General features: G+C 35.8%; 3 protein-coding genes, 2 long non-coding RNA genes and 1 pseudogene across 6 annotated transcripts; all 6 read left to right on the forward strand.

Annotated features, from left to right (window-relative positions):
* The first annotated feature begins 25,933 nt into the window (after positions 1–25,933).
* LOC114288528 (uncharacterized) lies at positions 25,934–27,433 on the forward strand. Its single transcript, XM_028232049.2, has one exon. It carries the CDS (start codon positions 25,934–25,936, stop codon positions 27,431–27,433), a length of 1,500 nt encoding a protein of 499 aa, XP_028087850.2.
* Positions 27,434–28,036: 603 nt separating this feature from the next.
* On the forward strand, positions 28,037–30,347 carry LOC114303666 (uncharacterized). The gene is made up of 8 exons (XM_082904916.1): positions 28,037–28,306; positions 28,797–28,847; positions 28,930–29,058; positions 29,196–29,231; positions 29,333–29,388; positions 29,467–29,586; positions 29,727–29,846; positions 29,987–30,347. Exons 1-8 carry the CDS (start codon positions 28,037–28,039, stop codon positions 30,345–30,347), a joined length of 1,143 nt encoding a protein of 380 aa, XP_082761042.1.
* A 202-nt stretch (positions 30,348–30,549) lies between these two features.
* Positions 30,550–31,211, forward strand: LOC145807816 (uncharacterized). Its single transcript, XR_014351233.1, has 3 exons — positions 30,550–30,755; positions 30,836–30,925; positions 31,124–31,211. It is a non-coding gene; the product is annotated as an uncharacterized LOC145807816 (long non-coding RNA).
* Positions 31,212–31,316: 105 nt separating this feature from the next.
* LOC114304235 (uncharacterized) lies at positions 31,317–33,591 on the forward strand. Of its 2 annotated transcripts, XR_014351377.1 has the most exons (3): positions 31,317–31,747; positions 32,961–33,027; positions 33,321–33,591. It is a non-coding gene; the product is annotated as an uncharacterized LOC114304235 (long non-coding RNA). The 2 variants fall into 2 exon arrangements; XR_014351376.1 differs by lacking the exon at positions 31,317–31,747 and having other exon boundaries at positions 32,209–33,027.
* A 3,458-nt stretch (positions 33,592–37,049) lies between these two features.
* On the forward strand, positions 37,050–39,642 carry LOC114256462 (cytochrome P450 81Q32-like). The gene is made up of 2 exons (XM_028196105.2): positions 37,050–38,062; positions 38,943–39,642. The coding sequence occupies exons 1-2, from the start codon at positions 37,172–37,174 to the stop codon at positions 39,570–39,572; spliced, it is 1,521 nt and encodes a 506-aa protein (XP_028051906.2). The 5' UTR covers positions 37,050–37,171; the 3' UTR covers positions 39,573–39,642.
* A 2,827-nt stretch (positions 39,643–42,469) lies between these two features.
* LOC114256460 (cytochrome P450 81Q32-like) lies at positions 42,470–55,591 on the forward strand (annotated as a pseudogene).
* The last annotated feature ends 46,232 nt before the right edge of the window (positions 55,592–101,823 follow it).

Genomic DNA, 101,823 nt, shown 5'->3' on the forward strand with positions numbered 1-101,823 from the left:
TACACCAAGGCATAAGGAGTAACTCCTGTGCTTGACCTTGGAGAAGTTCTATAAGCCCACAATACATCCAACAACAAGTTATGCTAAGCCCTGGGATTGTCTTCCACAACCTTTTGTATTCCTTTCTTCAAGGACTTATTGGATGATTCAGCCTGGCCGTTAGCTTGTGCATAATAGGGGGTGGAATTAATAAGGCTAATTCCAAACTCAGCCACAAAAGATCTCACCATTTTTCCATCAAACACAGTCCCATTATCAACAGTTATGGTTTGCGGGATGCCAAACCTATGGATCAAATCCCTGATGAACCCAATGACCTTAGTCTGGTCTACAGCCTTGTATGGCTTAGCTTCGACCCATTTGGTGAAATAATCAGTAGCCACAAAAATGAAACAATGATGTTTCGAAGAGGGTGGGTGTATTTTCTCCATCATATCCATGGCCCATCCTCTGAATGGCCAAGGCTTTACTACTGCATGCAGGTCAGTTATGGGCACATGTCTTATTGTACCATACTTTTGACATGCCTGGCAACCCTTTGCATATTCTATGCAGTCTTTAAGGATAGTTGGCCAATAATAGGAATGTCTTCGAAGCATCCATCTCATTTTTACACCAGGCTGATGTGCACCACAGATGCCTTCATGAACCTCAGCCATAGCTGTTAATGCTTCTTTTGGTCCTAAACATTCCAACAAAAGACCATCTCCTCCCCTTTTGTAGAGATCATTGTTATATATGATGTATTGCATAGATTGCAATTTGATTCTTCTGCTGGCCTTTGAGGATGGGCCAGCCAAGTATTGTATTATTGGATGCCTCCAATCTTGTTCCTGTAAATCATTATGATTGACTTCCAGGACCACATTCCTTTTATTTAAGGGTGGTATAGATTTCTGGTATATTGTTTGGCTTATGTCTCGTTGGGTACCATCCTTCCTCTTGAAATTCGAGGCTTTCTGAGCCACATCATTAGCTTTATTATTCAAGAATCTCGAAACACGAGTTACATTTGCTATTTGAAATTGAGAGAGCAAATGTAATGCGACAACATAATATGGCAGCATGCTTATACTTTGACATTTAAAAATCCCTTTCACTTGGTTAACCACCAATTGAGAATCTCCAAATATGTCAACTGCACGTACTTGTAATCCAATAAGAATTTCCAATTCCACTATCAAGGCCTCATAGTCAGCTTGATTATTAGAACAAGTAGTTTCATCCACTCTGAAACCGTGTGTGGTTTCTATTCCTTGTGGTGACTTAATCACTATACCAATTCCAGTTAGGCCATTGGCTTTCGATCCATCGAACCACATTTGCCATGGCTTGACACTAGCTATACCAAGTTCCATTATCTCTTGACTCTCTGTTTGAGATGGATCGTTTTCCAAAAAATTGGCTAAAACTTGTCATTTCACTACCTTTTGGGGAACATATTCTAAGTGAAATTCTGACAAGGCTAATACCCATTTGCCAATTCTTTCACTCAACATATGTCTAGATAACATATATTTAACCAAATCTGTGGTTGCAATTACCAAGACAGTTGTAGGCAAAAGGTAATATCTTAATTTCATTGCAGCAAAATACTGCGCAAGACAAAGCTTTTCTACAGCTGAATATTTACATTCACAAGAATTTAAAAACCTACTAAGGTAATAAACAGCTTGCTCCTTGCCTTCTTCATTGTCTTGGGCTAAGAAAGCTCCCAATGAATCTTCTACTGCAGCTATATACAACTTCAAAGGCTTAACGCTATTTGGTGGCATCAGTACTGGAGGGTTGACCAAGTAGGCTTTGATTCCTTCGAAAGCAATTTGATGCTCCGCTGTCCACATAAATTCCCTTTCATCTTTCAGCCTTAATAAGGAAGAAAATACTTTAGTTTTCCCTGCAGTGTTAGAAATGAATCTTCGAAGAAAATTAACCTGTCCAAAGAACTTTTTGTAATTCTTTCTTACTTGATGGAGGCCTGGCTTCAATGATGGCTTTGGTTTTATTCTGGTCAATCTGTATTCCTTTCTTGTGTACTACATAGCCCAAGAAGTTTCCAGATGATACGCCAAAAGCACACTTAAGAGGATTAAGCTTCAATTTGAACTTTCTCATTCTTTCAAAGGCTGCTTCTAGGTGAAACAGATGTTCCTCCATGGATTGGGATTTAACTACAATGTCATCAATATAACACTCTAAATACCCTCCAATAAGCTCATGAAAGATAGTGTTCATAGCTCTCTGATATGTGGCCCCAGCATTTTTTAGGCCAAATGGCATTTTAACCCATTCGAAGGTCCCAATATTCCCAGGACATCTGAATGCTGTCTTGTGAACATCCTCCTCCGCAATGCAGATTTGGTTGTAACCAGAGTACCCATCCATCATTGATAAAATTTGATGCCCTGCTGAACTGTCCACCAGCAAATCTATTATAGGCATAGGATATTCATCTTTTGGAGTTGCTAGATTTAGGTTTCTAAAATCGATGCATACCCTCATTTTGCCATTCTTCTTAACTACAGGCACAATATTAGATAGCCATTCAACATACCTGGCTGTCCTGATAAAGCCTGCCGTGAGTAGTCTAAGAATTTCTTCCTTAACTTTCTGGATCACTTCTGGACTCATTCTTCTTGGTTTTTGTTTGTATGGTTTGAAGTTAGGCTTCATAGGAAGCCTATGTTCCACTAATGACCTATCCAATCCTGGTAGTTCATTATAAGACCATGCGAAACAATCTTTATATAAACCAACAACTGGTTCCTGTCAAGAGTATTCAACCGAGTACTTATATAAATGGGTTGTTATACAGAACCTTCCCCTAAATTTATTTCTTCTAAGGGGTCTTGTATCTGAGTACTTACTAGAACTCCTTCTTTGATTCCTTCTGACTTCGAAGCAATCTCCTTGCTGCGTTCTGTTCCCAGGTTCTTTGATTCAACCTCTTTACCCTCCTCCTCATAGACGAAGTCTGTCCACAAGGCTTCTTCTTCCTGTATTTCTTGGACTTTTGTCTCTATGTCCAATGCACAGTATTTATCAAGGGTCAAAACTCTGGCTTGCTGCTCCTGCTTGTAGCCAATTATCATGACTTCTTTCTCTTGCTCCCGCACTTTTCTAGACTATTGACTTTACATCCAATATTGAACACTTAATTAAAGCCAAAGACTTGGCTTTTGGTGCTTCATCTTGCTGCCTATAACCAGACATCATTGTCATCTTTAACGACCACCTCTTCATCAGCACTCTCCTGGACTAAGTGCTTCAGGTGTGTCACTTCCTCATCAGCCGTTACTTCGGCTGGGCCATCAGATTTTATCAGTATACTGAGCGGTGTCACTTCCTCAATATATAACTTGGCTTCTGCGAAGTCTGCGCAGGCTACGAAAGGTTGAGGATCTGCATTAATTTCCTCCATCTCTCCATTGCTTAAAGCCATTATCATTTTTTGATGCAAAGAGGAAGACACACATTTGTTAGTGTGGATCCAATCTCTACTAAGTAAAGCATTGTACTTCGCATTACTGTCGATGACGAAAAACGCCGTCATGCAGTCCCTGGTTCCCACACTCAAGTTGATGGGTAGAATTCCCTGGGCCATCTGTTTGTCCCCAGCAAAACCAGCAATGGTTGTACTGGTTGGGATTAACCTGGGATTCTTTTTCCCTAATTTCTTCAAGGAAGACTTCGATAGTAAGTTCACCGCTGCCCCATTATCCACTAAGACTCGGTTCAACTGTATCCCATCAAAGAAGGCCTTAATAGACAAAGGCTTAACATGTTGTGTCATAGAATTCGAAGGATATTCAAAAGGATACGAGAGGTTAATACTTACCACTTCTTCACTCTCATACTCAGTTTTCATTGGGGTAATCATTCCGAAATTATTTTGTACCATACTCACTTGTGAGTCTTCACTAGAGATTGGAATTGGGTCAATTTCTTGCCCCTCCTGATTCTCATCTCCAGCTTGGAATTCATGCGGTAGTATGTGTACCATGTTCATGGTCATCGAGCCAAATTGGATGGCCGGCTGTGTCTGCTTCTCCTTTTGGTCACCTTGTTTAGTCACTCCAGAAGCATCCTCCATGCCACTTTCTAGTACTTTATCCTTTGAATGGTCTGTCACGACTGGTTTTTCAACCAGGAACGTTTGTTCAGCCATGAAGGCTCCGAACATTTCTTCCTCAACCATTTCTTTCTTTTGGCTTAAACCAATTTCCGTCTCTGGTTCGCTGTCTCTTTCCATTAGTGCCTTCTCTAATCTCGCTAAACTGGACTTCTCCCTGGCTCTTAGTTCAGAATGAACTTTGGCCAACTGTTTTCTGTTGCAACCCATTTTTCCTTGTAGAGTTGGTTTTGGAGTAGGGTCTGACTTTGGATTCTTCTTTCCTTCTGTCTGTGCCAATAAAGAATTTTCTTCATTTTCTTTCAGGTCTCGTTGGTACTGAGTGTATCTACGCTGAATTTTTCTCCTTTGTGATCTAGAAATCACGGGGACCATATCTGGTTCCTTTGTTTTTGGGTGCTTAAGCAAGACCCAATTGTTTGGAGCCACCAAAGGAGGTCTGACCATCCTACCTTGGTTTCCAGCAACCTCTCTCTGGGTAGACACTTCCCTAGGTTTGTTCTGCATTACAAACCAGTTTGGGACCCCAGGTACCCACGAACTTACTGACCCTGCCGTGGAACTACTTCCTTCTTCCTTCGAAGCTTTCCTCGAAGCTAGCCGCGAAGGCCACTGCTTGCTTCTGACTTCATGCTTTGGGCCTAACTCCGGGCTTCGATGAAGGTGTCCACTTTCTGTCTTGCGTGAGGCTAGTTTAGGGGACCAATCTCTGGTTTTAATCCCATAAACCGGACTTATCTCCAATCTCCTCCCAGAATGGCTGCTCTCCGTTTTGTAATAATTAGCTGGCCTGGATTCATGTAAGGGTTTCTTGCCTTTGAAATGCATCCTATCAACTGTTGGTTTAACCCTCAAGGACTGCTTCCTGACGCTATATGGATATGGCCTTTTATTGTAAGCATTGGTTGGTTTAGGACGTCTCTGCACATCCTTGTAGTACTGCTTCCCATCAGTCGAGAGTCCTTTTAGCCATTTGTAGCTTAGTCTGCATTTAGGACACATCCTTTGCATTACAGCTGCTTCTAAGGAATTGCCATCCAATGCTTCTTCCTCAAAGTCTTCCCTCTGGTGTGAGAAACCTTGTCCAATAGCTGGTAGATCTCTAGTGTCTTTCTTGATTGCTGTCTGGTTGGCCATATGCATCTGTGCATTGACTTTTTCAAATTCTTTCAAAGACAGGTTCTGAAAATCTGGCAAAATGACATTGGCTGCCACCTCTCCAATTTCTGGAAATAGATTACTGTCGATCCCCATGGCCTTTTCAACTTTGGCTGGGAATTTCAAACTCCCTTTCCGAATTTGTTCTTGGATCCTGTCTCGAAAAACAACATAGTTTTTAGTCGAGTGAGACCAAGAATTATGCCATTTACAATATACTTTTCCTTTAAGTTCATCAAGAGATGAAATTTTAACCTCTTTTGGTAACTTAAGGAAGTTGGCCGTAAGCAAATGATCAAAAATGTCATCTGCTTTAGTTAAATCGAAAGAATATTTCCTGTGGAGATCTTTTTTTTTTAAATTGCTGGTCAATTGTCGTATCCTTATGAATTAATGCTTCACAGATCATAGGCTCTTTCCTACAATCTCTGCTGCATCAATCTCATAGTTAGGATCTTTGTAGTATGTCTTATATGATGCATTATTTCGATCTTGCTCCTCTTCTAGTAATGCATCATATCTAGACACTTTGTAGGTCAGTTTCACTAAGTCCCTGAACTCTGTTGAGTTAAACTTCTTTTGAAGCCTAAATTCTAAGCCATTTTGAGCCAATCTTACGAATTCTGGCTCTGGCAAAATGACTCTATATTTATTTCGAGCCCTTTTAAATCTGGCAATAAACTGAGTAGCCTTTTCTTCAAGCCTTTGACTCAACCTTGCCAAGTCTGCCATGGAAACTTTTGGCTCCGATTGGAAAAATTGGGCATGAAATGCCTCTTCCATTTGTTGCCAAGTTTAGATTGAGCCAGGTGTAAGGTTAATGTACCATACAAATGCTCCCCCAATTAGAGAATTTGGGAACAGCCTCAGCTTCATAAAATCATTATTAGTGAATTCATCACATTGAGCAGCGAACCTAGCGATATGCTCTACTGTTGACTGGTTTCTATTCCCATAAAAAAGGGCGAAATCTGGTATCCTGAAACCTCTTGGGTATTCATGTACCCTATCTATCCATTCTGGGTAGGTTTTTCTGTATACAAGAGTCTGGACCTCCTGAGCCATTGGTCCACATATCTCCCTAACGATGTCAGCAAATTGGTCCCTAGGGACCATATTTTGTACCTGTTGAATCACCGCCGGAGGAACAAACACAGGATTTGGTGGACAAACTTGTGCTTGTGGTCCTCTTGGTCCATAAGGTGGTATATTTGGGACTGGTTGTTCCTGTGGTGCAGGTTGCTGTTGGGGGTGTGGGTAACCCCTTTGAATTTGTCCTACGAAAGGACCTGCGAAAGGTGCTAGAACTGGTGTTGTGTCTCTTCCATTTTTAGGAAAACCCTCTAACCCCCCGGGTATAAATTCGAATAAGGGATTAGTGAACCCCCTTGTGCCAGGTATGGCTTCGAACATGGGATTCGGAACCATTATTATGCTATTTCCTTGTACTGGGCCAGTTCCACCAAATTGCATGGCTTCACTGTTAAGTACTAAGACATTTTGACCTACAACAGGCCTTGGAACAGGTTCGTACCAAGACTGAGGTGATGGTCTTTCATGGTTCTGATTACTAATTTGACCATTAGAATGTCCATTAACTTGCATAGGCTGTTTATCTCTAGCCAATCTTTTCTGAGGGACATTCGAAATTTCCTCTATGTGTCTTACGTTTGTTAGTTGGTGGTTATTCATTCGATCCAAAAAGGATGTTGCCCACCTTTCCGTTGTGTTCATTAATTACTGTCCCATTGCATCTATTAAGCCACCCCATGGATTCACTGGCTGAGTAGATGGGACAGTGGATGGTCTAATTCCTTGGTCTCGTCCAATATTACGAACAAATGGTATTTGTTCTGAAGTACTGGTCTGTTCAACCATAGGTTCTGATAAAATAGGAGTTTTCACAGGATGTGTTATCACATTATCCTCTGGATTAGGTATCTCTACCTCTCCTTCCACGCCTTATTCCAAGCGTTCATTTTCTCCTTGTCTCCTACGTCTAGCCATTTTAAATGTAGTCCCACTGGGCGTGCCAAAAATATATGTTGGCTTTTTGGCTTTCGAAGGTTATTATTGTGATTGCGAGCGTGCCAACAAGGATCAATTTAGTCCTTACAGAAATTTAATTGCCAACCAATTATCAGACGACTGTGTTTTAGTTTTCTCAGCCTCAAGGAAGAGGACTTTTACTGGTGGCTTGATTTAGGAGAATTTAAACAGAATACCAATCAAATAAAGAAAATCTGAAGCATTTCACTAGAATGAAAAACTTACAATGATTCGAAGCGACAATCTATTTGAAACTACTCCTATGAATGAAAATGCAGTGCAGAATTTGAAGTACTGGAATGTAAAGAACAGGGTATGTAAAAGTAAAGTAGAATAAGACTGGTTTTTCAGATCTGAGTCCGGGGGCTTTTTCCAGGGCCTTCTATGCTATTTATACTGCTCAAAGATGACAGTCGAACTATATTTCCAACCGTCGAAATGCTCTCCCATGGTCGCTGATTATGTAGCCTCAAGATTAGCTCCACTATGCCATCATTTGCAGTTAAGCTTCCCTCCTAAATTTAAATTTAAATAAGAATAACCGCTGATGCCACATCACTTTGCATCTCTTTGTTGATCCACTGCTACTCAGATCTCATAACAACCAATATCAACTGCCACGTGTACGATCAGGATCGAAGACTTGAATGGTCTCCCCATATTACCCTTACTTTGCCACGCGTCAAATTGTAACTGGCTTGTACAAAAAATGCAACTAACAATTATAAAAAGAATCTCAAAATTTATTGTGAAATTAGAGTGTAGGGTATGGTAGAATATGGAATACACGAATGTGGTTTATTTTGATAGTTTTTTAAGTAATTTTTTTTTTTAATATGTAGATTGTTGAATTTAAAGTTTCGTTTGGCTATGTGGATTGTGTTGAGTTGGGTTGGGATTAAATTAGTCACTAAAAGATAAAATAGGCTAAAAAGTCAATAAGACAAAATATTATATTTAAATTATAATCATTTTACTTTTTTTTCTCACAAAAGTTAAAAAAGTCAAGTAAAATAAACTTTTAGGCTATATTTGGCATGTGAGGTTGGGGCTATTTTAACCACAAAAAGACAAAATAGACTAAAAAGTCAATAAGACAAAATATCACATCAAAATCTTAATTATTTTATTTTTTCTCTTACAAAAGTCAAAAAAAGTCTATCATAAATGAGACTTTTTAGCCCAGGCTAAAAGCCAAAAAGTCAACTAGTTATCAAAACAATTCAGATTTTATTATTCAAAAATTATCTAAAATTATTATCTTATGATTCAAATTTATTCTATATATGAATCTCATACTATACAAATTTAATTTCCACCATACAAACTATCCATCGAAAAAATCTGAGTGGATAAGTTTAGATCTCAAACTTATTTGTATAAATTTTTTTTGATAGTGTTGCATACACCAAAAAAAGGCTTCGTTTGGCAAGAGTTTTTTTTGGCTATTTTAGTCATAAAAGATAAAATAGGCTATTTTAATCATAACAAACAAAACATCACATCCAATTCATAATCATTACACTCTTCTATCACAAAAAAAGCTAAAAAAGCCAAAAAGACATTCTCAAACCAAACTTTTTAGCTTAGGCTAAAATAGCCAAAAAAGTCAAAAAGCCAAAAAGCCAAAAAGCCAATCAACTTTCCAAATGGAGGCTAAGTATACCAACATAATTATAACATTATCATTTTAAAACTATGACCCCACCCATTATACAAATTACAAAAATTTAAAACCTCTAAAATTATGTCACGTCATTTGTTGATACACTAATTGGTATACCAATTAATAAATATAGCATTATTCAAAATTATTAGTGTAAAAATGGCGGTGGTGGTATTTTTTGTGCCCATTTTTTTTTTCATTTTAGTGTAATAAAAGATTTATTTAAAATTAGTTATTGATTAAAGATAAAATAATTAGACAATTTCTCTTTTTAATTTCAATATAATTTATAAAGGCGAGCCATTAATAGGATTAAATTAACATAATATGAAAAGTTAAAGAATAAAACTAATGTAGTAGAATTATAAGAATCAAAATGTCACAAAAGACAAACTAAATAAATTATGGGTATAATTTGTCTACATTATTAATTTATTATATAGAATTTTGACAATAAATATAGTGTAAAATAATTATGATTAATCAAATTAATAAAAATGGCTTCCCGTTTAAGATGAGATTTAGAATAATTTCAACCAACACACTATAACAATTAAGACATAAAACTTGTAAGTGAATTCCATCATTTGACATAAAACTAATATAATATTGTGTTATTAGTAGTGTATGCTAATATCCATAATATTATTAAATTGAGATCTAACACTTTAAAACCAAATATATATATATATATATATATAAAGATAGTTTTTTTTTTTTTTTTTTTTTTAACAAAGACACCATCACTACATAATTAAGTTGTACTTGGAACCTTCTTGTAAAAATTATGCAAGAATATGATTTCCCTAATTTAATTTATTAACATTTAATGATCAGGTCATGATACTAGGAGATACCAACATGTGTACAATGACAATGGAATGGGCAATGTCTTCTTTGGTGAAGAGAAAAGTTAGGGATCATGAAAAAATTTTCATGAAAATAATCATGAAAGATTTATGATCCTTGGAATACCTTGATTAGTGTGTAGTGCTTTATTCTAAATGTAATCCAAGGGTCACAAAGCTTTCATGATTATTTTTATGAAAGATTTTTCATGATACCTAGCATTGTTGTTTGGTGAACCACCTAGGAGTGTTGAAGAAGGTGAGAGTTTAGGTAAACACTCATGTAGGCCAAGAGCGCTTGAATGATATACCCAATCTTTCAAAGTTACATTACCTCCAAGGTATCATTTTTGAGACTTTCTGATTGTTCCCGACAATATCGCTATTGCTACCACAATATCATATGATGATTGTATCATAGAGGGATTCAATGTGTCACACGACACAATCTTGTTGGTTAATGCATGGGCCATTTGATAGGGATCCTAAGGTTTGGAATGACCTTACAAGCTTTAAGTTGGAGATGTTTGAAGGTGGGAAAGTAGAAGGACACAAATTAATGCCGTTTGGGTTGGGAAGGAAAGCTTGTCTTGGGTTGGTATGGCACAACATGTGGTGGGTTTGGCTTTGGGATCATTGATTTTAGAGCTGGGCGTAGGGTTATTCGAATCGCACAACCCGCCCAATCTGAACCGATTCGCATACAAATGGGCGGTTTCGCAGACACAATACGGGTAGATGCGATTTGGAATATGGCATGATTGTGAGTTGCGGGTTTAACCCGCACCCGCACCCGCACCCGCAAGAACCCGCCTGCACTTAGACTTTTTAAAAAAAAAAAAAAAAAAAACTGGACTGTTGTTATTTTATTATTGCATTTTGGATGAATGTAAAAGTTAATGAACAATTACTTTTAGGTATATTTAGGATTTTGAATGATTTTACTTTAATTGTATTGTTGGGTAGTAGATAGTGAATGAGATTAATGATCTAGTTTAAGATTTTAAAAGATGTGTTTGTGTTTATGATTTGATTTAAAAGTTTAGGATTTTAAATGATTTGTTTGTATTAAGAATTGATTTGTTGTGTTTTTAATTTTATAAGTTTTAATTCATTAATTATTCATATTGGAGCATTTTAGAAAATGGAGGAAAATGGTCCAAAATAAATATTTACAAAATTGGAAAAAAAAGGGGCTCCAAAATAATTTTTTAAAGAAAAAAGTCTAATCTGCAAACTACCCGCAACCGCCATTCGCGAATCCCGTCTAAACAAACTGTAACCCGCACTACGGGCGGTTGCGGGTTGAATTTTTTCCAAACCACATACATGCGGGTGGGTCCAAACCGATCCGCAAACCGTCAAAAATCGAACCGCGACCACCCATAATTGATTCAATGCTTTGACTGGGAAAAGGTTAATAGGGAGACAATTGATTTAACTAAAAGGAATGGGCTTACTGAGTCCGGATCATCTGCCGCTTATTCCTGCGGCTGTCCCTATGGTGGTCCAAAACGACATCGTTTTGGACCATTTTTTTTTCCTTCTTATTTTGATTTTTAGCCTCATTTTGAACCCTAACCCCTTCAGAGAGGCAAACAGAGAGGCAGTTCAGAGAGGCAAATAGAGAGGCGACGAACGGAGAGGGCTACGGGAGCGGGCGAACGGATGTCTTGAGCAGTCAAGATCCTAGCATATTGACCCCATCGGGGTGTTGGGTTTAGGGTCAAGGATGATGATTTAGACTTCAAAGCACCACCACCACCAAGGCTCAAGCCAAGACCAAACTGAAGCTCAAACTCGTCTGGGTATGGATAGGAAGAAGATTTTTCATAAGTCAAGACGAGGCTGTCATCCATGGACACCATCGACATAGACCCACCATTTTTCATAAGTCAAGAAGTTCAGAAGAATCAAAATCAGAAGAAGAGAAAGGGATTGTTTGTTTAGTTAGGTATGGAATGGTATTCTAGTATGGGTATAGGAAAAGGAAAGGTAGGTGTAGGATGGTGTGGTGGTGTGCAAAATAAGAAAAGTAAAAAAAGAAGGGAAAAAAAAAAAGAAAAAAAAAAGAAAAGAAATAGTCCAAAACGACGTCGTTTTGGACCACCGCAGGGGATAGCCGTAGGGATGGGTGGCAGATGATCCGGACTCTGGGCTTACCATGCCCAAAGTTGAGCCATCGGAAGCCATGTGCAACGTGCGTAACATCATGAACAAGGTTCTTTGTGAAGTTACAAATGATGTTTGAGCAATTTTTTTTATGAAACATTTATGATATGTTCCACGTGTTATTTTTACTTTATCTTTTGTTATTTTTGCTATGATGTTTGTGGTAAGGAAAATGATATATAAGTTCACTTTTTAAATTCATTTTCTAAATCTAATGATCTGTAAGTTATACGATTAGTTGATGATTAGAGAAGAAATAAAAGAGGGTATTGTTTTTAATATCCTAATTAATTATTATATCATTGTATTTGAAAGATGGGTCTAATTTTTAGTTTTGAATAACAATACTCTTGTGATAATGAACAAGGCAAAGATGGATTTTTCCAATTGAGTTAAAAGGGAAAATATGAAGTGACTGGAAAATAAGAAAATTTTATTTGCAAATTGGTAAAAGAAAGGAATATCCACACAAAAAATTAATAACTATAAAAACTGATTCTATCTATACAAACAAGCCTTTCAAAAATTTCATAAACATATGAAACGGTTCAATTTAAAATTTTTGATTCTTTTGAACTTTAATCCATGAATTAAATCCTAATCGTATCAATGATTCTTAATTTTTTTTGAAACTGAAATCAAACCATCCCTTTAAAAAATCAAATCAAATCAAATGAGTAGGTTTTTAATTGGTTCATACGGTTTCACTGTTTAACTTCTTCTTCCCCTTTTTATTTATTTATTTTAACACCCTATTTAGAGTCCATTATTTGTTTTGATATTTGTTTGTTATCCAAATTACGTTGGATTCCAGTGTCATAGTATGGATTCAAATAGTACAACTCCAAATGATATTGGGCCTAACATTATGAGTCAAATAATATTTTGCATAAATCTGGATTAAATTTTTTTAAAAACAACTTTCAATAAAATCAAAATTTGGAAAATTGTTAATAAATCATGATTTTTTAACTAAAAAGTTTTGCAATTAAATTTTTTTTTGGAGAATTGCGTTAGAAAACATAATTTGTTAACAAAATAGGCTATGAAATCTTGACCAAAAAAATTGAAAGTTTATTTATTTATTTTAGTAAGTGCGAGTTTCATATTGTTTTTCATTTTTTATTTTCAATTAAAAAAAAACGCTCATACTTTAAAAAGAGTAACCCAGTTTTATTTTATTTTTAGATAAATTATACTGATCTCTCATAAAGTTTAAATAAAATACAGTAAATTTTACAATTTTAGCATAATATATCAAATTCCCTCAATATTTTAATCTACATAATATTTAGTCATATTTTCATCAATAATTCGTTAGTTCGAACTAATTTGGACACATTTCGGTGATTTAAATCATTTATTTTATACAATTAATTAAGAGAATTATTCATGCAAAAAATTAAGGGTAAATTACAAATACACCATCTGAGATTTGCTAAAAATACAGATTGCTCCCTGTGATTTAGAAAATTACAAATACCCCCTTGTTAGAATTTTTTATTTTACAGAATTAACTAAAAAAAAAAATTTATTATTGCTCTCCTATACAATAATAAAATTACCTAAATTATTAATTGAAATATATTTCTAATATCATTAAAAACCGTTAATTGGCTTGATAATTTATTAATAAAAGAAACAATTTGTTATGAAATTAGAAACCTCAGGGGGTGGAATGTAATTTCCAAAATCACAGGCGGTGTTTTATATTTTAATCAAATTTCAAGAGATGTATTTGTAATTTATCGAAAAATTAAATTGATCCAATATTGATTGTCATACTATTAAACTATTTTTATCTATACAGTCTATATTCATTTATCTATACGCTCTTTATGCAACTCCTTTGGCATTAATCTCCCAAACTTCAATATTCATTTTAAAGTCAGACTCCAATCTCCATAAAGAGCTCATCTTATCATTTTATTTTCACAAAATTATACCCTTAATAAGTTCCAAGTGTTTACACTATCTCAAAAAATAGAGAAGGTAAGGGAGAAATCATCAAACAATATTAGTTGGAGACACAAACACAGGTTTTTTTGGACACATATGATGATTTTTGTTAAAACTTAAAAGCAAAATTATTATTTATAGAATCTGCATGCTTATTGCTACAAAATTACAAAATCAGAATGCATATTACAAAATTATAGATTAAATCAATACACATGATTTAATGGTTTATGAATAATTGTGTGTATTTAAATATTACATACTGGGCAAATGAAATAAGTCCTACAAAATTATTTATCATATATATATATAAAATGATATTATAAATTTGTATTCGCTTATTTCCAATCAAAAGAACCTTGAGAACAACATATTATTTTAAAAAAAACAGTCACTATTATGGTTTGGCAAGTGGGTTTGGATAGGTTTGGGGCTATTTTAGCCACAAAAAATAAAATAGGCTATTTTAGTCATAACAAACTGTTGGAAAATTGATTTATATAGGCTTATTTTGAGTCGACTTTGAGCCCAAAATTGAGTAGGCTCCGAATGTCTTTTGGGGCGGGTCCGAAGAGGTAAATTGTTCCTTGCCGCATGGCAAGTCATACAGTGAAGACGGTTCGTCAATACTTTTTATGAGTGAATGGGAATATGACGTCGTTTTCGGATTCATGAAATGGACTTTTAAAGAATGAAATGTGGGTTTCCTTGAAATGGGTTGTCCCACATTAAAACTTTAAGAGAGTTTTGTTGAGTATATAAACTCTAACCTACAACACTTGGGTTGGGCCCCAAGGGGCACCCCAAGTTTGTAGAAGGGAGGAGTTATGGACAAAGTGAACCTTAGCCCAAACCACCATACACGCCCCGCCGTCCGGCCGAGTCGTGGTGGGTTGGTTATAATATTAATTTTTTAGACAAAATTTATTTGAATCTGTTAGACAGTCCAAACAGGTCCTAATCTGTTTGAACCTCCGGACAGATTCAGTTATTAAAATTTCCGAGCAATTTCAGCAACAGTTGGCATATCTGTCCAGATCTGTTTGAATTTCAAAACAGTATCTGTTGATACAGTTTTGCACCTGTTCATGTCCTAAATTGCACCTGTTCGGGAATGTTATGCTGTCTATAAATACCATCAATTCCAGCAGTCATGAGAATCTAATTTCCAATCCGAAAATCAGTCTGCATAGTGCCTTTGCTGTCCAGATTTTCCTATTTACATTATTTCTTCATTTTTAGTTTTAGGAAAAATCAAAGAGAGTATAGAACAAAAGGTTTGGTTCGCCGTACAAATTTGTTTGGTGTCCTATAACAATTTTGTGAAGATCATTGTATCCTGCGAGATAGGCGCCACTCAATCATAAGCACCTTAGCGGGGCGAATTTGTTTTAAGGATAGAGTGCCACACACTCGACTTGGTCTTTTATTTTTAATTCGGTTCGATAAATAAATTCGGTATGTTATTTATTTATTTTGTTTGAATTAGTTTCTATTTATTTTATTTACACAGAAGATTGTTCCAACAATCTTAAGACAGATTCAAATTATTCTATTTACAGAATTTTTCGTTTGTTTCCTTTTCTCTTTCTTCTTTTAAGAAAATTATTTTCTGTGGATTTACAAAATAATCTTCTGGTTAGAAAAATAAATAGTGATTATATGCTATTTGACAGATAGTAGTAATATACTGTCTATTTTCTTTGACAACTAGTAGTACGATACTGATGTCATTAACAATTCAGAATATATTTTTGTGAAATTTTGTCAGAAAATTAATTTTGGTTTTTAGAATTTATTTTCTGAGTTTTCATTAATTAAAATTCTGTTTCAGTATTTTAATTATTGGAGTGTTACAAGAGATTTAAGTTTCTGTGTGAAATTAATTTTGTTAAATAAAATTTTATTTTATTTTCAAATTAATTGAAAAATAAAAGTTATATTCTTATTTCTTTTATTTTACAGAATTTAATTTCTTGTGTGGAATTAATTTGGTTAAATAAAATTTTATTTTATTTCCAATTTAATTGAAAAAATAAAAGTTATATTCTTATTTCTTTTATTTAACAGAATTTAATTTCCTGTGTGAAATTAATTTGGTTGAATAAAATTTTATTTTATTTCCAAATTAATTGAAAAATAAAAGTTATATTCTTATTTTTTTTATTTTATAGAATTTAATTTCCTGAGTGGAATTAATTTAGTTGAATAAAATTTTATTTTATTTCCAAATTAATTGGAAAATAAAAGTTACATTCTTGTTTTTTTTTTTTTTTACAGAATTTAATTCTACGAATTTGGTTTAATTTTCTGTGTAGTGTAAATTCTAATTATAATTTTGTTTTATAAATTAGAATTGATGGCTACTGAAACTAATGCCCAAGCTAGTACTACTGTGGTGGCTGCAATGACACCAACCCCCTCTCCTGTTGTAACAGTACCGGTAAATCACGGTGAAAAGCCAAAGAAGTTATCAGGAACTGACTTTAAAAGATGGCAACAGAAAATGTTGTTCTATCTTACAACTCTAAACCTGGCTCGTTTCCTCCGTGAATATGCTCCTATCCTGAAAGAGGATGAAACCGACTGGCAAGTGGTTGCTGCGGTTGATGCTTGGAAACATGCCGATTTCCTTTGTCGGAATTACATCTTGAACGGACTTGACAACACATTATACAACGTCTACAGTCCAATCAAGACAGCAAAGGAACTTTGGGAATCGTTGAAAAAAAAGTATAAAACGGAAGATGCCGGCTCAAAGAAATTTGTGGTTGGCAGATTCCTGAATTTTGTAATGGTTGATTCAAAAACTGTGATCAGCCAAGCTCAAGATTTCCAACTCATTCTGCATGACATTCACGCAGAAGGCATGTCTCTCAGTGAATCCTTCCAAGTTGTAGCCTTAATTGAAAAATTACCAAAAGGCTGAAAGGAATTCAAGAACTACCTCAAACACAAGCGCAAAGAAATTTCTATGGACGAGTTAATTGTGCATTTAAGGATTGAGGAGGACAACCGCAATTCTGAAAAGCGGGCTGGTAAGAATCCTATGGAGTTTAAGGCAAATGTGGTGGAACATGCTACAAAAACCAAGAAATGAAAGTCTTCTGGAGAAAGTTCATCACAGGGCTCTAAAGGGGGGGAAAATAAAAAGTACAAGTTTAATGGCAAATGTTACATCTGTGACAAAGAGGGACATCGGGCCAAAGATTGCTGTAGCAAAGGCAAAAGCAAAAGCAAAAGAAGAACAAGCAAGAAGCCTGCTCAAGCCCATATGACCGAAGTGGACAATATTTCCAATGGTGTCGATGATATCAATCTTTCTGCAGTTGTTTCTGAGGCAAATCTTGTCGGAAATCCTAAAGAATGGTGGGTGGACACTGGTGCTACTCGTTATATTTGTGTCGACAAAAAGATGTTCACATCTTATTCTACAATGGACAATGGTGAACAACTTTTTATGGGCAACTCCTCAACTTCCAAAGTTGAAGGACAATGAAAGATTATTCTCAAGATGACATCAGGAAAGGAACTCACTCTTAACAATGTGCTGCATGTACCGGACATTCGCAAGAATCTTGTTTCTGGATCTTTGTTGAGTAAGAATGGGTTTAGGCTCGTATTTGAGAGTGATAAATTTGTACTTACTAAGAATGGGATGTATGTAGGAAAAGATTACATGTCTGATGGCCTTTTCAAGTTAAATGTAATGACAATTGTACCCTCAGTTATTAATAACAATACATCTTCTTCTTACTTGCTTGAGTCTACAAATTTATGGCATGGTAGACTAGGACATGTTAATTATGGATCTTTGCGTAGATTAATCAATATGGAATGTTTACCTAAATTTGACATCGATTCAAATCATAAATGTGAAATTTGCGTTGAGGCAAAATTATCTAAAACTCCTTTTCATTCAATTGAAAGAAGTACGGAACCACTTGAATTAATTCATAGTGACATTTGTGATTTTAAATCAATTCAAACTAGAGGTGGGAAAAAGTATTTTATCACTTTTATAGATGACTATACTAGTTATAGTTATGTTTATTTAATTCGAACCAAGGATGAAGGTTTGGAAACTTTCATTCAATATAAGAATGAAGTTGAAAATCAACTTGGCAAGAAAATCAAGAAACTTAGAAGTGATAGAGGTGGTGAATATGAATCACCTTTTGGTGAATTTTGTAAAGAACATGGAATAATTCATCAAACCACTGCTCCTTACTCACCTCTGCAATATGGAATTGCTGAAAGGAAAAATAGGACTTTAAAAAAAATGATGAATGCCATGTTAATCAGTTCTGGATTACCTCAGAACTTGTGGGGGGAAGCAATACTATCTGCTAATTATATACTTAATAAAGTACCCCGAAAGAAAATGAATCAAACACCTTATGAATTGTGGCATGGAAGAATGCCATCCTACAAATACTTAAAAGTGTGGGGGTGTTTGGCTAAAGTGGCCATTCCTAGTCCTAAAAAAACTAAGATAGGTCCTAAGACCATTGATTGCATTTTGATTGGTTATGCTAAGAATAGTAATGCATATCGGTTTTTGATTCATAAATCAGAACATTCCGAAATGCATGTAAATACTATTATTGAATCTCGAAATGCATCTTTCTGTGAACATGTATTTCCAAATAAGACTGGACAAGAGACTAGTAACAATCAAAGATCTCATGATACTATTTCTAGTCAAGATCAAGAACATGATCAAGAATAAGAGCAAGAGCAAGAGCAAGAGTTAGACCAAAATCAAGAAGAGGAACCTAGGCGTAGTAAACGTGCTAGAACCTCAAAATCTTTTGGTCCAGAATTCCTAACATATTTGTTAGAAAATGAGCCTTTAACTTTTAAAGAGGCTATGTCTAGTCCTGAAGCTCCTTTATGGAAAGAAGCTGTCAACAGTGAAGTTGAATCCATCTTGCAAAATCACACTTGGGAATTAGTGGACTTGCCACCAGGTTATAAACCTCTTGGGTACAAATGGATTTTCAAAAGGAAAATGAAAGTAGATGGATCAATTGACAAATACAAGTTAAGACTTGTGGTCAAAGGTTTTAGACAAAAAGAAAGTCTTGATTACTTTGACACATACTCACCGGTTACTAGAATAACATCCATTAGAATGCTAATTGCCATTGCATCTCTATACAATCTAGAAATTCATCAAATGGATGTTAAAACCGCTTTCTTAAATGGTGAGTTAGAGGAAGAAACTTACATGGAACAACCAGAAGGGTTTTCTGTTCCAGAGAAAGAAAAGAAAGTGTGTAAATTGGTTAAATCATTATATGGTTTAAAACAAGCGCCCAAGCAATGGCATGAGAAATTTGATAAGGCAATGATGTCAAATGGATTTAAAATTAATGAGTGTGACAAATGTGTTTATATTAAAAACACAGATAAAGGTTATGTCATTGTATGTCTTTATATAGATGATATGCTCATCATTGGTAGTAATAGTGACATGATTAAAACTACCAAGAAAATGTTGAATAAACATTTTGACATGAAAGACATGGGCATTGTTGATGTAATTCTTGGTATGAAAATTACCAAAACATCAGAAGGATATGCTTTGTCACAATCGCATTACATTGAGAAAATACTTGACAAATTTAGCAAAGATGATGATCATCTTGCTAGAACTCCTGTAGATGTTAATTTGTATCTTTCTAAGAATGTACAGGAAAGTATTTCTCAATTAGAGTATGCCCAAATTATTGGAAGCTTAATGTACTTAATGAACTGCACTCGCCCGGATATAGCTTATGCAGTAAGTAAATTAAGTAGATATACGAGTAATCCGAGAGTAGAACACTGGAAAGCAATTATAAGGGTTCTAAGCTATCTCTGATTCACTCGTAATATTGGGCTGAATTATAATAAATATCCAGCAGTACTTGAAGGATACTGTGATGCAAATAGGATATCGGATACAAGAGACTCAAAGTCCACCAGTGGGTATGTCTTTACTCTTTGTGGGGCAGCTGTATCTTGAAAATCTTCCAAACAGACTTGCATTGCTAAGTCTACTATGGAATTAGAATTCATAGCTTTAGACAAAGCAGGGGAAGAGGCAGAATGGTTTCGCCACTTCCTTGAAGATATTCCAATATGGCCAAAACTAGTGCCTGCTATATGCATACATTGCGATAGTCAATCAGCTATAGGTAGAGCACAGAGTCATATGTATAACGGTAAGTCACGACACATTCGTCGTCGATATAACACCGTAAGACAACTACTCTCTAATGGAATTATTTCCATAGAATATGTTAAGTCTAAAGACAACATAGCAGATCCACTAACCAAAGGGTTAGCAAGAGAGCTAGTTAAGAATTCACCGAGGGAAATGGGACTTAAGCCTATTAAATAAGAGTTACCACAACGACAACCCAACCTAGTTGACTGGAGATCCCAAGATCTAGGTTCAAAGGGACAACCGAGTTGTGAATAATTCAGAAGGATCACTGGGGAGTTAAACTCCTACCCATTTCTATGCTGAAATAGTGATGACTGCAAAGTTTTAGGTTAAGTAAAACTTTTAATGATTCTTATATCAAGGTTAACCTAGTGCAGTATAGCAGGATACTCTTCATAAGAATCATCTATGTGAGTGTGAACTGAGCCGGTTCTATGAGATTTGTGAAAGGCTACAATTCTCTAGAGCACTCATGAAAGACCAGGTTATTCAGGGCCAAAATGAACACAATAGTAAGAACTAAACTGTGTCTGGGGATATACTGTGTGAGTTCTATTGTCTTGGTTTACACAAACGGCTGAACAGTTCAAGACATCATATTCACTGGTTAGCTAGTAAATCCGATAGTGTCTCACAAGGGAAGGTTCAAAGCCAAAAACTACCTATCATTTGCAGAATATTTCCAATTTCTGTACTCTCTGTACTTAGACCATGTTGTTGCATTTTCTCTCCGTCAAATTCCATTCATGTGGGGGATTGTTGGAAAATTGGTTTATATAGGCTTATTTTAGGCTGACTTTGAGCCCAAAATTGAGTAGGCCCCGAACGTCTTTTGGGGCGGGTCCGAAGAGGTGAAGTGTTCCTTGCCGCGTAGGAAGTCACACAGTGAAGACGGTTCGTCAAAACCATTTATGAGTGAATGAGAACATGACGTCGTTTTTAGGTTCGTGGAATGGACTTTTAAAGAATGAAATGTAGGTTTCCATGAAATGGGTTGTCCCACATTGAAACTTTAAGAGAGTTTTGTTGAGTATATAAACTCTAACCTACAACACTTGGGTTGGACCCCAAGGGGCACCCTAAGTTTGTAGAAGGAAGGAGTTATGGACAAAGTAAACCTTAGCCCAAACCACCACACGTGCGCGCCGCCGCTGCCGTCCGTCCAGCCGAGCCAAGCCGAGCCGTGCCGGGCGCGGGTGTGGGTGGTGGGTTGGTTCTAATATTAATTTTTTAGACAAAATTTATTTGAATCTTTTCCAAAATTTCTTGCGGGAAAAATTAATTTAAATTTTGTAATTCGAATTTGAATTTGAATTTGAATTCAAATTCTTGTCCAAATGTTGTGCCTCTTTCAGTCCGAATTTCCTACTATAACTGCCGAACTGATTTATTTAGTTTCAGATCTGTTAGACAGTCCAAACAGGTCCTAATTTTTTTGAACCTCCGGACAGATTCAGTTATTAAACTGTCCAGGCAGTTTCAGCAACAGTTGGCATATCTGTCCAAATCTGTTTGAATTTCAAAACAGTATCTATTGATACAGTTTTGCACTTGTTCATGTCCTAAATTGCACCTGTTCGGGACTATTATGCAATCTATAAATACCATCAATTCCAGCAGTCTTGAGAATCTAATTTCCAATCCGAAAATCAGTCTGCATAGTGCCTTTGCTGTCCAGATTTTCCTATTTACATTATTTCTTCATTTTTAGTTTTAGGAAAAATCAAAGAGAGTATAGAACACAAGGTTTGGATCATCGTACAAATTTGTTTGGTGTGCCACAACAATTTTGTGAAAATCATTGTATCTTGGGAGATAGACGCCGCTCAATCGTAAGCACCGTAGTGGGGCGAATCTGTCTTAAGAACAGAATGTCACACACTCGACTTGGTTTTTTATTTTTAATTCGGTTCGATAAATAAATTCGGTATGTTATTTATTTATTTTGTTTGAATTAGTTTCTATTTATTTTATTTACACAGAAGATTGTTCCAACACAAACAAAACATCACATCTAACCCATAATCATTACGCTCTTCTCTCACAAAAAAAGTCAAAAAAGCCAAAAAACCAAAAACCTTTCCCAGACCAAACTTTTTAGCCCAGGCTAAAATAGCCAAAAAAATCAAAAAGCCAAAAAGTCAATCCACTTCCCAAACGAAGCTTGTTTTTTTTTTTATTGGTATAAACTTATGTATATAAATAAATTTTTTAAAGCAAAAACTTAAAATGTATATATTATCTGCACTCTATCCTGTTTGTGTATAAATGAGGTATAATTCTAAAAATTAATTATATATTCATGAAAAAGTTGATGACTTTAATAATTAAAATTTATAAATTTTATCATTATTCCAAAAAAGAAATTCAACTACACACGGAATGGTCATTTCCCCTTATGTAAATGCACATTCTGTCTTAGTAATACTAAGATAACATATTCACTTGTATTAAAGGCATCATAAACATAATTTTGTAAGAGGATTTAGGGCAAATTACATATACCTCATTCGAGATTTAGCTAAATTACAGATACCCTCTTGAGATTTCAGAAATTACAAATACCCCCTGAGGTTTATATTTTCATAACAAATTGCCCATTGAGGTTTATATTTTCATAACAATTTGCACTACTAGAAATATGAGTTTTTGCGTCTATTTTTTTGCGACGGATTATTTAATGGTCACAAAAAATCATTTTTGAACATCAAAAACTTATTTTACCATCTCATTTTTCTGTCCCAATCGTGTTCTTCAAAAAATAAAAAAAAATAAAAATCAGTATTTATTTCCCAAATCTGAGCTCTCTTTCTCTCCCTCTCAATTCCCCCCCTTTTTTTTCCCTTATTTCCCAAATCTGAGCTCTCTTTCTCTCCCTCTTAAAATCTGTCTCTCGCTCGAATCTCACAGCCTCTCTCTCTCGAATTTGTCGCTCAAATCTCTCGCTCAAATCTGTCGATCGATTCAACTTTCTCAATTCCACAGCTGTTGAAGATTTCATAATCGGTAAGCCTAAACACATCTTCATCGATTCTACTGGTACAGTTCAGTTTTTTATTTTCATTTACAAATGATCATAGCAACCTATATATAAATTTCACTGTCTACTTATCTTCCCTTTTGTGGATCGAATTCTGGAATTATGATCCAGAGAGTTTGAATCTGAAATGATTTTTTTCTACATTTAGAATTAATTTCTCTAGTGTTGCAACCTAGATATGAATTTCATTGTCTGCTTGTCTTCATTGTTTGTGGATCAAATTCTGGAATGTATATCCCTCTTCCTGATATATATGAATATATATACAACAAAACATGCAATTAGGTATGAGAAGTGAACAGATGAAGCAGAAGTACCTAAAGAGTTTTATAGCAATCATAACTGTTAGGCAATGAATCAGCTATGAACCGAAATGTGCGAATTAGTCTATGCACTTGATTTTTATTCCTATTAATATACTTGATTTTCATTCCTATAAATATACTTGAGTGTATTAGTCTAGGCTGATATTTATAACTGTGGTCTGAATACTCTTTTGTAATTCATATTAAGGTAAAGCAATCGAAATAGAGAATCTCCTTGAAGTAGAAAACTTGTGCAGAAGGATTTGAATGGTGTGTTTTTCTAAAAAAATTTCCCATTAATATCTTAAGGTGAAACTCTGATCTGCTTACATCTGTTTAGGAAGAGAATTTTGATGGGGCAGTGGGATTTACTCATGGAGGACTAGCTGTAGTGGCTAGAGGACCTTGCTGCTAGAGAAGTGTTGCATCTGTTAGCTGAGATGAGGTTCTCTTCCATTGTCCTTGAAGGAGATCCCAGAGTTATTATCCACTTGGCTTCTGGGAAATGGTCAATGGCTCAAGAGTTGGATTGATCATTTATGATATGAAAGTTGAACCTGAGCCCCTGAATGGGATATGAGTTCGAGATGTAAAGAGATGTAGGCTGCTTAGTAAATATAGCATAGCTGCTAAAACTGAGATAAGTAGGCTTTTGTACCTATCTAGGGGCCATCTAGTCTCCTAATTAAGGTGAATGAGGTGCCACCTCACCAATCAGCAGTTCTTTTCACACTTCCACAATTCCCCCCTCGTATTCCTTCCTTGCAATTAGCAATTTGTTTTTGTCCCTATGTTCTAATACACTCACATTTCATTCATGTTTTTGTTCTTTATATCCCAAACATTTTATAAATTTTTTACTACTTTTGTGCAATTAGTGAGTTCCAAGCTTTTTGCTATCATATATATATTTTTAGTTGTGTAAGCAGATGTTTGTCAAGGATTTGATGAAGGATATGATTTTGGATAAGTTAGATGGTAAAAAGTACATATTTAGCTAACCCAAAGTTGTTGCCTTCTACTTGATATGATTTGTGCAAAATAGCATATAACTTAGAAGGCCCTAGTTCCCATCAAGGTAAAATTTAGTGTGAAGTTCAGTGCCATCCATATCAAATACAATACAAACTTCTTTGTATAAGCCAAGGAAAACCAAGATTTTTCATTAATAATCATTTTATAGCCAAATCTCAGAATTTTCCTATGTAAACCTTTTAATACCGTGTCAAATCAAAGTCAATATTTTCACAACAAATTGGTGAAATCATTTCACATTAAAGTACTAGTAAGTTTCTTAAAACTACCTACCTATTTCAAAATTGTGCTCATGTGGCAGTTTTAAGAAATATTTTGAAATTAAACAAATATTTTCTACTATACAGGTGCTGGCTTGTTTTTATTCCATGGTCTGGGATTCACATTTCATTGCCTATTGTATATTAATTTGGGGCTGTAAACCAGCTTCAATTTGATCCCTGCCCACCTTAAAACTGTCACTTGTGAAATATATCAAACTTGATTGTACTTTGTTAATTTCTCTTAGTTACAAATTCACAATAGGTTCGCTCCATGCCTTTGCTTAGTTACAAAGTCACTCTGGGATGATTGAGCTCAACCACCAGTCTGATAAACTAGTCCAAAGAAACTGATTTCATGTGGCTATGTCCACGGGGGTTCAAATGCTGAGCAAAAACTGTTGTTCCAAGTTACTTTGGGTTTTCTAGAAATTGAGAGCAGCTTTAAGCTTACCTGATGATATTTTGATAAGCTGGCTCATCATCTGTAAGAATAGTAACCCTCTAGGCGATTTCAAATCATTTTTTAGGGGGAAAAAAAAAGGAAGAAAAAAAAGAAACACTCACTAGAACAGAATATGCACTCAAATAGTGGCATTTTTTGTTTGAATTTGAATACAAACCAGAAAGGCAAGAAAACACCACCACGGACCACCCTTGCTTCGTCTAGCTCACCTTCATTCATTTGAAACTCATACATACATATATATGGATATGGTAGAGAGTAGGCAGTGTCTAGAGTAGGGGTAAAGGCTAGAAAAGTAGGTAGCTAAACCAAGAGGGGGTATTGTTAAGTTAAAAGACTTTTAAGCGACACAAGTGCAGATTTGTCTATTGATTACACTACTAGAGAGAGAGAGGTAAGAGAGAGAAACTGGTGGTTTGCTTAGATAGGGGTGATGTTTAGGTCAGTGTGTTTTCGAGAAACATTACATTCTCTTGCAGGCCAATCATGCATATCACATTTCCTATTGGTGCAATGTCAATGTTATTGTGATACTTTTTGAACTATAATATGCAATTGTTATTGTGATACTTTGCAAACTCATTCTTTTTATGGATGTGTACAAAAACAGTTAAAGAAATAGAAAGATGGACAAGAATTGGATTGATTTGCCAAATCAGATGTTAATTGATTACGTGAATGGGATTGATAATTTCTTGAGATTTGCATACAACAATAGAGATGAAAGTTTATCGATTAGTTGTCCATGTCGATTTTGTAGTAATCGATACAATTTTTCACGAGAGGTTGTAAGGGAACATCTTATTTCCAATGGGTTCGTAAAAAAGTACAAAAATTGGATTCATCATGGGGAATCCTATGTCCAATTACATGGTAACCAAGAAAACCAAACATTAATGGCGGATTTAGTGACTAGAGATGATGTGGTTGGGATGGTACAAGAGGCCCTGGGAATTCCACATATGGGTGTTGAGAATGATGAACCAACTGCAAGTGATCCAGACCAAGCAGGGGCAAGTGATCCAAGCCATGTAGAGGAAGATGATCCAGTTCAGATAGGGGCAAATGACGAAACTTTGAAATATTTTAAACTTTTGGAAGATGCACAAACTGATCTGTACCCGGGGTGTCACAAATTTACTTCATTATCATTCATTGTTCGAATTTTGCATATGAAGGTGTTCAATCAATGGACTGACAAGTCCGTTGACATGTTACTTGAACTTTTGAATGAGGCTTTTCCTACGGGCACAAAACTTCCAAGCTCATATTATCAAGCTCAGAAGGTTACTACAGATTTGGGTTTCACATATAAGACTTTTGATGCTTGCCCCAATAGTTGTATGTTGTTCAGAAAAGAGGATACAAAGCTTGATAAATGTGTTATATGCAGTAGTTCTAGATGGAAACAAAATGGTGGTGTTGGAAATGATGAAAGGAAATCTGGTAAACGGGTAGCAGCAAAACAGATGAGGTATTTCCCTTTGAAGCCAAGGTTGCAGAGATTGTTTATGTCATCGAAAACGGCAAAGCTCATGAGATGGCATGCGGAAGAACGAGTTGATGATGGTGTGTTAAGGCATCCTGCTGACTCCCTCGCATGGAAGGACTTTGATCGGCGAAACACTTGTTTTGCTAGTAATAGTCGTAATGTACGTCTTGGGTTAGCTACAGATGGATTCAACCCATTTAGATCAATGAACATAATTCATAGCACTTGGCCAATTGTGTTGATTCCGTATAATTTACCACCATGGATGTGCATGAAACAACCAAATCTGATTTTGTCTGTGCTGATTGATGGGCCAAAAGGACCTGGCGATAAGATCGATGTGTATTTGCAACCATTGATTGAAGAGTTGAAGGAATTATGGGATGAAGGTGAACAAACATTTGATGCATCAACCAATGAAATGTTTCAATTGCATGCAGCTTTGTTATGGACAATCAGTGACTTTCCTGCCTATGCCAACTTATCAGGATGGAGTACGAAAGGTGAATATGCTTGTCCTTGCTGCAATGTGAAAACTCAATCATATTGGTTGAAGCATGGTAGGAAGTATTCATACATAAGTCACCGATATGTGTTGTTCAACACAAGCTCAGTTGCACCGTTCATAAGGTAATTTATCACTTTCCTAGTATTGTAAAATTCTAAAGTGAAATCTTGATGATATTTACTATTCTTTTCCAATTTACACAGCAAACACCTTGAAGTCATTAAGAGCAAAATGCCACGTGCAAGCGATCATCAAATTCAATCTGAGCATTTCGAAACATTCTACACTTGGTTTAAGGACCATGTATGTATTTAGACATTTCATTTCACATATCTAAATATACATAAATTTTGAGTTGAAGTTGAAGTTGAATTTATATTTTTTTTTTTAATAGGTTCAGACCTTGCGAAGGACAAGTAATATTACATTTACTGAAGAAATCAATAGATTAGCAGATGGTCCTCATACTTTGGCTAGGCGGTTCAATGGTTACATTATCAATGGGTTTCGTTTTCGTGTGAAGGCTGTGGATGATCGTCGGGTGACTCAAAATAGTGGTGTAGCTTTAAAGGCTGATACAATGAGTTATGCTAGTCGGAAGGACAGAGCCCTCGCGTCGGTGCTGTGTACTACTATGGACAGTTGACTGATATTGTCGAAATCCGGTACACTAACAATATGAAATATGTGTTGTTTAAGTGTGATTGGATTGATAACACTAGGGGGAAAATGGAAGATGCTTTCAAATTCACATTAGTCAACTTCAATCGTTTGTTGTACCCAACCGACCGTGTTAGCAATGAACCTTTTATATTATCATCCCAAGCCGAGCAAGTTTGGTATGTTCCTGATCCTTTGGAACCAGATTGGCAAGTTGTGGTAAAAATGTCTCAAAGAGGTCTTTTTGATATGAATTCTAATGATGATCCTCAAGTTGAACCCTATATGACTCAACATTTGGAAAACAACGCTGTGCTTCGTGATGAAGAAATTGGTTGGGTGAGAGAAGGAATAGAAGGAGCAACAATTGATGTTGATGAAGATGGTTGAACTTCATTTGTGATTGTTGAGGAAGAGGGTTGACCTATACTCCGTGTTTCTTAGGTTTCTATTATTTGCAAATAAGAAAAGTTTAAATATTGTTAAAATGTCTCGTGCTTAATTGCTGAATTTGTGATAAATTTATATATGTTTATGTGTTGTTCTATTATCAAGTGTAGAATTTCATAAAAATTTTCTTTCTTTTTATAATAAATGTTTACTTACTGTGGTGGTTGTTTTTTATTCAATTACAATGTCGGTTCTAATAGTTACGAGCGTAGGAGACATCGTTGTGGACTTGCATACGGATCTCTGTTCTTTGAAATGGCCAATGCAATTGAGAGGGAAATCACTATCTTGCAATTGAAAGTATGTTAAAGAGTTTATAGGTAATGTTTATGTTTTTTATTCAATTACAATGTCGGTTATAAATTATTTGTTGATATAGGAAAAGAAACTTGTTACGGAGATAAAGAGAACTGCTAAAACAGGAAATGAGGTACATTCTGGAACGTATTTCTCTTTCTTGTTTTTATATTCAAATTTATCTTCTTATTTTTATTTGTATTTGCATTCTGCAGGCAACAACTAAAATTTCAACATGTCAGCTAATCAATCTTAGGCAACAAATAACAAAATTACAAGCTTGCTTACAACAAATGTCCCCAGCTAAGCAGATTGAAGAGGAAACTGAAAAGCTAACCAACCAGGTTCATTGTTTAATTTTTCTTGTTCTTCTATTGGTTTATGTTTTTTATGAATCAAGATGATTTATGTTTTTTGTTATTGTTAATTGAATAACACATGTTGGGTAGTTTGTTTATTTATTTATTTATTTACTTGACAGGTCCTAGATGAAATTGGAGTTGATGTTGCCTCTCTAGTCAGTATTCGTAGGAGTTTTTTTTTATGACTTTATCTTGTTAGTTGATGCTATTTTTCATGTATTAAATTGGTTTTGAATTTGACTTGCACTCTTGACAGTTATCAGTATCGCCAAAAGGAAGAATTGTTGGGAAGACAACCGAGGATGCTAATAGGTATCTTATGTTATATTATAAGTAAATTGCTATCCATATTTCATGTGTATTAACCTTTTCATATTTCTTTCATTTTAGGATGAAGCGGAAGGTTAAGACCTTTAAGGCCCCTTGCATTATGGATGAGGCTTTACGTGTGCGGGCAAGTCCCTCGCTACCTTGCACTATTGATGGAGCATCTTCTCCATATGTTTCGAGGTAAACTTTATTGCTAAAGTTTTATTTGTTCTGAAACTAATTTGTATCATTTGTTGATATTTATATCTTGTGTTATATTATTAGTAAATTGATATCCATATTTCTTGTGTATTAACCTTTTCATATTTCTTTCATTTTAGGATGAAACGGAAGAGGAAGACCTTTAAGGCCCCTTGCATTATGGATGAGGCTTTACGTGTGCGGGCAAGTCCCTCGCTACCTTGCACTATTGATGGAGCATCTTCTCCATATGTTTCGAGGTAAACTTTACTGCTAAAGTTTTAGTTGTTCTGAAACTGATTTGTATCATTTGTTTATATTTATATCTTGTGTTATATTATTAGTAAATTGATATCCATATTTCTTGTGTATTAACCTTTTCATATTTCTTTTATTTTAGCATGAAGCGAAAGAGGAAGACCTTTAAGGTCCCTTGCACTATAGATGAGGCTGTACGTGTGCGGGCAAGTCCTTCGCTACCTCGCACTATGGATGGAGCATCTTCTTCATATGTTTTATCTCCATATACAGTATCAACTACCTTAACACGACGAGGTCGAGGATTTGCCCGAGGGATAAAGGAATGGGGTACAGGCACTAAGATCCAAGTAAAATTTGATGATAAGTTTCAGCCAGTGGAGGATGATGGCAAAAAGTTGAAAGGACAATTAGGGTTGATCGTGCGCAGCGGGCATAGAGTCCCACTTACATATCTCAGGTGGAATGTGATGCATGTTGATATAAAGGAGAATATTTGGTAAGAGGTGAAGGTATATAGTTTTCCCTTTTGCTAATTACGGTTAGGGTTTATGCTTAGATTTTTGAATTTTTCCCAGTTATTAGTTATTTGATTTATGATTTCTTGTTAATTGTGTTTAGTTATTAATTATTAGCTTGCTTGTGCATTTGTGTATGCTCTATAATTATGAGGATGAAATTGGCTTTCAATTTGTGCTTTGTAGGACAACTTGGTATACTGTCCAGATGAATTCTAGGAGGTTTGTATGCGACTTTGTAGGACATCGTGGAAAGATCATAAAAGCAAGACAAAGTCCAAGTATTGGGTTCCATTCAAGAATGATCCGGACATTGCTTCTAGAGTACCTAGTAACATAGTGCCAACCCAGTGGAGGAAACTTGTACAATATTGGGCGAGTAAAGAAGTGCAGGTATATGTATTCTTTATAAAATTTTAATTAATGTTTTAATGATAAATAACTAATGTTTGATATTCTAACCAATGTTATAGGCGATTGCTAAGAAGAATTCTTCTAATCGGGGATTTCGTGGGCCTCCACATACGACCGGAAGGACATCTTTCTCAGATATTCGTTTCAATGTATTGATCTTGTGGTTGCACCTAAGGCATCATCTGTGACTACAATTGCTGCTGCAGCTGCAGTCGCAGCCGCAGCCGCAGCCGCACCTAGTGCACTTGGTGTGACACTTGTGGCTGCAGTTGTGGCTGCACCTAGTGCTGCATTTTTTACTTATTATGTTGTGAAGACTTGAGCTCCTAACTTGAAAAAAAATGCAGATGACACATAAAGGAGAGCGAATAGATAAGATGAGTCTCTGGAAGAGGGCACACAACTTGAATGATCCTGATGTGGTAGCAATTGTGGTATGTCTATGGTTTACATGTTTTTACACATATTTTGCTTTTTACCAAACATTGTCCTTATGTTTTCAAAATGCAGGAGGAATATAATGCGCATCTTTGAAAAGTTCCTAAGGAGCAACATACGATTGAGTATTGCGATGGGATTTACCATAAAATCCTTGGGAATGATGGACATGGGTATTGCAAGACCTATGGGAGAGGAGTGCCCTGGAGTGCGGTGTATGCGCGAGGAAGCGGCCCATCCCAATCATTAGCAGCCCCTTCATTTATTGATGAGATCGCACAGCGTGTGACACAAGACGTTGAGTCTAGGTTCACTACGATGATCAAGAACCTAACGGCACGTGTTTTGTTCTTAGAGTCACAGGGTATGGCTGGGAGTATGAGCTTGAGAGAGGTGCAATACTTACAAATTGACGAATTTTACGTTTTATCAATTTGCATATATACATATGGAAATTATTAACACATTATACTAACATATTGTAGGTGTCAGATGCATCTAGTGGGCAGCAAGCTTCAAAAGAAAATGAATAGGTATGCCACTCTACTATATTTCTGCATGTATTTATGATATTTGCTGTGTATGAAGTTCTTGAAGGATATCACTATATTTCCCCATGTATTATGTCGTATTAGGTCTGAAATTTATCCCTAGAGCATATCATATGGACCAAATCTGGTACTGCAAATGGGATTTCTTCAGACTGTAATCTGATTCAATTGCAAATGGATTTTCTTTAGGGACATCATTTACCTAGAAAGCAAGTAACATGCATATGCATAAAGGGTATATCATTTGCTGTGGAATGAGTTCAGACAATCATTGTCTTGATCCATACATTTTAATAAGTAGTTATAATTATCTGAGTATAGGTTGTCACACAATGGAATTTTAATTTATATCACAATTTTTTTCTTTGTTATGCTAGAATCTTATTCAAAATACGAATGAGATAAGACTGGAGTCATAATCCTTCATTTTTTAGGGGCTTGGCTCATCTAAATGACACCTCAAGAGGCCTTGAAAATTTGATTGGGCTGCAGGCCTATGAACCGAATACCAAGAGAGAGCCAAGTTCTGTATGCTGATTGACCCAAAAAATAGTGGCCATGTTTACTGAAAATTTGATTCCAAAAGTGATAGCAATAGGCACTATTGTTAGTCTATACAATATTTTAGTGTAGCTGCCTTTATCCCCATCAATGGTAACACAGACTTCTTGCCTAACATGAAATCAAAGCCTTTTGAATTTGTTGCTTTTTAAACTTGGTTGCATCTATAAGTCTTTGTTTAATTGCCACTTGCAGATTGAGTTCAGCTGTGGTGATTCATGACCATCATTTACTATACTAACACTTGTTCCACATTTGGACTTCATAGATTTTACAGCTTAGCTATTATCAAATTTAACATTAAATTTTTTCGATCCATCTAAGTAGCAAAATTCAAATTCCCTTATTGATCAATTACTAGAAGCGGGTCAAATTCAAGAATGATTGTCTTGATGATGGTCATACCAGTAGTTATTTAATTTTTTTTTCCCTTTTGTTTATTTATTTTTATTTTTTGACAACTCCACTAGTACCTGTCACATGCTAGTAAAATTCTATAGACAAATTTTAGATTAGCCAGATATTTATACATTCTAGCGAAGCTATATACATACCTTGACAGCTGCACATTAGCTTATGTAATTTTAGTTATAGTATGCATTTGAGATTCTACTCTTACGTGCTATATTGACAGGAAGTTCCTTAGCTTTCAGGTTGATAACTTGGAATTTCTGAGGGAAATGAGGATCAACCCAATAAAGGTTGGTTTTTTTAATTTGGCACTAGATTACACTAGTAGTTCTATTATACATATTATAGTTCCCGCAATCCCTCTTGTTTCACTTGTTTTTGTTCTGATAACCAGAATTTTGGTTATATTTTCTAGTCTTTCTTATGTTCATCTGACATAGAATAATTATGTGTGTGCTTGCTTACACATGCACATGCGCTCCAAAAATTAACCCCATGAATCTGGAAGGACTTCTGCTCTCACCTTTATAGTGAAATAATTCATCTTTGTTGCTTGTGACATTTTGGTTGGCATCAATTATAGGTTGCCAAAGCATTAGTGGAAGTGTTTGCTGAAATGATTTTGATGAATATGGGTGCAAGGTGTTATGCCAGTTCATTGATAGAGTGGAGAAACACCCGAGCAAGAAAATTGATGAGAAGATTGGCCAGTTTTGGATTGTATTTTTTTCATAAAAGAACTTTTTTCAAGTTTTTAGTTGTAATAACTTTTACATGTAGCTCAAATTTTGAGACTCAAATAGAATGTTCAATAAAACTATAATGCTATACTGTCTGAATTCTTGTCATTGTTATTCCTAGAGTGCTTAACGCTACACTTTCATTTATTTATTTTTATTTTTATTTTTAATTTTTTGCGACGGTAACAAGATGGTCGCCAAAGATCATGTTAGTGTTTTTCTTTGTTTTTTGTGACGGCAAAATAGCGGTCGCCATAAGTAGTTTAGGTGGTCGCAAATAATTTGCGACCGTTGTTTTGCCGTCGCAAAAAGTATTTGCCACCCCCATATTCGCGACCCCCATTTGCCGTCGCATGGGCCGTTGCAAAAAGTCTTTTGCGACTGTTTTTTATTATTTGCGACAGTTTATAGCGGTCACAAAAAGTGGTTTTTTTAGTAGTGTTGCCTCCTAATTTGTTATGCAAATAGTGCCTTCAGGGGAGTATCTGTAATTTCTCAAACCTCAGGAGGTATCTGTAATTTTGCTAAACCTCGAGGGGTTATATGTAATTTGCCCTAAGATTTATTAGTACAGGGTCTAACTAAAAAATCATATAAAGAATTTACAAATCAGTGTTACTATCTTAAAGTAATTATAAATTTATAATTTTAATTATTAAGTCATAAATGTGTAATTAATTATTTTTTAAAATTAATACTGATTTGTTATTTCCTCAAATCATATCTATCAACATATTTTTTATACATGAATGATAGAGACCCCCACAAAACACAATCCCCATAACTTCAAAATGATCTGAATCATCCATGTCACTATCAGATATAAAAAAAAACAAATTCAAACATATCAATGGTCAATACATTAGTGGGGGTGGTTGGGGTCCTCCTTTGTGGGGGTCCCAACCATTTTCCTTTTTTATATTCAGTTTTACATGTGATTTATGTTATTAAATTTAACCCCGCTACAGACCTCCACGACCCCTACACATTTGTGAGAGAGAGAGAAGAAAGACGAAAGAAATGAAAATAAAAATAATGAGTGATCACCAATCAATTAGGGATCACGAGAGTCACAAAAATTAAGAGATTCAAGCATCACTACAAGAAAAAACACTTTTGGCGACCACCTATTTTTTTTGGTTGCAAATAGTCCACTTTCTACGACTAAAATTTAACTTTTGGCGACCACAATTTTTTGGTCGCGGAAAATCACCTTTTGGCGACCAAAAAAAAAAAGTTGGTCGCGGAAAGTATACTATTGGCGACCAAAGGCTTTTTTGGTCGCGGAAGATCACCTTTTGGCGACCAAAAAAAAAGTTGGTCACGGAAAGTATACCCTTTGGCGACCAAAAAAAAAAGTTAGTCGCGGAAAGTATACTATTGGCGACCAAAGGCTTTTTTGGTCGCGGAAGATTACCCTTTGGCGACCAAAAAAGAAGTTGGTCGCGGAAAGTATGCTATTGGCGACCAAAGGCTTTTTTGGTTCGCGGAAGATCACCTTTTGGCGACAAAAAAAAAAAGTTGGTCGCGGAAAGTATACTATTGGCGACTAGAGGCTTTTTTTGTCGCGGAAGATTACCCTTTGGCGACAAAAAAAAAAAAGTTGGTCGCGGAAAGTTATGGCGGGATAAATTTTAAAAAAAATGATACTACAGTAATTACATGCTATTTTTCTATTTAGGCATTAAAAGTTTTATAAAATAATATATAACCAAATTTTTATGGGTTATATATTTTTTTTGCCAAATATGAACAAGAAGTATGTTATTGGCAGAGTGGATTGGGTGCATGGTGACTCCTTGGTCAGGAGTTCAAGTCCTAGGCAGTACAAAAGAATTATTTTTTTTGGGTCAAGGCGCTGACTTTTAGCGACCAAAGGCTTTTTTGGTCGCGAATGGTCACTTTTAGCGACCAAAGGCTTTTTTGGTCGCAGAAAACTATCTGTGATGAGGCTTTAGCGGCCAACTCGCGACCAACATATTTTGGTCGCGAAAAGGTTTTAATGACCAAATATGATACTTTTCGCGACCAAAATATTGGTCACAGAAAGTGTTTTTTCTTGTAGTGCATTTTTGTATTAAATTTGTTATATCCTCCGCTACTGCAATAATTATTTTATAAATCCGATTGATTACATGATGGCATACGTAATCGTGTTGTCTAAATTGGAAAAAAATTATTACTGTTTATGTTCATGAAAAAGTTGTTGACTTTAATAATTAATACTTAAAAATTTTATCATTATTCCAGAAAAAAAAATTTCAGCTACTTACTGATTGGTCATTTCCCCTTATGTAAATGCATATTCTGTCTTAGTAATACTAAAGATAACATATTCACATGTATTAAAGGCATCATAAACATAATTTTATAAGATTTTTTTGTTCAGGGTCTACCTAAAAAATCATATAAAGAATTTACAAATCAGTGTTACTATCTTAAAGTAATTATAAATTTATAATTTTAATTATTAAATCATGAATGTGTAATTAATTATTTTTTTAAATTAATATTGATTTGTTATTTTCTCAAATCATATCTATCAACATATTTTTTATACATGAATGATAGAGACCCCCACAAAACACAATCCACACAACTTTAAAATGATCTGAATCATTCATGTCACTGTCAGATATAGAAAAAAAAAATTCAAACATATCAATAGTTAATACATCAGTGGGTGTGGTTGGGGTCCTCCTTTGTGGGGGTCCCAACCATTTTCCTTTTTTATATTCAGTTTTACATGTGATTTATGTTATTAAATTTAACCCCGCTACAGACATAGAGGGAGGAGAGACAAAAAAAATGAAAATAAAAATAATGAGTGACAACCAATCAATTAGGGATCACGAGAGTCACAAAAATTAAGAGATTCAAGCATTTTTGTATTAAATTTGTTATATCCTCTACTATAGCAATAATTATTTTATAAATCCGATTGATTACATGATGCATACGTAATCGTGTTGTCTAAATTGAAAAAAAATTATTACCGCTTATGTATGAATCAGGTATAATTCTAAAAATTAATTATATATTCATGAAAAAGTAGTTGACTTTAATAATTAATACTTAAAAATTTTATCATTATTCCAGAAAAAAAAATTTCAGCTACATACTAATTGGTCATTTCCCCTTATGTAAATGCACATTCTGTCTCAGAAATACTAAAGATAACATATTCACATGTATTAAAGGCATCATAAACATAATTTTATAAGATTTATTAGTACATGGTGTACCTAAAAAATCATATGAGTAATTTAGTATAGGAATTCACAAATCACTGTTACTATCCCAAAGCAATTATAAATTTATGATTTTAATTATTAAAGTATATATAAAATTTAACATGAATCTATAATTAATTATTTTTTAAAATTAATACTGATTTGTTATTTCCTCAAATAATGTCTATCTATCAACGTATTTTTTATATTCAGTTTTACATATGATTTATGTTATTAAATTTATTATATCCTCTACTACAGTAATAAGTATTTTAATCCGATTGATTACTTGATGGCATGCGTAATCGTGTTGTTTAAATTGGAAAAAATGATCGCTCACTGTGTCGTCATCATCTCTACCGTACTAGGTTCACCCATATACACACTACTATATATATATTATTACAGTCTTCACATCTCCATCCTCACAAAAACAATATATCCAATCTTCATTACGAACCATGGAAGTTAGTTTGCTCTACGTGTCTCTCTCTCTTTTCTTTCTTATCATTGCTTTCAAGTTGTTATCAAAAGCAAGAACACAGAAGAATCTCCCTCCAAGCCCACCGGCTCTTCCGGTCATCGGTCATCTCCACCTCCTCAAACAACCTATCCATCGCACTCTCCACGGACTATCCCAAAACCTCGGGCCGATCTTCTCCCTCCGGTTCGGGTCACGCCTGGTGGTGGTGGTGTCATCGCCATCCGCAGCGGAGGAATGCTTCACCAAGAACGACGTCGTCTTAGCCAACCGCCCTCGTCTCATCATCGGCAAGTACTTTGGCTACAATTACACCGGCATCGGCGCGTCCAGTTACGGCGACCACTGGCGCAACCTCCGCCGCCTCATGGCGCTGGAAATCTTCTCGACCAGCCGCCTCAACGGCTTCTTATCGATCAGGCGAGATGAAATCAAACTTTTACTCCGCAGATTGTATCGAAACTCGTCTCGTGATTTCGCCAGAGTCGAATTGAAATCCAAGTTTTCTGAACTGACCTTTAATATCATGATGAGAATGATCGCCGGAAAGAGGTATTATGGCGGCGACGACGAGGAGGAGTTGTCGGACAACGAGGAGGCGAAGGAGTTCCGGGAAATCGTGAGCCAGGCATTCGAGTATGCCGGTGCATCGTACCCAGGGGACTTTCTACCGGTGTTAAGGTGGATTGATTATCAGAGTTTTGAGAAGAATTTGGGGAGACTTTATAAGAAAATGGACGCTTTCCTGCAAGGTCTGATCGATGAGCACAGGCGTGACAAGAGTAAGAACACCATGATCGATCATCTGCTTTCCTTACAAGAATCACAGCCAGAATATTATACAGATGAAATCATCAAAGGACTAATCGCGGTTTGTGGACTCTCCTCTCTCTCTCTCTCTCTCTCTCTCTCTCTCTAGCCCATCATACAATTTTTATGCTGCAATTCTGCAAATTAAAATCTATATATATCACATGAGTTTTCATAATAAAAAATTTGACTTCATAAATTTATTCATTTTCTTTACCTTCCACAGAACCTTCCTCCAAATCTTTATTCAAACACAATTTGATGGTGAACTACCGGACAAAGGAAAACGCTATGTCCGCATAAATGTTATTATTAATTTCTGATTAAATTAAGAACAAAGAATTTCATAACAAACTGAAATATTTTTTTTAATTTATATAGCAATTAATATTCATAAATAATTTTTTTTAAAAAAAGGATATATGTTAGGGAATGGCTTTCATTATTTTTTTCATTTTTTATTTTTTTTTTGTGTGTAGATATGAAATATTTTACATGGGTCCTGCTACATTTTATGAAAATTGTCATGAAAACCATCTGCACCGTTGGATCATGAGACACATACCTGATCTAACGGTGCAGATAGTTTTCATGACAGTTTTCATAAAAATTCTTCATGACACGTAGCATTTCCCATTTTACATGCTCATATAATATTTATTGTGTATATAAACATAATAGGCTAAACAAATGGTAAATTCATCTCCTGTTGTCCCGTACTTTTGTGAGTAATGATTTGTAAACACAAAAGAAAAAAATATATGCATAAATGATTTGTAAATAAAAAGAAAAAATATATATATATAAATTACATACAAAGAATGTAGTAGAATTGAGATCGAACACTTTAAAACAAAATACCTTCTATTACAAAAATAGTATTGATTATGTAAAAATATAATTTACTTTTTCAGTTTAATTTATTAGCTTTTAATGTCCAGGTCATGATATTAGCGGGTACTGATACATCAGCAGTGACAATGGAATGGGCAATGTCCCTTCTAATAAACCATCCAGAGGTGTTGAAGAAGGCAAGAGCTGAGATAGATGCTCATGTGGGCCAAGATCACTTGATTGATGAACACGATATCTCAAAGCTACATTATCTTCAAGCTATTATCTCTGAGACCTTTCGATTGTTCCCAGCAGCACCATTGTTGGTACCACATGTATCATCAGGTGGTTGCATTATAGGGGGGTTCAACGTGCCACGTGGTACATTGTTATTGGTTAATGCGTGGGCTATTCACCGGGACCCTAAGGTTTGGGATGATCCTACAAGCTTTAAGCCTGAGAGATTCGAAGGTGGAGAAGTGGAAGGACACAAGTTGATGCCATTTGGAATGGGAAGGAGGGCTTGCCCTGGGGCTGGTCTGGCACAACGTGTCGTGGGTCTAGCTTTGGGGTCATTGATTCAATGCTTCGAGTGGGAGAGGGTTACTAAGGAGGCAGTTGATCTAACAGAAGGAAAAGGACTTACCATGCCTAAAGCTGAGCCATTAGAAGCTATGTGCAAAGCACGTAACATAATCATGAATAACGTTTTCTCTGAAGCTACAAGCGTTGTTTGAGCATTTTTTTTTTGAAAAATATGTCGATATGTTCTCACGCGTTAATAGTAACTGAGTTGACAGTGTGTTATTTTTGTTTTGTTTTTTGTTTTTTGTGTTGTTTGTGGTTTATATAAGTTCAAATATATGTTGTACGTGAGATTGATTTTTCAAATAAGTTAAAGGGAAAATTATAAATAAATGAGAAATAGATTTTATTACAAATTAGTAGATAGATTGATTTTTCAAATAAGTTAAAGGAAAAAAAACTTAATTTGCCTCTCACTCAATTGGCACAGAAAGCTACACCATTTGCTTGGACTGATCAAAGAGAGACTGTCTTCCAAGAGTTAAAGATTAGGTTAGTAACTGCACCAATTTTGATTTTGCCTAATGGTATTGATGGGTTTCGAATTTACAGTGATGCTTCCTACAAAGGCTTGGGTTGTGTGTTAATGCAAAATGGAAAAGTGATTGCTTACGCTTCTCGACAACTTCGCCCTCATGAAAAGAACTATCCACCCTTAGCGGCTGTGGTATTTGCTTTGAAAATTTGGCAACACTATCTATACGGTATGACTTGTGAAGTGTACACTGATCATAAAAGTCTCAAATATTTCTTCACCCAAAAGGAACTGAACACGCAACAGAGACGATGGCTTGAGTTATCAAGGATTACGACTTGCAAATCTTGCATCATCTAAGAAAAGCCAATACAGTTGTAGATGCCTTGAGCCAAAAATCCATGGGTAATTTGTCATGTTTACTCACCGGTCATAAAGAATTAATATATGATCTAGAAAAGAATGAGATTGAAATTGTACTGCACGAACAAGGCGGAATCTTAGCCACCATTTCTGCTCAACCTGCACTCATTGAAGAAATTAAAGAGAAACAACATGAAGATGAGTTTTTGAAGAAGATTTTCGATGAAATTGACTCAAAACCGAGGCCCAAGTTTGTGATTGAAAATGATGTGTTAAAATTTCAGAATAGATTGTGTACCGGATTGTTTTGATTTAAGGAAACGTGTCATGACTGAGGTCCACAATTCAAAATTTGCTATGCATCTGGGAAATACAAAGATGTACCATGACATGAAACATAATTTTTGGTGGCTTGGAATCAAGAATGGTGGCTTGGAATCAAGAAGAGCATTGCAAACTTTGTAGCTAGATATTTGCACTGCCAAAAAGTTAAAACTGAACATCAACAACCTGCTGGATTGCTTCAGCCACTCCTAATACTAGAATGGAAATGGGAGCATATCACCATGGACTTCATTGTGGGTTTGCCTCGCTCTTCTTGAGGTATGGATTCTATTTGGGTCATTGTTGACCGATTGACTAAATCTGCTCATTTTCTTCCTATTAAAACTATTTATAATGTAAACAAGTTGGCTAATATTTATATAAATGAGATTGTGAGATTGCATTGTGTACCAGTATCTATTATATCTGATAGAGATTTGAAGTTTACGTCAAGGTCTTGGCAAAGTCTACAATAGGCTTTGGGAACTGAACTGCGACTAAGTAGTGCTTATCACCCACAAACAGACGGCCAATCTAAATGTAACGCCCCAACCCTTTACATGTCATCAATATTGTCTGCTTTGGGCCATACCCGTACGGATTTGTTCTTCCCAATGAGCCACCCATCCTAGAACTATTCCAGCCTAAGTACGCTTAACTAGGGTGTTCTTCTAGGAATTTCACCACCCGGGAAAAGGCCTCGCTGCCCACATGCACTGAAAGACGCTAAGGGCCCACACGCGATACTCCGGAGAGTTAGCTCTGATACCATTGCATTAAAAATGATATTAGAGCCGACTCTTCCAAAGTATCGAGTATGGGCCCCTGACTTTTCTTGGTACATGTGGACGGGCTTGTGAGCTGGCAGGTTATTGCACGGGGACGTGCAGCCCTAAGGGGGATGGATTGTAAGGTCCTGGTGTCCTACATCAGGAATGGATGGGGAGTTCCTGGGCTATAAAAGTAAAAACTTGGACCCTTATATAGCATCAAGGCCTTTTCCCGAGTGGTGAAATCCCTAATAGAACTCTCCAGTTAAGCATGCTTAGGCTAGAGTAGTTCTGGGATGGATGATCCACTAGGAAGAACAAATCTGTACGGGCGTGGCCCAAAGCAGACAATATTGATGACATGTGAAAGGTTGGGGCGTTACAAATAGTATCAGAGCTGACTCTCCGGAGTATTGAGTATAGGCTTCTGGCGTCTCTCGGTGCATGTGGGCGGGCTTATGAGCTGGCAGGATACTGCACAGGGATGTGCAGCCTGAAATGAGGTGGATTATAAAGTCCCGGTGTCCCACATCGGGAATGGAAGCGGAGTTTCTAGGCTATAAAAGTAAAAACTTAGACCCTTATTTAGCATTGAAGCCTTTTCCTGAGTGCTGAAATCCTTAACAGAACTTTCCAATTAAGCGTGCTTAGGCTGAAGTAGTTCTGGGTTGGGTGATCCACTGGGAAGAACAAATCCATGTGGACGTGGCCCAAAGCGGACAATATCGATGACATGTGAAGGGTTGGGGCGTTACATTGAACATACCAATCAGACTTTAGAGAATATGCTATGGATGTGTGCCCTAGATTTCCAAGGAAATTGGGAGACCTACTTACCATTGGCCGAGTTTGTGTATAACAACAGCTATGACTCTAGTATCGGTATGGATCCATATGAAGCTTTGTATGGTAAGAAGTGTCGTTCTCCAATTTGTTGGGTTGAGGTAGGTGAAAGACTGTTGTTAGGGCCAGAAGTTGTGCAAGAAACAACCGAAAAAGTGAAATTGATTCATCAACTTCTGAAAGCTGCACAGAGCCGTCAAAAGAGTATGCCGATGTCCGAAGGCGTGGTAGAGTATATGAAGTCGAAGATTATGTATTTATCAAAGTGACTCCAATGAAAGGTCAGACATGGTTTGGAGTAAAAGGTAACTTGGCACCGAGATATGTTAGGCGTTATGAAATCCTGGAGAAAATTAACCCGGTGACATATCGGGTAACCTTGCCTCCAGTCATGGAAAATATGCATAATGTCTTTCATGTTTCAATGCTTCGAGACTATTTGAGGGATCCACTCCATGTTATTGAACTGACCCATATACTCTTGAAAGATGATTATATGTATGAAGAATGGCCAATTCAAATCGTTAACTGATGAATCAAGAGATTGAGAAACAAGGAAATTCCATTGGTGAAGGTCGATTGGCAGAATCATGGAGGAACGTATGCTGCATGGGAAACTGCAGAAGATATGATGAAGAGATATCTGGATTTATTTCTGTTAGATCCAACATTCTTCCAAAATGAAGGTACTTCGAGTTTAGAGGATCAAACTCTTTAAGGGGGAAGACTGTAACAACCCCGACCTCTGATTAACATGTAATCCATGATTAATCCATGATTAGGAATGCTTAATAAGCGATTAAAGTGATTTTGCATTCATTACGTGTGTCATGTGTTATATGAGTTTCTATCTGTTTTGTGTAGAATTATCTGTTTCTAGTTTTGTTCTATTCTGTAAATTGAAGGCCTTATCGGCATCTAATCATGAAATTGACTTGGTTTTTGTGTTCGTTGGAATTTTTAGAATTTTAGGGTGAGTTTAATTAAAATTCGGTTTGGAGCGATTTAATTAGAATAATGAATGTCCAATTGATTAGCCTAATCAAAAATTAATTAAGCCACTAACTAAGCCTATATAAGGCCAATATAACTCTTGATTTCTTTTACTCATCACTTTATTTGCACTTTGAGACCCAAAACATGAAAGAGAGTGAGAGGTTAAAAAACTTGAGATCAAACTTGAGGTAGAGAAAGTCATTGCTTGGAGACATAAGGAATTGCTCAAGATTACCTCTAAATCTTACGGGATTGAGAAGTTAAGGTGAGAATTCAAGCCTTAGGTCTTGCTTTTGAGTTTGTAAATTCATGAATTTATGAGAATTGAGTGGATTAATATGAGTATTGGACTAGAATGAAGAAATATTGATCATATCATACTTGCATGTTCATTTTCATCATAGTTTAAGTTGAAATTTCAAAGAATTGGTCATTGCATGTGTTCATTCTACCTTTGTTTTGAGAATTCATCTTGTTTTATATCATGCTATACCAAATGATCATGTTTTGGAAGCCTTGAAACCAATCATCACATGCATGTTATGTTTTCAAATATTTGAGTTTAGTTTTGAACAATTGGCAAGCTTTTGGGCCTCGATTTTGTGAAATGATTTAGAATTCACCATGTTTTATCCATTTACAAGTATTTCCTCAAGTTTTTGGCCCAAAACACCATGATTTGCAGCTTTGAAATTGAGTTTTTGGCCCAAAGAATTGGAAATTTCAGGTTCTGCCTTTCCGCTAGAGCGACGAATCCTGCGCTCGAGCGACCACCCTATGTTTTGCACATCTGCTCGAGTGACCAAAGGTTGGCTCGAGTGTAAAATGCATGCTCCCAGAAGTTTACATGTTTTGCAGACCGCTCAAGCGACAAGAGTTGCGCTCGAACGAGGACATGAGTCTCACGCTCGAGCGAGCATCGAGCGGAAAAATCGAGCAACCAGTACTTTTTCAGAGTTTATAAACCACTCCAGCGAGGGAAGTTGTGCTTGAGCGGCCCCTCACATGTTTGCATGTCTGTTCGAGCGAGAGAAGTTACGCTTGAGCGTGACCCCTGTTTTCAGCAAGTTTTGTTAAGAGTTCCAAAGTGCAATTTTGGCATCCACATTGCATCCTAGGCATTCCTAGGCCATGATTAAGACACAATAAAAGGTTAAGACCTAGAAACACACTAAGAATGAAATAAAAGAAGTTAAGTACCAACCAAGTGTGTGCTTCATTATGTGTAATAACCCTCACTTTGTCTTAGTCATGCTCACGTGCATTTGCATGATTTCTGTCTTGTTAAGCTTGCATCTTTCAGACCTTGATTTGTTCTGTCTACGTGTTACTTGTATGCTTTGTTCCTTGTTTAGTATGTGTTAGGCCGAGGTCATCTTAAGCCTAGGACACACCTTTGAATCTCTTGTACTTAGGACCATCTTGGAATCCACTCTGGTTGAGCTCCACCTTCGCCCTGGCATATTGGCCGAGATGTCATCATCTAGGCCGAGGTTTGCACCACCTAGGCCGAGATGTGTATCATCTAGGCCAAGATGTTATCATCCAAACATCCTAGACCTTTGATCCTTGCACCTAGTGATCTTGTTCCTGGACTGGTATGACCTAGATCGAGGTGTAGCACATCTAGGCCGATGTGTGGCACAACTAGGCCAAGTGTTGTCTTTCCTAGCCGAGCTCATTGAGACCTTACTTGCCGAAGCCTATGTCTTGATCTGAGGTCATTGCCTTGTTAGAGTACCTTCGTCACTTTACTTGTTGTACACCCTTTGTCATGCTCTTGTCTTGTCAGTCAGTCACCTTTTTGAGGAAGAGCCAACCAGACGTTGCCACGTGTCCCGGCAAAGGGTTAAGTCAGCCGGCAGAGTGAGAAACATATCATTTGTTATATCTTTGTGCTAGGAAGAGAGAGAAGCTCTAGGAGGAGAGGAAGAAGAGTTCTTAGAGTGAGAATAGATTTCCAAGCTTGATCTTCACACCTTGAACCGTTAGATCCGTGCTTTGAGGTTAGATTCTTGATTTGCTCTTGTTGTTCTTTATGTTCATCTAACTGCATTACATGATCTAGCATGATTCATGAGCCATGCATTGCTTTGAAGTTCGGTTTAGAAAGAGAAAATGATGTTCTTGAAATAAAACTATGTTTTGATCCGAAAGTTTGTATAAAGATCCATGTTTTCGTGTTTGTTTTCATAAAACCTTCAAGTATGGGTACCCGGGTCTACGTTTTCGAACTCATCTCATGAAATCTTAGATTTTGAATAAAGAAGTTATGATTTTAGCATTCATGTCCTTCATGTTCTTTAAAAGAGAAATCCAGATTTTCCAGACTTCATTTCCTTGAATGTGGTCGTCGGGAACACACCTCGGCCAAGAGGTGTGGGACCTCGGCCAAGACCTGGTTAGTACCCAGCATGTCTTTCCGAGATGAAAAGACAATGTTTCAAACCTCCAGCATGTTTTGTTTTGGCTTGACTTAGTTTTGAAAGAAAAGCCGAGATCATTTACACTCATGTAAAGCTTGTTTTAGGAATGCATTTCATATCCATCTTTGAGCATCTCTTCTTATCTTCTTGAAATGCATTCAATGAGATTTATTATGTACTTGGAGGCCTTGGATCCTTACTTGTAATCCCAACACCCGAAGAGCTATGTGAGTGGTATTTTTAATAAAGCTATGTTATAAAGTTTTGATAAAGCTTTGCTTCGTTTTGGAAAAGTATTTGACCAAGCATGAATGGTTATCTCTAGTTTTGTATCAAGTATTATCTTGTTTTGATGACATTCTTGGAAAGTCCTTAGTGCTAGGGGACTACAATGCAACTAGTACCCTTGTTTTGAAAGTCCTTAGTGCTAGGGGACTATAATGCAACTAGTACCCTTGTTTTGAAAGTCCTCAGTGCTAGAGGACTATAATGCAACTAGCACCCTTATTTGGGATGTCTCCCTTGTCTTGCCACCGATGGTTTACCACGTGGGTTTGTCCGGAATGTCATCCCTTGTATTATGTAGATGCTAGTAAGTATCTCTTGAAGATTTGAAAGACTTGATAGATGAACTCGGTTCATCTCTTGATTTGTACAAGCTATGATATGTATTGTTTTGATAAAGATCTCGGATATCATTCATTCTAAACCTTTATTTCTTATATCATCACTGAGTATCCAAGCTCACCCTATCCTTATATATATGTAGGTGACGAGCAAGAAGGCAGTGATGCCTAGATGATTATTTGCAAGTTGTTTGGATTCATATTTTGTAGTATCTTGAAGATTATGCTTCTTGGCTTGGTCATTGTAGTTCATTTTATATATGTCAGCTTGAGAAGCCTTTTGATCAAGATGTAATATGTATTTATTTTATTTGTACTCAAGTTGTAAAACCACGTTATGTATGACACTTCATTTGATCTATGCACAACTCTTGTGGACTATTTAGATTTAAATTTATTGCTTCCGCACATGTGAGCCCTATATGTATACTCTGATTGTGTATGACTTTGTAAGTTGGCCTTTGGTAATCTCGGATTACTGGCCATCATGACACCATTCTACTAGGGGCGGAATGGGGTCGTGACATTATGCGTTTCAGCTATGTGTGTGTAGGTCACGCGCCACAAGTTATCTAATTTGTTTGTTCTGCAAGTGGAGTTATCTGTGAGTAATAACCTAGTAAAGCTATGTTCAATTTTATTTACTTTCTGCATGATGGCATATGATCTGTTTTATGAAATGTTATATTCAGTACAATGAATTATTATCCAATTTTTGACAAGTATTCGTGACATCCTTAGCACAAGGCCCTTGCCCAGGGCTAATAAGACCGTGGTCTCAAGGCCCTTTCTTGGGGGTAATAATACCGTGGCTCAAGTATATTACAAGTTTCCCGGTACCGGAAGTTTCTTAATGGAACTGACAAGCATGATGACGCTAATAGATGTACCATATATGATTAAACATAAGCTCTGATTTCTGTATATGATTTGAACAAAATATGAATATAAATCTATTTCTGATATAAACTCTGATTTTTGAATCTGTTATGGATATCATTCATTTAAACCCTTTATTATATTATTATTCACTAGGCTCCCGCTCACTATTTATTTTATGTATGTAGGTGAGTAAGCTTGTGACCAGGCCTAAGCTACTGTCTGGAGTGTTTTAAGTCAGCCAACCACTGTGCCTCCTAGGGAGGTTCCTTTTTGAGAAGTCTAATTTTGTGAACCTCGTGAAGATGTTTTTGTTGATTGTTTTACTTATCTGTATATTGGGGCTAAGTCATTTTTTACTGTATCTGCAATGAATACGACGTAAGACTACTGCATTATGACGTCATGTGTATGTGTTTTAAAGGTTTTAAATTTCTGTCACATATATGTCACTACAGCTCAATAGACTATATATATGTTTCTATATTTGCTTTCGTAGCCCTTAATTATAAGTTTTTCTGTTCAGAGACCTTTGGTAATTCAAGAATTACTGGTCGATTATGACGCTAAACCTAAAGGGCGGGTTTGGATCGTAATAGTTTGTTATCCAAATTACGTTGGATTCCAGTGTCATAGGATCGCATTGCTTTGGCTCATGTAGTATGGATTCAAATAGTACAACTCCAAATGATATTGGGCCTAACATTATGAATCAAATAATATTTTGCATAAATGTGGATTAAATTTTTTTAAAAACAACTTTCAATAAAATCAAAATTTGGAAAATTGTTAATAAATCACGACTTTTTAACTAAAAAATTTTGCAATTAAATTTTTTTTTTAATAAAACAAAAATTTGGAGAATTGCCTTGGAAAACATAATTTGTTAACAAAATAGGCTATGAAATCTTAACCAAAAAAATTGAAAGTTTAATTATTTATTTTAGTAAGTACGAGTTGCATTGTTTTTCATTTTTTTATTTTCAATTCGAAAAAAACACTCATACCCTAAAAAGAGAACCGGACTTTATTTTATTTTTGGATAAATCGTACTGATCTCTCGTGAAATTAAATAAAATACAATAAATTTTACAATTTTAGCATAATATATCAAATTCCCTCAATATTTTAATGTACATAATATTTAGTCATATTTTCATCAATAATTTGTTAGTTCGAACTAATTTGGACTCTCTTCGGTGATTTAAACCATTTATTTTATACAATTAATTAAGAAAATTATTCATGCAAAAATTAAGGATAAATCACAAATACCCCCTCTGAGATTTGCTTGAAGTATAAATTACTTTCTGTGGTTTAGAAAATTACAAATACCTCTTTGTTAGAATTTTTTATTTTACAAAATTAACTAAAAAAATAAAATTTATAATTGCTCTCCTATAAAATAATAAAATTACCTAAATTATTAATTAAAACATATTTTTAATATCATTAAAAACAGTTAATTTGACTTGATGATTTATTAATAAAAGAGACGATTTGTTATGAAATTAACAACCTTAGGGAGAGAATGTAATTTTCAAAATCACAGGTAGCGTTTCATATTTTAATCAAATCTCAAGGAATGTATTTGTAATTTATCCAAAAATTAAATTGATCTAATATTGATTGTCATACTATTGAAATATTTTTATCTATACGGTCTATATGTTTTTAAGAATAAACCATCCATATATTATAATATATATATATATATATATATATAATTGGATCATGTGATTACTTATGTTTGACCAACTCAATTTCTAACATGCATATTTTTTTTTTAAAATTTGTCATATGAGATGAATGATTCCAATTCCAATCGTTAACATATATATAAATTAGTCCTAAAATGCTCAAAATTCACCCATGAAGCTAGAATTTTCAACATGAACAAATACGAACTCCTGTATTCATATTACAAAGTAATTTTAATTCAGTTAACTTTATTAAAAATAAAATTAATGTAATTATTTTAAAATTTATTATGACTTCATTTGAGATATGGGTTGACTTTTTAGCTTTTTTACTATTTTATTTTGGGACTAAATTACTTTGTTTGGGATAATTTTTTTATCTTTTTTAATTTTTATAAGAAAAAAAATAAAATAATTATGATTTGAATATAATATTTTATTTTATTAATTTTTTAACTTATTTTATTTATTTATTTATTTATTTTGATTGTTTTGACCAAAAAAATGAGAGCTATTTTTTCTTGAAGCTTCACGATGGTAGAAGTCAAGCTCAAGTAGGGGTGTTCGCGGATCGGTTTTGTGCGGTTTGCGGTTCGGTTTTGACCCGCCCGCATCTATGCGGTTTGGGAAAAAGTCAACCCGCAACCGCCTGCAGTGCGGTTTGCGGTTTGTGCGGATAGGGTTTGCAAATGTGCGGGCGGTTGCGGGCGGTTTGCGGTTTACACTTTTTTCTTTAAAAATTAATTTTCGAGTTTTTTTTTCCCAGCGAATTTAGGCATCAGATTCATTTTATATATTTGTGATAACAATTTTTTGATGAGTTTACAAATAAAAATTGAATATCAATGCATTAAATGAAAGTACCCAAAACAAAGAGACCCTACACTAGCATTTTTGCCATGAAAAAAATGTATATCAATGCATTAAAGGTTGTACTCAATTAGAATTGCCAGTTCAGTAATCAATAATCAAACTATAAGTTCCATCGACCATTAGAAGGAAAATTTTATTAGGAAAAAGTTGATGAATCACCAATGAAAATCATATAAGAAACCAAGTTTAGGACTTGATAATTCTACGGCATTAAGAAAGTTGAGAAATACTTAAAAATAAGGATCCTAGTGTCATAGAGAATATAATGGTGCTCCTGTAAAAGTTACAAAGTTGATATATAAAAAATAATAATAATAATAATAATAATTAAAGTGCGGGCGGTTTTTGCGGGTTGCGGGTTTAAACCGCGACCCGCCCACAACCCGCAAATTTGTCATATTTCAAACCGCATCCGCCCGCATTATGTTTGCGAAACCGCCCATTTATATGCGGGTTGGGCGGATTGGGCGGTTTGAGCGGTTCGGATAAACCGTTGCCCACCCCTAAGCTCAAGTATCATTGCCTACGTCGCGCCCTTTTTATGCGGTCTTTTGGAAACATACTAAAAAAAATTAATTTTTTGGCTTTTTAATTTTTTTAGCAAAAAAAATCAATTTTTTTTATCCAAAATAACTCAGTTTTTTTGTCAAAAAAGTCACCAAAAAAGTCAAAAAGTCAAAAAATTAGTTTTTTACTAATTTTTTAAAACACCACTATAGATGATTTTTGCTACGTTTAGTTAGAAGATTTGAAAATAAAAATAAAAAAATAAAATATAAATAAAATAATTTTACATTTCATCTAATTTTATACATATTTTTTTTTTTCCTTTTCAAATCTCTTCTCAAATTCTTTGACCAAATGTAGACTTAGTTCTATGGTCAAATCACTAATTACTGTTCAAATTCCACTTTTAGGTTGACACAACTCCAGCAAAACTAGTGAAATTTATTATTCAAAATATCTCCTTTTAATTTAGCTTTAATTAGTCTGATGAAGCTATTTTTGTTTCTCTGGGTGCTGTTTTCTGACCACATTGCCAAGCAAGTACTCAGCTGGCAAACACCGACAGAATAGATTGTGGCCGAACGACCTGTTACAAAAGATGAGATTCCGACGGTAATTTTTCCACCCGGGGGCACTCCGACGATCAAATCAATACTCAATTATCTCTCAAAGATAGCAAATAGTGCTTTAACTCACTAGCCAGAATACAAAAAGCGTACCTTAGACTCATGAAGGTGCCTTATTTTTATAGTCAGCACTGTCCTGATCCCTGTAAAAGCCTAGCTTCTCTTGGACTCTGACTCAATACTCATCCTGGACTCTCCAATAGATAAAGATAAACTCCCTAAGAGCTCTATTTTTATCCAGTCCTCTCCCATTCTAGGACTCTTATCCCTTATCCGTTCATCTCAGACTCTGATATCGTCGCAGGTAACCTCGGCCTAACCGAGATTACCTCGACGTCAAGACCAGGACACGTGGCACCTCGACTGGCACTTCGGTGCCACCTTGGCCACATGTTGTTATTAAAAAAATATGCCCCCAAAGTTTTGATTTGTTGATTATTAACTAAAATACCATTTTAGAGACTCATTTAGCATTAATCTCCTAAACTTCAATATTCATTTTAAAGTCAGACTCCAATCTCCGTGAAGAACTTATCTATTACCTAATCATTTTATTTTCACAAAATTATATTAATTATTCAAAATCTTTCCTTTTAATTTAGCTTTAATTAGTCCGATGAAGCTTCTTTTTATTTTATTTTTTTGATCTGTTGATTATTAACTAAAATACCATTTTAGCCACTCCTTTGGAGTTAATCTCCCAAACTTCAATATTCATTTTAAAGTATAAAGAGCTCATCTAATCATTTTATTTTCACAAAATTATATCCTTAATAAGTTCCAAGTGTTTACATTATCTCAAAAATTAGAGAAGGTAATGGAGAAATCATCAAACAATATTAGTTGGAGATACAAACACAGGTTGTTTTGGACACATGATAATTTTTGTTAAAACTTAAAAACAAAATTATTATTTATAGAATCAGCATGCTTATTGCTACAAAATTACAAATTCAGAATGCACATTACAAATTATAGATTAAACCAATACACATGATTTAATGATTTATGAATAATTGTGTGTATTTAAATATTACATACTGTGTAGATGAAATATGTTCTATAAAACTATTTATAATATATATATATATATATATAAAATAATATTATAAATTTGTATTCGCTTATTTCCAATCAAAAGAACCTTCAGAACAACATATTATTTTAAAAACAGTCACTATTATATATGTTTTTTTTTTTATTTATTGGTATAATCTTATGTAAATAAATAAATTTTTTAAAGCAAAATATTAAAATGTATACATTATCTGCACTCTATCATGTTTATGTATAAATCAGGTATAATTCTAAAAAATAATTATATATTTATGAAAAAGTTGATGACTTTAATAATTAAAATTTATAAATTTTATCATTATTCCAGAAAAAAAATTTCAACTACACACGGATTGGTCATTTCCCCTTATGTAAATGCACATTTTGTCTTAGTAATACTACATATTCACATGTATTAAAGGCATCATAAACATAATTTTATAAGATTTATTAGTGTGGGGTCTACCTAAAAAATCATATAAATAATTACAAATCAGTGTTACTATCTTAAAGTAATTATAAATTTATAATTTTAATTATTAAAGTATATAAAGTTGGTCATGAATGTATAATTAATTATTTTTTAAAATTAATACTGATTTGTTGTTTCCTCAAATCATATGTATCATCATATTTTTTAATATCAGTTGTACATGTGATTTATGTTATTAAATTCAACCTCACTCCACACATTTGTGAGAGAGAGAGAGAGAGGAGAGAGGAAAAAAATAAAAATAAAAATAATGAGTCATCACCAATCAATTAAAGATCATGGGATCACAAAAATTGAAAGTTTTAAAGCATTTTTGTATTAAACTTATTATATCCTCTGCTACAGTAGTAATTATTTTATAAATCTGATTGATTACATGATCGCATCGTGTTGTCTAAATTGGAAAAAAATGATTACTATTTATGTATAAATCAGGTATAATTCTAAAAAATAATTATATATTTATGAAAAAATTGATGACTTTAATAATTAAAATTTATAAATTTTATCATTATTCCGGAAAAAAATTTCAACTACATTCTGATTGGTCATTTCCCCTTACGTAAATGCACATTCTGTCATAGTAATACTAAGATGACATATTCACATGTATTAAAGGCACCATAAACATAATTTTATAAGATATTCACATGTATTAAAGGCATTATAAACATAATTTTATAAGATTTATTAGTGTAGGGTCTACGTCTACCTGAAAAATCATATGAGGAATTTACAAATCAGTGTTACCATTCTAAAGTAATTATAAATTTATGATTTTAATTATTAAACTATATAAAATTTAAAATTAATACTGATTTGTTATTTCCCTAAATCATATCTATGAACATATTTTTTATATTCACGTTTCGTTTAGGATGTAGGTTGACTTTCTCGCTTTTTGACTATTTTAGCCTAAGTCTAACAACCTTTGTTTAGAATAAGTTTTTTGGCTTTTTTGAATTTTGTAAAAGTAAAAATAAAATAATTATGAATTAAATGTAACATTTTATTTTATTTTATTTGACTAAAATAATCAATTTTATCTTATAGGATTATTTTAGCCCAAGGTGATATCCAAACAGAGCCTCAGTTTTCCATGTGATTTATGTTATCAAATTTAGGAAAATGTTTGGGACTCCATGATCCCTACTGATGTATTGTTTGAATTTTTTTAAGAGTTATGTCTGATAGTGACCAGCATCGCCACGTCCCGTTACGGCGACCAGTGGCACAACCTCCGCCGCCTCATGGCGCTGGAAATCTTCTCGACCAGCCTCCTCAACGGCTTCTTATCGATCAGGCGAGATGAAATCAAACTTTTACTCCGCAAATTGTATCGAAACTCGTCTCGTGATTTTGCCAGAGTCGAATTGAAATCCAAGTTTTCTGAACTGACCTTTAATATCATGATGAGAATGATCGCCGGAAAGAGGTATTGTGGCGGCGACGAGGAGGAGGAGTTGTCGAACAACGAGGAGGCGAAGGAGTTCCGGGAAATCGTGAGGCAAGCATTCGAGTATTCCGGTAAATCGTACCCAGGGGACTCTCTACCGGTGTTAAGGTGGACTGATTATCGGAGTTTTGAGAAGAATTTGGGGATACTTTATAAGAAAATGGACGCTTTCCTGCAAGGTCTGATCGATGAGCACAGGCGTGACAAGAGTAAGAACACCATGATCGATCATTTGCTTTCCTTGCAAGAATCACAGCCAGAATATTATGCAGATGAAATCATCAAAGGACTAATCGCGGTTTGTGGACTCTCCCCCCTCTCTCTCTCTCTCTCTCTCTCTCTCTAGCCCATCATACAACTTTTATGCTGCAATTTTGCAAATTAAAATCTATCTATCTATATATATATATCACATGATTTTTCATAATCAAAAATTTGACTTCATAAATTTATTCACTTTCTTTTCCTTCCACATAACCTTCCTCCAAATCCTCATTCAAGCACAATTTGGTGGTGAACTACCGGACAAAAGAAAACGCTATGTCCCCATAAATGTTGCACCAGCGGCATTATTAATTTCTGATTAAATTAAGAACAAAGTATTTCATAACAAACTGAAATATATATTTTTTAATTTATATAGCAATTAATATTCATAAATAATTTTAAAAAAAGGATGTATGTTAGGGGATGGCTTTCATTATTTTTATTTGTTCATTTTTTTAAGTAGATTCGCACTATAAAAATATTTTTGCACGTAGAACTCATTGTATTAAAAATAATAATAATAATGTTTTTTTTTTTTTTTGAAGATATGAAATATTTTACATACTCATATAATATTTATTGTGTATATAAACATAACAGGCCAAACAAATGGTAAATTCATCTCCTATTGTCCGTATTTTTGTGGGTAATGATTTGTAAACACAAAAGGAAAAATATATACATAAATGATTTGTAAATAAAATATATACATATATATATACACGTAAATTACATACAAAGAATGTAGTAGACTTGAGGTCGGACACTTTAAAACAAAATACCTTTTATTACAAAAAAAGTACCGATTATGTAAAAATATAATTTACTTTTTCAGTTTAATTTATTAACTTTCAATGTCTAGGGCATGATATTAGCGGGCACTGATACATTAGCAGTGACAATGGAATGGGCAATGTCCCTTTTAGTGAACCATCCAGAAGTGTTGAAGGAGGTGAGAGCCGAGATAAATGCTCATGTGGGCCAAGATCGCTTGATTGATGAACACGATATCTCAAAGCTACATTTCCTTCAAGCTATTATCTCCGAGACGTTTCGATTATTCCCTGCAGCACCGTTGTTGGTACCACATGTATCATCGGATGATTGTATTATAGGGGGGTTTAATGTGCCATGTGGTACATTGTTATTGGTTAATGCGTGGGCCATTCACCGGGATCCTAAGGTTTGGGATGATCCTACAAGCTTTAAGCCTAAGAGATTCGAAGGTAGAGAAGTAGAAGGACACAAGTTGATGCCATTTGGGATGGGAAGGAGGGCTTGCCCTGGGCTGGTCTGGTGCAACGTGTCGTGGGTTTAGCTTTGGGGTCATTGATTCAATGCTTCGAATGGGAGAGGGTTAGTGAGGAGGTAGTTGATCTAACGAAAGGAAAAGGACTTAACATGCTTAAAGTTGAGCCATTAGAAGTTATGTGCAAAGCACGTGACATAATCATGAATAACGTTTTCTTTGAAGCCACAAACGTTGTTTGAGCATTTTTTCTGAAAAATCTATCAATATGTTCTCACATGTTAATAGTAACTTAGTTGACAGTGTACTATTTTTGTGTTGTTTTTTTGTTTTTTGTGTTGTTTGTGGTTTATATAAGTTCAAATATATGTTGTACGTGAGATTGATTTTTCTAATAAGTTAAAGGAAAAATTATAAATAAATGAGAAATAGATTTTATTACAAATTAGTAGATATATGTTTTGAAAATTTCCTCCCACATAAAATTGGCAAAATTAATTCTTCTCCACAACTACTTAATCATGACCTCAAATCTACAACTTCAATTGGGAGATCATTTATAGTGATCATTGAAAGGTTTGGAAACTTAATGACCTGGTCAAGTGATTATTCCTTTGGATTGGATCCAAATTAATCACTAGCAACAAGAAACATTGGCATTTTCTAGAAAGATTAATAGAAAGAAATAATGATAAGGAAGAGATGCATAATTATTGTAACTGCCTCAAACATTACATAACAAATCGGAGCCAAACATATCCCCCCCCCCCCCCCCTGCTTTCTCTATTACTTCTTTGTGGTTCTCTAGAACACTTATTTACTAGATAGGATGATATCATCTACTTCTCTACAAATCAAATCCAATCATTAGATACCCACTTGTTCTCTCTTACTAGTTTCTTTGCTATATTTACACACACACACACATATACACATAAATATATGTTGTACTCTGTTTTTGCTTTGTTCATGGCTGTTACTAATAGAGCTCAAATCCTTCACAACCAAGAGAGCAATCCTAATGTGACTACTAACCAATTTGAAGCCAAAAATTGATCATTTAACAAATATAAATTGTGCTAGTATAATGAAAAAAAATATAAAATGATCCAATTCTTATGTGAAAATACAAAATAAAACTAACAAGACACATTTATACAAACACTACAACAAAATGCACCTTTGGCGACCAAAATTGGCGACTAAAAAAAATTTAGTCGCCAAAAGTTATGGAATTGGCGACTAACATTTTTTTTAGTCGCCAAAAGTAAAATATTTAGCTACTAATTTTTTTTAGCCGGGGTATATTCATCATTGGCGACTAAAAAAAAATTTAGTCGCTAAAAATGCTAGAATTGGCGACAAAAAAATAAACTCAGTCGCTGTATATTGTCTTTTGGCTACTAAAATATTTAGTCGCAGAATGGAAAATAAAAATATTATTTTTTTCTCTTTAAAACTTCTTTCAGCGACAAAAAAAAAATTTAGTCGCTGTATACTGATTTTTGGCTACTAAACTATTTAGTCGCCGAATGCAAAATAAAATATTTTTTTCTCTTTGGCGACTAAAGTTTTAGTCGCCAAAAACTTACTTTCAGCGACAAAAAATTATTTTAGTCGCCTTTAGCTGACTTTTTCCGACTAAAATGTTTAGTCTCCAATTGTAATTAAAATTTTCAAAGAATTTATACTTTTGGCGACTAAAACAAATTTAGTCACCAAAAGTGCAACAATAGGCGACTAATTTTTTTTTTGTCAGCATTAGTTTATGTTTTGCCTACTAAAATAATTTTAGTCGTCATTTGTTAATATTTCCCGACTTAAATTTTGTCGCCAAATGTGTATAAAAATTTAGTGGGAAATATTTCATATTGGCGCCAAATTTTTTGCCCAAATCTGTTAGTCTTCACACAGTTCTATTCTATCTCTCTCTTGCTCTCTCCCTCTCTCTCTCACAGAGAATTGATCACCACCGCCCCTCATCTCGCCATCACAGACGACCACAGTTTTTGTCAATCTTCCACTGTCGAACATCGCCACCTCAGCTCTCCATTGCCTCGCTTCGCCTCCCATTGATTCGCTTCCGGCGGCTTACTTCTCTCTACATTTTTTTCTCTCCTCATCTTCTCTTTTCCTCACCAGATCGATGACAATCTCCCTACCCTTTACTCCTCTTCCATGGCCGCCGCTGTCTTCACCATCACATCTACGGCACACCACCACCACCATCGTCTTCACCATCTTCGTGCCATTCTCGGACGATGATGATATGAGATATAAAGGCTTCAAATCTGCTAGATTTATGGTAGATCTTAGATGTGAGGGCTTTTCTTCTGCTGCTACAACCATCGAGATGAACGATAGAGGCCAAATCTGTGTTCGATTTTTGTTGGTTCATGATCTATGTTCAAAGTTATATGTGTGTGTGTGTGTGTGTGTGTGTGTGTGTGTGTGTGTAAAGCTTCAGTGATTTCTGTGTGTGTGTGTGTGTAATTGGGTATCTGATTGTTCGATTTCCAAACCCTAATGGGGGAAATGGAAATTCGAAGTCTGTATATGTGTGTAATTGGGTATATGATTGTTGTTTGATTTGGTTGTTGGAAACCTAGAGGAAACACTTTCGGTTACGTTTATCCAACTGTTGATTACCAGGTACATGCTGATTTAAAATCAAAATTGAATTATTTTTTGTGTGATTAGAATGAAATTGAGCTAGGGCTAAATTAGAGAAGTTGTTCTGATTGTTGGATTTGATTATTTTGGATTGATTTGGGGGATTTTTGATGGAAATTATTGTCATTTTGGATTCAAGTGTTATTAGTTTGAAAGAAGTGTTTTCAATTCCCATTTCTAATTGATTTTGCGGGTATATGCTGATTTAGACTCTAAATTTTTTATTTTTTTGTTCATGTAGTTAATATGGACGTGTATATTTGTATAGGCCGATTTTTTTTTTTTCGTTGTTGAATGGAAGAAGAGGTATGTTTGATGATAGGTCTAACAGTTTAATTGCCATATTGTCCAATGCATTGTCTTGATTGTTAAATTATATGGTTATAAGATAGTTTATGTTATTTTTGGGAAATCATATGCATTTAATCTGTGGAGGGGAAAGGGTCTGAGTGAGGTAATTTCTACTAATAATGGTTTTGTATTCTTACTGTTTGACTTGAGTTCTAATAGTGCTAGTGTTCTTGAAGATGGTCCATGGTTTTTTGGGGGTCACTTTCTGATCCTAAAGAAATGGCACAAGATGATGAGGCAAAACATTTCACCAGGGAAGATGCAATGCAAGCAGAGCTGTGGTTCTTGCCACTGCTCTCCTTGCTTCCCTTTCACTTCACTTGGAAACAATTCACGAAGCTACTTTCACTGTCGGTGATTCTTTAGGATGGGATTTCAGTGTTGGAAGCTGGACAAATGGGAAGCAATTCAAGGCTGAGGATATGCTAAGTAAGATGAAATACTCTGTCTTTTCTTTTCTTTCATTAAAGTTCTTACTTTTCTTGAGTAAACCTTGATTCTATTTTGTTCATGGATGTTTGCTATTTTGTGAGAAATAGAATATGTTATATGGGTGTTCTAAAATTTTCATTGCACAATTGGCTGTAAATTAATAACGGAACTTCGAGATTGTTTAAATTATATGATCATAACTGAGTGCAGATCCACTAGCTTCTGATGAATATTATTCCTTGGCTTCTACATTTCCCTTAAATTGTGATTTACTTTTGAATGTTTCTTATAAATGTTTTAAATTATTTTATCTTTGATTTATCATAAATTTTTTGAAATTATTTTGATGTTATTGTTTCATTGATTTGATTAATGTTTTTTTTCTAGAGTTTAGTTGATCATTTTTATCCTTTAAACTATCAATTTCATATATTTAGTGTTCTATTTTCTAGAGTGTTCTATTTCATCTATTTGATTTGATTAATGTTTTTTGCATTCGAGAAGTTTGCGTATATATGTATACAAATATATGTTTGATTAAGTTGGTTGGAATTGATATTGGTCTTGGCCCAAAACCCTAATTGATGTGTTCAATTTCATGTGCATATATGGTGTTTGGTTGCTGAAGACAACGTGTTTGACAAAAGTCCCAAGTAAGGCGAGATTCCTCTTGCTTTGATTCTCTTTTCTGAATAACCAAATAGAGTATTTTTCTCATTTGATTACTCTGGTTGATTGTATGTTACAATTTTTAGCCTAATTCGTTCTCTCTCTTTTTTTTTTTCTTTTCTTTTTCTTTTTTATAATCTCTTAAAAATGGTTGAGAGGACAAGTGAAAGTTGTTCCTTCTAGGGATAGTTTGGTGATAATGGGGAGCGCCAAGGCAAAAATCCCCCTTGAGAAGACAATCATTTTGTCATCCTTATTGCTCCAAGATTGGTAAGTTTATTCAATATGCATTATTTGTTCCATATTTCGTACCTTATGTTCGTCTTATATGTTTCTTTATTTAACCTTTCCCCATTTACATTTCTAGACCCGTAGAGGTGGTGTTGATGAGCTATTTGCATGGGAAAGCAAAAGTATTTAAGGAAACTGTGTATGGGAAAGGTGCTCCTTTAAATGCTTTAGCTATAGCTATGATTGCAATCTATCATTTTCCTAATGAATGAGTAGGATATTTTTAGATCTAAACCAATCTACTTTTGAATAGGATGTCACATTCAAAGTGGATTATACTGTACCATTTATTGGGCGAGAATTTGGCTCTGTTTTCCATGGTGATAAGAATGTTGCATTGATGGTTGTTTCTAATGGCTGGGTAAATGTATATTACTCTTGATTTGTGCATACATTTTTTATTTTAATATTGAATTTTGGTTGTTTATGGGTGGGCAATTGCTGAATCTGCTGGGTGCAAGTTAGGGAGCAGGGTCAACAGAAAGGAGATGCTAGTCCTTTCTTAGCAGAACTGCTATATCTTGAAGAGCAAGCCAAACAACAAGGGCTAGGACGTTGGACCATGGTTAGTCTAAGTTCTTTACTTCCATTTTCTCCCCATACTTTTCCTATTTTTCTAGTACAATGGAGCAGCTATAGTATAAGTTCTGTACCTTCCCCTCCTATTTTGTCCATGCCATAATAGCAACATAGTGCACTTGCACTATAAAAACCCATTCTTGACTTGCGTTAAGAGATTTATAGTAGTGTTTTTGTTTTCAAAAGAATAAATGCTATGCTGATAGGCTTGCCAACTCTAATTTGACTTAGTCTCTTTATTTTGGAACTTACAATGGTAATGGATAAAACCTATACAAATGGCATCTCAAAAGCTTTTCTCAGTTGTTATCTTTCAACTGTTGCTTCTTGTTCCTTTTGCATTAGGCCTTGCTAATGCAAATGGTTTGAAGCTTGGCTTCTACCACAAAACATGCCAATCAATTGAGGCTATTATTAAAGAGACAACTGCTCGATTTATTTCGCGTGCACCAACTCTTCCTGCTCCTTTGATCAGAATGCATTTTCATGACTGTTTCGTCAGGGTACATCGCTAGGCACTTGTACGGGAAAGAAATAAACATTCTCGTATAATCCTGTTGATCAAGTCTGCGCTCCTCCGTACAACGTCGCTTTACTCCCTGAAAACACAAATGTGAGCTAGCCGGCGGGTGTGTGTCGGATACCTCTCCGATGCCTAAGTCAGCAAAATAGACAAATAGACAAAAAGCTCTGTGTATTCAGGAATCAAAGTTGTGTTACCTCTCCATGGGTGATGTTGTGAGCTTTTATAGGTTCCGCATGGTACAATCCTAGTAGGACTCTTATTCCTCCATATAGAGTCCTCCTAGGAGTCATACTCCTGAAAGATAATGCTTATCCTTCAACACCCTCCTCACTGCTTAAACCAAGTGAGGTGGTTTTATCATGGTCGGATTCCAATATGACCGAGGTAAGCATGGTTGTGCTGAGCCGCAGACTAGACCGAGATAACTTTAGCTCGGCTCTTCCATTCACTGCTCTTACCCCGGTTTCTCCTAGTGCTAACCATGGTATGTCTCGACCGGGATAACCAATAACGTGGTCCCGAAAGAGCTTACCGTAAGCTCTTTGGGACCGGAATAACTTCAACCCTCTTTTGGACCGGAGTAACTTTTAAGCCTCTTTTGGACCGGAATAACTTTATGGCCTTTTTACTCAGCCCTTCGTACTGTGGCCTATAATGGCCCATTACCCAGCTCGGCCCAATTTTCATATAAATTTCCCTCTCAATTGCCCCTTAATTCCATCTGCGCAGCATTATAGAGATTACCTTGTCTACCAGCCAAGCTAAAAACTTTAACCTTACTACTGAGCTAAGCTTTTAAGCTTTTCCAACTGAGCTAAAACTCTTTTAGCCTTTCCAGCCGAGCTAAATTCACACCGAGCTGTACTTGTTCGGTCAAAACGTCTCTTCAATCACAGCAATTGAATCGCTTCTTATCCCAAGAACACGTGGCATACTCTCATTGGCTGAAGGTAACTGTCACGCTGTCTTCGTACCTCGTGTTTTTTGAGCAGTCCCGCCCAAATTTTGGGCCTTCCATCAAAACAAACCTTTTTGTTCTCTTTTGAATCACTCACACCACTATTCATCTCCTTCTCTCTCTTCGAGCCTCCATTGTCCTGCAACTAAGGAAGCTTCATGGTTTTGATGCCATTGCTCCCATCTTCAGTTTCCTTTCTGTAGTCTGGTAAGTGACTTGATGCTTCATTTCTGTTGATTTAATCATGTTACGTAGCTCTTGTTTTGCTTTTCAAAACATACTTTCCACTTTCGCTTCCATTTTTCATTCTGTCTTTTGTTTTCTGAAAAAAAAACCTTGTAATAGAACCCACTTGAATTCACGAAATAATCTGAGAAACACTGGTTTTGATTCAAAATCAACATGTAACCGAACTAGGAAGTTGTTTGCAGTCAATGTCAATCTAGCCGGACTAATCAACCGAACTAACTCTTCATGCTTTACAAGTAGTTTCAACAAGTCAAACCATCTTTTTACCTAATTTAGCCTGGTTATTGATCCGTGCTAATAGTATGCTTGAAAGCCACGACCATGACCGAGAGTTCAAACCGAACTAAGAATGCTGCCCCAATAGGCTCAACCGGGCTAACAAATCCCTTGCTCAAACCGAGCTAGCAAACCTTCGCTTAAAACCGAGCTAACAGACCCCTTGCTCAAACCGAGCCAAGACACGAAGCACTTCACATTGCCGAGCTAGGGCTTCATTTATCTTGCTTGTGTTTCTTTTAGCACGGTCCCACGATTTGTGTTTAACGCCTTTGTTTTTCACTTTGCAGACTTAGGTTGCCCAGGCACTCCTTTGAGCGCTCAACCGAGCTACTCAGCACCATTCTCCGACCGAGCTAACACCCAAGTATAATTTATTCATAACTTAAACCATAATGGGAAAGTATAGGTATTTAGTAAACACACCTGGTGGTATGGCTGAATTCCGAAAGGATTATAACATCCCTGACGATGTTCACCTTACCTTAGCCGACCAAGATACCGTTCCTTGGGGTAAACAGGGTTTTGTCCCTTTTAATGTTATTTCCATTGTGGAGTGCGGTCTACGCTTCCTAGTATAGCCCTTACTTTGTGAATTCCTCAGGCAAACCAAACTCTGTCCTACCCAACTTTCCACCAATTCTTACCGCATAATAAACGGAATAGCCGAGCTAAACTGCCGGGCTGGCCTTAACCTTGGTCTTGCCGAGCTCTTCCACCAGTATTCCATAGGATCAACCGAAGATGGCTGGGTTTACTACTTATGAATAAAGCGCCGGCGTGAAAAATAATAAAGGACACACCGGACAAAGACTTGAACGATGATGATTTTTTCTGGGTATCTAGGAATTTTGAAGACCACCAAGCCTAGATCCCAGGCCACAGAATAAACTGGAACAAGGGTGTAGCCGGTAGGGTTACCCTGGCTTTATTGCATTCTTCTTGTTATTTCAGTTTTCTGATTGTGAACCGAACTAATTGTTGTCTTCTTTCTTGCAAATAGGAACTTTCTTAAGTCCCAATACAGCTACCCCAACTTGAACGTGCTTCGCGCCGCGTTGCGATATCCAGATCGGAGTTGGACTGACCTGCTTAATTTTGAACCGACCTACAGATACAGTGGAAAACGAAGGACCAGGGTAACCGACTTTCTGCTAGAAGCCTCTCCTGAACCGGACCCATCCTTGCCTCAAATCAACCTTATCCCACTTACTGTCGAACAAGAAATGGCCAAAAAGAGAGCCGCGCGAGCCCTTCTGACCGAAACAAACCCAACCGTGATACCACCAGCTGATCAAACTCAAGGGACCGTGGTGGCCCTTCCTACTCAACAACCTTCATCATCTCTCCCAAGGAAGCGTGCCTGGACTACCCAAACCGAGCAACGTCTTGTTGATGATGATGAAATCGCGGTTTCTCAAACCGTTCTGCCAAGCCCTCCATCGAGCCCACAACCGAAGTGCTCTGGCCAAGCTACCTCCTCTAAATGGGCTCCGAAAATCACCTTTCAAAACCGTGCTATCACGGATTCTGACTCAGTGGTTGCAGAGAAAGACCACCTGATGGCATTCAGCCTGGCTAAAGGTGTTTGCTTCCCCGCCGACATGAAGCACCACAACCACTTGACCGAGCTAAAAGCCATCCGTTCGGCCACAAAATCCATGGTGCTCGTAAGTAGCTTCCTCTGTTAATCTTTCTAATTTGTACAACTTTCATCTCGGTTTGATTACAAGTTTTTCCCATTCTTTTGCAGGCCATGCAGAAGAACCACACCGCTCATAAGCGCGTGCTGGAATTTCGCAAGACTACAAGGCAAGCCATGGCCGAAGTGACTGAAAAGACTATCGAGCTAGAACAAGCCAGGGAACGGATAGCCGAGCTTCAATTCGAGAATGTCCGTCTGACCGAATTAGTTAGCTCAGCCGAAGAAGACAAGCAAAAGGCTGCGGCCGTGATAAAAGACAAATACCTGCGGGAGCTGGCCAAGCTCGAAGGAAAGAAGAACGCCGAGATTGAGAAGCTGAAGAAGAGTGTGGATGACGCCGAGCTCCGGGGTTACAAGGAGGGGGAGGTGACTTACATTAAACAATGTGAAGCTGCCAAGGATCTCTTCTTTAAATGTGGGTGGAGGGCAACTGTAGTGTAGCTTGGTCACAGTCCAAAGACTGAGGTCTTCAACGCTCCTGCATACTTCATACTGAGCTCCATGGCGAAATATGCTGCTGCCCTTTAGCAACAATTTCTTGAGGATTCGGATGATGAAGAAGAAACCGTACCCAACAATACCCCGGTTGTCAATGACCCTGTCAATCAGTCAGTTCGGTTGGAGCCAATGGTGGAAGACCTGACCAACGAGCTGCCTACAGAAACCATGCTTCCAACCGAGACCGTGCTACTGAATGAAACCGGGGTCCGAGTTGACCTTGATGCTGATCTTGATGATCTTTTCGCCTGATTTTGTACTTCTCTTCTTGTTGCTTGATTTTAGTATTTTCTTGCTTTTTGTTGGGAAAAAAGTTTGTAACCGGAGTGAGTCTCCAACAATTGTAGCTCTGTTTTGCTTTTGAATGAAAAACCTTTCATCTTTCTATTCGGTCTGTGCCATGCCTGCATTCACTTTGTATACAGATTAACATTTTCTTGCCGAGATAATTATCTCAGTCTTAATTTTATAATATAATTATAGCTGCCAACCACTCTTTAGCCGAGATACCTACTTCGGCTGAAGAGTACTAAAAGTTGGTTCAATCCAGCCAACCACTCTTCAGCCAATATCCTTACTTCAGCTGAAGAGTAGGCGAGTGTTGGTTTGATCCAGCCAACCACTCTTTAGCCGATATCCTTATTTCGGCTGAAGAGTACTAAGTGTTGGTTTAATCCAGCCAACTACTCTTTAGCCGACATCCTTACTTCGGCTGAAGAGTACTAAGTGTTGGTTTAATCTAGCCAACCTCTAAATTGGTTACTCCTGCCAATTTAGAATAAAGTGTTTGGTTATTCTAACCAAATGTCCTACAGCCTGGATCCTTATCCTGGGCTTAGGAAGGGTGTTGGTCTTTCCAGCCAACCTCTAGATTGGTTATTCCTACCAATTTAGAATAAAGTGTTTGGTTATTCCGACCAAATGGCCTGCAGCCTGGATCCTTATCCTGGGCTTAGGAAGGGTGTTGGTTTTTCCAGCCAACCTCTAGATTGGTTATTCCTGCCAATTTAGAATAAAGTATTTGGTTATTCTGACCAAATGTCCTGCAGCCTGGATCCTTATCCTGGGCTTAGGAAGGATATTGGTTTTTCCAACCAACCAAGTTTTCAATGCCCCTAACTCACTAAAACAACTTTTACAGAATAAAACACTTATGCTGAAAAGAAAACTACTTGTTTTATTGGGGAAAAGAAAAATTACAAGTAGTGAAGAAAAGCTAAAAATAAAATAGTTTAAGATTGGCAGTGTTCCATGGCCTGGGAATGGCTTTGCTGTCCTCGTTTTCTAAGTGGTATGCCCCTTTGCCTACTAATCCAACCACTTTGTAAGGTCCTTTCCAATTGGGCCCTAACTTGCTATCTCCCGATATTATGGTGTTTCTCATCACTTTGCGCAGTACCCAATCTCCGATTTTGAATTGCCTTGGATGTACTGTCTTGTTATATTTCCTGGATAACTCTTGTTGGTATGAGGCAATGTGAACCAGTGTTTTTTCTCTTCTTTTTTCGGCGAGGTCGAGTTCCAATGCTATGGCTTCTCCATTCAAGTCTGGATCAAAATTTTCGCTTCTAATTGTGGGGAGGCCAACTTCCAGCGGGATTACTGCTTCCATGCCGTAAGCTAAGGAGAATGGTGTTTCTCCTGTTGATCGCCGAGGTGTGGTGCGGTAGGCCCATAAAACATGAGGAAGTTCCTCAGCCAATTTGTCTTTTGCTCTTTCTAACCTTTTCTTCAGTCCATCCAAGATGACCTTATTTAATGCTTCTGCCTGGCCGTTGGCTTGGGGATATGCCGATATAGAATTGTAGAACTCTATTTTGTATTCTTCACAAAAGTCTCTAAAGATTCTGCCATCAAACTAAGTGTCATTGTTTGATATTAAGGCTTTAGGTACGCCGAATCGAGTAATGATATTCTGCCAGACGAACTTCTTCACATCTTTTTCCTTGATTGATGCCTGTGCTTCTGCTTCCACCCACTTTGTGAAGTAGTCTGTTGCTGCGAGAAAGAACTTCCTGTTACCGGGTGCTGTTGGAAGTGGTCCTTCTATGTCCAAGCCCCACATTGAGAAGGGGCATGGGCTGGTCAATGGTAGGAGTTCTCTGGCTGGCTGATGTATTTGGTGTGCGAACTTCTGACATTTCTCGCACTTCTTCACATACTTCTTTGAGTCTGCTTGCATGTATGGCCACCAGTATCCTTGTGAAATGGCTCTGTAGGCTAACGATCTTCCTCCTTGGTGGCTTCCGCACACGCCTTCGTATATCTCGAACAAGAATGCTTCCACTTTGTTGGGGTGGACACACTTTAGGCAAGGTCCTGAGAATGACTTTTTGTATAATGCCATAGATGGGGAGAGCCAAAATCGCTGCGACTTTGTTCTAATTTTGTTAGCTTCTTTCTTTTCTTCCGGTAAGACGCTGTCTTTTAAGAATAGTATGATGGGATCCATCCATAAGGGGCCTAGTTCGGTGCAACATACCTCTTCTGCTTCGGGGTCTTCAATGCTTGGTCTTGGTAGGTAGTCAATTAGCAGTGGGTGAGAGATGGATGTATCTGCCATTGAAGCAAAGCCTGCTAGTTCGTTTGCTCTACTATTTTTCTCCCTGCCAATCTGTTCTATCCTTACTACTTCAAATTTCTTGATCTCTGTTCTGACCAATTCTTGGTACTTGGCCATCCTGTCATCCTTTGTTTCGTAGTCGCCAAAAATTTGGTTTACCACCAGCTGTGAGTCACTGTAGACCATTAGCTCGGTGGCCTTCATGTAGAATGCTAATTTGAGACCTGCAAGAAGCGCTTCATATTCCGCTTCGTTGTTTGATGTTGAAAATCCAAGGTTGACTGCTTGCTTCACAACCAGGCTGTCTGGTGAGATGAGAACTATGCCAAGTCCTGCACCATGCCGGTTGTATGCTCCGTCCACAAAGAGCTTCCACATCTCTCCAACGAATAATTTCCAGCAAGTGGAGGGATCAGATGATCCCGTGGGGTCAAGAATGTTGCTGGTGTTTTCTTCAAGGTCCATACTTGCTGTCTGCCCCTCGCTATCTGATTGAACCAAGTCTTTATTTGTTGGTGAGTCTTGGCTTGGTGTAGCATGGTTCACTTCTGCTTTGCTCTCTTTACTCTGGTCTGCCTTGCGGTCTGACTGAGTATCCTGCACCAGGGGTTGCGCTATTCCGGCGTCAACTTCCATCCCTAGTTCGGTTGCATTAGTCAGGTCGACTGGGCAGATATGATGACTTCCTAGAGTAAATTTTGTGACAAAGTCTGCCAAAGCTTGTTCCTTTATCGCGGTTCTGGGTTAGAACTTGATGTCGAATTGTCCCAACTCTACTGACCACTTCACGATTCGCCCAGAAAAGTTCACCCTCTCAAACAAAGCTTTTAATGGGAAAGCTGTAAGGACGACTATGGTGTGGGCATGGAAGTAGTGCGAAAACTTCCTTGAGGCCACCATTAAGGCCAAGGCCAGTTTTTCCAGTGGCAAGTACCGCGTTTCGGTGCCCAGTAATGTCTTGCTGACATAATAAATGGACAGAAGTTGGATTCCTTCCGGACAGACTAATACTGCGCTAATTGCGTGCTGAGAGACCACCAGGTACAGGAGGAGTTCTTCTCCAGGTATTGGGGTGACAAGCAGTGGTGGAGAAGACATGTATTCCTTCAAGTTTTCCAGAGCGCGGTCGCATTCTTCGTCCCACTCGAACTTGACTTTTAATGCTAGAAAAAATGGTCATAGTTTGTCTGACGACTAGCTAATGAATCGGTTGAGTGCAGCTATCATGTCGGTGAGATGCTGCACTTCTTTTACTGAGTTAGGCCTCTCCAGATCTTGAATAGCTTTGATCTAGGAGGGGTCTGCCTCAATACCCTGGTTGGTCACCAGGAAGCCCAGAAATTTGCCAGATCCTACACCGAACGCGCACTTGGATGTATTAAGGCGCAACTTGTGCCTCTTCAAAATCTGGAGCATCTCACCTAGGTCCCTTAGATGGTTGTTCTCATCTTTGCTTTTGACCACCATGTCGTCAATGTAAGCCTCCATTGTTCTGCCTAACAACGGCTCGAACATCTTGGTGACCATTCTTTGGAATGTTGCCCCTGCGTTCTTTAGGCCAAAGGGCATGACCTTGTAGCAATACAGTCCTCTTGAAGTTGTAAAGGACGTGACCTCCTGGTCTGGTTCGTACATGGTGATCTGATGGTAGCCTCTGTATGCATCAAGAAAGCTAAGTCGGTTGTGCCCTGCCGTTAGGTCTACCAGTTGATCTATCCGTGGTAGGGGAAAGCTGTCCTTTGGGCATGCTTTGTTGACTGTCTTATAGTCGACGCAGACACGCCATTTGCCATTCTTTTTTGGTACCACGACTGTGTTGGAAATCCATCTGGGGTAGTGCACCTCTCTGATAGCTCCTGCCTCTAGCAGATTTCCCACTTCTTCCGCAACTATTTCGGCGTGGTGGAGTGTCGATCAGCGAATGTGCTGAATGATTGGTCTGGCGGATGGGTGGACATTGAGTTGGTGACAGATGAAGTTTGGATCAATGCCTGGCATGTCGTAGGGTGTCCAGGCGAACACTTCGATGTTAGAGGTTAAGAATTCCAAAACCCCTAATCTCTCAGTGCTGGACAACGATGATCCGAGCAAAAAGAATTTATCCGGGTTCTTTTCATCTATTCTTACTTCTACCAAGTCTCCCACTACTTTTTGATCAGCTGCTTTGCCGACATCTGCGAACAGTTCATTGTTCTCAAGTTCTTCCACCGAATGAACATATCCCTTGGCAGCGCGGCTGCCATTAACTGTGACAAAGCATTGCTTGGACATAATTTGGTCTCCAAAGACCTCTTCAATTACCCCGGTTTCGTTGGGGAATCACATTATTTGATGGTAGGACGAAGCTACCGCTCGTATGGTATGCAGCCATATTCTTCCCAAGATTATGTTGCAAGTGGAGGGGACCTTCAACACCCAAAATTTCACTTGTTTTGTCACGCTTCCTGCCCTGACTAGGAGGATAATTTTGCCGACTGGTCATTCTGGCATTGAGTTGAATCCGATCAGGGAGGATACAGCTGGGGCCAGGTCTTTGTCCTCTAATTTTAGTTGTTTGAAGGTGTCGTAGTACATTATCTCACACGAGCTACCTTGGTCTATCAAAATTCGCTTGACGTCGTAGTCTTTGATGCGGAGGGTGACGACCAGTGCATCGTTGTGAGGGCAATATATTCTTTCCAAGTCCTTATCTGAAAAAGACATGACGTTCGTGGCCTCTGTTCTCCTCTTTTTGATGGTAGGTTGGGCGCTTAGTACCTCTTTTAAGTGCTCAGCCTTCTTTATCATGCCCCTGAGCTCGCATACGCGCTCAGGTTCGAATACTCCATGAATCACGTTGATCACGCCTTGAGATGGGGGGTCGATTGGCATACCGTTCGGGTGGTTGTCATTCTGGGGAGCTGGCTGCGCCCCTCCTTCAATGTATTTGTCCAGGTGACCGGCTGCCACCAACTCCTCTAAATGTTGTCTCAATGGTGTACAATTTTCAATGCGGTGTCCCTTTTCTTTATGGAAGGTGCACCGCGATCTTTCGTCGTAGTCCTTCTGAGCTTCTCCTAGCTTGGCAGGCCATCTGACGAAAGGTTCATCGCGTATCTCGCTTAGAATCTGGTAGATTGGCTTTTTGAATACCGTGGTAATGGTAGTACGGACTCTCAACCATCTTTTATCCTAGTCTTCTCCGTTGTCCTGCCTGCTTCGTCCGTTTTTGTTCGGACGTTCTACCGCGTTGACCTTTGCCGCAATCTTTTTATCTGGTACTGTGATTTAGCACGAGCGCCATCTTCTTCTACCCGAATGTGTTGATGCACTCTCTCCATTAAGGCCTCCATTGTAAGAGGCAGTGTCATAGTGATTGAGTCCCTTAGTCTGTTCCTGACTGGAAGGCCTCTTTTGTACTGTGCGATGGCGAGATTGGTGAGGCAGTCCCCAATCTGGTTGAAGGTCTCCCAGTAGCGGCTATTGTAGGATTTTAATGACTCTTTTTCGCCCATATCGATGGAGAGCAGTTGATCAATTTCCACCGGGGTTTTGGTGTTCGTTCTGAACCTAGTAACGAATGCCTCCGCCAATTGCGCCCAGGAGGCTATGCTGCCTTCTGGAAGTTTTTCGAACCAAGTCAAGCCGAGGTCACCAAGGCTTGATGGGAAGAGGATGCACATTAAAGCTTTATTCCATCGGTATACTGCCATAACCTGATGAAAGTGGCTTAGGTGCATGTAAGGGTCTGTCTTCCCTTCGTACGTGGTAAATTTAGGCTGGATGAAATCTGAGGGTAATGGTGCGTTCTCAATTGTCGGAACGAACGGCGAGCTATGGAGTCTTGCCAACGCTTTATCTGTTGGTTCGTAGGCAAGGTGCGGTATTGGCATCCCAACCTCGACGCTTCCATGCGTCCGAGGAGCCAACCGCTAAAGGGCTGAAACTCTGTGTGGATCGCGTGTCCTAGCATCCTCCTTCTATCGCGCCCTTTCTTCAAGCACAGTCTGTAAGTCAGACAATCTAGGAAACTCCGTTTGCCTGGATGATGTATGGTGCGTGTGTGAGGGCCGATAGGTACTTCCCTCTGTGTAAGACCTTAATGATCTCGTTCTCTCAGACCTGGAGTAACGAGTTCTGGAAGTCCTTGATTGAGTGTCGCTCGTCCTGAGGCTTCTGCTCTCTGCTTGCGATGTCGTGGTATGCCTACTACGATCTTTTGAGTGGCGAGGAGGCGTATTGCCTTTGCGCCCCTCTCCTGTCACCACCCCTTTTCCCTTGATCTGGCGCTTCATGGCCTCCATGTCCGCCGCCATCTTCCTTATCAATTTATCTTGCTCCTTCACGCGGTCCTCTAGAACTTGAGGATCAATCCTCCGCCTTTGTCTGTCAGGACTTTGTGAACGAGAGTGACGGGGGCTGTTAGTCCGCCTCCTCCCCCTTGTATCCCTCCTGGGATTCTATCGTTGTGGCTCCAAGTCCGCCATAGGAGGGATAGAAGGTAGGCCTTCGCACCTTGCACCCCCCTCTGGTGTTTGTCCATCGATGGTAGACTGCGGCAAATCTTTGTTGTACGCCATTGCTTCTAAAGAGGAAAAGCTTGATCAAGAGGTTTTGTTCTAGTGCAATGTTCCCACAGACGGTGCCAATTGTACGAGAAAGAAATAAACCTTCTCGTATAATCCTGTTGATCAAGTCCGCGCTCCTCCGTACGACGTCGCTTTACTCCCTGAAAACACAAATGTGAGCTAGTCGGCGGGTGTGTGCCGGATACCTTTCCGATGCCTAAGTCAGCAAAATAGACAAATAGACAAAAAGCTCTGTGCATTCAGGAATCAAAGTTATGTTACCTCTCCATGGGTGTTGTTGTGAGCTTTTATAGGTTCCGCATGGTACAATCCTAGTAGGACTCTTACTCCTCCATGTAGAGTCCTCCTAGGAGTCATACTCCTGAAAGATAATGCTTATCCTTCAACACCCTCCTCACTACTTAAACCAAGTGAGGTGGTTTTACCATGGTCGGATTCCAATATGACCGAGGTAAGCATGGCTGTGCTGAGCCGTAGACTAGACCGAGATAACTTTAGCTCGGCTCTTCCATTCACTGCTCTTACCCCGGTTTCTCCCAGTGCTAACCATGGTATGTCTCGACCGGGATAACCACTAACGTGGTCCCGAAAGAGCTTACCGTAAGCTCTTTGGGACCGGAATAACTTCAAGCCTCTTTTGGACCGAAGTAACTTTTAAGCCTCTTTTGGACCGGAATAACTTTATGGCCTTTTTACTCAGCCCTTCGTACTGTGGCTCATAACGGCCCATTACCCAGCTTGGCCCAATTTTCATATAAATTTCCCTCTCAGCACTGGATTTCTGTTTTTTAGTTTTATTTATTTATTTTTAAATAATGCTATACAATCAGAAAAATTATTCAAAAAAATATCTAGAATTTAAAATTTATATGACCAAATTTAGTTTGATTTGACCCTATAAAGAAGTTTAAATCTAGATGATAAGGTTGAATTACTCTGTTCTAGATGATAGGGTTGAATTATAGCTGAATTTTAGGTTGGAAGTGCTTTTACTTTGCTTTTCAATGCAAAAGTTGAAGTAATTTTTGCTTTCAAAAGCAATGTAAGTACTTTTTATTTATTTATATTTTTGGGGATACTTGTTCCCTAGTTAGATTCATGATGAACTTTTACGGTTGAATTTGTCTTATAGTTTTGCTTGTTTTGTGTTTTGGTGATGATATGGTAGACTTTTCTAATGTGATGGGAGGTCCATACCCAATTGGTTGGGTATCCAATGCCATAGAAATTACAAAAAATATATCCAACTAAAGGACTTATAATAATAAAAGATGAATGATAATCTTAATGGTAAAGTGCTTATTGATAATCTTAATGGCTAATCAAGTTGATAGAATATATCCAACTAAAGGACTTATAATAATAGAAGACGAATGACAATTTTGTCAAATCTTATCTCCTCAATGTAATTCACTAAGATTAGCAAGGAATCAAGTTCAACTACAAGATTTTCACTTCTTTTTTCTTTCTTTCTTTCTTTCTTATGATTATTAATAGGCACCTCTCTAAATGAAATAGGGATTGCTTTAAATGATGGTGATTGATATGTAGAGAAATTAAAACGAAATACTAATTAATACGAAAAATACTGTGGAAGAATTATTATTATCTGAAGCTAGCTGTTGAGATAATAATGTACATAATGTGGATGGAAAATGCATCTGAATAGAAACAGGTACACTTGTCCAATAAGTGAAATTTTTTGAAATATTATTAACTAGCTACAAGGAACAATTGCCCTTCATTTATAGTAGCTAGAAGGGATTTCAATTTTCAATCTTGAAATATTGAACATGATCGAGTAGTTGTATAATTCTTAATCAACTTCCTTTTTACAATTCCATTTTTTTTTAAAATTAGAAAAAAAAAGGATATATAACTATAAGCAATCCAAAATTTATAGGCTTCTAATTCTAAATAAGATGTTTAGATATTATGACTGAAAAATGGCAGTAGTTGGAATTGAATTTTCCCTACATGTTGCAGCTGGCGCCTCAATTACCTAATTAGGTGGAATTATGTGACATCGAGGCATTAATAAAGCAACATAAATGGGTGAAAGCCAAAGATAAATGATACTGCAAGTCATGATGCCCCATCTAGAGAAGGAATGTACAATTATAAACTGGTCAAGAATTTATCCTAAGCAGTGAGCTACATGTGTTCAAAACCTAGCATGTTAGAGTTTGGAAATTATATAGTGATTTACATTGTTGTGTAGAGTTAATTTAGCAATAAGTTAAATTTGAAGTATAAAACATTGGAGCCCAAAAATTGTGAACCAGCTCTTGGACAGTTGTAATAGCCCCGACCCGCAATTAGCCATTAGTTAGTAATCAAGGATGTTAATTAAGCGGATAAAATAAATTACGGGATTATTATGGAATTTTACATGATTTTGGCCTCCTATTTGTTACGTGTAGAAATATCTATTTGGATTCCGCTTTAAGATGTAAATTGAAAGCCTTATCAACATCCGAAATCGAAATTAATTACATCAACGTGTTATTTGGAAATTTTAGAACACCATGGCAAATTTTATTAAGAATTGATTCGATTCGGTAAAAATCGCATGTGATTAAATTGAACCTTGATGGGAACTAATTTGGATTAATTGAATTTCGCGCTAACCTGAATAAATTAAGGTTACTTATGTTTGATTTAAATAATGCATGATTGGTACCTAATCTAATCCTATTAATGATCCAAGATGTGATTGAGTGTATTATGTGTTGAGGCATTTTGTGGTGTTGTGTGTAGGGGATTAAAACCCATGTGTGTGTGTGTGTGTGTGTGTGTGTGTGTGTGTGTTGGAAGTGTGCATGTGTGTGCACGTGTATGGTGCTCAAAGTGAGGTGTGTGTTGTGTATATTCAGCTGAGTGAGGGGGTGTGGTAGGCTGCCTCTTTGGTCTCTTGTGTGAGAGAGAGTGTGTAACTAGAGAGTAAGAGAGTAAGCTCTTGAGGTTGAAGAAGAAAAAGGAAATTAGGAGGACCATCTCTCATTGTTCGAAATCAAGAAGCTAGGTAAGAGTCTAGAGCCTATTCTTTTGTAGACAACCTTCCATGTATCTTGTACTAAGAAATTGGTGAATCAATTACTGGAATTTGAAGTGAAGTTGGGTTTTTGAGCAAGAAAATGGCTTGTGTGCATGTTTATGGAGGATTATACCTTGTTCATTCATGTCTTGGGTTTTGCTCTTAAAATCTTTGCATGCATGTAAGTTTTACTCATCATCTTCAAGAAATTATCATGTTTCATGTTTCAAAATTTCATGAGCTTATGGTTTTCATTGCATGTTTTGTAGAACAAAAGAAATGAGTTTGAAAATCTTCCATGCATGAGCTTTGGAGTTCAAATTTGCTAAATCCATGAGTTTTGAGCTAAATGTTTGAGAGTGATCATGTAATTGTGTTTTAGAAAGGCCTTCCAAGTGTTTTGATCAAGCTTTGCATGAGTATAGCCATTAAAATCACATTTTGAAGCTCAAACCCTGTTTTGTAAAACCCAGAATTTCACAGTCCACTCGAGCGAGGAAACCTACGCTCGAGCGGAGAATGCGAGCTCTCAGTATTTTTTTTCAGACATGAGCTCTCCGCTCGAGTGACCACTTGAACACTTGAGCGAACCCTTTGCATGTTGTTGATACACTCGAGCGTGGGAGTTGTAGCTCGAGCGTGGATTTCGACCAACCAGTACTTTTTTCAAGTTTGCAGGTCGCTCGAGCGGAGGAATTCACCCTCGAGCGGCCCCTCTCATTTTGCATGTCCGCTCAAGCGAGGAAGTTTACGCTCGAGCGGGGACCTTATTTTCAGAAATTTTGGCCTAAGTATTGCAAGGCATGTTTTGGCATCCTCATTGCATCTTAGGCATTCCTAAGCCTTAATTAAGCCATAATAATGAGGTTATGAATTAGAAACACACTAAGCAAAGAATGTACTAAGTTATGAGATTCAAGAGTGTGTTTTGAGCAATGTGATAAGAAAGAACAAGAACCAACGTAATGAAAGTTAAGCCGTGTTGGCCACATGAATGCGTAATGACAAGACATGCTTGTGTTATGTATTTTGTGATTGTATGTCAAGACTCGAGGATTGATTGACCATTTACGGGAACCACTGTGAGTAACATTTCTGTAAAGATATGTTGATATGAATTATGTTCCAAATGAAATGTGATAAGCTATGATTTCTGAAATGATATCTGTTTACGTGAATGAACATCCCAAGTTTGAAATTTATTATGGCATTCATAGATAGTCCCAAGTCATGGGAGACGGCATGAAAATGCGGGTCCATGACATACAAGTAATTACGATATCTCGTTAGCCACTTCATTGTGGTGATATGTGTTTAATCGGTATCCGGAACCGATTACTCTAGTCGAAAGACGTTCTATGATGTGTTCTATGGGATGTACCATTATTATGTTCTGATATGAGAATGATTATGTTATGATCTGTTTTACGCTTATGATATGTTCGGAATTCGTTCACTAACCTCTTTACCTTAATGTTATTTATTAGGCTTTAGCTCATTGTGTGTATATATATGTATAGGTGAGCATTCTGGAGCTCGAGCCTGAAGGCTTTTGTCTGGATCTGTGTTCTGTTGTCAGCCAACCATTGTGCCTCACGTGGAGGTTCCTGAAGTGTCCTATGTTCAGTCCTTTTGGTTCTGTATATGTATGAGACTGGATGTGATTAAGTTGGCTGTACTTAAGATGTTGTAATGTGTGTGGGTATAATGTATGGTTGACTATTGGATATGTATATAAACTTTTAAATAGTCTGTTTCATATAAGTCAACACAGCTCATTAGACAATTATATTTATGTATTTGCTTCCGCTAGCCCCTTTATTTTTGTTAATCTATTCAGAGGCCTTCGGTAATTCAAGGATTACTGGCCGGTTACGATGCTAAATCCATAGGGACGGGTTTGGGTTGTGACAACAGTGATAGAGGCACACAATCTCCATATGTAGTTGAAATGACTGAATCATAGCTGTCATGAATAATGAACCAAAATTAAAGATATTTTTGTGAACCCTTTTTGGTACTATTATTGGAGATGTGAATATTGGTGCATTGAACAGTATCTAAAGAGACCAGTAGCAAGATGTACCTTAGGAGGGAGGGTTGGTCCACCTATAAGGGTGATGGCTGATAAATGTTAAAAAGCAACCCAACCATATTAGTGACAATGTGACATGTTCCCTTCCTTGAGTTATGACAAAGTCTAATAGTAAACACGCACCATTCAACAGGTTTCCCCAACTTTAGTTCCACTCCTAAAATTTTACTTCCAGGAAGAAGTAAGAAAAGCAGCTGTTTCAGGTATACACTCGAGTCATAGTTTCCCATTTTTCTTTTTTTTCCATTATTGTTGGTGTACTGAATATCTTGAGATGAACTATTATTTTTCAAGCCATGCCGGAGCTATTGCGTTCAGAAAACTTAGCTATAGAGAAGGGGATTTCTTAAGGTCGTAATGGGTCTTATATTAAGCAGTTATCTGACTACATTGTTCTAGCTTTTGGTGGAAGCTTTGCATAAGGTGTAGTTTGTTGTTAAATAATTATGCTGTGTGGTGACATAATTCTTGTCACTATATTATGCTTCTGATTTGAGAACTGAAGTTTTTTAATGGGACATATTACATGTAATTAGCACACGTAGGTTGGAAGTTAGAGTCGAAAATGCTTTAAACTTAGTTGAAAAAAGGCATTCTGGGGGCAAAAATGAAAAATTGCCCTCGAACCACTCTATGAATGTCACAAGCAGATTCCTCATGACAAATAGGACTTGTGAGAACAGACGGAACGTAATTCGGACCTGTAGGTAGAGAGCTAGAGCCGAATACATCCAAAACTTAGTCAAAAAAGGGCATTTCGGGGGCGAAAATTCAAAACAGCGCCCGAACGACCGTGTGGCTCACACAGATAGCTTTATCATGAAAAATAGGACTTGTGAGAACTAACGGAATGTAATTCGGACCCGTAGGTAGAGAGTTAGAGTCGAATACGTCCAAAACTTAGTCGAAAAAGGGTGTTTCGGGGCGAAAATTCAAAACAGCCTCCAAACGACCATGTAGCTCACACGAATAGCTTTGCCATGACAAATAGGACTTGTGAGAACTGACGGAATGTAATCCGGACCCGTAGGTTGGGAGTTAGAGCCGAATACGCCATAAACTTAGTCGAAAAAAGGACGTTTTGGGGATAAAAATTCAAAACAGCCCCCGAACAACCATGTGGCTCACACGGATAGTTTCACCATGACAAATAGGACTTTTGAGAACTGACGGAACGTAATTCGAACCCGTAGGTAGAGAGTTAGAGCCGAATACGTCCAAAACTTAGTCGAAAAAGGGCGTTTCGGGGGCGAAACTTCAAAACCGCCCCCGAAAAACTATGTGGCTCATACGGATAGCTTCGTCATGAAAAATAGGACTTGTGAGAACTAATGGAACGTAATTCGGACCCGTAGGTAGAGAGTTAGAGTCGAATACGTCCAAAACTTAGTCGAAAAAGGGCGTTTCGGGGGTAAAAATTCAAAAAAGCCCCCGAACGACCGTGTGGCCCACACGGACAGTTCCCCCATGACAAATAGGACTTGTGAGAACTGACAGAACATAATTCGGACTCATAGGTTGGGAGTTAGAGCCGAATACGCCCTAAACTTAGTCAAAAAGGGGTTTCGAGGGCGAAAATTTAAAACAGCCCCCGAACGACCATGTGGCTCACACGGATAGCTCTGCCATGACAAATAGGACTTGTAAGAACTGACAGAACGTAATTCGGACCCGTAGGTAGAGAGTTAGAGCCGAATACGTCCAAAACTTAATCGAAAAATGGCGTTTTGGGGTGAAAATTCAAAGAAGCCCCCAAACGACCGTGTAGCTCACACGGATAGCTTCGCCATGAAAAATAGGACTAGTGAGAATTGACGGAATGTAATTCGGACCAGTAGGTTGGGAGTTAGAGCCGAATACGCCCAAAACTTAGTCGAAAAATGACGTTTCGGGGGCAAAAATTCAAAACAGCCCCCGAACCACCGTGTGACTCACATGAACAGTTCCCCTATAATAAATAGGACTTGTGACAACTGACAGAATATAATTCGGAGCCTTAGGTTGGGAATTAGAGCCGAATATGTCCTAAACTTAGTCGAAAAAGGGCGTTTTGGGGGTGAAAATTCAAAATAGCCCCCGAACGACCATGTGGCTCACATGGATAGCTTTACCATGATAAATTGGACTTGTGAGAACTGACGGAACGTAATTCGAATTTGTAGGTAGAGAGTTAGAGCCGAATACGTCTAAAACTTAGTCGAAAAGGGGCGTTTCGACGGAAAAATTCAAAACAGCCCCCGAACGACTGTGTGGATCGCAAAAATAGCTTCGCCATGACAAATAGGACATGTGAGAACTGATGGAATTTAATCCGGACCCGTAGGTTGGGAGTTAGAGTCGAACACGCCCTAAACTTAGTCGAAAAATGGCGTTTTGGGGCAACAATTCAAAACAGCCCCCGAACGACCGTGTGGCTCACATGGATAGCTTCGTCATGACAAATAGGACTTGTGAGAACTGACAGAATGTAATTCGGACACGTAGGTAGAGAGTTAGAGTCGAATACGTCCAAAACTTAGTTGAAAAAAGGGCGTTTCGGGGGCGAAAATTCAAAATAGCCCCTGAACCACCATGTGGCTCACATGGACAGTTCCCCCATGACAAATAGAACTTGTGACAACTGACAAAATGTATTCCGGACCCGTAGGTTGGGAGTTAGAGCCGAATACGCCCTAAACTTAGTCGAAAAAGGGCGTTTCGAGGGCGAAAATTCAAAACAACCCCCGAACGACCGTGTGGCTCATATGGATAGCTTCATCATGACAAATAGGACTAATGAGAATTGACGAAACGTAATTCGGACCCGTAGGTTGGGAGTTAGAGCCGAATATGCCCTACACTTAGTCGAAAAAGGGCATTTCGGGGGCGAAAATTCAAAACAGCCCCCGAACCATCATGTGACTCATACAACAGTTCCCCCATGACAAATAGGACTTGTGACAACTGACAGAATATAAGCCGGACCGTAGGTTGGGAATTAGAGCCGAATATGCCCTAATCTTAGTCGAAAAAGGGCGTTTCGGGGGGCGAAAATTCAAAATAGCCCCCGAACGACCGTGCGGCTCACATGGATAGCTTCGCCATGACAAATAGGACTTGTGAGATCTGACGAAACGTAATTCAGACCCATAGGTTGGGAGTTAGAGCCGAATATACCCTAAACTTACTCGAAAAAGGGCTTTCCGGGAGCGAAAATTAATAACAGCCCCCGAATATGGTTTACACTTAGTCGAAAAACTTGCAACACTTGGTTCAAAAAGCAACAACTTTATTAAAATAGCATCTACATATTCTAATAATTTCCTTTATATATTTATAGGACGAAAAAATTATATATTACATTGTTTATGTTTGTTGGAATAAATATTGCATGATACATATATATATATACTTTCTTTTATTTCCAAGAAGACATTTCTCGATTGTTCTACCTTAAATGCATGTTAGAACATGTTCTATATGGCTGACTGAATTGATGTTTTGTAACCAATTCTAATATTTCGTTTTTTGTTTTTCTTTGTAGATGGTTTTGTTGCGTGGACTTGTAGATAATCCATATTGGTGTATGAAGAAGAATTTTCACTTTTGTGTAGAACTAATATAATACTTTTGTGGTCCTCAGCTTTTGTGTAGTTCATCGTTACTGATACAGAAAACTTTTGGCAATCAATAGATAATGACTGTCGTGGTACATTGATCAACTTCTGTCGTGGTACATATATACCATTTGTCGGCGTACATATAGGACGTTTTGTCATGGTCCATAGAAAACTTTTGTCGTGGTACATATATCACCTTTTGTTGTGTTACAGATTATGATGGTAATTTGTACCATGCCAAATGGTAATTTCGCTTGATAGTAAATGTGTTTTTTTGTATACGGAGGGCCTTGATTTTTTTATGATATATTTTGTATGGAATTATTATTTTAGTTTGGACAATAGTTGATTTATATGGGCTTTGATATTTAATGTTATTTATTTTTGGTAAATGGATGCAGATTGTGGAATGATTGATAGTATGTATCATTTTGTTTTTATATGTATTACAGGTTGCAGTGTATATAGACAGGTTGTGAAGAAATTATAATTTCGCGATAAAACATAATATTATGTTTTTGGCGACTAAACAATTAGTAACTAAAAAGAAATTGGGAAAAGACATTTGGCGACTAAAAGTTTTGTAGCAAAAAAAAAAAAAAAAGATATTTGGTGACTAAAAGCTTTGTAGCCAAGAAAAAAAAAGACATTTAGCGACTAAAAGCTTAGTAGCCAAAAAGAAAAAAAAAAATAGACATTTGGCGACTAAATCTTTAGTAGCCAAAAGAAAGTCAAACATTTGGCGACTAAAATATTTCATAGCTAAAAACAAAAAACTAAATTATAAACACACTTTTGCCGACTAAAATTTTAGTAGCAAAATATGTAGAACTTTAGGCGACTAAATATTTAGTAGCCAAAAGAGGAACTCTTTGCCGACTAAACATTTAGTAGCCAAAGATAGGGACTTTCGGCGACTAAATTTTTAGTAGCCAAAAAAGAACTCTTTGCTGACTAAAATTTTTGTAGCTAAAAAGGTGAGACTTTAGGCGACTAAAAGTTTGGTCGTCGAAAAGGGTCTAATTTAATTTAATGTCCAATCTTTTGGCGACTAAATATTTAGTCAGCAAATGAATACATTTGGCGACTAAAATAATTTTAGTCGCCAATTAGCTTTCTCAACTACTCTTCGGCTACTAATTTTGCGACCAAAAAATTTAGTCACTAAAGCCCTTCAACAATTAAAAATTGACTTTTAGTGACTAAAAATTTAGTCACCAAAAGTGAAAATACTTGTAGTGAAATTTGAGATTAAAAAACATTACCAAAAAACAAAAATCAAATCAAGAAAGATCTGACTTTTTAGATACAATCAACCAGCAATCTATACCATAATAATAATAATGTTTGTCTATACCATTGAATGTCCCGAGGATAGCAAATTAATAATTAATTAACTTGATGTTTTTTAGAAACTATTCTGCAACAAGATACTGGTCACTAAGCACAAAGTGTTTCACAAAAGGGTAAATTTTGCATGTTGATGATTTTCCTTATGATTTAAATAATAATTAAAAAAAAACAAAAAAATCTGATTGAATTTTTTTTTAGTAAAAATTTTCACAACTTACTAATACATGTTGTGTAAAGTTATAATATTTTATGATATGAAATATATGTTGTCTTAAGTGTAAATATTTTACAACATATTTTTGTATGCCGTGAAAAAATATATTTTTTTACAGCATATTGTTGACACCACATTTTATTTTTCTGTCAACTATGGCTTGTTGATTATGTCCAAGTTCGATTATGGTCTGTCGATTAAGACTATAGACTATTTTTAAGAATAACCTTGGCCATATTATTATCATTATTATTATTATTATTATTATTATTATTATTATCGACAAATATGATGACATAGAGTGACAAGTATGCTAATAACGTGATATGGAAGAGATGATGTAGCTTGAAAGGATTAAATAACAGCCAGTGAAGACATTTGTTAAAATTAATTAGAAATCATATGCTAAAATTAGGAGATCAATATCAAGTCAATGCGCAACATCTGCAAGTAGTTCCCATGAAGATGTGATATGATTGAGTAGAGTAAAGATCAAGGAAGATTATGGATTGATGGTTACGACATGAGATGGCCAAACAAGTATAAAAGGAAGACTTGAGGAATGAACAAGGGATCAATCATCAACAACCATTCACAAAACGTGATATTCATCTAGGAGTAGTTTAATTTAGCAATTGTTAGGAATAGATTAAGTGATAGTTTTTCAATCCCCATTTCTTTCCTTCTGTCGATTATTGTATCTGTTCTTTTCATTATTTTTGTTTAAGTTCTTATAACTCCAATTGAATAAATACATATTCTGTTCTGCTTTGTTTCTTCTTTATTTATTTACTTTCAAAGAAGTCTTTAATCTGTTTAAGGCATAGAATTCAACTACAAAACTGTACGAGCATGAAATAATTTTTCGCGTATGATCCTGTTGATCAAGTTTGTGTTCCTCTAAACAATGTTGCTTTGCCACCTAAAAACACAAACGTGAGCTAATCGGCAGGTGTGTGCCGGAAACCCTTCCGATGCCTAAGTCAGCAACTAGACAATAGACAATAAGCTCTGTGTATTCTAGAGTAATAATTGGGATACCTGTCCATAGGTCTGGTCTTGAGCTTTTATAGACTTTACTTTGGCATAATCCTAGTAGGATTCCAACTGTCCCTATGAGAGTCCTCCTAGGAATCACGCACCCTACTCACTACCAACTAAGTGAGATGGTTTTGCATAATCCTAGTAGGACTCTACTCTCCTTAGCAGAGTCCTCCTAGGATTCATACTCCTACTCACTACTAACCAAGTGAGATGGTTTACACAATCCCAGTAGGACTCTAACTCTCCTTAGCAGAGTCCTACTAGGAGTCTCATCACTGCAAGCCAAGTGAGATGGCTGAACCCTTTTACCTCGGTTATACATTCCTAACCGAACTGCCTTATTTCGGTCCCTTGCCATTCGGACCATGTGATCGAAAGCCGATCTATCGAATGCCACCCTGCCGAGCTATACACAGCTCGGCCCTCGCCATTGATGTTACCTCGGTTTACTACAAAACTTTCTTTACTTCAGTTGTCATCTTTACCTCGGCTCTGTTCGCAACTAAGTAATGAAATAGAAGCATCGACCGACCTATACCTAGCTCGGCCATCTGTCTTACCAAACACCTCGGCCAACCCTTGGGCCTAGTATTTAGGTAGCTCGGTCAATGCCCTTGCCCAGTTTTGTACTCAGATAAAAAGGGACCGAGCCAACTGTCGTCCATACTCCGGCCCTTATCTCGGCCCATTACGCGACCCAGCTCCCAAAGAAGACTCTTCCTAGCTCGGCCCAATATTTTTACAAATTACCCTCTCAAAAACCTATTTTTTTTTTTGTGTTCATTTAAAATTTATTTAAGTTTGTCGATCAGTCACTATCGATTGAGTTTAAACCAAATTTTTGTTAACACATACATTTGCATATCATAAAAAAATCGAATTAAAATATTTTTTAGTAGAAGTTTTCACAACATGCTAATGCATGCCGTGTAAAGTTATAATATTTTACGATATGAAATATATGTCGTCTTAAGTGTAAATATTTTACGATATATTTTTGTAAGTCGTGAAAATATACATTTTTACAGCATATTTTTGCATGCCAAACATTAACAACTTAAAAAGAAATGTCGTATAATGTACTAACGGCTTAGAAATGACAATCTTTAAACCCGTCGGAGTTACAACTCTACCCTCAAATGGCTTTCTAAACGATATATATATATATATGGCATAATGTCTAACCAGATATAGGGGGTGTTTGGTGGAGCTTTTTTAAGCCAATTTATGGTTTCTGGCTTTTAAAAAGTTATTTTGGACTGTTTGATTAAACTTATTTCAAACAGCTTCTGATTCTAACAACTTATTTTAAGTCAAAAAAGCTGATTCTGAGAAGCTGCTCACCCCTTACTTCTGATTATCAGCTTCTGCTGTGGACATGTTAATTCACGGTTATACTCTTAAATTTTTTTATTTTTTATTTTTTTTAAAATAGAAAAAGACCCAAATGGACTATTAAATATTATTATTATTTTTTATGAAAAATGTAGACAAATAGTGAATAATAAAAAATAAAAATTAATTGAAAAAGTTACTTCACAACTTATTTAACAAACACTACTCAACAACTTAAATCTATAATCCAACAGTTATACCAAACAGATTAACAACTTCTGATTAAAGTCATAATCTATAATTTGTTAAGTTATAATCTATAATCTGTTTTAATAGTTACACCAAACAGCACTATAACAATGCCTAATTTTAGCAGTTTCAATGACACTTGCATTGGGAGTGAAGGCACATAAGAAGCCTTATATAGGCTTGTTTAATGATAATTAATTAAGGCTAATTAAGTGGGCATTAAATTAATATAATTTAGTCGCTCCAAATCGAAATTTAATTAAACCTACCATAATGTTCTAAAAATTCTAAATAACACATAAATCAAGTCAATTTCTGAATTGGATGCCAATAAGGCCTTCAATTCGCAAACCGAAACGGAATCATTTCTACGTTAAACAGATATAAACACATATAAGGCAACACATGATGCAACATTTCACTTTAATTACTTATTAGGCATAACTAAGCATGGATTAACGCTAATCATGGGTCAGGGTTGTTATAGAGTTTATGTGAATTCTGTGTGTGGTTATTGTTGTATCCTGGAGACAAGACGCCTATTAATCTCGAGCACTAATGGAGAGGGCGTTATTTTATCTTCAAGACACAATGTCCGTACACTGGCCTCAATCACAACTTTGTTCAATAGTTTGATCTTCGAAAATGTGTAAGTTTATTTTATTTTATTTATTATTCGTAATTAATTAAGTTTACCAAAATTATTCTCCAAAATAATGAAACAAAAATGAAAGGGAAAGATGGAAAAATGAGAGAGATGGAAGAATTTTAGAGAGAGAATCAACGTCCCTAGTTTTCAAAAAAATTTGGACAAAGAAAAAAACTAAGGAATTATCCAGTGTGATTGAGGGGAGAAATTTTGGTTTTATGGTCGTGCAACACACACTTTGTTGAAACAAACAGTTTCGTTAGAAATTACAATGTGGTATGAAATCCATGGAGTTTAAGTGTTACAAATGAAACTACATAAGGACTCTATGTTTTTTCGATAAATCATAAGGGGTCAAACTGTTATTTACCCCTAATTTTATTTCAATTCAAGGCCTATTTTAGAAAGAAACTTATAAGTTAGCTTATTAACTTATTTGGATCATATTATCTCTCTATTTTTTATAATAAGTCCAAAAGCCAGCTTATAAGATACTCCCCAAGTGAAGCCTACATTTGAATAAAAAATTTAATTTGATATAAATTATTTTAATTTTTTAGAGTAATGTTAGAGATCCACACATTTATACTTATAAATTCACCCCGCACAATAATGTGGAGTAATGCTAGAGACTCCAAAAATTCTACTAAAAGTTCTACCAAATGTCTCACATGGGTGTGAAATTTACATAATGTGGGTCCCACATCCATGTGACACATTTGATAGAAGTTTTGGGATTTGGGGATCCTGTTGTGCCGAAAGGCACAACAACCTGTTGTATTCCCTTGTGGAGTGTCATCCTGAGTCTTTTTCGATGATTTGAATCATTCATATTGTAGGATTCGTCGAGTAGATCATCCATACAAAAAATCAAATTAATTGGATATCTGTAACCCCATAACCAAAGCACATTCGTTTTTATAAAAATTAACGGTTAACATAACTTTCACAAATTTTTGAAAACAATTAAGACCTAATCATGGGGTTATGAATATCCAATTAACTTCATTTTTTACATTATTAATATTTTTTATTAACCCTACAATATGAACGGTTCAAATTATCGAAAAACATTCGGGACGAACTCCCACAAAGGGGCACAGCAGGTTGCTGTGCTTTGAAGGCATATCAACATCCCCAAGTCCGAATTTTTGGCTCTTTAGCATTTTTGCAATGATATGACATGAAAGTTTGACCCATTATGATTAAGTGTGTAACAAATTAAAAGTTGATACATATCCCACCATATAGTAATTTTTTAAGGTCTCAAACATTTTTCAAATTTTTAATTAAATTTTCATTGAAACCATTTTAAAAATTTCTCTCTTATTTCAATTTTCTTTTCTTTAAATTTGATGAAAAAATCATTTTTAATTAAATTTAAATTTAATGAAAGATTTCATAAATTATCAATTTGATGAAAATAATATTTCTTCCTTAATGTGATAAATATTTGATGACTTTTTAATACTTTTTTATTAAATTTAAATATTATATTAAAAAAATTAACAATTGAAAATACTCTTATACTGTTAAATGTATTTCAATATGACGAAATCGTGAAATATAAAAACTAAGTATGATTAGTTTGAGTTAAACTTAGTCACTTAAACTAATGAAACAATTAGTAGGCTCATTACTTCTTACAACAAAAAAGAGAATGATAGAGAAAGACAGAAAAAGATAGAGAAAAATTTGTTTAAAAGTAATTTTAGAAATTATATTTTATCCATTAAGTTTGTATTTGTATAACAAATAACTTATTTTATTAATAAATTATCAATTCAATAATAATTTTTAATAATATCAAAAATATATTTTAATTAACAATTTAAGTAACTTTATTTTGTATTAGAGAGTAGTTAGACATTTTATTTTTACTATTTATTTTGTTAAATAAAAAATTTAGACAATGAGTTATTTGTAATTTTTAGAATAATAGGAGATAATTCATATTTTAAATAAATCTTAAAGAGTGTATTTGTAATTTATCCGATAAATTTAGAGACTCTTTGACAACAACAAATAAATTAATAAATAAAATATTATTAAAAAAATTCAATGTCATTTTTTCTTCTGCGAAAAAAATTTTTAAAAATATTTTTTTAAATATGTTAACTACAAAAATCAATAAGAAAAATAAAAAATAAAAAACTATTAAAAACGTAAAGAGTGTATTTGTAATTTATCTTATAAATTCAGAGGCTCTTTGACAACAACAAAAAAAATAATAAATTAATTAAAAAAATTCAATGTCATTTTTTCTTCTACAAAAAATAATTTTAAAAATAATTTTTTAAATATATTAACTACAAAAATCAATAAGAAAATTTAAAAAATAAAAAACTATTAAAAACGTGGACTCCAAACAACTCCTCAGTAATTACAGTTCAAATTATTCTTTTCTAGGTTAGACATTCATTCATAGCACCTGGGCAAATTTGGTCAAAATAATTATTTAAAATCTATCTTCTTCTGAGAAATGATCAATACACGCGGTATATAATATAAAATTACACGTGGTATGTAATATACCCGCGGTATAGAATGGCTATGTTGGGGAAGTAATTTTGGGTTAAAATAGTTATGAAGTATAAAATAAGTTATTTTAATTAAATAAGATAAAATATCACAATTAATTTATAATTATTATTATTATTTTATTTTATTTTATAAAAGTTAAAAAATTTATTCAAAACGATACTTTTTAACACTAAATTAAGCTAAAAAATAAAAAAACAATCCACACATCCTGAACGAAAGCAATACACACGCGGTCAAAACAATTATTTAAAATCTATCTTCTTCTTGAGAGATGATCATTACATGCGGTATATAATATAAAATTACACGCGGTATGTAATATAAAACTATATAATTTTTTACGAATTTACATAAGTAATTTTTAAAAAATATGTAAATTGAATATAAATTCGTATAAATTTGTAAAAACTTACATGATTTTGTGAATTTACACAAATTTATATTTAATTTACGTATTTTTGTGAAATTACTTATATAAATTTATGAAAATTTATGTAATTTTATATTAAAATTACATACGGGGTACATTACATATAAAAAAAAAAATCATGAAAAAAAAATTAAGCGCACGGAAAGCACCCACTGCTGTCCGACTATGCAGTGCAGTTTTAGCTAAATCCAAAGGTCATGTTTGTTTTTGCAAATTAGGAGGTGAGATTGGAGTAGGGGTGTTTGCGGTTCGGTTTAGGACGGTTTGTGGTTCGGTTTGGACCCGCCTGCATCTATGCGGTTTTGGGAAAAAATCAACCTGCAACCGCCCGCAATGCAGTTTGCGGTTTGTGCGGATAGGGTTTGCGGGTGTGCGGGCGGTTGCGGGCGGTTTGCGGATTGAACTTTTTTTCCAAAAAATTATTTTTAAACTTTTTTTTCTCCCATTTTGTCAATCTTTATTTTGAACCTTTTTTCTCATATTTTTTAAAATGCTCCAACATTAATAATTAATGAACTAAAACTTATAAAAAAACTTATAAAATAAAAAACACAACAAATTCAATTCATAACCTAAACAAATCATTCAAAATCTACATTATATCATTAACTTGCATTCATCCTATCCTACATTCATCATTCATAATCCAAATAAGAAAATCCTACATTAAAAATTCAACATTCATCCTTCCTAACCCAAAAAAAAAAAAAAAAAAAAAAAAGAGTAATTCTTCATTAACTTACATTCATCCAAAATGCCAAAAAAAAATAAAAATTCATTAAGTTACATTCATCCAAAACCAAAACGCAATTAAAAAAAAAAAAATTTGTTGTCAAACTTAAACTTCATTCAATACAAACCCATGAAATAAAATTGAAACACTTCTAAAATATCAAACTTCTTCTTCATGAATCACATCCAATTCAACTTTAACAAATTCCAATTCTAATTCCATGCATTTTGTTGATGAACCCTACACAAACAAATTGAAAAAATATAAACTTTAATCTTCAATTATAAATAGTAAGAAATGAAAAAATAAACAAATGTCTATATATTGCATCTCAATATAGTAAGAAAATGTGTTGAGTATATGAAAAAATTACCAATGAACAAATGGATATTAGACATCAATTATAGCATCAACATTATAGGTTGAAGTTGAAGATGAGCTTGACTCCAAAGTACCTAATTAGAAGTCAACAAGAGAAGATTAATAAAACTTACATTAGAAAATGAATAATAATACAAATTAAAATAAAGATAAATAAATTATCATTTACCCGAGTCATATTGCTCAAATTCTTCCACATCATCCATCGCTTTTCGAAGAGAAATTGGAAGGTTGCTTCGAAGCCAATTTTGAGTACATACAAGAGCTTCAACCGTAGAAGGTGAGAGTGAACTACGAAATGGGTCAAGAATACGCCCTCCCGTACTAAAAGCCGACTCCGATGCAACGGTAGAAATAGGCATGGCCAACACATCCCTAGCAAGTTGTGATAACACCCTATATTTGGTTGCATTCACCTTCCAATAATCCAAAATCTCAAATGTTTGATTCTTTGCAAAATGTTCAACCTCGGATAAATATTGTTCCAATTCTGACTTAGATCCACTAGTGCATCGCCCCTCCAAATAGGAACTAAATTGGGAGTCAACTAAAGAATAGGGATCATCATCATCATCATCTTCCACCACATTCACAACTTCACTCACACTTGGAAGTTTCTCATTTGAAGGATAAAGTGTGACATAATGGCTATACAAACGACTCAAGCAACTCTTAACCTTGTCTACCATCTCTTCTACCTTCCTATTATCTCCAAGAAATAAATTGGAAAAACAAAACTCCAAGTATGTCATTTTTTTGGTAGGATCAAGAACCACCGCAACATACAACAACAAATTGATTTTACTTCCATCCCCTCAATACTTGGCTAAACTTTAGCTTCATAGTCTTTGCCATTGTGCTCAAAGTATCATCCTCCTCCAAAATTAATTGATTAATGTTGCTTTCAATAACAAACATCTCTTTGTAAAAAGCATTGGAAGTAACAAAGAGAGACCTCGAAAATTTCTGGGTTGCAACATAAAATAATTTTAGAAACCTCAAAAAAATTCTACACTTTTTCCAATCCAACTCATTCGGACTTCTTCTTATGCCACCATTAACATCCTTGAAATAAGATTCAAAGTTGGAATCCACAAATTTCAATCTGTTAAAACCTTCTTATACTTTTCGGCGGCCTCTAACATCAAATAGGTAGAGTTCCACCTAGTTGGTACATCTAGGCATACAAGAGCTTTTGAATCAAGTTTGAGTGTGGCCGCACACTTCTTAAAAACATCATGCCTATGATGAGAAGACCTCACATATCTCACCGCAAGTCTAATGTTGGCAATAGAATCATCCATTTCTTTCAACCCATCACTCACAACGAGATTAAGAATATGTGCACAACAACGGATATGAATAAACTCATGTTGCAAAATAGTCCCCTTCCAATATTTGGTTATCGTTTTCAAATATTGAATGGTAAGATTATTTGAACTAGCATTATCAACTGTTAAGGTGAATATGCTATCAATGTTCCACTCAATCAAGCACGACTCAATTTTTCTACCCAATGTTTCTCCTTTGTGATCCTCAACTTGTTGAAAATTTATGATTCTTTTTTGAAGTTTCCAGTTATCATCAATGAAATGAGCAGTTAAACACATGTAACACAAATTCTGAATAGATATCCAAGTGTCCGTAGTAAAACAAATTCTACGACCCTTCATGGCCTTCTTTAACTTATCCCTTTCATTCTTGAATATATTGAGCACTTCTCTAGATATAGTTTGACAAGAGGGAATTGGTGTGAATTTGGGTTGCATGACATTACAAAATCTTCTAAACCCAACACCCTCCACAAATCTAAATGGCAACTTATCGATGACCACCATCTCCGCAAGAGCCCTTTTACAAGTATCAAAATTAAAAATTGTTGCTACAACCTCAATACCCTCTTCATTTTGCTTCGGTTTAAGATTTAGTGTTTGTTGACCATCTGTATCCCTATTTGGATATTCTTTACAATTGGGTGTATGACTCCTCAAATTACTAGTCCCATGAGTTCTAGAGTCAGCCATATACTCTTTCTTACAATATTTACATATGGCTCTATGCTTCCCATCGGTCTCTACAACCTTGTCAAAATGATCCCAAACTGTAGATGGTGCTCTCCCCCCTCCACTCTCACTCTTTCTCTTTGGGGGTCTAGGGGGCTTAGGTTCAAGTTCAGGTTCGGGTTCGACTAAGAGAGGATTCATTTGAGAATTAGAGGATTCCGGAGGTACAAGATTGATTGCGGGAGATTGAACACTATCCTCCATTTAAACTGAATTACAAAAATACAATCACAGAATCAATTTTACAGACAGATTAAATAAACAGATAGAACAAACAGATTATTCTATAATCAATTTTACAGACAGACAGACTAATAGAGGATTACAAAAATACTATCCTATCCTCCATTAAATAAACAGATTCTACTGATTGATTAAATAAAAGAAACAGATTCAACTAAGACACAAACAGATTAAATAATCCATTCTAAACAAAAATTAAATAATCTGAATTAAATAATCTGAATTCCAAAAATTAAACAAAAATTATATGGCTGACTCAAACAGAAATTATATGGCTGACTCAAATAGAAATTAAATAATTAAATAATCAGATTCAAACAGAAATTAAACACAAAAACAAAAACAAAAATTAAACAGATTCAAACAGACAGATTCAAACAAACAGATTCAATCAAACAATTTGAATTCCAAAAATTAAATAAAACAAACAGATTCAACTGAATTCCAAAAACAAACAGATTCAACAGATTTAAATAAAACAAACAGATTCCAAAAATTAAATAATCTGAATTCCAAAAATTAATAAACTAAGATCAAAACAGATTCAAGTAAGGCACAACTAAAATCAGATCTGTTGGTCCACAACAAAAATCAGATCTGTTTTGGTCCACAAAAAATCAGATATGTTCGTCTACAAAAAATCAGAGATGAGATATCACCTGTGATGTGAAGTAGATCGGCTGTGCAATGAAAAAAATCGACTGTGCAATGATAAAAAAAATCAGAGATCACCTGCGAAGAGTAGATCGGAGATGAAAAAAATCAGTTCTTTCTGTTGTTCATCCACGATCGGGAGAGAGAGAGAGACAGAGATTGAGAGAGAGAGCTCACCTTTGAAGCAAATCGGCTGTGCGATGATAAAAAAAATCAGAGATCACCTGCGAGATCACCTGTGAAGTAGATCGGAGTCGGAGATGAAAAAAATCAGTTCTATTGTTCATCCACAACAAATCAACGATCGGGAGAGAGAGAGAGACAGAGATTGAGAGAAAGAGAGTTCACCTGTGGATGAAGTAGATCGGCTGAGAAAGAGAGTGATCGATCGGTGTGTGCACACTGTGTAGAAACGAGGAGAAGAGAGTGAGATGAGACTCAGAGAGAGTGAGTGAGTGAGGAGAAGCCGATTAGATTATTAGGGTTTTTTTTTTTCTTTTGTTTTGTTTGTTAGTGAGTTGGTGAGTCAAAGAAGAGATGGACGGTTAGATTTGGTTTGAAAAAAAAAAAAAATTTATTAAATGCGGGCGGGTTGGGCGGGTGCGGTTCAAACCTGCAACCCGAAATTCATATAAAATCCAAACCGCACCCTACCCTAATGTGTTTGCGAAACCGCCCACATGCGTGCGGTTCGGTTCGGGTAGGGCGGTTTGGGCGGGTCGGATGACCCTACGCCCAGCCCTAGATTGGAGTAGTAAAGAGATGGGTCTCACATGGGCTGGGATTGAAAAAATAATGAGGAGATTAGGATGCACTTTTCTTTTTCTTTTTTAACCCAAGTGCAACCTGTTATTTGTAATTTTTTTAGATTTTTTTTTAATACCGAAAGTACGTTTTTTTATTTTATATAAAAATAATTTAACAATTCCATCACTAATCATTTCTCCTACTATCATTAAAACACACTTTGGGGAGTTGCTATTTTAGCCAAAAGGCTAAAAAGTCACTATAAGAAGTCACTATAAGTTGTCACGTCACTCTCTCTACTTTTCTTCATATCTTTTTGTAAAAAGTCAAAAATTTATTAAAATAGCCTATTTTCAAACGCCACATTAATAATCTCTTTACTAACTATTCCCTCACTAACAATCTCATCCAACCTAATCTGCTAAACAAACGTGACCAAAGCATTGATTTCCTTGGTTGCAACAAAAATAAAATTAAACTATCCCTCTGCTTTTTCTTTTTAAATATTATTTCTATTATAGATAGCTATGAAATTTTAATTTCTTATATAAATTTCTGCTAAAACTTGAGAACAAAACTATTAATTATAGAACCAGTATGCATATTGCAACAAAATTTAAATTTTATTTCAACCACTCATTTTTATTTGAATCTTGAATTTATAAAAGAAAATGACAAAAAATTAATGATAAATTTTGTAAAAATTACAAAAACATGGACTTAATTATTTTGGTAACAAAATTTTTTTTTTTCTCCAAAAAAACAAGGTGCAAACACAGTTTGCCTCCCTTGCATTGCATCTATATTAAACCAACACAAATGATTTATTGATTTATGAATAATTGTGTGTATTTGAATGTTACATACTATACATATCAAATGTGGGCTGTTTGACGTTTCTCATCATATAAAAAAATAATGGTATACAAACATAAAAATTATTCATAAAATTTGTACATAATGATGCAATAAATTTGTATTGCTATATGGTTTTTTTTCTTTTTCTTTTTTTGTATAAAATTTATGTATATAAATATTTTTTCTAAAGCAACAAATTAAAAATGCACACTTTTAATTGGAACACATAATCGGATATATAAAACGCATGAATAAATATAATTTTATAATATTTATTAGTGTGGAGCCAATCTTGAAAAAGCAGTTCTATCAATATATTTTTAATATGAAAAAACTATTCTTAAAGAAAAGTAATATAAAAAATACCACAAGAATAATGTAATAATACAATTTTTATAATTAAACTTATTTTCATATCATAGGCACTTTGTTTTAAAATGAAAAGCTCACATTGAATTACATATGGATTTTTTATTAATAAATTATTATTTTTCTATATTAAACCTTTGTTTGATTCATCACATCCTCTACCACTATGATTATTTTTATAATAAAAAACATTGAAATTCTAAATTATTCTAAAACTTATTTAAATTTATTCACAGTAATATAAACTATTCAATGTCAATTATTAATTGATTTTAAATTTAATTATGTAAAACCTAACTCTTTATTATATCTATCAATCATTAAGAAAGTTTAAATAAAAATGTTACTAATTATGAAAAAATTTCTCGAAATTTATTGTGAAAGTAGAGTGTAGGGTATAGTAGAATATGGAATACATGAATGTAGTTTGTTTTGATAGTTTTTTAAGTAAATTTTTTTTTTTTTGAATTTGTAGATTGTTGAATTTAAAGCTTCATTTGGCTATGTAGATTGGGTTGGGTTGAGACTAATTAGCCATTAAAAGATAAAATAAGTCAAAAAGTCAATAAGATAAAATATCACATTTAAACTACAATCATTTTACTTTTTTTCTTACAAAAGTTTAAAAAATCAATTCAAACAAACTTTTTAGGCTATGTTTGGCATGTGAGGTTGGAGCTATTTTAATCACAAAATGACAAAATAGACTATAAAGTCAATAGGACAAAATGTCATATTAAAATCGTAATTATTTCATTTTTTCTCTCGTAAAAATATAAAAAAAAAGCCAAAAAGTCTATCTCAAAATAAGCTTTTTAGCCCAGGCTAGAAGCCAAAAAGTCAACTTAGTTATCAAAACAATTCAGATTTTATTATTCAAATATTATCTAAAATTATCATTTTATGATTCAAATTTATCCTATATATGAATCTCATACTACACAAATTTAATTTTCACCACACAAACTATCCATTGAAAAAATCTGAGTGGATAAGTTTAGTTCTTAAACTTATTCGTATAAAAATTATTTGGTAGTGCTACATACACTAATTGATATACTAATTAGTATACCAACATAGTTATGCCATTATCATTTTAAAACTATGACCCCACCTATTATACAAATTATAAAGATTCAAAACCTCTAAAATTGTGTCACATCATCTATTGATACACTAATTGGTATACCAATTGATGCATATAATATTATTCAAAATTATTAGTGTAAAAACGTCCGTGGTGGTATTTTTGTGCCAATTTTATTTTTATTTTTTCATTTTAGTGCAATAAAAAAATTATTTAAAATTAGATATAGATTAAAGATAAAATAATTAGATCATTTGTCTTTTTAATTTCAATCCAGTATAATTTATAAAGGCGAGCCATTAATAGGATTAAATTAACATAATAATATGAAAAGTTAAAGAATATAAAAATCAAAATGTCACAAAAGAAAAACTAAATAAATTATGGGTATAATTTGTCTACATTATTAATTTATTATATATTATTTTGACATTAAATATAATGTCAAATAATTATGATTAATCAAATTAATAAAAATGGCCTTAGGTTTAAGATGAGATTTAGAACAATTTCAACAAACATACTATACCAATTAAGTCATAAAACTTGTAAGTGAATTCCATCATTTGACATAAAACTAATCTAATATTGTGTTTTTAATAGTGTATACTAATATTCATAATATTATTAAATTGAGATCTAACACTTTAAGACCAAATACATATGAAGATAGTTTTTTTTTTTTTTTTTTTACAAAGATACCATCACTATATAATTAAGTTGTACTTGGAGCCTTCTTGTAAAAATTATGCAAGAATATGATTTCCCTAATTTAATTTATTAACATTTAATGATCAGGTCATGATACTAGGGAGCACCAACACATCTACAGTGACAATGGAATAAACATTGTCTCTTTTGGTGAACCACCCAGAGGTATTGAAGAAGGCGAGAGTTGAGGTAGACACTCATGTAGGCCAAGAGCGCTTGATTGATGAACCCAATCTCTCAAAGCTACGTTACCTTCAGGGTGTGTTTGTTTGGACGGACTGAATAAGGGAAGATTGTAATCCATCGGACTGTTAGTCCCGGGATACATTGTCTTTAGACTATTTGGTTGGATTGGATTTGTATCCTATGTTTGTTTAGCCATAGGATTAGATGTCTAGATTGGACTATTTTTAGTAAATCCAATGTTTGATTAGACGGACTAGATAAGGATAAATGTTCAAAACACTATTTTACCCTTGTAATTTATAATTTTTATTTAATATATAATTTTAAATTTGTAATCTATAATTTATAATTTATAATTTATAATTTAACAACACTAAAAAATTTAATTTATAAGGCCATAATTTATAATTTATATTTTTTATTTAATATATAATTTTCAATTAACGACAATAAAAAATAATTTTATTTAATATATAAATTAAATTTTCAACAACACTAAAAAAATTTAATTTATAAGGCCATAATTTATAATTTATTATTTTTAAATAAATTTAATTTATAATTTATATTTTTTATTTAATATATAATTTTAAATTAACAACACTAAAAAAATAATTTTATTTAATATGTAAATTTAATTTTTTAACAACGCTAAAAAAATTTAATTTATAAGGCCATAATTTTTAATTTATTATTTTTAATTAAATTAAATTTATAATTTATAATTTAAATTTTTTATTTAATATATAATTTTAAATTAATAACACTAAAAAAATCATTTATAAATGTTCAAAAGACTATTTTACCATTTTCTAATTGTTTGCTAAGTAATAGCATGGGGGTAAAATAGACATTTCAGAGCCTAATCCCATAGGATACCAATCCCATGGAAATAATCCCACCCCCTGGGATAGGATAGTCCCACAAATATGGGACTAATAGTCCACTATTAGTCCGGAGTAAAAAAATTGAATCAAACAATGGACTATTAGTCTGGTGGGACTAATAGTCCAATCCCACGACCTAATCCTTCAAAACAAACACACAAAGTATCATTTATGAGACTTTCCAATTGTTCCTGGCAACACCACTATTGCTATCACATATCATATGATGATTGTATCATAGAGGGATTCAATGGGTTATGCAACACAATCTTGTTGATTAATGCATGGGCCATTCAAAGGGATCCTAAGGTTTGGGATGACCCTACAAGCTTTTAGCGGGAGAGCTTTGAAGATGGAGCAGTAAAAGGACACAAGTTAATGCCGTTTGGGTAGGAAAGGAGAGCTTGCCCTGGGGCTGGTATGGCACAACGCGTGGTGGGTTTGGCTTTGGGATCATTGATTCAATGCTTGAAGTGGGAAAAGGTTAGTGGAATGGAGTGGAGTGGAGTGGAGTGGAGTGGGGTGGGGGGAGGGGGAGGGAGACAATTGATTTAATTGAAGGGGGATGGGCTTACCATGCCCAAAGTTGAGCCATTGGAAGCCATGTGCAAAGTGTGTAACATCATGAACAAAGTTCTCTATGAAGTTACAAATGATGTTTGGGCAATTTTTTTATGAAACATTTATGATGTGTTTCTCGTGTTATTTTTTGCTTTATCTTTTGGTTTTTTGCTATGATGTTTGTGGTAAGGAAAATGATATACAAGTTCACTTTTTAAATCTATTTTCTAAACCTAATGATGTGTAATTTCATAAACATATGAAACGGTTCAATTTAAAATTTTTGATTCTTTTAAACTTTAATCCATGAATCAAATCCTAATCGTGATCGATGTTCTTTTGAAATTGAAAGCAAACCATCCCCTTAAAAAATCAAATTAAATAAAAAGGTTTTTAATCGATTCAGACGGTTTTATTGTTTAACTTCTTCTTCCCTTTTTTTTTTTTTTAGAATAATGTTTGAGGGCTCGAAATTAGTGGCTCGAATTTGGCTCAAAACTCAAAACGACGTCGTTTTGGGTTCTGATTTTTTTTTTTCTTTCTTCCTCTTCTTTCTTTTCTTCTTCTTCTTCATTTTGAACTTGAGAAGCAGAGGCGAGAGAGAGAAACAGAGGGGAGAGGTGGGAGCTCGTCGTCGGTCGTCGGCCAATCGTCGTAGCTCGTCGTCGGTCGTCGGCCAATCGTCGTAGCTCGTCGGTCATTGGCCGATCGTCGCCTCTGCCTCTGCCTCCGCCCTCCTCCGCCTCTGTCTCTGCCTCTGCCTCCGTCCACTTCCACCTCCGCCTCCCTCCGTCTCCCTCCGCCTCCGCCTCCAGCCCTATTTTTAGGGCCCCCTCCAGTTCTACTTCTCCTTCTCTTCTTCCTCATTCTCTTATTCTTCTTCTTCTTCTTCCTCCTTCTTCTCAAATTCGAGCAAAATTTGGCTCGAAACCCTTTCGGGCTCTCTAGCAGAGCTGTTTTTTTTAACACCCTATTTAGTGTCCATTATTTGTTTTGATATTTGTTTGTTATCCGGTGTGTTTGATTAGGGGATAAGGGAGGACTATTTACTGTGCGGATTGTAATCTAGGAGAAGCATCCGATCCGACGTTTGTTTTTTTTTAGTCTGTCAGACATAGAGTCCGACCGAACTCCTTATCCCCCATATGGGGGGGACTATACTATCCTAGGGGTGTGGGACAATTTTCATGGGACTATTTACTGTTGGGATTAGGTGATGAAATGACCATTTTGATCTTCTACTATTTAATTATGTATTATATTTAGTAAAATTCAATATAATTTAAATGTCTCAATTTAAAAATAAAATAATTTTACTTAACTTTTTACTGATTTTTTATTTATTTAATTTTTAAAAATAGTTTTTTTATAGATATTTTTTGATGTTTTATTTTAAAATTTTGTTTATATTTTATTTAATTTCATTATTTAAATTTTAATAGATGTTTTATTTAATTTCATTACTTAATTATTATTATTTTAAAAAATAAATTTATTTAAAATTTTAATTAAAAAAATAACATATATTTTTATTGATATTTTATTTATTTATTTATTTAAAAATAAATTTATTTAATTGTGTAAAAAAATAAAATAAAATAAATTTTTATTTAATCTAGCTAAAAATAATTAAAATATTAAATATATGTTTAATATTGCTATTACTTAGGTGCCGTTTGGTAACACTTACGTTTTCAGTTTTCTGTTTATATTTACAAAAATTTAAAAAACTCAAATAAAAACTTGTTTGATAAAATTTTTGATTTATAAATTAGTGGTCTCAGTTTATAAATTTGGCCAAAAAATGAAAACACAAAAAATGTGTTTCCGTTTTGAGTTTTCAATTTTTTTTTCTTACCACCCAACACTAGCCATCACCCGCCACCACTTTCCACCACTGTCTTCCGCCACCACCATCCACCCCCCACCACCACCTGCCACCACCACTAACCAGCCACCAATCACCACCCGCCACCACCACCAACCAACCACCACCAGCCACCTGCCATCCACTCGCCACCACCACCCACCCCTCGCCACAACCACCACCACCCACCTGCCATCCACCTGCCACCACCGACGACTGCCTGCCACTACCACCCGCCACTTACTTTTTGCCACCACCTGCCACCACCACCCGCCACTTACTTGCCAACGCCACCCACCTGCCTCCACCACCCACCCGTCACCCACCTGCCGCCACCACCCACTACCCACCACCACCACACTCGCTACCACCTACCACCCGCCACCGTCACCCACTCACCCACCCACCACTACCACCACCCGCCACCTACCCGCCACCACCCACCACCACCCACCATCCGCCACCCACTTGCCACCACCACCACCACTACCACCCACTCGTTACCACCCGCCACTGTCACCCACCTACCCACCACCACCACCACCGGCCCGCCACCACCCACCAGCCATCCACCCGTCACCACTCGCCACTACCATCCACCGCTCGCTACAACCACACGCCACCTACTTGCCACCACCACCCATCCGCCGCCACCACCACCCACCACCATCCACTCGCTACCACCTACCACTCGCCACCGTCACCTACCCATCCACCACCACCACCACCCGCCACCATCCGCCATCTGCCACCCACCTGACACCCACCACTCGCCACTACCATCCATCGCCCGCCAGAACCACACACCACCTACTTGCCACCACCACCCACCACCATCTACCACCACCACCACCCATCAGCTGCCACCACCACCACCCACCTACCACCACCACTACCACTCGCCACCTAGCCACCACCACTCGCCACCACCACCCACTCGCTACCACCCACTACCTGCCACCGTCACCCACCTACCCACCACCACCATCGCCCACCCGCCACCACCCACCACCACCACCATCAGCTACCCACCACCCACCGTCACCACTTTCCACCACCGTCTTCCGCCTCCACTTGCCACCACTTGTTATTTCTCACTCTTTTTTATATTTTTAAATTTTTTTAAATATTTTGTTAATTACCAAACGCGTTTGTAGTTTATGTTTTTTTAAAAGTAAACAAAAATCAATTTATAAAATTTTTATAAATATAAACTGAAAACGTAATCGTTACCAAACACACCCTTAGTAAACAATTGAAAAAGGGTAAAATAGTTTTTTGCTCATTTATCATATCGAGTCTATCCAACCAAACATTGGATTCATTAAAAATAGTTCTTTCCAAACATCTAATCCGATGAAAAAATAAACACGGGATACACATCCAATCCAACCAAATAATCTGAGAGGATTCACAGTCTTAGAATTCAAGTCAAATGGATTCTAATCTTCTCTTATCCAATCCGTCAAATCAAACACACCCAAATAACGTTGGATTCTAGTGTCATAGGATCGCATTGCTTTGGCTCATGTAGTATGGATTCAAATAGTACAACTCCAAATGATATCGGGCCTAACATTATGAGTCAAATAATATTTTGCATAAATCTGGATTAAATTTTTTTAAAAACAACTTTCAATAAAATCAAAATTTGGAAAATTGTTAATAAATCATGATTTTTTAACTAAAAAGTTTTGCAATTAAATATTTTTAATAAAACAAAAATTTGGTGAATTGCGTTAGAAAACATAATTTGTTAACAAAATAGGCTATGAAATCTTAACCAAAAAAATTGAAAGTTTATTTATTTATTTTAGTAAGTACGAGTTACATATTGTTTTTCATTTTTTATTTTCAATTCTAAAAAACAATCATACTTTAAAAAGAGTAACCCAACTTTATTTTATTTTTGGATAAATTATACTAATTTCTCGTGAGGTTTAAATAAAATACAATAAATTTTACAATTTTAACATAATATATCAAATTCCCTCAATATTTTAATCTACATAGTATTTAGTCATATTTTCACCAAGAAAAATGCCTAACACCCCCAGTGGGGGTCACTGGGGGTCGTTTTTCATTGGCCCAAAAACTGTTTTCCTTTTTTTTTTTTTTTTTTTTTGTTTTCAACCAATAGGGGGTGACACCTCACTGGGGGTTGTCAGTGGGGGTCACCCCACTGGGGTTCTATAGACTCACTTCGGCGATCTAAACCATTTATCTTATACAATTAATTA

This window comes from Camellia sinensis, chromosome 14 (assembly GCF_055761805.1).
Source record: "Camellia sinensis isolate YWXY chromosome 14, ASM5576180v1, whole genome shotgun sequence".
In the NCBI taxonomy this organism is placed as follows: domain Eukaryota; kingdom Viridiplantae; phylum Streptophyta; class Magnoliopsida; order Ericales; family Theaceae; genus Camellia; species Camellia sinensis.

Bases quoted from the DNA above. Each gene is read 5' to 3' on its own strand.
- LOC114256462 (XM_028196105.2), top strand. From the start codon at position 37,172: ATGGAAGTTAGTTTGCTCTACGTGTCTCTCTCTCTTTTCTTTCTTATC. The intron at 38,063-38,942 runs GTTTGTGGACTC...TTTAATGTCCAG, and splicing joins TCATCAAAGGACTAATCGCG to GTCATGATATTAGCGGGTAC.
- LOC114303666 (XM_082904916.1), top strand. From the start codon at position 28,037: ATGGAAGATGCTTTCAAATTCACATTAGTCAACTTCAATCGTTTGTTG. The intron at 29,232-29,332 runs GTCAGTATTCGT...CACTCTTGACAG, and splicing joins GAGTTGATGTTGCCTCTCTA to TTATCAGTATCGCCAAAAGG. The intron at 29,847-29,986 runs GTAAACTTTACT...CTTTTATTTTAG, and splicing joins TCTTCTCCATATGTTTCGAG to CATGAAGCGAAAGAGGAAGA.
- LOC114288528 (XM_028232049.2), top strand. From the start codon at position 25,934: ATGGACAAGAATTGGATTGATTTGCCAAATCAGATGTTAATTGATTAC.